This window comes from Mobula hypostoma, chromosome X1, assembly GCF_963921235.1.
Source record: "Mobula hypostoma chromosome X1, sMobHyp1.1, whole genome shotgun sequence".
Lineage (NCBI taxonomy): Eukaryota > Metazoa > Chordata > Chondrichthyes > Myliobatiformes > Myliobatidae > Mobula > Mobula hypostoma.
In genome coordinates, this window is record NC_086128.1 from 27,223,643 (window position 1) to 27,343,343 (window position 119,701).

Genomic DNA, 119,701 nt, shown 5'->3' on the forward strand with positions numbered 1-119,701 from the left:
TGGATCAAAGTCAAGGCTAAATATCCTGAGATAGCCGTGAAAGCACTGAAAACGTTGCTTCCATTTCCGACATATCTCTGCAATGAATGCAACGAAAACTACATTGCAAAATAGACTGGACGTAAGGAACACCCTTCGAGTATCGCTGTCTCCCATCACCCCTCGATGTTGTTGCAGGGAAACAAGCCTAGGGCTCCCACTGATTTAGCGATATTGGTGTGTTGCAATGATTTTTATATGTTAATACGGGGAAAATATGTGCTGTGTTTTTAATATCCAAATGTTACTTAAAATGTTATGATGCTATTGACTTATAAGTGACTTATATAACCATATAACAATTACAGCACGGAAACAGCCTATCTCTGCCCTTCTAGTCCGTGCCGAACGCTACTCTCACCTAGTCCCATCAACCTGCATTCAGCCCATAACCCTCCATTCCTTTCCTGTCCATATACCTATCCAATTTTTCTTTAAATGTTAATATCGAACCTGCCTCAACCACTTCTACTGGAAGTTTGTTCAACACTTACTTCAAGCTCCCCTGTCCTCCCCTGATAATTGACTTATCACGATATTCATGCGAGGGAAATATGTGCTGTGTGTTTAATACTAAATTCGTTAGATAAACCTTTTTAGAAACAAAATTGAGTGTATTAGCCACTTATCACCTATATTCTGGTCGTGATTAACCCCCCCGAACAGAATCGACAAAAATGATTTGTAGAAAAAATCGTCACGTACACGCATGCGCACACAGGTGCCCGTGCAAGGCTTCATGGTCATGGTAGTCTTTCTCGGGGTAAACACAACGTATTTGACTGCTACTCTTGTTCGTTGGCAACCCTACCCCCCCCCCCCCCCGGGTTGGCCAGTCTGCAAGAATATTGTCAATATTAAACCGGTCCGCGGTGCAAAAAAGGTTGGGGATCCCTGTATTAGTAGAATGGCTGGGCCGTGTCCCACAGTATTGGCAAGACACAACACAGGCAAAAAAAAAACATATTGGGCTTCAAACTGCCACATTAAATTATTTGGTTTCATCCCATCAATCAAAGAGTTCCACTTCTCCACATTCTTTGCTAATGAAACAACTTTGTTTCACTTTTCCACTTCTGCTGAAAGGTCTCATATCTGAAATGTGCGCTCTTTTTCTCCTTCTACAGATGCTGTCTGTTTAAGTTTCAGATTTCCAGCATCTTCCAGATGGAGGAATTGTCTTTACTCAGCTCAGCCAGTGCTGCCTTAGTTTGCTTCTGATATAGATAATCAAAACAAAACAATCTGTCATGGTCCCGTCCGGCAATGCCCCATTTTACTATTACCTCCTTGATTGGGTCTTAATCTCCTTGTCTGATTTCCAATTGTTCCCAGTTTTCATTAATTACAGCACACCTGCTTTCCATCAGCGAACTGAGGCTAAGAACCCTGGCGTCACTGTCATGCTTCGCCAGTTCGTTGGTCTATTCTAGTGTGTGTAAACCTCGTTTCCCGATTCCTTAGGACTGTCAGTTCTAAGCTCCGTATCATTCCCTGGATAATCTATGTAAACCTTGTCTCCATGTAAAGATTCTCCTGAATACCTGTTCCACGTTTGTGGCTATGCTAACACCTCACGACCCTGTCTCCGTGCCTGTGTCCTGCTCTTGGGTTCATCCCCAGCCACATCCTTGCAACACTATCTTCAGCTAGGCCATGCCAACTGCCTATAAAAAAAACCGGTTGGGGAAAAAGCACCTCTGTGTGCAAGATGGAAAAGGTGCAAAATCTCTCTGTTGAATTAGACAGCCCCACCCTGGGGTTTCCATCCTGTTTATTCCTCTCTGAATTGTCCAAGCAAAATTATCTTCTAATGTTAGTAACAACATCTCATCCACGCGTTCCCCTCCTTGAAATATCACTCCATCCTCCCCCTCATCAGCACTGCTCATAGAAACCCTCCTCACCTCAGCTCTCTGCTAGCTCCACATGCTCTGACTGGTGCATGGATAGCTGCCTACCACTGACTGCACACAGCTACAGAACGTCACAATCACCAATCAACAAGAACAGTTCCTGCCCTGGGATTGAGTGACAGGACAAGGTAAAGTTTTTTTTGAACCCTTATTCCATTTTAATGTATTTTTTTAGATTTATTTTAAAATGACTTTACTAAAAGCAGTTTCAAACTCCTAGGTGTGCACATCTCACACAACCTCTCATGGTCCCAGAACACACCCTACATGATCAGGAAAGCCCATCAATGCCTCAACTTTCTGAGGAGGCTGAAGAGAGCTGAGCTATGCACATCTATACTCACGTCCTTCTACAGGACAGTAGAAAGCATCTTAACATGCTGTGGATTTGGTGCATGCCTCAATTAACCGAAGTTTCATGGACATCGTTAAAAAGATATAAAGAGACAAACTACCATTTAACTGAGTAACAAATTATATATTCAACTGAAACACAGAACAAATTAGAACGCTAACAATATTACTGGTGGTTGTCTGTCATATCCAACAATAACAGGAGAACTATACAGGAGAGTATTTAAAGAGGAAACGCTGTTGCACTGGGGTAGTTACACTCGTGACCACACAAGTTCACGTCCAGTGGGACGAGTAGCCGTCACTTCCTTGGTTGTAAAAGGTGACCATGACTTCTTTTGCGCCTTGTCTTCACTTTATTCTTCACATAGCATTTCAGAACTGCCTTCCTGTAATTGAAATTAAAGAGATTTTAGGGCAGATCATGAATAGATTGATCGAACAGATTGGTCAAAGAAATGTTATAAAGGAATAGAGAGAAAGGCAGAGCCACTTAGAGAGGAAATTCAAAAGCTCGGGCAGCTGAAGGCATAGCTGCCAATGGTGTTAGAATTGGCAGAGTGCAGAGATTTTGGTGGGTAAAATGGATTGGAGAGCTCAAAGAGATAATGAAGATAGAGAGATAAGACCATTATAAGCCATACAAAAATGTCCTGATGAAGGACCTTGGCCTGAAAAATCAACTGTTTATTTGTTTCTATAGATGCTGCCTGTCCTGCTGAGTTCTTCCAGCAGTTTGTGTGTGTTACTCTGGATTTCAGTATCTGCAGAATCTCTTGTGTTTAAGATAATGAAGGTATTTGAAAGCAAGGGTAAGAATTTTAAAACTGAGATGCCAGACTGGGGTTGGTCAGCAAACATGGGTGAGATTAGATTTATGGCAGCAGAGTGGACTATACCAAATGAATGCAGAGTAGAATGAAGGAGCCATCAAACAATTTGAGCCCTGAGGTGACAAGGCATGGATGAAAATTTCAGCAGTAAGCGAGCCAAGTCTCAGGCACAGAAAATTATATTACAATATAGTAAAAGATGCCCCAGCTGTATAATCAACAAAAATTTAAAACAGGGCCATACTAAAAGCATCTCTTTAGTAGACTTGCCTGTGTGCTTAAGTTTTTCTGTGATCAGTAAATAAAAGGAACAACCAGTTTTCAAAAAATTGAACAATGTTTCATTTATGAATCCATTTAAAAAATCAGTATCTTGATTTCATTTTGTGCTAAATTTCTTTAATTTTGAACTGGACTTTATCTTAAATACAAACGTAGTTGTATAAGCATTGCCCTTGGATACAATGGGGCAGTGCTATTGCCATGCTTGCTAAGCACACCCATGCCTGGTCAGGATTTGGCTGGGAGATCAGCTGGGAAGCCAAAAAAAAATGCATGCGTTGGGGAGTTCAGGTGAACAACTCATTTCTGTTTCCAGCTTAGAGATGACATATCTTCCACTAAGGCAGGGCCTGATTAAGCTAGTGCGGGCCCTGTAGCACATGTTATAAAGGGCCCTAAATTTTAAAAATGCACATAAGTATTAAAACATAAATTATTTACTTGCAATTCAATTTTTTCATCTGGTATACAGCCAGATAATATGACAAATGCCTGACACTTCAGTAATAGTATTACTTACGTGTAGGTATCAATTTCAAATGTCAAAAGTAACAAAACTACAATTTAAAAGTTACATTTTCTAGATTTAGCATGAGCAAATTTGTTGATGATACTGGAAATGTCTATTTCACGCAGAAGTTCATGTTCAATGCTCATTAGAGTGAGATTGTTCAATCTGTTCTGACCCATGGTGCTCCTTAGTTCATTTTTAATCCTTTTTAGTTTTGAAAATGAACGTTCTCCACTGCAGTTGGTAACCATGAGTGCCAAGTAGATGTGCAAGGCATTTTCTACATTTGGAAAACATGACTCCAAAGAATTGTCAGTTATCAAATGTTACAACTGTAACTGTACAAGGTCTTGTTTGGCACCAATATGAGAAGCAAGGTCAGTTTTCAACAGTTCAGTAAACTGCACAAATTCTTTGTCAAGACATTCTTCCAGATCTTCCGGATATGATTTAATAAGATATGATCTCTTTATGATCTCTTCAGGTGTAAACGACTGTAACTGATGAAGGAATCCAAAAACACCATTCACCTTTAGATAAGCTTTCTGCCTTTTTGACAGGGCAGAAAGCAAGCTGTCAATAATGGCAAGAAATGCTCGGCTTTTAAGCTTCTGAGAAGGCATTTGAGGGATCAAGAGTGCTGGAACCACTGAAATCATCATGCGCGCGATTTTGCTTGTGTTTTCTTCGAGTTTGCTGTTGTGGGCACGTGGCCAAGTGGTTAAGGCATTCAACTAGCGATCTGAAAGTCATGAGTTCGAGCCCCAGCCGAGGCAGCGTATTGTGTCCTTGAGCAAGGCACTTAACCAGACAGTGCTCTGCAACGACACCAGTGCCAAGCTGTATGGGTCCTAATATCCTTCCCTTGGATAACATCGGTGTCATGGAGAGGGGAGACTTGCAGCATGGGCAACTGACGGTCTTCCATACAACCTTGCCCAGGCCTGCGCCCTGGAGAGTGAAGACTTTCCAGGCGCAGATCCATGGTCTCGCAAGACTAACGGATGCTGTTGATAATCTTCACACTTAGTCAGATCCTTGGCCTTTTGCTCAATGTCTGAAAAAGTAGACCACATAGCTTGAATATATCCATGCAAGGATTCATAGAGTGCACAAGCTGTGTTCAAGTCTTGGCCAGAAAATTGCAAAGAAGCACTGGTCATTTGAAAACGCTGTAATACTTGATCCCATAATATGACCATTATTCCTGTTTCCAACTTTATCATGGTTGAAAGTAGTCCACGAGCCTGTTGTCGACACTCTGTCTTCTGATCATTGTTATTTGAAATGTCATTCAAGACTTATTTTATTGCAGAAAAGCTGTATAAAAGTGCTTTTGTTGCATCTGCACAAGCTGACCACCTGGTATCTGACATTCTTTTCACAATGGGCAAATGAGCACCACCATCAGATACTGCAGCAGAAAGGAGATCCCACCGATAAGTAGAAGCAGAAAAAAATGTGTACAGGCTTTCAACAAATTGAAAGAAAATTAATGCTTCTTGACAACATTCAGCAGCACATTTTCCAACCAAATTTAGTGAATGTGCAAAACATGGAATGTAATCCGCAAACTCATTCAGCTCTTTAATTCGTGCTTGTAAGCCACTATACTTGCCACTCATGTTGCTGGCATTGCCATAACTTTGACCACGGCAGCCTTTCATATCAATATCATTTTCCTTTTAAAAAGTCAAGTAAACTTTGAGCAAGCTGTTCAGCACTATGACCTTCCATATCCAAAAACATCACAAATCTTTCAACTGGTCCAGATGGCAAAACATAGCACGCAGTCAAAGTCAGCGGCGTAATGGCGCACGCTGCAGTGGCTTGGGAGCGTGGGAGATAGCACAGAGGTCACCACGACACAGCAAGGAGCCAACACACACCTGCACACACATACCATGCAGCTCCAACATGAAAACAACAGTGTTGCCAGATCACCGTGAGAATACAGTGAGATGCCAATTTCACCAGACTGCAGCTTGCAAGCATTTAGTGCGGGGCCTTCAAAAATGTGGGGCCCATAGCATATACTACTTTTGCTACTAGGTTAATCCGGCCCTGCTAAAAGGACTGTTTCCTATGCAAGTTTCATTTTCACTAATACCACCCTTCTACCCCTGTAACCATCCATTTACCTCGTCCTTTCCTACCATTCAGAGACCCAAAAACTCCTTCCTAGTAAAGAAGCAGTTCACTTCCAATTCAACATGCTGCCTTTGGCGCTCACTCTGTGTGTGTGTGTGTGTGTGTGTGTGTGTGTGTGTGTGTGTGTGTGTGTGTGTGTCTTTTGCTACTAGCACACAAAGGAATTTAAACTGTGCACAAGAGGTTGTCACCTATCTCGTTGTCATGTGAAGTACATTTCACGATTGCACACAATCAGATTTCCTTTTCTGGTTTCTGATGCAGAAGGTGTTGATAACGTGGGGTTTGCGATGATTTGTCTGCAGATTTTAAAACTGGCTTACTTGTACTGCTTTCATTGAAGAAATTATTGATTCACTATGTCAAATTCCAAAGAAGCAAAGGGCATGAAGTGCAAATGAACTGCTAGTTCATTTAGATGGCTTAATAAAACAGTAGAAACTGCTACACTGAAAGCTTATGAGATCAGGCTTGTGGAGCTACCAGAATATTTATGTACAATACAGAAACTGGTGTCACCTGCGTATATTGTCGCAATGTAAAAGTTACTGGAGAATATGCAAGTGGGAAGAAGTGGAGTGGTATTTGGAAACTTGACTTTTTAAAGTGTCATTTAGCAAGCAAATCACATATGAATGGTGTGCAAAGGCTCCGGCAATAAATCCCTCATTACCCGCTGCAGGTCTGCTGTGTATATTTTGTGAGAGTGTATATTTTTGAACAAGAGCAAAAATGATCAAACCCAGAGGAGATCAAAGTTCTTACTGACAGTGTTTTGCTAGCTGTTAAAATGAATGCCCCTATATATAAAACTCAGTGCACACATGTTGTTGTCACTGGGCAAAAAATTGCATAGTTCAAGATTTTTGTGCACACTGGTCATTACAAATTAGAGGGAACATTGATCACAAGATGATTCCTCTGTATTAATAGAGAAACAAACACAGATTGATTGACTACTTTGCAAAACAGGTCCACAGCAGGTGCCATCTCATTGGTTCTTCGCTTAACCCTGGAACACCTGGACAGCAAAGATGCATACATCAGGATGTTCTTTATCGACTACAGCTCAGCATTCAAGGCTATAATTCCCTCAAAACTAATCACTAAGCTTCAAGATCTAGGCTTCAATACCTCCTTGTGCAATCGGATCCTCAATTTCCTCACTTGTAGACCCCAGTCAGTTTGGATTGGCAACAGCATCTCCTCCACGACCTCCATCAGCACTGGAGCCCCACAAGGCTGTGTGCTTCGCCCCCTGCTCTACTTGCTTTATACATATGACTATGTGGCTAAGCACAGCTCCAATGCCATATTTAGGTTTGCTGACAACACCACTGCTGTTGGCCCAATCAGAGGTGGCGATGAATCAGAATACAGGAGGGAGATTGAAAATCTGGCTGAGTGGTGTCACAACAACAACCTCTCACTCAATGTCAGCGAGATCAAGGAGCTGATTATTGACTTCAGGAGGAGGAAACCAGAGGTCCATGAGCCATTCCTCATCAAAGGATCAAAGGTCCCTCCTACCGAAGGGTTTCAGCCTGAAATGTCGACTGTACTTTTTTCCATAGATGCTGCCTGGTCTGCTGAGTTCCTCCAGCATTTTGTGTGTGTTGCAAAGGTGGAGAGGGTCAGCAACTTTAAATTCCTCGGTGTTATCATTTCCGAGGACCTGTCCTGGGCCAAGCATGTAAGTGCAATTAAGAAGAAAGCGCGGCAGTGCCTCTACTTCCTTAGAGAGAGTGAGATAAGGATACATTTTTTTTACTCAGAGGGTGGTGAAGCTGTGGAATTCACTACCAACAGAGGGCAGTAGAGGCCAAGTCACTAGTCATGATTCTATTGGATAGGAAGCAGCCTCAAAGAGTGAAATTCTACTCCTATTTTCTAAATTTTTTATGTAACAGCTGATGTACAGGATTCACTGCAGCATCAATTTACACATTAACATTTTTCATATTTATATTTTCTCACATTGAAGATCATTCAGCCCATCAGTTCTATGCCAGGTCAAAGGCTTTTAAGGGTGAATCTAGAGTAGGTAGAACAACTTGGTTAAAACTTCTGTGGATTTGTAAATCTTGTGGACAGTCACTCCAAAGGGCTTCAGAGAAGGAACAATTAATTTCCTTCATCTCAAAGTCTGACATAACAGTTCATTTAAAAAGCCCCCTGGTTCCTAAAATCATGCTGGAATGGAAAGCTTCAGCAATTTTCCTACAAGACAAAACCAGGTAGCATAAGTTGCAATGGCCCATCCCCTTTTATGTACACTATTTTACTGGCTCTCCACTCTGTTCTGGACCATCTGGACAACAGTAATACATATGTCAGGCAGCTGTTTATCAACTATAGCTTGGCATTCAATACTATCACCCCCTCTAAACTTAACATCGAGCTCCAAAACCTGGACCTCTGCACCTCCCTCAACAACTGGATTCTTGACTTCCTCATCAGCAGACCTCAATCAGTACAGATTGGTAACATCACACAAGTGCTAGGAGAACTCAGAGGATCAGGCAGCATTTATAGAAGGAAATGGACAGTCAATATTTCAGGTCAAGACATTTCCTCAGGATTGGGAACAATGCCTCGTCTTCACTGACCATCAACATAGGTGCACCTCAAGGCTGCATGCTTAGATCCCTGCTCTACTCTTTTTACCCCCATGATGGTGTGGCTAAGCACAGCTCCAATGCGATACACAAATTCAGCAGTGAACATCACTTTTGTTGATTGAATACTGTGTGGTGATGAGTCAGCATAGAGGAGTGAGACAGAACATCAATAACAACCCCACACTCAACATCAACAACACCAAGGAGGTAACTGTTGACTTCAGAAAGGAGAAGCTGTGAGGTCATGTGCCAGTTCTTACTGGTGGATCAGAAGTAGCTTCAAATTCCTGGACATTAACATTTTGTTGACCTATAGATGGCCCAGCACATAGATGCAACCACAAAGAAAGAGTGCCAGTTCCTCTACTTTCTTAGAAGCGTATTGAGAATTGGCATGTTACCAAATACACTACAAACTTCTTAAAATGTTGAATGGTTATATCACGGCCTGGTACAGAAATTCCAATGCACAGGAACATGAGAGGCTACATTGAGTTTTGGCCGCAGTCCTCTCCATCACTGACAGCATCTACAGGAGTTGCTGCCTCCAGAAGGTGGCATCTATCAACAAGAATCCCCACTATCTAGGTCATGGCATCTTCTTGCTGTTTCTATCAGGAGGTTTAGAAGCCTGAAGTCCCACACCACTAGGTTCAGGAACAGCTACAGTACCTTCCTATAACCATTGGATTCTTGAATCAACTGGCATAATTCTAATCCTACTCCAGTAATGGAATACTACAGACCATCTCTTGTATTACCATGGACTTTTTTCTGGTTGTGCAAAAAAGTCTTTTTTTTCCTCTCTCTTCACAGTCATGTATAATTTATGTACTGTGTATTGACTGAACTCATGTTGATGCAAATTTTTCATTGTACCATTGCACTTGCACACATTGCAATAAACTCTACTTAACTTCAAGCATCAAAGCATTAACACAGCCTCTCTTGTTCCTTGTCTGCACTGGGATTGAGTCTGTTTGTTGGAAATGTGGCTGCAAACCATCATGTAGCAGAGGAAGAATAGAGATGAATTTCTGATGGCAGCCACATTTAACTTGGATAGAGTCAAAGGTTCTTATAAGGTCTAAAAGGCCACGTGAGATGGTCACTGCTACTTCATCTCTTGGAGTTGTTACAAGATTATGTCCATCATACCGCTAAATGGACAAAATCCACACTGACTCAGGAAACAGTTCTAACCAGTGTACAGAGGCAGATGAGGAGAACACTCAGTTTTCCCCCGAAGACAGCAGTGAGCTCCCTCTGCAGTTACTGAAACCAGATTTATCTCCTTTCCAGTGGCGGCGCCAGAGATTTTTCCTTGCTGGTGCTACGGAGGGGCTGAATTATTCAGTGATGGTGCTGAGGGGTGTGCTGTATGGTAATATGTATTCGCAAGGCCAGACGCATGGCGTTCAAAAGTCAGTTTCAAGCATTATGTGCCTACTATAAATGCCTCTGTTGATTTACATGCAACAGCAATTGATAGATATAATACAGAAGTGAACTGTGACAGTGTCAACAGCATTGGAGACAAACCGGGCTACACAGAGCATAAACAAACAAACCAACAGAGCATCCAACCCACAGCGCACAATGTGAATCATGCACCAATCCCGCAATCAGCGTCAAGTGCGTGCTTTTCAACTGAAAAACACAACACTAACCCACAATGTCCGCTACTATTCGCATTACATAGACAGACAAGGCCGAAAGTTACACCGTTATGAAAGTCAAATAAGGCAAACAACAGATGCAAGGCTTTACCAGGAGTTGGACAAATCGTACTCTGACCATGCAATACCTCAATTAATTCGGCTACTGAATTTAAAACAAAAATCAACAGAATCACCGCTTGGAAGTCTAAGCAAAACCAGTAGGCTTAATAGCAGTAAACGTAATATTTTAGGATTTGCAGGAAACATCAGGACTATGGGGTATCCACCACAAAATAATAATAATAATCAGCATTAGTCTTGGCCCAAATTTTAAAAAAATCAACTGCACTCACCATTGATGTTTTCAGAGAAGCACAATCTGTCTGTTGTTGTGATTGGTGGCAAAAGCATCAATGATTTTCTAGATGTCAAGTGCTTTGGTCCTCTGGCTGTTTATGGCCAACAGGGCCAAGTTGCTGTTCCGAGCATCGCCGCTGCTATTCCTTAGGTAGTTTTTGAGGCGTCTGAGACAAGAGAAACTCCGTTTGCATGAGGCCGATGTCACAGGTAGAGTCAGTGATATGCAGATTAGTTTGTATAAATCTATAAATGCATCATGGTAGGGTCTCATTAGAGCTAGAAATTCCACCGTGTCATTCACTGTCTGTCCTTGCTTTTGTTTTGTTTCCAGCAGACACTGAACCTGAGGTAGCTCTGCAGTCAGGTTCACTTCAGTCACTCCACAGTATTGGGCCATTGGCCAAAGACAATTCTTGTCTAGGAAGAGCTTGTGTTTGGGACTCAAGGCTGAGACTCCAGTCAGAACATCCCCAGTCTCAACTGAGAACCGTCTTTTCATTTCAGTCAGAAGTCTGTCTATAATCGGATCGAAACAGTGCTTGCGAAAGTCATCAGAGGATGTGACAGGTGTGCGTTCGGTTTGGGACTCAACAACAAAATCATGTAGGCGGCGGGGTGGCTGGGCCTGTCTCCTTTCATGTGGTCTGCTCTGTATACCGGCCTTGACGCACAGGTCCCTAGCTCTTGTCTGAATTTCACTCCATGATTCCTCTCCCTGTTTTGTTGAGAGTGCATCGATAACAGACTGAGCCAAGACCACAGCGGATGAAAGCTCCAAACTGCGAGATTGTAGCTGGTCTGATGTGAATTTGGTGACTTGGAATAAATCCTCAAACAGAGTGAGAAGTAAAGCAAACTGCTCGTCAATCAGTCCATTTACAGCTCCGGCCTCTGTTTCCTTCTGTGCGTTTGGTTGACCCGTAATATCCTGTAGTGTAGCTAGAATGACAGGGGGTGATTTCCTTATAGCCCACAAAACTGTATACTGCCATGCCCAGCGTGTATCTGACAATTTCTTCAACTCCACGGGCTGTGCAGTTGATTCCAGTTCTCTCTGTTTCTTCATGAAAAGATCGTGGGCAACAGAGTTTGAAAGGAAGTTGTAAAGCAGCTGCACAGTTTCAAAAAACTCACCCACTTGTGGTACATTGCTCACAACATCCACTAAAACAAGGTTAAGTCTGTGAGCATGGCAGTGTATATATAATGCCTGCGGGACCTCTTTCCTGAACCTCTCTTGTATCCCGTTATTGCACCCGGACATCACTGCCACCCCGTCATAACACTGACCTATACACGCGTTCCTACCAATAACACACTGGGCAAGTGTCTGTTCAATGCTTTTAAGAAGCGACTCTGCATCCAACCTTTCTGCTGGAGTGAAGTGCAAGAATTCTTCAAGCACTGTTTCATTATTCAAATACTGCACCACCACTGATATTTGCTCTTTTTTACTCAAGTCTTTACTTTCATCCACCATGATGGCAAAATATCCAGCCTCCTTGATTTCTGCACTTATTTGACGTCTGACCATATCTGCCAGAATACCCATAATTTCATTTTGGATATCGTGATGGGTGATTTTTGCATTTCCAGAATTGTCCTCTATTTTTTTTAGCTACAGCCTTATCAAACTTCACAATTACACTGAGCAACTCAACAAAGTTTCCCCTATTGCCAGATCCATCATCCTCCCAGCGTCCTCGCTGGGCAATGCCTTGGCACGCAGTATAGCGTAGAGACTCAACCACTGCTCTCATATACTCACGATTTTCTTGGACAATCTTTGCATGTCCTTTGTCAAGCATGTTTCCCAATCTTGAACCTTCTTGTTTTCTCAATCAGAATTCGGCCCATGCCTCCATAGCAAACTTATGAGCTGCACTTACACGGTGGGTTTTGAAAGCTGTTGTAGCTTTCCGCCAGTTGCGGTAACCGGTGACAGTGAAGGTAGACTCAGAATGGAACCCATGTCCTCCACACAAGAAATGCCTGCATGCGAAGCAGAACGTAGTATCTTTCATGATCGAATATTTCAGCCAGTCAAACCAGCCACGAATAAAACTCCTTTGCTGATTGCCAAACTGTTGCGAAGGGTACTTTTTCAATGCTGGCCGACGGGGTCCTTCCTCAGGCTGCTGGCTAACATCGCTAACAGTATTCCCACTAGCACTAAGAGCAGCTTCATCCACGTTCTCTTCCAAATCCCGCTCCATTTCTTGTTCCCCTACTTCGCCCTCACACTCCTTCGATGAACTGCTGTCGTCCTCATCCCCACTTACTTCTTTCTGCATGTCACTTTCAATTAAGACATGCACAGGCTGAGACACCACTGAACCCTCTGGATGAGGTCGTTTTCTCACTAAAAATCAATCCATTTTTCACGCCTGCCAAAATAATGCATGTGCCAGGCCCACGCTAGCTTGTAAAAGCACAATGTGTGTGTGTGGTATCCGTCAGTCTCGCGGGACCATGGATCTGCGCCTGGATATATACTATCAATCTCTCATGTGAGTGAGAGTGAGTGACATCACCACCTTAAGTGATCTTAGATCAGCTTAACTGATCTGAGGACAGCAATGGCAAGACATTGACAACGAACGAATAAGCGTAAGTGTAGAGTGGATCTGACAGAGTTTATAACTTTATTGCTGCGTGGGTGCTATGGTAATTGGGGGTGCTGTTTCACTAGATCAACTGGAGAAACAAGCTGTATTCAAAACTATACAGAGAAAGCAAAGCAGCTGCAATTTGCATGTGAAATTTCAGTTAATTTCTTAGTGGTGTTATGGTGGTGCTGTTGTAATTTCTGCTGGGGCTATAGCACCAGCTAGCACCACCTTAGCGCCGCCCCTGCTCTTTTCTTGGAAATAGTTACAATTATGGTGCATGAAGTCTCCTGGCATATCCTCCTCTTACAAAGAATGTAGAACAGTACATTATAACTATAGGCCCCTTGGGCCAAAATGTTGTGCCGAAATAAGTAAATTAGTAATTAAATGCCCAACTAATCTCATATGCCTACACAATATCCACACCCTTGCATTTCTTGCACATTCATGAGCCTCTTGAACACCTCCATCACGTTTACCTTCACCACCACCCCAAGCAGCATATTCCAAATTCAAGTTGCAGTTTAATTGTCATTTATCCATACACACGTATACAGCCAAACAAAACAGCGTTCCTCTGGGGCCAAGGCACAAAACACAGTACAAACAATCACACACATAGATAGGATAGCAGAAAAGCAGTTACAAATAAAGTAGCCCAACTACCGCAGTGTCATGGCCTGATAATTAATGGTGCATGGGATATTGTCCTGGAGCAAGCACGCAGCAATCCTCATCACGCAGCAGTGCAGCTGCAAATGCAATCCAATGTCTTCTACCGAGTGAATACTGGAGGGCAGCACTAACTCAGCACAGACCCCCGCTCTCTCCCACATCAGCTCCGGCGTCTCCTTCCCTGGGCAGCTGCAACAGACGGCCCACAGCATGAGGGCCTGCTCCCCACAACTGAGGCCATGCAGCTCCCCCGATATCAGTCTCGCCAATGAACCAGTGAACCAGATTTGCAGTACAGGTGTCCCCCGCTTTTCGAACGTTCGCTTTACGAAACCTCACTGTTACGAAAGACTTACATTAGTACCCTGTTTTCGCTAACAGAAGGTGTTTTCACTGTAACGAAGAAAGGCAGCGCGTGAAAAAATCAGCGCGCGATAAAAGGCAGCACGTGCCCCGAGCAGCCGCTCTGCTCCGGATTTGGAATGGCATTGCTTTAACACATTGCAGTGAGCAGCTGTTAGCAAGATGAGGTCTAAGGTGTCGGAAAAGCCTGAAAGAGCTCATAAGGGTGTTACACTTAGCGTAAAACTAGACATAATTAAGCTTTTCGATCATGGTGAACGAAGTAAGGACAACGTGAGTTTGGCTTGTGGAAACTGACGAAGATGACGTTGAAGAGGTTTTGGCATTCCATGACCAAGAACTGATAGATGAAGAGCTGATGCAATTGGAGGAGGAAAGGATAACAATTGAAACTGAATGCAGAAAGTGAAGCAACTGTGTGAGATTTTCGCTGCAATGATAAAGTACGACTTTAATTTTGAAAGGGTACGTAGGTTTAGGGGATATTTGCAGGATGGTTTGAGTGCTTACAAACAACTGTATGATAGAAAAATGCGCGAGGCTCAGCAGTCAAGCAAGCCTTCCACATCAGCCACAGCAGACAACGAACCTCGACCTTCGACATCGAGGCGGGCAGTCATAGGAGAAGATGAGCTGCCTGCCCTGATCGACGATGAGATGACACCCCCGTGTCCCACCACCCCAACACCTGGGCCCCGGACAGATACTGTACGGATTCGCAAAGAATGCAGCGGTAGCAATCGCCTCTGATCTGCGCCGACATTTACGTGCCGGGCAGCACCTAATTAACTAGCATGTTTATTTCGGCTTTTTTCTTAACGATGTGCTGTGTACCTCCCAGCTGCTGTTGCGTTCTTCGCGGCAATGTATCGGGTCAGCGGCCTGGAGGGTGGGGGCCACTGTACCACCCAACCTGTGACGACTCAGTCTAACACACCATCATCAGTGTGCTCGGCGCTGTTTTCCCAATTCCGGTTAGTGATATTACACTGTACATACATTTCTACTTTATATAGGCTGTGTATTTTTACGTGTTATTTGGTATGATTTGGCAGCTTCATAGTTTAAAGGTTACTGGAGAGCGCGTTTATGCCAACAGCGCTTGCGTGAGATTTTCGCTACGGAGATCTGTGCAGGCAATCGTTGTAGAGAAGTATTTCTACTTTATATAAGCTGTGTATTTATCAAATCATTCCTGCTTTTACTATATGTTACTGTTATTTTAGGTTTTTTGTGTTATTTGGCATGATTTGGCAGGTTATTTTTGGGTCTGTGAATGCTCACAAAATTTTCCCATATAAATAAATGGTAATTGCTTCTTCGCTTTACGACATTTCGGCTTACGAACTGTTTCATAGGAACGCTCTACTTTCAGATGGCGGGGGAAACCTGTATTCCACATTACCACCAGGGTCGTACTCACAACAAAATGCTCAAGATGATCATTTGCACGGCTTGTCGGACTGCGCACCACCTCCGACGCCTTCCTCCTTGGGTGGCTGCAGCTGTCGGCAACACAGAACGCAACGAATCCAGCTCCATCACCATCGAGAATGGAACAGGCCTTCAGAACTTGATGTTCTCAATATCTTGTGAACGCACAAAAGACACAAATGATGAACAATTATACCTTTGTGTGGATCCCACCACACACTCATCACTCGTCATATAAAAAATCTTGCCCCTCTCATCTCCTTTGAACTTACCGCACTCTCGCCTTAAATGCATGTCCTCTGGTATCAGATATTCCAACCCTGGGAAAAATATAATGATTGTCTACTCTATCTATGACTCTCTGATCTTAGAAACCTCTATCAGATCTCCCCTCAGCCTCTGCTGCTCCAGAGAAAACAATCCAATCTTGTCTACCCTCTCTTTATAGCTCATGCCCTCTAAACCAGGCAGCATCCTTGTGAACCTCTTCTGCATGTTTTCCGTTGCCTCCATGCCCTTTCTGTAAAGGGGCAACCAGAACTGAAAGCAATACTCCAGATGCAGCCAGGCCAGAGTTTTATACAGCTGTAACATAACTCCCCAGATCTTGACCGCAATTCCTCGACTAACAAAGGTGAGCATACTGTATGCCTTATTTACTGCTAATTAATCACCTTTTTCACCTATTTGAAAAACTCAGTCAAGGCAGTATGACAGAACTTGCCCCACACAAAGCTATGCTGATTTCCTTAATTAGGCCATGATTTTCCAAATTCTCATTAACCCTATCCCTTGGAATCCTCTCTAGTAACTTCACTACCACTGATGTGAAATATACCTGTCTATAGTTTCCAGAATTATCCCTATTTCTCATCTTGAATAAAGATACAACACTAGCTACTTGCCAGTCCTCCAGTACCACCCATAAGACCATAAGATATAGGAGCAGAAGTAAGCCATTCAGTCCATCGAATCTGTTCCGCCATTCAATCATGGGCTGATCCAATTCTTCCAGTCGTCCCCACTCCCCTGCCTTCTCCCCATACCCTTTGATGCCCAGGCTAATCAAGAACCTATCTATCTCTGCCTTAAATGCACCCAATGACTTGGCCTCCACAGCCACTCATGGCAACAAATTCCACAGATTTACCACCCTCTGAATAAAGTAATTTCTCCACATCTCTGTTCTAAATGGACATCCTTCAATCCTGAAGTAGTGCCCTCTTGTCCTAGACTCCCCTACCACGGGAAGTAACTTTGCCATATCTAATCTGTTCAGGCCTTTTAACATGCAGAATGTTTCTATCCCTCATTCTCCTGAACTCCAGGGAATACAACCCAAGAGGTGCCAGACGTTCCTCATACAGTAACCCTTTCATTCCTGGAATCAGTCTTGTGAATCTTCTCTGAACCCTCTCCAATGTCAGTGTATCCTTTCTAAAATAAGGAGCCCAAAACTGCACACAATACTCCAAGTGTGGTCTCATGAGTGCCTTATAGAGCCTCAACATCACATCCCTGCTCTTATATTCTATTCCTCTAGAAATGAATGCCAACATTGCATTGGCCTTCTTCACCACTGACTCAACCTGGAGGTTAATCTTTAGGATATCCTGCACAAGGACTCCCAAGTTCCTTTGCATCTCTGCATTTTGAATTCTCTCCCCATCTAAATAATAGATGCCTGTGAGACAGACTTGACTTGATTAAATGACTGGTAAGATATGAAAGTAGATTGCCAGGCCTTTCTTCTGCGCAGATACTGCTGCTGTCCATGTTGGGACCCGGTTGGGTTTGAACTCAAGACCATCTGCCTCGAAGTCCAGTGCTGATGCCACTACACCACCAGCCAGCCCTCCAAGGTGCTGCATAGGAGCAATTATTGGACCAACAAGGTTGTTGGGATACTTGCAGGTCAACAAGTAGATTTTAAGAAACACTTAAAGAAGAAGAGAATTAGGCAGTTTTGGATCCCAACCTCTGGAGCCGAGTTTGGGATTCAAACATCTGAAGGTATAGTTGTCAATGGTGGAGGAATGAAGATCAGGGGATGATTGAAACAGTAGTCTGGACGTAGGGTGTAAGTTGAATCACGAGTTAAAATTGGCATGTCGCAAAGGTAATGCTACTGTTGTTATGGGGGACTTCAACATGCAGGTAGACTGGAGGAATCAGGTTGGTACTGGACCCCAAGAAAGGGAGTTTGTGGAGTCCCTCCGAGATAGATTCTTAGAACAGCTTGTACTGGAGCCTACCAGAGAGAACACAATTCTAGATTTAGTGTTGTGCAATGAACCGGATTTGATCAGGGACCTCGAGGTAAAGGAGCCATTAGGAGGTAGTGACCATACAATTTGAGAGGGAGAAGGGAAACTCAGTAGTGTCAGTATTACAGTTGAACAAAGGGAACTATGGTGCTATGAGGGAGGAGTTGGCCGAAGTTCAATGGAACAATATCCTAGCAGGGATGACAGTGGAACAGCAATGGCAAGTGTTTCTGGGAATAATGCAGAAGGTGCAGGATCAGTTCGTTCCAAAGAGGAAGAAAGATCCTAAGGGGAGTAAGGGGAGGCCGTGGCTGACAAGGGAAGTAATGGGCAGTATAAAAATAAAAGAGAAGAAGTATAACATAGCAAAGATGAGTGGGAAGCCAGAGGATTGGGAAACTTTTAAAGAGCAACAGAAGGTAACTAAAAAGGCAATACGTGGAGAAAAAATGAGGTACGAAGGTAAACTAGCCAAGAATATAAAGGAGGATAGTAAAAGCTTCTTTAGGTATGTGAAAAGGGAAAAAAAATAGTTAAGAACAAAATTGGGCCCTTGAAGACAGAAGCGGGTGAATTTATTATGGGGAACAAGAAAATGGCAGACGAGTTGAACAGGTACTTTGGATCTGTCTTCACTAGGGAAGACACAAACAATCTTCCAGATGTAATAGTGGCCAAAGGACCTAGGGTAATGGCTGAATTGAAGGAAATTTATATTAGGCAGGAAATGGTGTTGGATAGACTGTTGGGTCTGAAGGCTGATAAGTCCCCAGGACCTGATGGTCTGCATCCCAGGGTACTTAAGGAGGTGGCTTTAGAAATCGTGGACGCATTGGTAATCATTTTCCAATGTTCTATAGATTCAGGATCAGTTCCTGTGGATTGGAGGGTGGCTAATGTTGTCCCTCTCTTCAAGAAGGGAGGAAGAGAGAAAACAGGGAATTATAGACCGGTTAGCCTGAGGTCGGTGGTGGGAAAGATGCTGGAGTCAATTATAAAAGATGAAATTACGACACATCTGGATAGTAGAAACAGGATTGGTCCAAGTCAGCATGGATTTATGAAGAGGAAATCGTGCCTGACTAATCTTCTGGAATTTTTTGAGGATGTAACTATGAAAATGGACAAGGGAGAGCCAGTGGATGTAGTGTACCTGGACTTTCAGAAAGCCTTTGATAATGTCCCACATGGGAGATTGGTGGGCAAAATTAGGGCACATGGTATTGGGGGCAGAGTACTGGCATGGATTGAAAATTAGCTGGCTGACAGAAAACAAAGAGTAGCGATTATCGGGTCCCTTTTGGAATGGCAGGCGGTGACTGGTGGGGTACCGCAGGGTTCAGTGCTGGGACCGCAGCTCTTTACAATGTATATTAATGATTTAGATGAGGGAATTAAAAGTAACATTAGCAAATTTGCTGATGACACAAAGCTGGGTGGCAGTGTGAAATGTGAGGAGGATGTTATGAGAATGCAGGGTGACTTGGACAGGCTGGGTGAGTGGGCAGATGCAGTTTAATGTGGATAAATGTGAGGTTATCCACTTTGGTGGTAAGAACGGGAAGGCAGATTATTATCTAAATGGAGTCAGGTTAGGAAAGGGGGAAGCACAACGAGATCTAGGTGTTCTTGTACATCAGTCACTGAAAGCAAGCATGCAAGTACAGCAGGCAGTGATGAAAGCTAATGGCGTGCTGGCCTTCATAACAAGGGGAATTGAGTATAAGAGCAAAGAGGTCCTTCTGCAGCTGTACAGGGCCCTGGTGAGACCACACCTGGAGTACTGTGTGCAGTTTTGGTCTCCAAATTTGAGGAAGGACATTCTTGCTATGGAGGGAGTGCAGCATAGGTTCACAAGGTTAATCCTGGGATGGCAGGACTATCATATGTCGAAAGATTGGAGTGACTGGCCTGGTATACTCTGGAATTTAGAAGGCTGAGAGGGGATCTTATTGAAACATATAAGATTATTAAGGGATTGGACACCCTGGAGGCAGGAAGCATGCTCCTGCTGATGGGTGAGTCCAGAACCAGAGGCCACAGTTTAAGAATAAGGGGTAGGCCATTTAGAACAGAGCTGAGGAAAAATTTTTTCACACAGAGAGTGGTGGATCTGTGGAATGCTCTGCCTAAGAAGGCAGTGGAGGCCAAGTCTCTGGATGCTTTCAAGAAAGAGTTAGATAGAGCTCTTAATGATAGCAGAGTCAAGGGATATGGGGAGAAGGCGGGAACAGGGTACTGATAGTGGATGATCAGTCATGATCACAGTGAATGGTGGTGCTGGCTCAAAGGGCCGAATGGCCTACTCCTGGACCTATTGTCTGTTGAGCAACTAGACTTGAAGGAGCATCAAGAAGGGGAAACCAAAAATTATTCTTATGTGGCTGGTAGTATCCTCAGCTACATAAGGATGAACAAGGCCAATGGAATTTTACAAAGAATTTTGATCCCTCAAAATACCTCACAGTACTGAATAATTTTACGGACTCCTGTGCGCATCGACTCATCCACCTCGACGTCACACGCACGGTTTGCGTCTGACGCAATTTCTTCGAAATCATCTGCTTGAGCTCGAGCTTTAGAGCTGCTGTTCTCCCGTGAGCGGTCCCTCCCGCCAGATATTTTATGCATCCAATTAGGAGGCGAGCCGAGGCTGACCTTTTTAATATCCGGGAGAACAGCGGATGAGGCGGGATTAGAGGGGGGTGATTGATTGAACACGAACCAATTGATTGTTAGACTATGGATGATAGAATTTAATCGCAGGGGAGGGCTGGGTCAAACTAAACTCGCCTGTTTGTGGTGGGCGGTATGTTGAATTATTGGAACAGCTGAATGTGTTTTGCTTTTAATACTGTTTTTTTTATATACAGTATTTGACGGTTGTAATGTAAATTTCCTAGCAGAAGTAATCACACGAACAGCCGCTACACAAAACAAAATCTGCAACAATAACATACATTTTGCATGATTCTAGGTCTCAAGAAGGAAGTTCGGGTAAGGTAATAATTCAGACTTTTTTTCTAACTCTGTAACCTCTTAAATTTCTCAATTGTTAATTGTGTGGTAAATGAACAGAGACGAAACTTAGAATGGGGGAGGCATTGTTTGAGCTCACTGGTGTTGGTAATGATTCCAGGGTCCTTGTCTGGTAAGATGTTTGAGTTTATTCAGTATTTGTCAGAGCATACGACATCCTCGATCGTGTCAAATGGTCTTGCTCCCTTGACCTTAACCGCCATAGGTAACGACAATAACGTCGATGCTGTTTTAGCTCATTGCTGGACTGCAACCTTCTGACTCAGAGGAGCACCGAGTTGATGATGTCAATAAAAACTTTAGGGTGTCTAGGTCTAGAGTGGTGTTTGTGTAGAATCAATGGTTTGGGGTATTATTGTCTAAGATTTCGCTGGTTTCCAACAGTCTTTAAAAATTTTCCAACTTTCACTGAAATTTAAAATATCTATGGGTAATTGGATGAAGTGGTAAGGGACTTGGTACTTTTGCTTTAACAAACTGCCAGATGAATTCAGTAACAATTCCTAACCCCCGCTTCCCATGTTACTCGATCTGCTGAGTTTCTCCAGTGGGTGTGTTGCTGCACTCTCCTGTAGCTCCATAGTACTTCCTGTTTAGTCAGAAGATACATGATTAGGTTGGTATAAATATAGTATGGAGTGAGCGTTGAATTTCAGGTGTGTTGGACTGTTAATCAGCCTGTGCAACATCTGTGCTGCTGTTCCAGGAAAATAATGTGAATGAGAATACAAAACAGCTTGAGCTTTTCAAATAACTGTATTGCTTTGAAAACTTGGTTTATCTCTGGTCAAAGGAGGTTTGGGGTACTTAGAGGCACATTATAAAATAGGGCAAAGTCAGCAAGGTCTCCTTAAGGGGAAATCTTTGAGGAAATTAGATTAGATTAGAAATAACAGGCAGGATAGGACAGAGGAGAGTCAGTGGATGTTGTTTACTTGGATTTTCAGTAAGTCTGACAAGATGCTACACATGAGACAGCTGCTGAACAAGGTAAGATCCTGTTACAGGAAAAATGCATGGTTAGAAGATTGGCTGGCAGGAGGCAAAGAGTGGGAATAAAGAGGTTTTTTACTGGCTGGCTGCTGGAGATTAGTGGTGAATTCGAGGTTGATAACTTCTTGATTAACAAGGGCATCAAAGATTAGGGGGGAGAAGACAGAAGAGGAAAAAGAAATCAGTCATGGATGAGCTGACTTGATGAGCCAAATGGCCTAATTTTGCTCCTATGTCTTGTGATTTTTAAGGGCATTCAGGATGAGGTTTCTTTTCAGGCTGATTAACAGTCCAACACACTTCGATTTCAATGCCATTGTCCTGTCCAAGACCCAAGTTCTTTACAATATTCAACTGTGAATATTGGCAGCCAGCAAAGATGTGTTACAGTCTTTTTTTAAAAAAAAAAGGAAGGAGAAACTATAATAACCAAGCATAATCATGGCCATGTTGGTGATGTTCCATTGACGTTACAAACTAAGAGTTTCAGGACAGTGTCACAAAAGAGGAAATGTACTCCCTTGTGTTGTGTAGGTAGAAAACAGTTTGGCACAGATTAGATGGGCTGAAGGACCTGTCTATTTTAGGGTTTATCCACAATCTGAGAGTTCTTGTCCTGCTGTTAATCAAATTTTACTATTCATGGAATTAAATTTCACAATTTATGATGATGCAATTCAACCTTGTGATCTATGTTTTGCAAAACCAGTGCCATGGTATTTATACAGGCTTGAATTTCCTCTTGACTATTTTTACTTGTATTGAGAGCTTGCAAAGCCTTCACAAAATGCCAATGCAGTGCCTTAAGACAAGGCAATAGGTGCAGGAGTAGGCCATTCAGCCCTTTGAGCCAGCACCACCATTCACTGTGATCATGGCTGATCATCTACAATCAGTACCCTTTTCCTGCCTTCTCCCCATATCCCTTCACTCCGCTATCTTTAAGAGCTCTATCTAACTCTAAAGACACTATGGCTTTGCATTGTAGTGTTCGAATGCAGGTATGCATCTGTCAAATTCTATAAAAAATAAGCTGCTTGGGCTGTGTGCTGCTCTCCCCATTACAGAATGCTGCTGCATAGGAAATGTGGTGCTTTCATAGTGGTGCAGAGCCCCGCAGCTCAGTATAGAGGCTGCCTGTGAGAGTTGGTGTTGGGTGGGTTGAGATAAGCTGTGCAGACGCTTCCACTGTGATGGGCTGCATCCTGGCTGGGACAGTTGCTGGAGAATGACCGCACCTTCGCCTGGTGTTTACAGACCACACGGATCCTACAGTTTCTCCCATCACCACCTGTCTCTCCCCATCCTGGGGATCTTCAGGCCAAAATGGTGCTGAGCTGTGATGTCAAGTTTGTAACTCAGACTTGGTTGTTTTTTTTAAGATTTGTAAATTGATTACAGTGTACATATATTGAATAGATTCAAAAATTGTGCCAAGAACAGAAATACTGTATATTAAAACAGTGAGGTAGTGTCCAAAGATTCAATTAGGAATCGGATGGCAGAGGGGAAGAAGCTGTTCCTGAATTGCTGAATGTGTGCCTTCAGGACCTCCAGCACCCAGGGCATGCCCTTTTCTCACTGTTTCCATCAGGTAGGAGATACAGAATCCTGAAGGCACAGACTCAGCGATCCAGGAACAGCTTCTTCCCCTCTGCCATCTGAATGGACATTGAACCCATGAATACTACTTCACTTTTTAAATATTACTTCTGTTTTTGCACTATTTTAATTTTAATTAATATTTACAGTACTTACTGTAATTATTTTTTCCTATATTATGTATTGCATTGTACTGCTGCGGCTAGGTTAACAAATTTCACGACATAGGCTGATGATATTAAATCTGATTCTGACTTGCCTTCAGTTTTTATTTTTGCTTCCTCCTCTGTGGGATAGGGCTGACTGATATCAATCGCTATCGGCCCTCCAATTTAAATGGTGAATCTACATGCATGACATCTAGACAGTGAATGACAACACAGGACCAAAATATTGCGCTGAAATAATCTGAAGTAAAACATGAAAATGGGAATGCTCAGTGGGTGGAGGGAGAACTGGTTGACATCGGAGATAGAAAAGAAAATGAAGGATTTAAGTTTTAAGAGGTAGGGTTACGGTGGGAGGGGAAATAAAGATGTTTAAAAAGGAGGCAGAGTTTTGAAAGAGTGGGGAATTTGAGGGTTGCAGGGAACTGGGACAGAAGAGATGAGGCCTGGCACAAATCGCCCAGGATCATTCATTGAATAGTAGGATAGTTTTGAGAGGCCAACTAGCCTACTCCTATCTTGGGTGACATTGGTATTTTTCCAGTTTTCCAGCTTTCCAGAAACCCCTCCTTGCACACTTTTTAAATCTACAAAAATAATATGCCTTGCATTTATTTCATTGACCTTAAAACAGTTAACTTCCTAGTTTTAATCACTTTCCTTCCAATTTCTTGATTGTTTGTTTACATTGAAAACATTTTCTTTAAACGGATACTGTAGACTTTCTATATTGTGGTGCATTAGCAACACATACATTAATCACTTGGCAATGTATTGTTCTGTCAATTGTTCAATTGTTTCCTTGCAGTGGCATTCCTTAGATGACCTGGAGTGGAATAGAATTCTTTTTTTAAAATTTGTGGTTTGTTTCCTAGTACAATGAATTCTGGATAATTGGGCCATTGGTTAACCGGGGCAGCCACTTATTTGGGACAACTCTTGAAGAACAAAAACTAATGGAGAAAATTGCCGGGATTCCCTTTGTTTATTTGTGGCATTATGCAGTTTAAAGGGGATGGGAGTCTATTGCTGAACAATTTTTTTCTGTATTTCATTTAAATACATTTGTTAGTAAAATGGTAGTTTTAAAAAAAAAATGCCTTTTTAACTATTTCCATGGAAGTTCATTGTAACTGTAGAGAAGTAAATTGTCTATGCTTCCATAAACTCCCAGGATTCTCAAAAGTTAACTCTTCGGGTCATAAATGCTTTCCACTTGGCTTATTAAACCTTCAACAGTAGTCAGTGATGAATACCTTCCCAGAAGAAGAATCACTCCACTTGATCAGCTTTGCACATGCTGGACTAAATGTCACAGCATTGAGTTCCTGCACCTCGCTTCAGTTCGGTATTTTTGTTTTAACCCTTGCTCTCAAATTTCTGCATCAAATTTTCAATGATTCCTATACATTGTGACAGCGCAGTGTTCCTGGTGTGATCTAGCCCAGCGATATGGAGCCATTTTCTTTTCTTTCTGGAATGTGGTCCTGAAAGATTGGTCCTCCAAGGGAAAAAATTGGCTTTAAAATCTGTACCCTTAAGATGATCATATCCCAAATGCCAAAGATGCAGATGCCAGAACAATTAAAATAGGCATTTTTCAGTGGGCTGTTTAACTATGGGACACATTGCAGCCAGGTTTGATACTATCAGTACACTAGCCCCAGTGAAACTGGCTGGCTGAGTTCTTGAGCTCAATCAGTGATTGCTCAATAATGAGGTCTGAATGTGATGATGAATTTTTTTTTGGTATTTTACCTTTTGTTTAAAACACCTTTTCACAACTACTAAGATTTTTGCCTTCAAACTAGGGGGCATAATTTTAAGGTGAGTGGGGGGTTATCAGAGGTAGATTTTTAAACAGTGGTAGGTGGGTGAAATGGAGGTAGAGACATACATTAGGGACACTTGAGAAACTTAGATAAGCACATGGGTGAAAGATAAATGGAGATTTATGAAGGAGGGAAGTGTCAGACTGAACTTGGAGTAGGTTAAAGGGTCAGTACAACATTGTAGTGTTCTGTTTAAACTGCATGGTTGCATAGTCTCCTTGCTTTCTCCCCCTCTCCCCCCAAAAAAAGTTCTGGCTCCCCTTCCTTTTGATTGTTAGTTGTACTCATGATTGAATTGTGATGACTGTCCAGAATGTATCTAGAAAGATCAATTTACTTCAAAGATTGGAATCTGAATCCACTCCAAATTTAAGAATAACTTGCAACTATCTTCAGCTATTCCCTGTGAAACTAATGTTAGGCAATTCCAGTCCAATGGATAATGTGCTCAAATTTTGAGCATATTACCTGTGTTCAGTACTACATTGCCGGTCACACCCAACCCATAAAGAGGAAACATCAGACAGATGGTTTGGTGGGGAGTGGGGTAGGCTGTAGATACGTAAACTGGGGCAGTGTAGAAATTTTATTTTTGTATTTGACCCTTGCTGTACCCTAATCAGAGCGTTCTTAATGCTGATGTTTGATGCTACTGATTGCAACATTAATGCTACTTATTCTGGCCAATATAGGACAGTGTTATGGTGCTGCTAACTTCCATTGTACACATAGTCCATTGATCCTTTGTTTATGCAATATTATCTTTTTTCCTAGCGGCATGAGTCAGTGGGAGAAGCTAAAACAACTGGATACAAAGTACTTGGAGCAGTTGCACAATCTGTACCAGGATGAAAACTTTCCCATGGATATTCGGGAGTATCTTGCTCATTGGATTGAAAGTCAGGACTGGTATGTTAAGATGTAAAAGAAGGAACCATTTCTATTTAAATAAATGTGCTGCATTCCTTGTATTAAATGCTTCATTTACTACCTTTTATAAGTACTTCTAGCATCTTAGAAGTAAAGAGACGATGATCGGGGAGGTTTTTATTCTCTTTTGTCCCTTCTGTAAATATGCCTGGCTCCTGCTCTGGTTCAAGCGTTCTTGCAACAGGGACGACATGGAGAAACCTAACTTGCCTACTAGCAGAAGGTTTCTGTTTAACTAAGTGACTGAATTGTTGCATTGTACTCTTAATTCAGGATGTCACATGTTGGAGTTCTTCACTGAGGCCTGAGTGATACTCCATCGGTGAAATACCTACTGTTTCTGAATGCAGAAACTGATTTTTTTTTTTGCTTGATGGTTCAGGTAAGCATTCAAAGTTTGTGTATTATTGGTCCTGTGGAAAGTTGTGATTAAGTGGGCTAAGTAAACACTTTGACCTGACCAGAACTAGGTGAGTACTAGTAAATTGCACAATTTCCATGTCCCACTTCCTGCTTTGCAGTATAGAAGAGTTGGGAAGGTGGAAAATACAGTCAGTATTATGAGAGTGTGTGGGCACGTGGCCAAGTGGTTAAGGCATTCGACTAGCGATCTGAAGGTCATGAGTTGGAGCCCCAGCTGAGGCAGCGTGTTGTGTCCTTGAGCAAGGCACTTAATCACACATTGCTCTGTGACGACACCGGTGCCAAGCTGTGTGGGTCCTAATGTCCTTCCCTTGGACAACATCAGTGGCGTAGAGAGGGGAGACTTGCAGCATGGGCAACTGCCGGTCTTCCATACAACCTTGCCCAGGCCTGCGCCCTGGAGAGTGAAGACTTTCCAGGTGCAGATCCATGGTCTCGCAAGACTAACGGATGCCTTAATTATCGGAGTTAAATGGTGTCTGGTCATTCAAATTTGATTAGTTCCCTAGAGAGCAGGAGAACCAAGGTTCATGTGATGGGATGAAATAGTGGCTGAAGTCTTTAGCCAAAACCTGAAAAGTATAGCTACATCAGAGACTAAGTGTACAGGTAACACCGTCCTGGTGACTGAATCCAGTCTTCAGGAGGTAATACAAACAGGCAGATTAGAAGGTCCTCCCGTCCTATGATCCTCTCCCTTCTCCAGCCTCGTATCCCTTTTGCCAATCACCTGTCCAGCTCTTGGCTCCATCCCTCCCCCTCCTGTCTTCTCCTATCATTTTGGATCTCCCCCTCCCCCTCCCACTTTCAAATCTCTTACTATCTCTTCTTTCAGTTAGTCCTGACGAAGGATCTCGGCCCAAGGCGTCGACTGTACCTCTTCCTAGAGATGCTGCCTTGCCTGCTGCATGCACCAGCATTTTTTGTGTGTGTTGCTAGGCAAATTAGAAAGAGGTTCAGACACTTTGGCCCCTCAACCCTTCTCTACTATTCAGTAACCTCTTAGCTGATCTGTGACCTACCTACAAACCTTTTAATCCTCCCCTTTTTACTCAAGGGTCTGTGCTACCTCAAACAGTACTTGAAATGCCCTGCTTCCACTATCCTATTAGGACGTCTCATGACTCAGAAGAAATGAGGGTTCCCTTTGAATGGCGAACCTGATTTTGGATTCTTCCACCCCCAAGGGGAAATGATTTCTTCATATCCATCATGTCAAGGTTCTTTGGGATCTTCTCTGTTCCAGAAGTTTCCCTATCTTTTTTCTAAAACTCCAGCAGAGATTAACTTAGTTTGTCCAACCTTATAAACCAACCCAGCATTCCAAGAGCAATACACAAAGCACTGTGTATTGATGGTCAAGTCCATGTCTTTGTATTCAATTTACCTTGCCATAAATGACAACATTCTTTTAGCTTCCCTAATTAATTGCTTTGCCTGTATTACTAGTCTTTTGTGAATACTGCATGAGGCCATTCAGATCTCTCTACATCTCATAACTCTTTAATCTCTCACCATTTGGGTCATATTTTAAATATTTTCCTGCATTCATCCAAGTCAAGTCATTGATGAGGCCACATCTGGAGTACTGTGCACTGTTTTAAGGACAGATATTAACATTTTGGGAACAGTTCTGAGAAGGTTATGTGTGTTGCTCTGGATTTTCAGCATCCGTAGAATCTTTGTTTTATTTCTCAACTGATCCCTGGAATGGGTGGTTTGTCTCATGAGGGAAAAGTTGGACAGGTTGTGGTTGTATTGTGGAGTTCACAGAAGAGAGAGAAACACTGGGGGGGGGCGCGATTTTATTGAAATATAATAGATCATGAGGGAAATTGGGTGAATGTGGAAGATGTTTCCTCGTGTGGGGAATCTGGAACTAGGTCATTACTTTCAGATAAAGGGTTGCCCGTTTAAGACTGAGGTAGAATTTTTTCCCCCTCAGTCTCTCCTTCCAAGGCCAGTTATGACAGAGTCTTTGAATATTTTAGATTGCTGGCTTATTAAGGGTTTGAAAAGTTTCTGGCAATGGGAATGTGGGTGGAGTTGAGGTACCAGTTGGATCAGCCTTATTAAATGGTGGTGCAGATTTGAGGGTCTGGGTGACTTACTCCTAATTGGTCTGCTCTTATCCCCCTCCTGAAGGCTGCGTTCATTCACCAGGATCACATGAACTGATGCCTTTTCCTCTTCCCATCAGGCACCAGGCCTTACAAAGCATAGTAGAGCTAGTGGCATGACATTTGCAACCATACTAATCTGTCGTGATTTTCAAGGCCATGAATTACTGAAACGTGTAAAATGATGCCCAGATATGTTTTGAGTTGTACTGTTTGCCTGAACTTGTGGAGAATGGCCTATTTAGTGCACATCAGTCCCACGTGACACCAGATTGCTTGGTTATTCTCCATATATTTTGCTTTCTTTTACAACTTGCCCAGATCCTTCTGGAACTAAGCTGAGGGAAATCTGGAGGATGAGTGATGCTAAGTGACTAATGGAATCCATGAGGCCAAAGGCTAAAGCCCATCATTCATGGAGATCTATAGGCCAAAAAATGTTTGGAAATGCATGAGTCATTCATTTTTAAAAAAAATAGTAATGAATCATAGTTTGCACACACTATATGAAACCTGTGCCAATTGACAAAATAGTTAAAATTAGATATTAGTTTAAACACACCAAGCTGATTTCATTGCTAAGAAATGTAGAAAGATTGAGTTCACTATCCTTGTTCCTTGTTTTTCTTTACCTGACCTTGCCTCTCTTGCACATGCTGACTTATAGATGTTGGGTTCTATGGGGGGGATGCCACAGCCCTTTTTACATTTGGATTCAGTCAGTGATTCATTTTAGATCTATGTATCCTTTGCAGTGATTACTTTGAGCTTGCAAGTAAGACCTATTGATAGTTTTCCCAATACCATAGATAGGAGATAGGTAAAGAGAAGTTCAGAGGTTTTTGTTTTGCAAAAGGTCTTAACAGTGGAGCATAATTTTGTGAAGTTCTAACATGTACTATGAAGTAGAGGGTCTTGTATTTGAGATTTTAAAAGTTGGCTCTAGCTGCTCACAAGTCAAAAGTGGCAAGGTGTCTGTGGCATTGTTTAACATGGAGAACATTCGATGGGCTGAATGGCCCAATTCTACTTCTGTTTCTTATGAACAGCTAAATATAAGAAGAGAGAGAAAGTAGTGCGGTTGAGTGTACGCAGTTTCAAAACAGAATGAAGTATGTCCTTCTATTCTCTTTCCAGGGATAAAGCTGTAACCAATTACTCACTGGCCACCATTCACTACCAAAATCTGTTGGACCATATCAACAATCAATACAGTCGCTTTATGCAGGACAAGTTGTTTGTTTGCCAGCACAATTTCAAGAGATACAGGCAAAATATACAGGTATTGTGCAGTCTAAATCCTAAATTGTTGCTGTTTACTGTTTAAACTGGCTGCTGTCGACTTGTAGCCTGGAATAGTGTAATAGAGATATTGCTTTGAGCTGAAGTGCTGGAATAGAAGGAAACCATGATATTTTGGCTCCCAAATTCAATTATTTGTCTCCAGTTGATCTATTTTTTTCCCCCCTCTCGCTCTTCTCTAAAGGTATACTTTCATTTGTATTAGTTGTCTTCCATTCTTTGGTTGAGGCTGCATACCAAGAATGATTACCTGGAGGCTAATTTGTCATTTGGGCTGTGATCAGCTAATGCTGTACAACAGGAATTAAACCTCGTTTGTCTGCTTTGTTTGACTGTTACAATTGGCATATTGACGGAACTGATGCAGTTCTTCCATGTATGTACTTGTCAGGTATTTCTGATCTTCTCTCCTCCCCCTTCCCACCCTCCCACTCGCATTTTTTACATGTTTAATCCAGTTTGCTTGGTGTAGTGGTTAGCACAAAGCTATTGCAAGTGAATTTAATTGATAACAAGTGCATTATCCTCCAATTTGGAGGCGAGAGACTATGGATGCAATCTGGAGCAAAACACAAATTGCTGGAGGAATTCTGCCGGTCCACAGATAGATGCCTACGTGTTGAGTTCTTCTAGCAGTTTGCGTTTTGCTGTATCCAATTTTTTAAAAGAGCCAAGAGCTTTCTAAATATTAAAAATCTATAAGCAAGGGAGATCCAATGAGACCGAGGTCCATGTATGGGGATCATCAAAACATTACGGCGATCTAACAATCCAAAGTGCTCACAGAATGCCAGCCCTTCACATAAATAGGGCTAGAATAAGAGATTGAAAGTTGCACTGCAGCTACAAAGTCCCAGTTAACCTGCATCTGGAGCACTCTGAACAGTTCTGAATCCCACATCTTGGAAAGCTTTTCCTTAGAGGCAGTACCAATTTTACAGAATGGTCCTAGGAAAATAGATATCAAAAGTTTTAATCTTGAATGACCTCTCTCTCCCTTTGTCCAGAGTGAGTTACTCCAATTAGAGCATCCTTGCCAACAATGAGGTTGCAACTCTAATCACAGCTGAGATCTGAAATCAAACCTGTAATCTCAGTGATCTCTATAACATAGCCACACATTGGGCACTTAAACTGGCTGCACATCCGGTTTCCTCCCACATTCCAAAGACAGAGCCAAATAGTGAGGAAGTGATCATGGACTGTTCAGAAATCTGATGGTGGATTAAGTGAATTTAAAAATTAAAAATAAAATTCTTTGATTGCTTCTGGGTAAAACTTGCATTTGGGGAAATGGAATGTTCTTGATCTGTTTCATTACAGTTAAAATTGGAGGCCAACTCCCTCAGAAGTGGGAAGTGAATGTTAAGAATTTTGATTTGTTTTTGATTTTTAAAATGCCATGTAATGCATCGTGGTTTTTCTTGTTTATTGAACCTCTAATTCCTCAATTTGAGGGCAATACTCAAAGCAGGTAAACCCATCGTCATGTGGACCTCTGCCCCGAAATGTGTGAATATCTTAGCACGGTCACTGGAGAACATTCTGTGACACCTGGGATTTTTAAAGTCAATGTTCTTCACCTTCACACAAGATAGTATGCATACCCCTGCAAGCTTCAGTTATGAAAGAATATTATTTTCAATTTTTTGAGTGGGACACCACAGGAACAGGCCAATCAGTTTAATTAATCCCATCTGCCTACATCCCCACCTCTTCCTTCCCTGTTTAAATACTAAATCATTGCTATGGTATCTGCTTCCACTACCTTTGCTCACAGCACATTCCAGGTATCTATCACACTGTTTGTGTGTGTTAGTTACAGTATATAACTTGCCTTGCATATCTCCTTTAAGCTCTTCCCTCCCATCTTTTGGCCTTTGCTCTCCTTCCAAAAAAATTTCAAATCAATGGAGCTCAGTACAAGAACCAAGTGAAAGAGACGTTCATGGTGCATCAATACCATCCTACCTTGTATTTCCATATTCCCTGTGGTTCAGATGTCCAGAATCTGTATTGTAACATTGGAGACCAACAGTGAACATGAGTATTCTGTTGCTGTCAGCTCCCAGATATATTAATTATGTGAATATGTTATAGACTATGCATATCAATGAATCTTAATGGGTGAAGTAGTCTGCATTCTAATTTTAGCAATGTTAAACTTTTTCCTGTAATTGCCTTTAATGACATGATTTGTATGGTTGATGTATCATACGTTTTGCATAGAAATTGTTAGAAGTGTCACACCCGTGTAATCAAATACAGAAGTAGCATATGCAAAACGTATTGCAGAAATCTTTTATACACATTTCTTACACTTGTTTGACTAAACCTCATTTCTTTGCTTTAAGACTGCTTTGGCAATTCATGTTTTTTAAATAAGTAAACAATTTCAAATAAGTTTTGTTTGGCTGTGTTTCATTAACTGTATTTTACTCTGTCTTTTGCATTAGTTGCGGTTGGCTGAATTGCCTCAAACACCCTGACATTGTTGGGAACAGCAGAGGTGAAAATAAGATTTGAGATTCCTGTTCCCTTCAAATTGTTTGCTACTTTTAATTGGCCAGATTGCTGGTATTTCTAACTCTTCCCATGGTGGTCATAGAAACCAAAGGCACAAATTCATAGAGCAAGTCTTGCAGTCATGATGCGTTTGTGAAAGGGGCGCAAAAGAGAAGCCATTTCCTTCCAATAGTCTCACTTCAGTACTTGTAATCTTGGCTGCCATTTCACGGAAGTACTGAGGGAATGTTGCGATCTTCCAAGGATAGGATTCTCCCAGTGTTTCAGCTGGCATTCCTCTAGTCATTACAACTTGCTAAATGCTTATTGTGATTTGAATCTTGTGCGCAACGTTGCTGCAAAATTTGCCTACAAAGATTTGCTGCAGTTCAAGTAATTGACTAAAGGAGCTCGCTTTCTTTCTGAAGCATTTGGCTACATTTTCAAACCCTTAATGTTGTACCAATTAGACGTTTGTAGTGTTTTTGCAATGTTGTTTCTGAACAATATCTCCAGCTATGAAATGTGGAAATGCATCCAATGAATAAGCAGAACAAGCGCAAAATTTGAGTTGTCTAAGCTTTGAATGAAGGAATGTGAGAATAATGGAGCAATATGACTGCAATTTAGAATTCCCATTCTACTAGTTTAATAAAGTATGACTATTGATTTTACCTTTAAGGCTAAATGCCTGCTTCCTTTATTGCAAGAGTGAAATGATCATTGCCAGTTGTAGCTGCTTTACTTCACTGTCATAATGTGACTCTCAAATATGTTGTCTGAAACCAAGATTTTCTAAATTCGTAGCCCTTTTCATTGAATCTTGGATTAAAGAGCATGAGTACTTCTGGAATTTTGCATCCCTGCAGCAGTCCAACTCTGGTTTGGCTCAATAAACTAAAAATGGTGCCAAAATTGCAGGAATTTTATGATCCAGATTCTGAGCAAACTGGTTATGTTGCAATAGGCAGTGCATTTGAAGTGAAACTAAACCTTTTCAATAGTCTTGTAATCATTTTGTAGCTCCTGATAGCTGGGAAATGGAAATCTGTCCTCACTTTTTTTGAGTTGATCAGTCTTTCCATCAGCGTGTCTCTGACCTTCACCCCTGCAAAACATTAACATTGTTATCAAATGTAGTAGAATGGAGAGAATTTCTATACTAACAGTCATTGCCTTTCTACTTTGTCTGCAGGACCTTGGGCAGAAGAGGACAAAAGGGAAGCTTTAGACCAGATGCCCTGGTTACTGTTTGTTAAAATAACTAAAAAACAGTTGTGGGCTGGCGATATAAATAGCAATATTAATGTATTGGTGATGTAATGTGCATTTACTATCGGAAAGGATTGTGGGGACATGTTCAGTGATAAAGGAAATCGAATAACTACTTAAAGGGGGAGCTTAATTGCTTGATTCTGAATAAGTAATTGGAAAGCCCTTTGGAGGAACCAGTAGGGGCACAGTTGTATCACCTGTGATGCTACAAGAAGGAACCTACAGTCATCACAGTAAGCTGCTCTGTATAGCATGTTAATAATTTGGCTTCTCTTTCATTAGGCTTGTTATGGAGAGGACCCTGTTCTATTGGCAAGGAATGTCGCTTTTTACCTGAAACAGGAGAAGATGATTCTAAGCAATGTTGTAGAGGATCAGCAGGTATGAAGAATGCAAATGAGGGCCAAAGTATGTATTTATTTATTAATCCACTAATCTTTTATTTTTGGTAGTTCTTCAGGAGCCTAAGCTGTCAGACAAACCTGGATCTCTCCAGTCCACTGACCACTCGCAATGTTGGGCTGTTCAGTCGTGATGTGGAGCTGATTTAATCTAGTCTTAGACTAGTGGCCTTGTTTTGTTGCATTAGTATCATGTCATGCTCATTTCAAATAAATCTTCTTGTGCTTTTGGTGAATGCGCATGAAATGCTGCAATAATGATGCGCCCAGTAGCCAAGTGGTTCCTTGAGGGCACCTGGATGCTCTGAAGTTGTCCTCCTCTAGACTAAGGGAAGCAATGTCTGCAACAAGCGCAAATGCTAGAATGATTTTGCTTTGAGGCATTGTTAGAGGTAGAACAAGCTGTTGTGAGGAGAATCCACCATTTTGGAGGTGAGTGCCCTTCTACAACACTAGCCTGAAAGTAGTGACTGAAAGAATGAATATTCTTCTCATCTGAGAGAAGAAGAAAAGATTTGGTGTTTTTTTTGGAAATATTACCATGTTGCTTCATTTCATAACATGGCCATCCAAGGTACTTTTAGTTTTGGTGTGTCAGGAAAAATAACCACCCTGGAAGCTTTTTGATAACATTCAAAATATGCACACGTGCCTGTCTTTAACTAGAGAATTTGTATTGCACCCTGAATAAGTGCCCAGCAAATTGACTTGTAGCATGCTACGTGTTTGTGGACTCTAGTAAATTCTGATGCATGCTCTTTCCAGCCGTTCTATCTGTTTGCAATGGAAGGTTATCCTTAATGAGAAGGAGCTTGAGGGAGTCCAGGATCTGAAGGGTGAATGTGGTAGATCATCAGAGTCTGGGATCTATGCCTCCTGGTAAGGAGCAGGTTCTGACAATTCTAGATTCCTAAAAAGGAATTGTCACGTACCCCGTGACGGGTTAAAGGACCAGCAGAAATGGAAAACACCTTGGAGTCCAGTATTACTATTAACTAATGATATTTATTAGTAACTACGCAATACAGTAATATAAATGTTAGATTAGATTATGAGGACACTCAGTCCTCGTTTATTGTCATTTAGAAATGCATGCATTAAGAAATGATACAATATTCCTCCAGTATGATATCATAGAAACACAGGACAGACCAAGACTAAAACTGACAAAAACCACATAATTATAACATATAGTTAAAACAGTGCAAAGCAATACCGTAATTTGATAAAAGAGCAGACCATGGGCACGGTTTAAAAGAAAAAAAAGTCTCAAAGTCCCGATAGTCCCATCATCTCACGCAGATGGTAGAAGGGAGAAACTCTCCCTGCCATGAACCTCCAGCGCCGCAAACTTGCTGATGCAGCGCCGTGGAAGCACCCGACCACAGCCAACTCTGAGTCCGTACGAAAACTTCGAGCCTCCGACCAGCCCTCTGACACGGAGCGCTGAGTACCATCTCTGCCGAGCGCTTCGACTCGCCCCGGCCGCCGAGCAACAAGTAAAGCCGAGGACTCGGGGCCTTCCCCTCCGGAGATTCTGGATTGTACAGTAGCAGCGGCAGTGAAACAGGCATTTCAGAAGTTCCACCAAATGTTCCTCTGTGCTTCTCACGTCTGCCTCCATCAAATCAGGATTGTGCAAGGCACCCTACTTGACAGATAACAGATATTCATCACCAGAGTGGCCGCTGTGCACTGCGTCACGCTGCCATCATTGCAGATAAATCAACCAGATTAGCAATGATTATAAGTAAGTATATCAGTAAGTATGGCAATATATGAAAACCAAGCTTCTTCAAGTCTAGGGGTAAATAGATAGTCTTACGATGATGAGTAAAGTTCAGTTCAGTTCGTGGTATTGAATTGAGTAGTGATGGAGAGAAAGGGGGAGAGATTTGAGTCTTGAAGTGAGCTGACGCCGTCGATCTACCCGTTGTCCTCCGAAATCCTTTAAAAGTCACCAACTGTGACCACAACAAAGGGGGCAGTTCTTCTGTGGTGGAGCTATCAACCCAGGCGAGGGTTGGACACACAAATAACTCCCCACCGGTCACACCTTCTCCACAGCGTGAGAGCCACTGATCGATCCTCCAAAACCCACTTTTTCTGTGGGCACAACAAAGCTCATTCAGTGTCCAAAATCATGTCTCTCAGGTCTATCATTTGACCTTCTATTTATCTCCCAATACTGAGTACCAACTGTCATTCAAACAGCTCCTCCCTTCTCTGTCTGTAAGAACGTACAAGCAGGTGATGTCCTTGGGGAAAGTATAAGCAAGCTGTGAGCAGTCTTCGTCTGTCTCTCTCTCTCTCTCTCTCTCTCTTAAAAACAAGATGTCAGTGTTAAATAACTCTCTCTCTTTTCAAAAGCACAGTTCATAGGGGTAATTCAGGACCCCGTCACAGAATTGAGAGACGAGAGATTTTCTTTGCTAATTCAGCCTTGTTAAGTCTTAAAATAAATGCTGAGATTGCATCTACATAATGCTGAATGGCACTCTGGAGCTTTAGTGACCATTTTTAAATGTGACTTGCAGGGAAAGCTTGGTTTTGCTGCTGCTTTGCTCAAAGTACTTATTACCAGTTCTTTCTCGCTTTGCTTAAATTTTCTCATGCATTCCCAAAACTGAACAGTAACTTTCATCAGTTTTTTTTTCTATTTCCCCACTTCTCATGTAATTGACATCAACAAAGTTTTTGACAATAATGCTTTTTTTTTTGGTGGGGATATGAGAATATAGTTGAATGGTAAAAGCCAAAAAAAAACTTGATTCTCTTCATTTTCAGTTGGCCAAGTAAAACAGCATGGCACAGATTGAGTCTACACAATGGCCTTTCTAATAGATACCTCCTGTACCTAATAAAGTGGCCACTGAGTGTATGCTTGTGGTCTTCAGAACTGTTGCCCATCCACTTCAAAATTTAACATGGTGTGCATTCAGAGATGCTCTTCTGCACACTGCTGTTACAACATGTGGTTATTTGAGTTACTGTTGCCTTCCTGTCTGCTTGAACCAGTCTGGCCATTCTCCTCTGACCTCTTATTAACAAGGCATTTTCACCCACAGAACTGCCACTCACTGGATGTTTTTTGTTTCTCTCACCATTCTCTAGGGATGTGTGTGAAAATCCCAGGAGATTAGTTTCTGAGATACTCAAACTACCCTATCTGGCACCAACAATTATTCCACTGTCAAAGTCACTTGGATCACATTTCTTCCCCATTCTGATGTCTGGTCTGAACAACAACTAAACCTCTTGACCATGTCTGCATGCTTTTATGCAATTGAGTTGCTGCCACATGATTGGCGGTTTAGATATTTGCATTAATGAGCAGGTGCACCTAATAAAGTGACGCCTGAGAATTTGCTTTTGTATTCTGTTTTAAGTATTTCCCTGGTCGTCTGAGACAAAATGTAAGATGCGCACAATTGTATGTACAGCCACCTAGTAAGACTTCATCTTTATACCATCATTTCTGTAGACAGCAAGACATCCACTGGTGGGTCTGGTCCAATAAACCCTGCACGCAGGTGACGCTGTTTGGCAAAGAAGCTAGGCCACAGCTGTGATCCATTTCCAGAGCAGGAATAATTCATTAAATGGCTGTTAGAGACTCTGCTATAATGCATTTTCCCCTTGTCGGTTCTCCTGTACAGCAGGATACATTTGTAAGTCATAAATTAAAGTTTGCTTCTTAGAGTAAGCAATTTGCGAAGGTTTACATCACAATACAAGAAACAAACAGCAGTAGACCATGCAGCCTCTTCTGCCTGCTGTGCAATGCAATCATGGCTCATCTTCAATAGTGCTGCCCTCTGGTTGTAACTAAATTTTGCTCAATTCCTTTAATACCCCAAAATCTATTGATCTGTCCTGAATATTCTTGACAACAGCCTCCTTGGGTAGAGAATTCAAAATATTTACTACCATCTGGGTAAAGAAATTGCTTCTCACCTCAGTCTTGAGTGGCTGACCTTTTGTTCTGAGGCCGTGATTTTTGCTTCTAGACTCACTGATGGGATGTGTAAAATCTATGAATGCAGGTCCGAGCAGTTGGCGGAGAATGAAACCAAAAGGTTGAATCCTTGGATGATAGGAAAGGATAAAATTAAAGATCCAGTTGTTTAATCTTATGTGATCAGTTGGGGAAAGTACTTTGATCAAGTCCCTTTACTTTCCTTGTCTGGTTTTCCATCCCCCCCTCCCGCCCTTCTCACGCACTTACTCGTGCAAATGCAGGATATGCAAAACCTGATCTTTAATCTTGCTACTTCCTGTTTTCCAGTGACCCAAACAGTCCTTTTGGGAGAATCGGTGATTCATTTGCATTTTTGCTCATTGCTTTAGTTGCCTGTCACCTTTAATCTCTCTCACACCCTCTCATTCTCCAAACAGTTCCATGAATAGTACATCACCATCACCACCACTAATTATCAGAGATCCCTTTCGACAACTTCCTCTTTTCTCCAGTCCTGATGAAAAGTCATCTAATCAAAATCTTTTCACTGATACTGTTAAAAAGGACAAATTACTGTTTAACTGAGTAACATATTATCTATTTAAATAAAATACAGAACAGCTTAGAACATTACCAGTATTACTGGTGGCTGTCGGTTATATCCAATGATGACAGGAAACCTGTGCGGGAGAGTTTTCAAAGTGGAAAACCCATTGCACTGGGGCAGTTCCACTGTCTTGACCTCGAGTCTGAGTCCAGTGGGACGAGTAGTCGTCACAACTGGGGTCTCCCTTGGTTGCAATGGATGACCATGACTTCTGTGCCACGTCATGCCCTTCACTCTCCATGTAGCATTGCAGAACTGCCTTCCTGTCCATTGGATCTCACTGATCCACCTAGTCTGTCAGAGCTGACTTCGCATGCTAGGACACACATGCTGCTACCTCACTGGGGTATGAGATCCGTTAGCTATCCTCACCTGGTTTAGCCCACCTGTCAAAATAGTGTGGCTGCTGTCGCATACAAGCAGCTACTTGGAGCCACAGGTGAGAGCCGAGTGTCCGGTGGGGACCAAAGGTAGCATTCAAGTTAGTTGTTGATAACCTTAAAATGCTTCATATTTCCTAACTTGTTGAAGTAGTGAAATCGTTTAATTTTCACTCAGTCGTTTCTGGCATTTTCAAGTTAGAATGCTTGAAACTGCAGTGAGCAAAACAGTCCCAAATTGTCTTGCTGTTCATTATCAGTGAGGAAAATCACTGCTGTTTGAACACGAGCATGTGCAACTGACGCTATTTAGAAGTAGTTTATTCTTAGCCTCACAATGTGCACATAACTGGCAAGAGTTAGAAAATGTTAGGCAACAGACTCCTGTTCCAAGCGACATATTGTCCCAAATAAATGAGAAGCTATTTCTTGTCCTTCAAGAGTTGTCCCAAATAAGCGGCTGCCCGGATTAACCAATAGCCCAATTAATTGGAATCCAGTATATACTTCTACGTCTGCGTGCACTATAACATTATGTGCTAAAATGCTGTTTTTGTAGGTTACCACCAGTGGGCCAAATGAGTGCACTAGATGTTTCCAACTAGGATCTTCTGAGGCAATCCACTGACCTACAATTGCCACGTGCTTTAAATTTAATTTCTTTGCATGGGAGATTTTTGTAATACAACATTTTGCACTATAGTCGGAAGGTTCTTTTTATTTCTTAGCACTATCTTTTGTTAAATGAATTATTCCTCTGCTGTTCTTATATCTTAAGCATCAGATACCTGCATGAAAGCAAAACCCAGCTGTTTAGATGTGTCTGCCTCCTGTCAGCATTCTGGGTGAGGTGTACCATTCTGTGATGTAACATAGTGTGCAAGTGCATAGCAATCACTGGGGTGAAACCTTATTGGCCTGTGGGCTACCACCCTCAAAAAAAACTGCATTCAAACTCTACATTACAGAGAGATTTGTATTTGGAGATTAAAACTATCTATTGTAAGAGCAAACTGTGACTTTGGGGAAAAAACAAAGGGCACAACGTTTTAATAGCTGCTTGGAGCTGTTCATGATTACAGCTCTTGTAGGATTCGTGTTAGTCTAGCTAGTTTCAGGATTCAGACATACATTTTGAGATATTAAGGGATGTGAGTAAATGTTCTGCCACAATTTTATTAAATGGTCTTGTACAGTCTGAACCCAAATTTTATGGACTAAATCACTTATCACAGAATCACATTTATGTAATTACACAGACTTGCCATTCAAACTTGACCAAAATATTACTGAAATGCAAATGTTTAGTTGTACATTATGTAAATGCTAATTCTAGAAGCATGGTCATAATTCCAGTCAATAATCTCACTGCACGTTACATTAACTTAACTCACCTTGATAGCAGTAGTGAGAAGAGAGCATGGCCTGGATAGTAGGGATCCTTGATGGACGCTGCTTTCATGTGGCTGCACTATTTGCAGATGTGCTCAATGGTGGGAGGGGTTTGCTGTGATGGACTGGGCTGTACCCACCACTTTTTGTAGGCTTTTCCATTCCTGGTCATTGGTGTTTCCATAAAAGGCAGGCCGTAATGCAACCACTCAGGATACTTTTCACTGTACATCTATCTAAATGTTTGAAAAACTTCTATGACATACTGAATCTGCACAAATTTCTAAGAAAATAGTGGCTATTGTGTCTTGTTTGGGATAACACTTGCGTGCTAGTCCCAGGACAGATCCTCTGATAAGAGAGTGCCTCTGATCCCTTCATGAGGACTGGCTCATGGACCTTGGGTTTTATCCTCCTGTACTCAATAATCAGCTCCTTGGTTTTGCTGATGTTAAGTGAAAGGTTATTGTAAACAGATTTTCAATCGCCCTCCAGTATGCTAATTCATTACCACCTTTGGATTGGCCAACAGCAGTGGTGGTGTCAGCAAACTTGGATATGGCATTGGAGCTGTACTTAGCCGCACAGAGCAATAAAGGAATAGATTAGAATAAAGCAATAGAGGATTAAAGGACAAGACTTTCTGAAATTGGTAGCAAATTTGGGAATTGGGGATGCAAGGTGACTCAATCCTAGTGCATAATTCCCTTAAGGTTAACTTGCAGGTTGATTCGGTGGTAAGAAAAGTAATTACAATGTTAGCATTCATTTCAAGAGGACAAGAAAATTAAAGGGCTAAAGCTGAGATTTTCTAAAGTATTAGTCAGACCACATTTGGAGTACTGTGTATTCCTCTTCTTTAAGAAAGGATGTGTTGATATTGGAAAGGGTCCAGAGGAGTTTACAAGAATGATCCTGGGAATGAGAGTTAAACATATGAGGAGCATTTGATGGCTTTGGGCCTGTACACACTGCAATTCAGAAGAAATGGAGGAGGAGGCTGGGAATCTCATTGAAACTTGCCAAATATTGAAAGGCCTAGATAGAGTGGGCATGGCGAAAATGTTCCCAATTATGGGAGGGTCTGGGACCAAATGGCACAGCCTCAGAATAGAAGGACGTCCATTTAGTGATAAATTCCTCCTCACCTCTATTCTAAAGGATGGTGAATTTGGAGTTCATAGCTGTGGAGGCCAAGTTATTGGGTATATGTAAAGCAGAGGTTGATAGGTTCTGATATTGGAAAGGATGTCAAAGCTGACGGTAGAAGGCAGGAGAATAGGGTTGAGAGGGAAGATAAGATCAGAATGGTGAAGCAGTCTCGATGAGCTGAATGGCTTAATTCTGCTCCCCTGTCTTGTGTACTCAATTATTTTGTCTGCTGATTCACCACTATTTGAATCTGTTGTTGATGCAGATTTCATTGCAACAGAAAGTTCCTTTTTAAATGTTGTAGCCAAAATAATTTTCTATAGTCTTTCTTAATAGCTTTCTGAAAGTCTGTGCTGCAGGGAATGGTGCTAGGACACTTGTGTTTTGTATATAAATGAATATCCTTGTTATAAGTAAATTGGATGACATGAAGATTGGAAATTAGATGGAGAGGATGATTGCCTAAGATGCAGTTGGGTAGATTCAAGAATGTTTATTGTCATTTGTCAGGGCACGGGTGTAAAGGAGAGTGAAATGATTGTTACTCTGGATCCAATGCAGCATTTTTAAAAAAAAACACAAACACACACACACACACACACACACACACACACACACACACACACACACACACACACACACACAGTATAAAGAACACATTAAAGTGCTCAATAAATATAAACACTTAAGATTAGCTTATTTACAGACTGTATGTACGTAAAGTGACACTAGGTACAGGAGTATTATGAGGTGACCTAGCAGGAAATTATTAAGTAGTGGTGGTGGGGGGTGTTGGGGTAGGTTAATGGGTGAAGGTGTCAATCAGTCCTGGCGGCTTGGGTGAAGTAACTGTTTTTGAGTCTGGTAGTCCTGCATGGATGCTGTGTAGCCTCTTCTCTGGGAGTGGGGGGAGAAAAACAGTCCCACGAGCAGGGTGTGTGGAATCCTTCATGATACAGCTGTATTTTCTAGCACCTCCTTGATGGTAGGTAGGCTGGTACTGGTGGTGCATTGGACTGTTGTAACTATTCATAGTAGAGCCCTCCTGTCACTCAGATGGACTAAGTGGTGGCAGGTGGATTTTAATCCAATCAAGTGCGTGGTAGTTCATGTGATACTAGCGAGGCATATGCATTAAATAATAGAGACCTTTAAGTATTATTGTACAGGATGACCTTGAGGGTGCAAGTAGACGTTTCCCTGAAAACAGTTACATGGGTGGAAGATGGTGTTCAGTTTGCATCCGTTAATGGATAAAGTCACTGCGTATAGGAGTTGAGGCATCATGTTGGAATTGTACAAGACATTGGTTTGGTCGCTCTTAAGAGTACTGTACTCTAAATTCTGGTCACATGGAAAAGATGTGGTAGTGCTACAAAAATTGCATGAGATGTCATCTAGAATGAAGACTTTATTTACAGGGAGAGATTGGATAGGCTGGGATTGTTCTCAGTGGGAGCACAGGAGGCTGGGAGGTGACCTTAGAGTTATATAAAATTATGAGGGACACAGAGAAGGTTAGATACTTGGCCATTATTTTTTCTTTTGAGGTAGGGGCATTTAAAACTAAAAGATGCAAGCTCAAGGTGATGGGGAAACACTTAAGGGAGATTTGATGGGTAAGTGGGAATATGGAACAAGCTGCTAGAGGCAATGGTAAAGGCAGGTACAATCAGTGCTTTCAGCAACGAAGCACTTGCACAGGAGGGAGGAGAAGATGGCGGCATGATGCAGCGCGGCCGTTTCGAATGAATATCGGTTATGTGTAACTAGGGGGCCGTGCACAATCCAGATTTGATGGGGACAGCCGTGAGAAGCGCAGAGGAACATCTGGAGTAACTTCTGAAATGCCTGCTTCGCTGCCGCTGCTACTGTGCGATCGAGAATCTCCAGAGGGGAAGGCCCCAATTCCTCGGCTTTGTGTATCGCCTGCTGCCGGGGCTGGGGTGGAAACGCTTGGCAGAGATGGTGCTCGGTGTCGAAGAGGTGGTCGGAGGCCCAGAGTTTTCGGATGGACTCGGAGTTGGACTGTGGTTGGATGCTTCTGGGATGCTGCATCGGCAAGTTGGCGCTGGAGGTTTACCGTCTGCGTGAGATGATGGGACTTTTGAGAGACTTTGAGACTTTTACTGTGCCATGGTCTGTTCTTATCAAAGTACGGTATTGCTTTGCACTGTTGTAACTATATGTTATAACTGGACAATGTCCAGTCCCTATATATTTCCAATATGTTCGTGACACTTCTCACGCTCTTAAACTTTTCGATGATTTTAAGTACCCTGTCCCCCACCGCTTTATTTTCACCATGGATGTTCAGTCCCTATATACTTCCAACTGATGTCTACTATAAGCCTACTGACTCTCACAGCTTTCTGGACTATTCCTCTTCCCACCCTGTCTCTTGCAAAAATGCCATCCCCTTCTCGCAATTCCTCCGTCTCCGCTGCATCTGCTCTCAGGATGAGGCTTTTCATTCTAGGACGAGGGAGATGTCCTTTTTTAAAGAAAGGGGTTTCCCTTCCTCCACTATCAACTCTGCTCTTAAACGCATCTCCCCCATTTCACGTACATCTGCTCTCACTCCATCCTCCCGCCACCCCACTAGGAATAGGGTTCCCCTGGTCCTCACCTACCACCCCACCAGCCTCCGGGTCAAACATATTATTCTCCGTAACTTCCACCACCTCCAAAGGGAACCCACCACTAAGCACATCTTTCCCTCCCCCCCCCGCCCCGTCTGCTTTCCGCAGGGATCGTTCCCTACGTGACTCCCTTGTCCATTCGTCCTCCCCACTGATCTCCCTCTTGGCACTTATCCGTGTAAGCGGAACAAGTGCTACACATGCCCTTACACTTCCTCCCTTACCACCATTCAGGGCCCCAAACAGTCCTTCCAGGTGAGGCGACACTTCACCTGTGAGTCGGCTGGGGTGATATATTGCGTCCGGTGCTCCCGATGTGGCCTTTTATATATTGGCGAGACCCGACGCAGACTGGGAGACCGCTTTGCTGAACACCTACGCTCTGTCCGCCAGAGAAAGCAGGATCTCTCAGTGGCCACACATTTTAATTCCACATCCCATTCCCATTCTGACATGTCTATCCACGGCCTCCTCTACTGTAAAGATGAAGCCACACTCAGGTTGGAGGAACAACACCTTATATTCCGTCTGGGTAGCCTCCAACCTGATGGCATGAACATCGACTTCTCTAACTTCCGCTAATGCCCCACCTCCCCCTCGTACCCCATCTGTTATTTATTTATATACACACATTCTTTTTCTCTCTCTCTCCTTTTTCTCCCTCTGTCCCTCTGACTATACCCTTTGCCCATCCTCTGGGTTCCCTCCCCCCTTGTCTTTCTTCCCGGACCTCCTGTCCCATGATCCTCTCATATCCCCTTTTGCCTATCACCCATCCAGCTCTTGGCTCCATCCCTCCCCCTCCTGTCTTCTCCTATCATTTTGGATCTCCCCCTCCCCCTCCAACTTTCAAATCTCTTACTAGCTCTTTCTTCAGTTAGTCCTGACGAAGGGTCTCGGCCTGAAACGTCGACTGTACCTCTTCCTAGAGATGCTGCCTGGCCTGCTGTGTTCACCAGCGACTTTGATGTGTGTTGTTATAATTATGTGGTTTTTGTTAGTTTTTAAGTGCGTTTGTCATGTGTTTTCGTGATATCATTCTGGAAAAACATTGTATCATTTCTTAATGCATGCATTACTAAATGACAATAAAAGGGGACTGCGTGTCCTCATAATCATAATCACAAGTAAGTGGAAAGGAATAGAGAAATAAGAGAAAAATAGAATTGCATGGATGGGTGTCTCAGTTGGCATGAATGAGTCAGGCCAAAGGGTTGACATTTGGGTTGATGAGAAAAATCTGAAATGTTGAACCTTGTTTCTCCCTCCCCAGATGCTGCCTAACAAAGGAGAATTTCCCACATTTTGTTTTCAATTCGCTTTTCAATTTTCACCATCCTGTTGTTTCTTGAGCCATGTTGGTCAAGTTGACCTAGGTTTGCAAACCAAGAACAGGAATTGCACCTTTTGGAAAATGTTTGACTAAATTAAGGCTCAGATAAGTCTGGGAAGCAGCCTTTATTGTAAGGAATACAAAAACAATGCTTTTATTTGAACAAATAATTTCTGCCAGTCTTGTATCCCTCGGTGTTAAGAAGCAGCAGCTTAACACCTGTTGTTCGCCACTTTCAGTTTTGGGGGCAAAGTGTACCATGTAACTCTTGGGCAGTAGATAAAGAAAGTTGTACCTTTATCTTTGCCTACTACTAGAATATGGCTTTTTCATTTATCATCAAATAGAAAGGTTCTGGAAGCCAGAGTTTAGACAGGTGATGTCTGTTATTTGGATGGAGGTTGAGCTTCTGTACTTAACAAAATCATCCTGTTTGTGAAACTTCAACTCTTCCATATCAAAGGTTAACATGTTATTAAGTCTCACTTCACTAGTTTTCTCCATTGGACGAGTTTTCATTGCTGAGTTTTGTTCCCGTCAATCTGTGTGCTGAATTATTCGAAGAACATTGCCTTTATTATCTATTTACATCAGTGGGGGAGTGATTGAATAACGCTTAACCTTCTCTTTAAAATGTGTTATCACTGTCTATTGGAATGCTTTCATGTTGTAATACAGTGAATTGTTGTACCGAGTGTTGAAAGCTGAGTTCTAGAACTTTATTTTCATCACTGAGTCAATTGCTTTCTTGTTCTAGGCTGTCACGGGGCATTGTCACCCTGTAGACTTTGAAAGGCACCAGAACGTTGAACAAAAAATTATTGCACTGAAAATGAGTGTGCAGGTGAGTGCCTCATAGTTTAATGCTGGTTTTGCAAATCCATTCAGATACTTGAGTTGAGTCATCAGTTTTTTTTTCTTTTGCACCTGGGAGCTCCTTGTACATGCAGACTTGTTGGTTATGTCCTCTGACAGGGAGCACCCTTGAAGAGGTGGCTTCAATTTATCTTTGTTTATCCATCCCCTCTCTGGAGGTAGATGTCATTGGCCACAATTGAGTTTATTATCCAACCCTAATTTCCCAGATTTGATCAAGGAAGTAGTTCAGAATCAACCATGTTGGATCTGGAGCCGTATATAAGCCTGACTGGGTAAAAATGGCAGCTTTCTTTCCCTGAAGGTCATTGTGCACTAGGTAGTGTTTTGTGACAATGCAGTAGGTTTGAGGCCGCTTTTATTGAGACTAGCTATAACTCCACATTGATTGAATTGCTTGAATTTAATTTTCAAGCTGCTGTGGTGGGATTCAAACTTGTGTCCATGGATCAACATCCTAGTTGTCCTGGCCCCTGCACCTTGGTGTTTGCCTGCACTACGCTTTCTCTGTAACTGTAAATCTATTCTGCTTTCCCCTTATGAACTAACTCAAATGTATGTGTGTTTTGAAATATCTGTGGATGGTTTACAAAATAAATTTCTCATTGTATCACAGTACATGTGACAGCAGTAAACCAATATCAATAGATATTTGGGACAAATCAAACGAAGAATGTGGAAATTTCCTGAGATCCATTTTGTAGTCAGAATAATCATAGAACTTTTTTTAATATATGAAACCTCTTGTCTCTGATAAATGTATTTCAAACTTGTGTATAGGCGTGTGAGCAGGAGTTGAAATTCCTAGAAGAACAACAAGATGAATTTGATTTTAAGTTCAAGACCTTCAAGTGTCAAGGTGAGTATTTTTCTTGTCCCTGTAGGTCCCCAAACTTGGCAATAAGGAGATGAGAAGGGGTTTTACTGCTTTCTAATTTCTAAAGTTAATGCTAAGGTGACTCCTTCAATAGGGAAGGGGAGGGAACGTCGACTCAGACCATGAGAGGCCTGCGTCGGGCATTTTCATGCCTTACAAGGCGCAGGTTGGAGGTTTATGTGGGGACCACTCCTCACTCAGACTAGAGCAATGTGTGATTAAGTGCCTTGCTCAAGGGCACAAACACGCCGCCACAGCTCCTTCAATAGGGCAGGGTGTATTCTGCTCTTTGAACAGTTAGTCACTGTTCATTTATTGGTATTTCTGGCAACTTTGTCACATATCTGTCATTGTTTACTGTCTTCTCCAGTTTCTGATTTCTGGAATTGCCTGGAGACCTGCACTTATCTACCTTCCCAGAACGATGATTCCTTTTGTAGTAGTCTAGATGTATGTAGTGTGGCTTATTCTAGCTCTCTTGCTAGTTTTGATACTCGTGCATGCCTTGTACTGTCTTATCCCTGCAAGTAAGTGTTTCCAAGGGCAGAGAAATGGACAGGAAATGTGAGCTTTAAATATTGGGGGTGAGGGTAGGTGGAAGGAGGCATAGAATGGTACAGCACAGAAACAAGCCCTTTGGTGCACCATGTCCATGCTGATCATTGTACTGTCTATACTAGTTCTATTTTCCCACATCCAGTCTGCAACCATCTGTGCCTTTCAAGTGTTTGTCTAGATACTAAAATGTTGTGAGAGTGTCTACCTCCTCCACCCCTCCAGGCAGTGCATTCCAGATTCCAACCACTTTGTGTGTTTGGGGGGGTGGTTGTAGATGAAGTTCCCTCTCAGATCCCCTCCTAAATCTCCTACCTTTCACCTTCGCCTATGCCCTTTGTAGTCACCCCTACCAAGGGAAAGATTCTTGCTATTCCCCCCCCCCCCGATGTAATTTGGAATGCTCTTGTCAGTAATGGAGCAAAAATGGGTTGATATACTCACACTCACTATATGACAAAAGGATGGATTTTTTTTTAATTAACAGGACTTCACTCAGTTTCTACTCAATGTTGGTGGAACGCGCTGGCTGTGAATTCCTATTGCATCCTGCAGAAATCTTGTACCATGTACTCAACGATAATTTGATTATATTTTAGAATCAAACAATTCTGAGAAGCAGAAAGAAGAAGAATTAAAGGTGCTACAGAATATGCTAAATATTCTGGACAACAATAGAAAAGTAAGTTCTCGTGGATCATGGTCTGGGTGTAGAAGGTGTGTCACTGAAACTTGGGGCTTATAGTGTTCCCTCCATGCTGCCAACTAATGTGCCACATGCTTGATTCTGGATTGTATACATAACTACTTATAATTTTTGTTAAACATGAGATTGTGCAGATGCTGAAAATCCAGAGCAACACAGACAAAATGCTGGAGGAACTCAACAGGTCAGACAGCATCTACAGAAAAGAATAAACAGTTGACATTTCAGACAGAGACTTTTCTTCAGAATGGACTGGATGAAGGAACTGTGTACTGTAGCCAAAGTTTAAAAGAAGTGTAAAGACTAACAGGTTAGCAAGTTGAAAATGCACGGTTCCTAAAAAGGATATAGAAACGTTAAGCAAGTTGGAACTCTGGAGTATAATACAGAGTTATCTACTTTAGACAAAAATAAAAAATGGAATTATCATTTAAACAGTGAGGCATGTTGTGGTACAAAGGCACCCATGTGTTTTAGTTTACAAAACACAAAAATTAGCATGTATGTACAGTAGGTAATTAGGGTTAATTGGATATTTGCCATAGAATAATACAGGCTACTTGGCCCACTGTATTGTGCCAACCTTCAACCTGCTCCAAGATCAATCTAACTCTTCCCTCCCATATAATTCTCCATTTATTTTTCTTCCATGTGCCTATCTAAGAATCTCTTAAATATCCCAAATGTATTTTCCTCTACTCCCCCCCTCCCCCCGGCAGCACATTCTACGCACCCACCACTCAAATCATCTCTCCTCATCCTCTCCAAAGAGAAAAGTCCCAGCTCACTCAACCTGTCCTCATAAGACATGCTGTCTAATCCAGGATTATCCCAGTAAATCTCCTTTGCTCCTTCTAACGCTTCCACAGAACTGAAGACAATGCTCTAAGTATAGTCTCACCAGGGATTTTATGAAGCTGCAACATTACCTTGTGGTTCTTGAACTCCAGTCCCTGACTAAGGGTGCTGTGTTGGCCTCCATATCAACTTCCATTGTCAATTTGAGAGGTCTATAGATATGGACCCCAAGATCCCTCTGTTCCTCCACACTGCTAAGAATCCTGCCATTAACCCTGTATTCTGCCTTCACGTTGGACCTTCACACTTAAAACTTTTCTGGAGGGAACTTCATACCATTTCTCAGCCCAGCTCTGTATCCCATCAATGTCCTGTTGTAACCTATTACAACCTTGTACACTATCCACAATGCTGGCCGGCCAGACTTGGAGGCAAATGGTCCTGGGTTTGAATTTGCTCAGCTCCTTGCACACTTTCTATCTGTGCTGGATTGAGCATCGAGCGAACAATTCGGCCTCGTTTTAAAAAAAAAGCACAGACAAATGCGAAGGAAGTGGCAACAAATGCCACCCGATGCACCACAAGGCGCAAAAAGAAACAACAACACTATCCACAATACCACTAACCTTCATATCATCTGTAAACTTACTAATCCACCCTTCTACTTTCTCATCCAAGTCATTCACAAAAATCACAGAGCAGGGATCTCAGAACAGATCCCTGCAGAACACCATTGGTCACCAACCTCCAGACAGGAAATGCTCCATCTACAACCACCCCCTGCCTTCTATTGACAAGCTAATTCTGAATCCACACAACCAAGTTTCCCTGGATCCCATGCCTCCTGAATTTTCGAATGGGGGACTTTATCAAATGCCTTACTAAAAACCTATATACATCACATCCACTGCTCTACTTTCATCAGTGTTTTGTCACTTGCTCAATTAATTTGTTTGTCATTTATCTCGGTGATCTGGATGATAATGTTATCTGGATCAGCAGATTTGCAGATGACGCCAAGTTTGGGGGTGTAGTGAACAGCAAGGAAAACCATCAGAGTGTGCAATGGGATCTACACTAGCTGAGAAAGTGGGCTGAAAAATGGCAGATGGAAATTAATGCAGACAAGTGTGAGGTTTTGCACTTTGGTAGGACCAATCAGGGTAGGTTCACAATGAACGATAGGGCACTGAGGAGTGTGGTAGAACAGAGGGATCTGGGAATACAGGTCCATAATACATTAAAAGTGGCGTGACAGGTATATGGGGTCGTAAAGAAAGCTTTTGGCACATTGGCCTTCATAAATCAATGTATTGAGTACAGGAGTTGGGATGTCATGTTGAAGTTGTATAAGACATTGGTGAGGGTCAATTTGGAGTATTGTGTGCAGTTTTGATCACCTACCTACAGGAAAGATGTAGGCAAGGTTGAAAGAGTACAGAGAAAATATACAAGGACATTGCTGGGTCTGGAGGACTTAAGTTATAAGGACAGAATGAATCGGTTAGAACTTTATTCCCTAGAACATAGAGGATTGAGGGGAGATTTGTTAGAGGTTTACAACGTTGAGGGGTAAAGATAGGGTAAATGCAAGCAGCCTTTTTCCACTGAGATTGGGTGGGTGACGGAGGTATTTTTGACGTTTCAGGCCGAGACCCTTCGTCAGGACTGTCCTGACGAAGGGTCTTGGCCTGAAACGTAAACTGTACCTCTTCCTGGAGATGCTGCCTGGCCTGCTGCGTTCACCAGCAACTTTAATGTGTGTTGCTTGAATTCCCAGCATCTGCAGAATTCCTGTTGTTTGACGGAGGTATTTGTTGGGGAGCACTTTGGGTCCAGTGATCACAATACAATTAGTTTCAGTGTAAATATGGAGAAGGATAGGACTGGACCTAGGATTGAGATTTTTGATTGGAGAAAGGCTAACTTTGAGGAGATGCGAAAGGATTTAGAAGGAGCGGATTGGGAAAATTTGTTTTATGGGAAGGATGTAACAGAGAAATGGAGGTCATTTAAAGGTGAAATTTTGAGGGTTCAGAATCTTTATGTTCCTGTTAGGTTGAAAGGAAAGGTTAAAAGTTTGAGGGAGCCATGGTTTTCAAGAGATATTAGAAACTTGGTTCAGAAAAAGAGAGGAGTCTTCAATAAATATAGGCAGCTTGGGATTAATGAGGTATTCGAGGAATATAAAGAATGTAAAAAGAATCTTAAGAAAGAAATTAGAAAAGCTAAAAGAAGATACGAGGCTGCTTTGGCAAGTAAGGTGAAAATAAATCCGAAGGGTTTCTACACTTATGTTAGTGGCAAAAGGATAGTAAGGGATAAAATTGGTCCCTTAGAGAATCAGAATGGACGGCTATGTGCGGAGCCAAAAGAGATGGGGGAGATTTTGAACAATTTCTTTTCTTCGGTATTCACTAAGGAGAAGGATATTGAATTGTGTAATGTAAAGGAAACAAGTAGGGTAGTTATGGAAAGTATGACAATTAAAGAAGAGGAAGCACTGGCACTTATAAGGAATATAAAAGTGGATAACTTTATGGGTCCGGACAAGGTATTCCCTAGGACTTTGAGGGGAGTTAGTGTAGAAATAGTAGGAGCTCTGACAGAAATATTTCAAATGTCATTAGAAACGGGGATGGTGCCGGAGGATTGGCGTATTGCTCATGTGGTTCCATTGTTTAAAAAGGGTTCTAAGAGTAAACCTGGCAATTATCGACCTGTGAGTTTGACGTCAGTGGCGGGTAAGTTGATGGAAATTATTCTTAGAGATGGTATATATAATTATCTGGATAGACAGGGTCTGATTAGGAACAGTCAACATGGATTTGTGCGTGGAAGGTCATGTTTGACAAATCTTACTGAATTTTTGATGAGGTTACTAAGAAAGTTGACAAGGGTAAAACGGTCATATGGACTTCAGTAAGGCCTTTGACAAGGTTCCACACAGAAGGTTAGTTAGGAAGGTTCAATCGTTAGGAATTAATATGGAAGTAGTAAAATGGATTCAGCAGTGGCTAGATGGGAGACACCAGAGAGTAGTGGTGGATAACTGTGTGTCAGATTGGAGGGCGGTGTGCCTCAGGGATCTGTACTGGGTCCACTGTTGTTTGTAATATATATTAATGATCTGGATGATGCGGTGGTAAATTGGATTAATAAGTATGCAGATGATACTAAGATGGGTGGTGTTGTGGATGATGAGGTAGGTTTTCAAAACTTGCAGAGAGATTTAGGACAGTTAGAAGAGTGGGCTGAAAGATGGCAGATGGAGTTTAATGCTGAAAAATGTGAGGTGCTACAGTTTGGTAGAACTAATCAAAATAGGACATACATGGTAAATGGTAGGGCATTAAGGAATGGTTTAGAACAGAGGGATCTAGGAATAATGGTGCATAGTTCCCTGAAGATGGAATCTCATGTGGATAGGGTGGTGAAGAAAGCTTTTGGTTTGCTGGCCTTTATTAATCAGAGCATTGAGTATAGGAGTTGGGATGTAATGTTGAATTTGTATAAGGCATTGGTAAGGCCAAATCTGGAGTATTGTGTACAGTTCTGGTCACTGAATTATAGGAAAGATGTCAATAAAATTGAGAGAGTACAGATGAGGTTTACTAAAATGTTTCCTGGGTTTCATCTCCTAAGTTACAGAGAAAGGTTGAACAAGTTAGGTCTTTCAAATCCCTTACTCACTCTTCCTTCTGTTAGTCCTGACGAAGGGTCTCGGCCTGAAACGTCGACTGCGCCTCTTCCTATAGATGCTGCTTGGCCTGCTGCGTTCACCAGCAACTTTGATGTATGTTGCTTGAATTTCCAGCATCTGCAGAATTCCTGTTGTTTACAAGTTAGGTCTTTATTCTTTGGAGCGTAGAAGGTTGAGGGGAGACTTGATAGAGGTCTATAAAATTATGAGGGGGATTGATAGAGTTGACGTGGTGAGACTTTTTCCATTGAGAGTGGGGAAGATTCAAGCAAGAGGACATGGGTTGAGAATTAGAGGGCAAAAGTTTAGGGGTAACATGAGGGGGAACTTCTTTACTCAGAGAGTGGTAGCTGTGTGGAACGAGCTTCCAGCAGAAGTGGTTGAGGCAGGTTCTATGTTGTTGTTTAAAGTTAAATTGGATAGATATATGGACAGGAAAGGAATGGAGGGTTATGGGCTGAGTGCAGGTCGGTGGGACTAGGATAGGGTAAGAGTTCGGCACAGACTAGAAGGGCCGAGATGGCCTGTTTCCTTGCTGTAATTGTTATATGGTTAACTATAGGTTATGGGTTAAGGGTGAAAGGTGAAAAGTTTAAGGGTAACATGAAGGGGAAACATCTTCACTCAGAGTTGCTAGAGTGGGGAATGAGTTTTCAGTACGAGTGGTGGATGCAATTTAGATTTCAACATTGAAGAGAAGTTGGATAGGTACGTGGATGGGATGACTATGGAGGGATATGGTCCAGGTGCAGGTCAATGGGACCAGGCAGTTTAAATTGTTAGGCATGGACTGGATGGGCTGGAGGGCCTGTTTCTGTGCTCTAGTTTTCTATGACTCCCGACTGTGAATTCAATCAGGCATGTGACCTGCCTATCACAAAGCCATGCTGACTATCCCTAATCAGATTATGATTTTCCAAATGCTGATAGATCAAAAGTTCTAGCACATATTCTTTCTTAACATTAACAAATGAGAGGTCAACATAGTTCAGGCTGATATGCTGGAACATGTCAAAGTCCCTTTCACTGGTGAATACTGGAGCAAAGTATTCATTAGCGACTCCCCTACCTCCTTTAACTCCAGTCCTGTTTCTTTCTTTGTCCCAGATTTGTCCTACCCTAACTCTAGTCATCCTCATGGTCTTCATGTATGTGTAGACCGGCTTGGAGTTTTCCTTAATCCTACTGGCCCAGGACTTCTTATGCCCCCTTCTAGCTCTTCTGAGTCCATTCTTAAGATTTTTCATGTCTACCTTCTAACTCTTAAAATCTCTCTTATCCTTGCTTCCTAAACCTTAACTGAGCTTCTTTCTTCCACACATTTCTTGTCAACCATGGTTTTTTCACCCTACCATCCTTTCCCTGCCTCAATGGGACAAATCCATCCAGAAACCTATGCAAGTGCCCCCTAAACAACCTCCGCATTTGAATCTTAATTTCCCTCAGTACATTCACTGTATTGTAAGGGGTGTGAAGTATAAGATGAGGTTTGTATTATGTTCAGTTTTCTTCTTACTTTAAGGAAGAATGTGATACACTGGAGGCAGTGCATCACATCTATTGAAGGTATTAAGGAGTATGCGATCAGTGAGAATCTAGTGTTAAAGTCAAGATTAGATCAGTCAGATCTTGATCAATTGTAGACCACCCCTGCTTATCTTTCATTTCTTAATGGCTAAACTTGCAGACACTTTGTGGGTGTTGAGTTTATTTATAATTCATATTTTTCAGTTCTCAATATTCATTAACTGTCAGTTACTTCCAGTTGTGCTCTGCAACATGAGGGTGGGGGAAGGGATAATTTCCTGTGGGGGGTGAAAATACATGAGGAAACAGATGGTCTTTATCTATAGCAACACACACAAAATGCTGGTGGAACACAGCAGGTCAGGCAGCATCTATAGGAAGAAGTGCAGTCGACGTTTCGGGCCGAGACCCTTTGTCAGGACTAACTGAAAGGAGATAGTAAGAGATTTGAGAGGGGGAGGGATGAAGCTAAGAGCTGGAAAGTTGATTGGCAAAAGGGATACAAGGGTGGAGAAGGGGGAGGATCATGGGACGGGAGGCCTAGGGAGAAAGAAAGGGGGAGGGGAGCACCAGAGGAAGATGGAGAGCAGGCAAGAAGTGATTGTGAGAGGGACAGAGGGAGAGAAAAGGTAAATAAATAAGGAGTGGGGTAAGAAGGAGAGGAGGGGCATTAGCGGAAGTTAGAGAAGTCAATGTTCATGCCATCAGGTTGGAGGCTACCCAGAGGGAATATAAGGTGTTGTTCCTCCAACCTGAGTGTGGCTTATCTTTACAGTAGAGGAGGCCGTGGATTGACATATCAGAATGGAAATGGGACATGGAATTAAAATGTATGGCCACTGGGAGTTCCTGCTTTCTCTGGCGGACAGAGCGTAGGTGTTCAGCGAAACGATCTCCCAGTCTGCGTCGGGTTTCACCAATATATAGAAGGCCGCACCGGTAGCACTGGACACAGTATATCACCCCAGCCGACTCACAGGTGAAGTGTTGCCTCACCTGGAAGGACTGTCTGGGGCCCTGAATGGCAGTGAGGGAGGAAGTGTAAAGGCAGGTGTAGCACTTGTTCCGCTTACAAGGATAAGTGCCGGGAGGGAGATTGGTGGGAAGGGATGGGGGGACGAATGGACAAGGGAGTCACATAGGGAGTGATCCCTGCGGAATGCAGGGTGGGGGGGAGGGAAAGATGTGCTTAGTGGTGGGATCCTGTTGGAGGTGGCGGAAGTTACGGAGAATAATATGTTGGACCTGGGGGCTGGTGGGATGGTAGGTGAGGACCAGGGGAACCCTATCCCTAGTGGGGTGGCAGGAGGATGGGATGAGAGCAGATGTGCGTGAAATGGGGGAGATGCGTTTGAGAGCAGAGTTGATGGTGGAGGAAGGGAAGCCCCTTTATTTCAAAAAGGAAGACATCTCCCTCGTCCTAGAATGAAAAGCCTCATCCTGAGAGCTGAGGCGGAGGAATTGCGAGAAGGGGATGGTACTTTTGCAAGAGACAGAGTGGGAAGACATGGTGGTCTTTATCTCTACATTGTTATGAAAACTTATGAATATAATATACCACCCTTGATGCAAGAAATATTTCAGTATATCTATTTAAGAACCTCAAATGAGAGGTGTATACTATTTGGCCCCTCAAGCCTGCTCCGCCATTCAACATGTTCTAACTCCTCCTTCCTCAGTACAATTTTTCTGTCCTATCCCCACTTATTCCTTCATTCCTTTTAATATCTTGCAATCCATCAATCACTTTTTCGATTGCGATCAATGACTGGGCCTCCATAGGCTTCCAGGATAGAGAATTCAGAAGATTCATGAAGAAACTTTTCTCCTCATCTTAAATGACAGACTGCTTATTCTGAAACATCTTTGAGGAAACATCCAGCCTGTTGAGCACTTTTAAGAGATTGCTTTTCATTCTTCTAAACTCTGAGGAACACTGGCCTAGCCTACTGAAACCCTCCTACGTGAAAAGAAGTGGTCCCAACACTGACCCCTGTGGAACATCACTAGTCACCGGCAGCCAGTCAGAAAAGGCTCCCTTTATTCCCACTCTTTGTCTCCTGTCTGCCAGTCAGTCAATCTTCTATCCATGCTAGTATCTTTCCTGTAATACCATAGGTTTAAATCTTGTTTAGCAGCCTCGTGTGTGGCAGATTTTCAAAAGGCCACCTGAAAATCCAAGCAAATAACACCCACTAACTCCTTTGTCTATTCTGTCTGTTATTTCCTCAAAGAATTCCAACAGATTTGTCAGGCAGGATTTTCCCTTATGGAAATCATAGTGACTTTGGCTTATTTTACTCTGTCTCTAAGTACCCCAAAACCTCATTATTAATAATGGACTTCAATTGAAGTCAGGCTAACAGGACTATAATTTCTTGGTTCTTGCCTCCCTCCCTCCTTAAAGAGTGGAGTGACACTTGCAATTTTAGTTATTCTGACTGAATAGTCATTCCAGCTGTGCAATATGTCCTCTTGTTTAGTCCTTTGTTAGTTACCAGCTGTGCTAGTAATTTGCACGTCTCGCAATCAGACTCCATAACTACTCCCATGTAGCCATTCTGATGGCATGTCCAGTATTTCATAAATGTACCATTATTTAATTGCAGAAATGGCAAATAAACAAAATCTCTAATGGCAAAAATCCATATGGGAAGTAGGCTGATGAAAATCAGCCCATTAATTGATGTTAATCAAAGTGTGTGGTTTTATTCTTCACCTCTGAAAACCATCCCATCCTTTCCTTTCCATCCCACCCCAACTGCCAAATTCTGATTTGTTGGGTCTTGGGGAGACTGTATAAAATTAGTTCAATTACTTTTTCTTGTGTCTAGGGAATAGTTTAGGCCCAAATAATCTATCAGAGTTCCCAGTGTGTAAAGAACAGATTGGAGGTCAACTTCTTTCACCATATACATTTACATGTACCAGGAACTTGTTGTGGTGTGTGGGTACGATATGAAACAAAAAACATTCAATTATAAGAATAAAGAGCTATATAAAATCAACTTGGAGGTTACAATATGGGAATTGAATAAAATGTGTATAACCACATAAATACCAGCATGCGTATTTGCAGTGTAAACAATGTTATAAAAAGTGGTTTAAACCAGTGGTCCCCAACCTCTGGGCCGTGGACCAATACTGATCCGCGAAGAGTGCAGCGGTAGCTGGGATGCGCCCAGCACATCTTTAAGAAAAAAGCCGAAATAAACAAGCTAATTAATTAATTAGCTTGTTTATTTCAGCTTTTTTCTTAAAGATGTGCTGGGTGCATCCCGGCTACCGCTGCACCCCTGCCTGCTTCATAGATCAGTATCGGTTCGTGGCCTGGATGTTGGGGACCACTGGTTTAAAGTGTTGTAACAGGGGCAGTGATGTAGTGATGGAGCACGTTGGTGGGGGGAGCTGACTAGAACGGGGAAGAAACTTTTAAGATGGCGTGAAGTTTTTAATGGCCCTGTAACGCTTTCCAGAAAGAAGCTTTTGGAAAAGGCAATTTGGTGGATGGGTAGGGTCGGCAATGATTTTTTTTCTTCCTATTTGCTGCTTTGCCCTGGACACATACAAGCCCTGCAATGACAGTAAATTGCAGCCAATAACTTTTACAGCTGACCCGATAGTTCACTATAGCTTTCATTTATTGAGAGAGGATGTTGCATCAAATCAGACGGTAATAGCTCAATGTGAGGATGCTCTCTGTGATGACCAGGATGTTCTGGGAAGGTGGAATTTTACCAACTGTACAAGAAGTACATCCTTTTTTTCCCCCCCTCCACATCATGCCTAGAATTTGCTCCTAGAAATGAAAGACTTGTCTAACATTTCCTTTTAAGTGTTTTGAGAGTTTTGATTTATCTTTGGCAGAAAGTCCTTGAGAAATTTGGAGAGTTTCTAAGCGAAGCTGAGACGCTCCTCAGTACACTGGTGAAAGAGGAGCTGGCAGACTGGAAGAGGCGGCAACAGAAGGCCTGTATTGGTGCCCCTTTGAACGTTTGCTTGGACCAACTGGAGAACTGGTATGTAGAATGATGCTTTGTGCTGACTGAAGGAGGTTTTGCAGTTTAAAATTGGTTTATTATGTCATGTGTACAAAGTCACAGTGAAAAGCTTGTCTTTCATGTTGTTCGTACAGATCAGAGCATTACACAGTGCATTGAAGTAAAGGTAAAACAATAATAAAATGCAGAATAAAGTGTTACAGCTGCAGGGAAAGTGCAGTGCAAGTGAACAATAAGGAGCAAGATCATAAGGTAGATTGAGGTTGAGTCCATTTTATTGGACGAGGTCTGTTCAAGAGTCAGATAACAGTAGGGTCGAATCTGTCCTTGAGCATGGTGGTGTGTGCTTTCAGGCTTTTGTATCTTCTGCCCAATGGGTGTAACATGGAAGCAGGTTCATGGGTTTGGCAAGTGAGACAGAAAACACTGACTATGAGTAGATACATATGAATCATTTATTTACAGAGTTAAAAAATTTTGACTAAACATATAAATTCCCCCAAGTTACACAAACTACAGAAGTAAATATTCAACAGATAATTAGCAAAAAACGCAGGCAGAGCATAACCTTCCCAACGGTTCTGGGTACAAAAGGAAAGAAAGTGAATATTTTGCACGTGTTACTCTTTTATGCCCCTGAGGTGTTTGAAATTGGACACTAGGTGCTGTGGCACGGAAGCCAACCAATGGGGAAAAGAGCATCACAGACTTTAAACGAGCCATCACTGATGGAAGTGGCTTTCAACTGGCCAGATAAGCCACACCCCCCACAAGAAAATGGGAGGAGGGAAGAAGAAGAGTGTATCTGGGGTGGGGGGGGGATCCTTAATTATGTTAGCTGCTTTACTGATGTAGCAGGAAGTGTAGTTTAGAGTCTGTGGAGGGGTGGCTGGTTTCTGTGATGTGCTGAGCTGCGTCCGCAACTTTGCAGTTTCGTGTCACAAGCAGAGCAGTTGCTATGCCAAGTTCTTAAGCAGCCAGATAGAATACTTAATATGGTACATCAGATAAAAATTTGCCAAGGCAGAGGGGCTCATCAGGGACATGCCAAATTTCTTTAGCTTCCTGAGGAAGTAGAAATGTTAGTGAGTTTTCTTGGCCATGGCATCTTTGTGATTGGACCCGGACAGGCTATTGGTGATGTTTCTGCATCAGAACTTGAAGTTCTCGGCACCATTGATGTAGGCAGGAGTATGTGTACCACTCTCTATTCTGAAGTCAACGACCAGCTCTTTTGTTTGGGAACACTTAAATGTGCAGGGCAAGTTTCTTTTGCACAGTGGTGAGTGCCTGGAATGTGCTGCCAGGGGGCAGATGTGTTTGAGGCATTGAAATGGGCACGTGAGCAGGCAGAGAATGCAAGAATATTGGCCATATGCAGGCAGAAGGGAATAGTTAATTGGATCATGGTCAGCCCAAACATAGGCTGAAGGGCCTGTTCTTGTGCTGTACTTGTACTGGTCTATGATTCTGTTAGCATGGAACAGAAGGGTTAAAGGGCCTGTTATGTTGCTGGAGCTCTGTGGGCTGGGAAGATGCACAACCAGGCTAGGCTGCTCTCTGGGTGAGGAGGGGTCAGACACAGAGTGCAATGATGTTAGCAACACTATTTAAATAAGTTGTACATAAGGGATTATTGCTATTGGTTTATTATTTAGTGTTTGTGCAGACTTGCAAACTGAATGGTTGTGCTTGTAATGTCTGACGGTGTTCAGAGCCCTGTGCAGGGAAGTTTTTAAAGTGGAAAAGCCGTTGTACTGGGGCAGTTACCCTCTTAATCTCAGAAGTTGATCCAGTGGTACAAACAAGTGTCACAAACTGGGGTCCTGGTTGCAGTGGATGACCATGTTGTCTCCCGTGCCTTGCTGTCCACTGAGCCTTGCAGTACTATCTTCCTGGCCATTGGATCTGACTAGATCTCATATGCCCAGTCCCCTGGAACTGACTTCACATGCTAGGACAGGCATGTCCATATCTCACCAGGATATGAGGCTACTGGCTACCCTCACCTGGTTTAGCCCGCTTTTTTGAAGCGGTGTACTGGGGTGTGGCCACTGTCGCATGCAAACAGCTACTTGGAACCACACACAGGTGAGAGCTGTGGACCAAAGGTGAGCGAGCCACCCTGGATTGGACACAACAAGCCCCTTTACCAGAGTTGCTACCCTTCCCTGGATGCCCAATGCACCCAGTTTGGAAACTAAGTGCAATATGCGAAGACCAATTAGGAATAGGAGTAGTCCATTTGGCCCCTCGTACCTAACCACCACTGAAGACAAACATAGCTGATCTGCTGCAGGCCTCATTTCCTCTTCTGTTCAAGTTCCTCACTGCCCTCAATTTTAGACCTTTATCTCCTTCCTCTTTAAATCATCATCCTCAGTGCCATGACCCTCTGGCTGAGAATTCTAGCGATTTGCCTCCCTCTGCCAGAAGAGGTTCCTATGCACCTTGGTTTTAACTTAATGCCTCCCTAATCTTGGAACAACTATCATAAAATGGCAGCCCTCATCTCCTCCCTCATGGCAAGAACAAAGACAATTGTTCTGTCTGCTTCCACAGTGAATTCATTGGTCTGCAAATCAGTGAATTCAAAAGCTTTTTCTGGACAACAAATGTTTCAGACTTTGACTCTCGAAACAATGGAAGTTCCTCTGCTTTTAATTTTGCATGATTCATGTATTGCCCAGCGTGCTGTTACATTAAAAATTCTTTGGAATCCTTGCTGCTGTTTTAAAGCCCAACTAGTTGTTGGTCCAGCTGTCAGAACTTTTAATGTGACTTCAAAAATGCTTGTTATAAACATAATTAAACAAAATTAAAAACAGCTAATTTATTAACAATGTGTAAAATAGCAACTCCAAACAAAGCCAAAGGTCGTGCTAGCCAGAGCGTGATGATTCTCTGGAATTCATTGCCACGGATCACTGTGGAGGCCAAGTCATTGTGTACATTTACAGCAGAGGTTTATAGGTTCCTGATAGGTAGGAGGGTCAAAAATTACAGGGAGAAGGCAGAAAAATGGGATTCAGAGGGAAAATAAATCAGCCATGATGGAAAGGTGGAGCAAACACAATGGGCCGAATGGCCTAATTCTCCTATGTTTTGTGGCTGTAAGTGTAAAAGCTTTACTTGACATAACCTTATTACCACTGTGGCTTGGTGGAGTGACAACTTTAATCTTCATGATATCCAAATTAGTACATGAGTATATTTTCTGCCTAAAATAAAGACACTTAACTGATAACTTTAAAATTTATATAAATATTCATCGTTATTACTTTTTTAAGGGAGTTCCATTCCACCTGCCTAGTTATCCAGTAAAATGTTTCACATGAAGTAAAAAGAGAAGGATTTGTCGGGGTTAAACCCTGGCAAAGATTTGCCTGCTACCCTCAACTCTGGTTATATTCTTATTTCCTAGGTTTACTACATATGCAGTGTGTTTGTTTCAAGTGAAAAGGCTGCTGAAAAAACTGGAGGAACTGGGAGAGAAAGTGACCTATGATAAGGATCCTTTTAAAATAAAAAGGCCTATTTTGGAGAAGCATGCTAAAATTCTGCTAACCAACATCATTAAAAGGTGCAAGACAGTTTTATTTGTTTTGGGAGGTGAACTCTTACAGTATATTTAATTTGGGGCCTTTCACAGTACTTGCTTCAGCTGGAGTGTTGCAACTAAAGGGGGGCGGGGGAGAGGGAATGTCGACTCAGACCATCAGTGGCCTGCGTCGGGCATTTTCATGCCTTACAAAGTGCAGATTGGAAGCCTGTGGGGTGCCACTCATACAGACATTAGAGTAATGTGTGGTTAAGTGCCTTGCTGAAGGACACAAACACGCTGCCACAGCTGAGGCTCGAACTAGCGACCTTCAGATCTCTAGATGAACGCCTTAACCATTTGGCCACGTGCCCACATAAACTAAAGGTGTTGCAATACTTTTATTCAATATTAATAGTTTGGTTAGTTTGCCCAGATGAGCTGTCTGTGTGTCACCAATTATTTCAGTATTTTGCCCTTTTTCATTCCACGTAAAATGGCCTGGACTTTGATCATATGGGAATAACATTCTAATGATGACTATTTCAAGTAAAATTGAAGGAGAGGTATGGAGTTAGAAACAGAAATAAATTAATATTTTAAAAAATGCTTAATTTGAAGAAAAGCAGGCGATTGAGCTACTGCACTGGAAATAATTTTCAAAATGTTGTGTTGCTTTCTTTAAATAGTAATAAATTGTTTTTAACTTTTAAAATGTAGTGCTTTCGTTGTGGAGAATCAGCCTTGTATGCCTCTTCAAAGTAAGATGCCTCTGGTTTTGAGAACAAGCTCACAGTTTGCTGTTAAGGCACGGTAAGTACAGATGTCACTTAACCCTTCAATGTGGTAGCAGACACGAGGAAATCTGCAGATGCTGGAAATTCAAGCAACACACATAAAATGCTGGTGGAACGCAGCAAGCCAGGCAGCATCTATAGGAAGAAGTACAGTCGACGTTTTGGGCCGAGACCCTTCGTCAGGACTTCCCGAAACGTTGACTGTACTTCTTCATATAGATGCTGCCTGGCCTGCTGTGTTCCACCAGCATTTTATGAATGTGGTAGCAGAACTGTGTTTTAAAACAATTGACTCTATTGTAATGATTCGTGCTGATTTTTTTGTATGCAGTGCAAGTATGGCAGAGGAGAAAATACCAAAGCAAAAGAAGGGTATTTCACTTGTACAACTTCTTCCTCTGGCGTCAGTTTTTAAGGTTCTAGCCCTCCTTTAGAGGTGAGAATGTAATCTAAGTTTATGTTCCTCATGAAGTAGATATGAACTGGCTTAGAGCTCCTTTCAGGATCTCAGGATATTCCAGAGCACTATGTAACCAATCAAGTGGTTTAGAAGTGTAGATTCTGTTCTGACATGCAAAATGTGGTGCCAATTTGTGCAGAGTAAGTTGCTGTTGACTTGATTATCCTTGAGGAAAATTGGTTGAAGCACAAGGACGATGGAGATTTGTACAATGAGAGGACTGTCTTGAGATGTTAAACCAAGTTTTAGGTAGAAGATCCCATAACACTATTTGAATATAAACAGAGAAATTCTGTATGGTGTCCTGGCCTGTTCTGCTCTTTGCTGAGATGATGCATCTGGCATAGTCCATTTTTTTAAAAAGTAAGTTTCTGAATGTTAGTGTATTAACTAGGAATCCCGCAGCAAATAACTTTCCTCCCAACTCCCTAAAGCTTATCCACTGTCTACAAGACTCAAGCCAGGAGTGTGGAACACTCCACTTGCCTGGGCAAGTACAACTTCGATAACACTCAAGAAGCTTGACAGCACGCAGTATGTGGCAAGCTACCTAACAGACAACCTATCCACGACTATTCTCTCACTCCTCCACAGGCACACAGCAGCAGCAATGCATACAATGTACAGGATGCAAAGCAGCAGCTTGCCAAGAGTCTTTGGACAGCACCTTCCAAACTCAGAGCCCTACCAGCTGAAAGGACACGGGCAGCAAACACCACTGCCTCCAAGTTACCAAGTCGCACTCCTGACTGGAAAATATTATCTCCATTCCTTTACACTCACTGGGTTAAAATCCTGGAACTTTTCCCCAAGCAGCACTGTGGTTACACCCACACGTCAAAGACTGCAATGGTTCAAGAAGGCAGTTCACCACCACCTTCTCGAGGGCAACTAGGAATATGTTTAAAATGCTGGCTGAGATTGTGAAACCCTCAGATAGATAGAACTGCAAAATCTTGTAAAGAAGTATGATTATTTATAACTTACCTAAATTGGATTTTCATACACTTAAGTAAATAAAACTGTTTAGAAAAGTTTAACAATCAGACTAATGAAAAACATTTAAATGGATCTTCTCCTATCAGATTCCTCTTCTTTCAGCCCTTCTTCCACCCAGCTTCTTACTTCATCCCCTTTCCCCCAAAATTCCTCTCATCTGATCTCACCTATCAGCTGCCAGCTTGTATTCTTTTCCCCTCCCACCCCCCCTTCCTTTCCAGTCCTGATGAGGGGTCTTGGCCCAAAATGTCGACTGTTTATCCCCCTCCATAGATGCTGCCTGCCCCTCTGAGTTCTTCCAGCATCTTTGTGTGTGTTGCTGTGATTCAAATTATTCTGCTCTTCGAGAGGTCCTATGTACTTGTGCTACGCTTTTTTTTAACGATGACTGGATGGGGAGGTGCTGTCCCACTTGCACATACTCGTGTTAGTATTACTAAATTTACTTTCACTGACGAGAAATACTTGGTTTTTAAAACCACCAGAATCCACGATACATGTAGAATAAGGTGATAGGAATGTCTATTAGGCAGAACACTGAATATTCAGGCTGTTGCAGTGTAGAGTCATAGAACAGTACAGCCTAGAAATTGATCCTTTGGCCCATCTAGTCTGTGCTGATATGTTATTCTGCCTAGTGCTATCAACCTACACCTGAACCACAGCCTTCCATACTTCTCTCATCCATGTACCTATCCAAACTTCTCTTAAGGGTTGCAATGAAACCCGAATCCACCATTTCCACTGACAGCTCATTCCACACTTACACCACCTTCTGAGAGAAGAATTCTCCCTCGTGTTGCGCTCAAATATTTCACCTTTCAACCATAATCTTCTCACCTCTGGTTCTAGTTTCACCCAACCTCAGTGGGAAAACCTTGCTTGCATTTACTCTATATCCCTCAAAATTTTGTGTACCTCTATCAAATCTCCCTTCATTCTCCTGCACTCCAGTGTCTTGATAGCAAATGGGTTTTTATGGTTTCATTATTGTACAGCACAGAAACGGGCCTTTCAGCCGACCGTGTCCTTGTTGACTTATTAAGTATCAATACACAGTAATCTTTCGTACCAGCATTTGTATCTGTAGCCCTCATTTTGTTTCCTAGTGAGTCATTAGAATTGTACTGTATGTACACGAACAGGCCTTGTTGTCCTCCCACATCCTTGCAGACATTTTTGCCCATCTACACTAATGCAGGCAAATGAGATTAGGACCATATCCTGTGCTTTGCCTATTCAAGTCTTAACTTGTGATGATGCATGCTAGCAACTCCTTATATCTTTGTACCAAGAGAGCAGGTGGTGAAAATCTGTGCACCAACCGCTTCCCCCGTTTCCTACCACTTCACCACCATAGTGGGATTATTTCTGACCCTTCAACAAACTGACAAAACATTGGCTGACCAAGCTTTGTTTGAATTAGTCTTGAAATGTCAATTCTTGTAGTTCCCATTTTTAGATTGTGTTCTGTCCTCTTTCAGCCTGTTGGTGAAACTGTCAGAGGTGGGCAATCATCTAATGAAAGTGAAGGCTTGCATTGATAAGTAAGTTTTTATTAGTAATACATCTTACAATGAAAAATTACTATAATTCACCTGCTTCTTCCTTTGTGATTAAGAATGGTGGGCTATGCACACAATTTTGTGATTCTTCATTACTTTTACTTTTTGTGTTTTGGCAAGGAAAAACCATTTCCTTCCTCCTATCTTGTCGTGAGATTGGTATTGGGCTGATGCAAAGCACTCCTGGGAGGTAGCAGGATTTCACCAGAATGTTTTGATAGATTTGGGTTTGTATCTCCCTGAAAGTGGGAGCTACAAACCAGTGACGAGACAAACTTTCTCACTGTGTTCAAAATACTGTTGTAGTTCCCATTTGTTTTTCCACTTCAGCATTATTGTAAGAAAACTGAAAATTCAGCACAATACATTTGATTGTCTCAGTGCTGCAATTTCCAAAGCGTGCAAATAGGCAAACACTAATTTCAGGACCTTGGTGCTGCCCTGCCATTCAGCAAGGTTATTGCTGATTTTTCTCGATACCATTTCCTACCCTCTTAACGTGTCCCCAAATTCTGTTAGTACCTAGAAATGGATTGATCTGATTTGAATGATCTTGATTAACTTTTTAGGCAGGTGCCCTCTTCAAACTTTTGAGGAACTGAAGGTTGGAATGGCATCTATAAATTTGCCAATGACGCAACTGTTGTTGGCAGAAGCTCGGGTGGTAACAAGGAGGTGAGAGGAGTGAGAGAGAGAGGCTGGTTGAGTGGCAGTGCAAAAACAACTTTGCACTCAACATCAGTGATACCAAGGAAGTGATGGTGGATTTCTGGAAAGTGAAGTCCAGTACACAAGTGTAAAGAGGAATGAAGTAATTGTTACTCTGAATCTGATGTAGCACAAAAAAAAGAGATAAAGAACACAAAAAATATAAATGCATGAGGTTTGCTTATACGTCCTCTGTCCATAAAGTAATGCAAGGCACAGGAGTGTCTATACATAAGGTGACTCTAACAGGAAATGATAAGTAGTGGTGTTCGGGTGTATGGAGGGTTGGGTTAATGGGTGGAGGCGTTTATCGGCCTTCTGCTTCGGGAAAATAACTTTTTTGGAGTCTGGTCCTGACGTGGATGGTACATGGCTTCCTCCCTGATTGGAGGTGTCATCTTTGTTTGCAGCACAGTCTAAGTAAAATCATTTAAAAATATTTGCCAGGGACATTTTTGTGTTTTTTGATAGGGGAAAGGGTTGGTATGATGGAATGCGCCTTTAAATTATTAAATTGGATCCATCTGGTGATGATGTCTGCACAAAGTATCTTTTACTGCTTTGAATGTTGTTTTTGTTCTGTTGATATGGACTAAGAAAATCTTGAAACATTTATCAATTCTATTTTTTTTTTAACTTGCAGGAATTCACCAAATGGAAAAGGGTAATTATTTTTTAAACTAAATTGTTCATCGAAATATTTTTCAGTTAGCTGCTTTCCTATCATGGGTGTAATAAATGATTAAACTACTCCACTTTGAACCATTTGTTACTGTCCTTGATGACTTAACCTGGCCAAGAGGATTGGCTGGTAGTTTCCCACTTTTTTTAAGTCCGTCAAATCAATTAAGGTCGTGAACCAAACAATTTTATAGTTGCAGAACCCAAGACAAATAGTATTGCTTCATAATTGCATCTATTTTCCATGTCAGTAATTGTGGATCTGCTTGAAGGATTCAAGACTGAATTGATCACTGTTCAGTTGAGCAGGGAGTAAAGGAATAAAGAACATAGGACATTACAGCACATGAACAGGTCATTTGGCCCACCCATTGTGCAAAACCAAATAAATTCATAACCAAATGGCCAACTAAACTGATCGTTTCTGCCCAGATCCTTCCATTTTCCTCACATCCATGTGCCTATCTAAGCATCTTAAAAATCTCTAATGTATTTGCCTTTACCACCACTCCAGACAGCGCATTCCGGGCGTGTATGTGCATGTGTGTCTGTCTTGCTGCTCACATTTGCTTTTAAATTACCCCCTCTCACCTTGTGTGTATGCCATCCGGTTTAAGATATTTCAACCCTGGGGGGAAGAAGTACCGTCTGCCTACTCTTTCTATGCCTCATAATCTGAAGAACCTCTATCTGATCTACCCTCAGCCTTTGCCGGTCCAGAGAAAACAACCCCAAGTTTGTCCAACCCCTCGTTGTAGCACATGCTCTCTAATCCGGCCAGCATCTTGATAGACGTCTTCTGCACCCTCCCAAAACCTCGATATCCTTCCGATAATAGGGCAACCAGAACTGTATGCAGTACTCCAGATGCAGCCTAACTAGTCTAATAAAGGCAAGTGTGCCATATGCTTTCTTAACCACCCTATCAACCTGTGTAACCACTTTTCAGGGAGCTGTGAAATTGGACCCCAAGATCCCTCTGCTCATCAACACTGTCTCTTTGTATTTGACCTACTGTAATGCTGAATCAGGTTCGTGAGTCTGGCATGTGAGACCGGAAATGCACTGACATCAAATGGGTATCATAATCATTTATTTACAAACGGGAAAAATTCAACCAAACATTCGTGTTCCCCAAGTTACAAACACTACAAACCCGAGTATCCAACAAACATCCTTAGTTAAAAGTGCATGCAGAACATATGTTCCTAATCGTCATGCCTTAAAGGAAGAGAGAGCAAGCCCCTTCCACGTGCAATTCTATACACCCAGGATATTTGAAACTATCCAAGGCAGCTGCAGTTTCTAAACTAACCAGTCACAACAGAAGTGACTTTCAACAATCAGAATAAGGCATGACCCCACAGGATACTCCACCCCTTGAAAGTTGTGAATGTGATGATCCAACCTTCAGGCTAGTAGGACTCTCATGACCTCCTCAACTAAATTGAGGAGGCAAGTCCACCAGTCTCCCTTTGCCTCAAAAGGCCACCAGCCCCACCCCAGAGTGTAATAACTAATGAACTGGTCTCCCACTTACTCTTAGACACTGAGATGTGATGAACTAGGTGAGTGATGTTACCCAAGCCGTGAGGAATGTAGGTGCGGCATTCTTAACCAGTAACAGTACAAGTGCCACCCTGTGAACAGGTAAACTAAGGCCATCAAAATGTGTTCCTGGGACAATCTGGTCATACCATGCTGAGGAATACTATCATTCAGAACATTCTGACTTTGTAATAACCCTCTTACCAACCAGCATGGCAAGGTGCTCATCCAGGGCACTGGGGTGGCATACATACTGCACCACCCTTTGGGAACCACGGGTAGGCCTAGGAACTGCCAATCTAGTAAATGTAGTAAATCTAGTAAATGCCATTCAGCATCCAAGTGCCCAGCCTCACAACACCATTTGGCATAGACACAGCCATCCCAGGATAATGTTCCTGGTCACTTGCCATCCACCTTGCACCCTGTACCTGTACTCAATGTACCACCTACACCAACACTGTCGGGTGGGGAAATCACTTTAAGCGTCAGGACATTGCAATTATACAAATGGTACATAAAGAAATACCAGCCCTTAAAGCACTCACTTTAGGAGCTATTAAGACTCAAGTCCCTTAAGGCTGTTGCCATACTTTGGGTTGAGGTTGGCTGGAATAGACTACTAGTTCCCAGCTCCCCCAAATCAGAATGCCAAAGCCTAAGGGGCCAGATAATGTCTGCCAACAGTCTTTTCCTTGTAAATTCATCAATCTGACCCATTGGTCCAGTGTGCAAATTCAAACGCCATCCAAAGCTATGGAGAAACAAGTAACATTAAGACAATAAACACATAACAGGATTTAAAAACACAAGAAACAAAGTAACTGACTAAACAAACAAGAAACAAAGTAACAGATTAGAACACAAAATAAAGACAAGGCTGTACTCCTAAAACTTCCTATGGAACTGCAAAAATTTAAAACTGACAGTTAATTTTTCAGAGAAACAGCACTTGTCACAGAACAACTGTTAAAGGAAACTAGGTGGGGCCCAACACATTCAGACTCTTAAAGGGAAAGGCCATGCACACATACGCGCGCGTGCACACACACATACACCACCCCCCCCCCCACATTTCTCTGCATTCGAATCATTGGCATTGTATTTATAGGGAAGAGGATGCAGATTGAATGGCTCCCTCCCTATCACAATGATGAGCAAATGTATTAACCACCCCCTGATTCCCACTGCTGGTGTATGTTAGCTGATAACCTTTGCAGGGAACCCTGAATGGAATATGAGGTATCTGGCAGAGGACAAAAGGAACCTTTATCGAGAGAGGACTTGAAGAATGACCCTTCTCCCTCCATAGTCTTCCTTTTTGTTTTTGCTCCTCCTGACAGTATTTCCACATTGCGTAGGAGGTGGGGGTACAGACCCCATTTACCTGCTTCTCCTGAACCCCAGATTTAAGCAACGCTAAAAGCACTTCTTTACGGGACATGTGGGATCCCCCACTCCCATCTGCTTATCTAACTTCTGTACTTTGCTATGGGCATCCTCTTCTACATGCTCTTAAACCTTGTAATAATTGAATTGTTGTAGCATGATCAAAAGTTGGTGCTATTAAAGACAACACTACCCATTTTACTGGGAAAACTGCAATCGTAACCACGTGTCCTATCATTCTAAAAGTTAATTTAACATTCTCTGGTGAGATACCACTATCGTGGTATATTTCTGTGATAAGAGCCCACTGGCATAGAACTTGAGTACCCTCCTCTGCTGTGTCCCACTCCTCTTGAGGTTTTAAGTTCCATTCAGTTAGAGTGGGATACCCAAGTTTAACTGCTGCCGTTGCCTGAATTCATAGTGATGCACTACGCTCAGGGGACGCAAGCACTCTTCTCAAGGCATTATTGAGCACATGTTGGGATGATAGGCTCCCTAAAGCACTTACCTCTCTGTTGGACAGGATCACTCCGGTACCCCCCCCATCCCCCCATATCCTCAATAACCACGCAGTCAAAGACTCCCCAGCCTTTTGTCTGTACCTATCCCCTAAACTTGCTAATTCCTTCGTGGAGAATTCTCTGAGCTTTGTTGCCTTGAAGGTGTTCATACACCACCCCTGTACATTCCTGAGCCTCTTTCCCTTCCCCTCCAGAGAGGATGAATCTGCAGACCAATGCCCCTCGCGGCAGGTGTAGTAATGTGTAATCACTGGACTGGTCTGTACTGTTCCGGACACACAAGGGACAAAGCGATCATTTCGAGGATTCAACCGAGGGTTCCACTCTACTCTGTCTTCATTTTCATCATCCGGCCAGATATCTCCATCTCCCAGCCCCACGGTAGGATCATTGCCCCGTCTCAACGTGGCTTGAACTTTAACGGAATCAGGTTCCCAATTGCCCTTTCGAGGGGCCTCTGAATCGTGTGCTTTCATTAGCCGACAGGCTATCTGTATATTCTTCTAATTTCGTAGCCCTACTCTGAGCCGTCAATAGTGATTCACGCAGAATAATGCAGTGCTGTCTGAGATCTCCGAATTCATTCTTAAGACCGCTATAGTTTTATATTGATGTCTTACAATTGCTGCAAAAAGCCAGAAAGCCATCGGCTCTCTTTCTGGCTGGGAAAACCCAATGATTTAAGTATGGAAACAATGTGATGTCCCATTTTAACCCTGGCGACATCTAACTGGTCTGACCAATCTACCAGTATCCCATAACCCATTAGTAGGTTAGTGAGAGTTCCAAAGTCCTCACTGTTATCTGTCCACCCTGGGGCTTTTCATCTCTCATATGGAGGGTCCACTCTTTTAAATAACCTCTTAAAGAAATGCATTTTGCTCAAAAAGCTATACACTGCTCACAGCATCAAATGTAATGTTGAAACAGGTTCACGGGTCCAGCAAGTGAGACAGGAAATGCATTGACTTTGAATAGGAATATTGATCATTTATTTACAAACATTAAAAAATCAACCAAGCATTCATGTTTCCCCAAGTTAGAAACACCACAAAGCTGAATATTCAACAAAAAATACATACATTCAATAAACATACTTAGTTAAAAGTGCATGCACAGCATACCTTCCCAATCGTCAAAAAAAGAAGAGAACAAGCCCCTTCCACATGTTATTTTGTATACCTAGGATATTTGAAACTGGACACCAGGCATCTATCCAATGGGAAAAGCAAATGCAGTTTCTAAACTAACTAATCACAACAGAAGCAACTTTCAACAATCAAAATAAGGTCCCCCCCCCCCCCACAGGACACCTTCCAAGGTGCAACACTTCACATTTGTCTGGGTTAAACTACATCTGCCATTTCTCTGCCCCTATCTGTAACTGATCTATATCCCTTTGTATTTTTTGCTAGTCTTCTACACTATCCACAACGCCACTAATCCTTGTATCATTGAAAAATTTTACTAATCCACCCATTACAATTTCATCCTGGTCATTTATATACATCACAAATAGCAGAGGTCACAGCACAGATCCCTGTGAAACACCACTAATCACAGACCTCCAGTTTGAATAAGTCCCCTCAACCACTACCCCCTATCTTCTATGGGCAAGCCAGTTCTGAATCCAAATGGCCAATTCACCATGGATCCCATGCATCTTAATCTTCTGGATGAGCCTCCCATGAGGGACCTTATTAAATGCCTTACTAAAATCCATGTAGGCTACATCCACAGCTTGATCTTCTTCAATGATCCTCGTCAAAAAGCTCAAGTTAGTAAGATGGAACTTGCATCACACAAAGCCATGCTGGCTCTCCATAATAAGGCCATGGTTTTCCAAATGCTTATAAATCCGATCCCTAAGAATTCTCTCCTGTAACTTCCTACCACTGACGAGAGACTCACCAGTCTACAGTTTCCAGGATTATCCATGGTTCCATTATTCAATAAAGGAACCATATTAGCTACTCGTTAGTCCTCCAGGACCTAGTCTTTGGTGAGAGAGGATACAAAGATATTGGTCAAAGCCCCAGTCATCTCTTCTCTTGTCTCAATAACCTGGGTTATATCCCATCAGACTTTGGGGATTTATTTACACTAATGCTCTTTAAGAGACCCAACACAACCTCCTCTTTTACCTCAAAATGCCTGAGCATATCAATACACTCAGAACTGATCTCCCTATCCTCCACGTCCTCTTCGGGAAATGGTGATGTAAAGTACTCATTAAGGACCTCATCCACATCCTCTGCATCCAAGCAGATGTTTTCCCCTTTTATTCTTGAGTGATCCTACCTTTTCCTTAGTTGTCATCTTGCTCCTGATGTAAGTCAAATTTCTCCAAACCAGGGTGTAAATTACAGTAGTACACATAACACATGTTAACTTGTGAAGAAAAGGTAAGAAAGTAATGTAACTTGGGGATAGAATATATGTATAGAATGCTTTGGGGTTCTCTTTAATCCTGCTTGCCAAGTACTTTTTCATGGCATTTTCTGGCTTTCCTAATTCCATTGTATTCTTTTCTGGTTTCTTTATAATCCTCGAGGGCTTTGTTTGATTCTAGCTTCCTAAGGTTTACATACATTTCCTTTTCTTGACTAAATTCATCCGCTCTCTCGACAATCCAAGGTTCTTTTACTTTACCATCCTTGTCCTTCCTTCTGACTGGAGTATGCCTGTGTGCAGATGGTCTTTAAACACCCTCCACATGTAAACTTGCCAAAAAACACCTCTTTCCAATTCACACTCCCTAGTTCCTGTCTAATGTGCTTGTAATTTGCCCTGCCCCAGTTTAATGCTGTCTTACAAGATCTACACTTTGAAAACCCCATTCACAATTTTTAATTTCAATAGGTACATTTAATGTCAGAAATGTATACAATATACATCCTGAAATTCTTCTTCTTTGCATACATCCACGTAAGCAGACGAGTGCCCCAAAGAATGAATGACAGTTAAATGTTAGAACCCCAAAGCGCCCCCAGCTCCCCCCCACGCATAAGCAGCAGTAAAGCAATGACCCCCCACCAGCAAAAAAGCATCAGTGCCCCCCACCAAGCACTCAAGCGTGTAGCAAAACATCAACAAAGACACAGACTTGCAGTACCCTAAAGACTACTCATTCACCCAGTATTTGACATACCACAGGCTTTCTGTCCCCCTAATAAGAGAAAAAGAGGTGTCCCCATTTCACAATTTCTTCAATGCTTTGTTCGTTGCCTTCGCAAGCAGCACCATTGGTCACTCCTAGCTGCTGTTCAGTTTCTGCCCTTGTTCGAGCTGTATTTGTTATGTTACAGTAGTGGACTTGAAAAGGCAAGAATTTAGTTTTGGTATTCTTGAAGTGGCCTGTCAACCAAAAACCAGACGAGGAAAGCCTCTAAAGTAATTAGTTGCAGTAGGATCTGAGAGATACAGCATTGAAGCAGGCTCTTTAGCCCACAGGGTTCTGCCAGACATCAAATGCCCCTTTGCACTAATCCAGCACAAATCCCATTTTATTCTCCCAACATTTTTTTCAACTCTCTTCAGACTCTACAGTCAATTAACCTAACAGCCTGCATGTTTTTGGTATGTAGGAGGAAGCCAGAGCACCCAAGGGAAACCCTCGTAGTCACAGGGGTGACGTACAGATTCCACACAGACAGAATCGAACCTGGGTCTCTGGCACTATGAGGCAGCGGCTCTATGAGCTCTGCCACTCTCCGGCCTGAGTGTGTACCATTTACAAGGAGAGTGACTTTGAAATGCATGTGTACTTTTTATTAGATAGTTATTACCTGCAAAGTTAATTAAGTTAATACTTCACTCACCAGGTATCGTAAGTTCAATATTCTCGGCACATTTGAAAAGGCAATGAACATGATGGATTCCAAATTTGGTGGCTTGTGTGTTGATTTCAGACATTTGGTAAGAGTGTGGCTATATTTTGCAGCTGTGGCTGAAAAGTTTTTTTTGTGCAATTTGTGTGGTGAAAACCATATTTTAAAACAATTCTTCTGTTTGCAGCAACTTAAGGAGCAGAAGTGTATTATTGGAGGCAAAGGAAGTAATGAGGTAAACACTTTTAGAGCTTTCTACCTTGTTACTCATCAGTTAGACCCTGAAGTTAACCTCCAGATTTATTGTCAGTAGTATTTTAATATGCTGAGATTATCAGAATTTACAAAAACTTAGATCGAATATTGAACAGGGTATAACTGCAGAGAAAAAGAAAATAGGAAGCTAAGACTGGGAGCAAAAACCAAAATACCAACCATATTCAAACAAAATCAGGAACTGCAAGTACTTGCAACAGGTACAATGTCTCTAAAGCAAGAGCACTAGTTCGTTGATGATTTTGTTGCTACAGTATCTTTTGGTCATAAAGGGGTTTGATACTAGGAATGTTGATTGACCATGTACTCTTGACAGATGGCGCATAACGCCAATCTCTTATGGTTTTCTTACAAAACTAGGGAAATTGTGTGGGTTTCACCATTTTTGCCTTGGGCTGCTGAGGCATTGTTAGTTTCTGCTTAGAGGTAAGGTGTATAAGACATAAGAGAATTAGGCCATTTAGCACATCGAGTCTGCTTCACCATTCCATCAAGGCTGACTTATTATCCCTCTCAACCCCATTCTTCTGCCTCCTCCCCATAACCTTTGACACCCTGACTAATCAAGAACCTATCAACTTCTTTAAATATACCCAATGACATGGCCTCCACAGCTGTCTGCAGCAATGAATTCTACAGATTCACCACCCTCTGACTAAAGAAGTTCCTCCCCGTTCTAAAGGGATGTCCCTCTATTCTGACGATGTGCCCTAGACTCCCCTACTATCAGAAACATCCTCTCCAAATCCATTCTATCTACATTTTTGAATATTTGTTGGGTTTCAATTAAATTACCCCTCTCTCTCCCCCCCCCCCATTCTTCCAATCGCCAGTGAGTACAGGCCCCCAGGTCCATCAAACTCTTGGCATTAATCCTTTCATTCCCAGGATAATTCTCATGAATCTCCTGTGGACCCTCCGATGTCAGCCCATTAAGCCATCAGGTGTGAATGAAGTTGCTTCATCTCATACCAGTAAACATTTTGCAATTCTGTTAAAGCATTTTATATATATCCTCTGATTTAAAAAAAAACAGCGGTGTAATTCTTGTAAGCTTTATGACTAACTCGTAGAGCTTTGGTTCTGTCCAGGGGCTGCTGCAATTTCTGTGCCTGTTTTATTTGTCTTCCTGTTGAAGTTCTTTCTCCCTCTTTCATTCATTTCCACCCCTCCTCACCGTGTCAACATATTTTACAGGCTTCACTTACTGTAACAGAGGAGCTCCATCTCATTAGCTTTGAGACTGAGCTGGTTCACCAAGAGCTCAGCATCAAACTTGAGGTAAGTTTTCCCTTTAACTGTACCTGCGGGAGATTTGCCATAGGTCCTGCCAGTGAAAAGTCGAGCCTTTACTCCAAGATTAGCTGTATTTGCCACATGTATATAGAAACATACAGTGAAATGTGTCATTTGTGCCCATAACCAACACAGTCCAGGAATGTTCTGAGGGCAGCCTGCAAGTGTTGCAACATTTCCAGCACCAACATAGTATGCCCACAACTTACTAAGCCATCCATCTTTATAATGTGGGAGGGAGCCAGAGCACTCAGAGGAAACCCACATGGTCACGGGGAATTGAACCTGAATTGGTTATCACTGGCTCTGTAAAGCATTGCAGTGCCATCCGGGGAGATGGGGGAAGTGGAAGGCAGTGCTGTTCTCCTAAATTAAATGGGCTAGGGATAGAATTGTCAGATCGAAGATGGGCATCTACAAGATGCTGTGGGCCATTGGCATAGATTGAAACATGCACCACTATAACTTGTAACACCATACTCACGTACCTCTTAATCTGTGATTGCAATTCAGACAGAGGAGTTAACCATGGTTCAATGAGGAATGCAGAATGACATGCTCGGAGCAGTGGCCTGTGTCCCTAAAAATGAGGCAACGTTCCGGTAAAGCTGCAACAAGGCTGTGTATGCTGAGCAGTGAAAGCAGCATGAAATAGATGGGGCTAACTTGATCTTATAGTTAATGGATTGGATTGCAGTTGTGCAGTCCCAGCATGTTTAGGTGTAACTTGTAGCTTATGGTGGACCTTGTAATTGTGGGGCAGAGGAGTTCCAATGCCCATATAACTGACCCAGGTGCGAGACTGGATAGCTCTGGGTGCCAAGAAGTTGGGGCATTGTTTGGTCAATTTAAACACCGGCCCAGATCGACTGAAAAGTCGGCGTCGGAATCCAAGGTGAGAGCCGATTTATTTATTATTTTATTTATTTATTTTTTGCTTGCTCTCAGCAATGGTTACTCTCTCTATGGTGCTGAGGCTATGAAGACTGACCTGGCTGCTGTGCTTCATGCCTGCTAATATGATATGCCAATATAAGCAAGGCTTCGGGCCTACTCCGGTGTTCAGAGCTGAGGACTCAATTTAGTTTGTAACTTTGTTGCTCGCTTCAACTGTTCGTATGATTTGTGTTTTTTTTTCCCTTCCTCTTGCGCATCGAGTGTTGGTCTTCTATTTTCTTTAATTAGGTTCTTTTGGATTTCCTACTTTGTAGCTACCTGTAAGCAAACAAATCTCGAGGTTGTATAATTTATACATTCTTTGATAATAAATGTACTTTGAATCTTTGAAATTCTTCATGAGAAAAGGAGACCTGAAGGATTTTCCCCATATTCAGCTGTGTTCAGGCAGAGGTCCTGTGTGGTTGACCCATCTTGGCATTCTTTTGATACCTTTAGCATCACTAAAGCCACTGTAGCCACACCAAGAGCACTGGTGTGGCAAAGGCAATGGGACTAGACAACATCTCTGTCACATTACTGAAAACCTGTGCTCCAGAACTAGCTATGGTTCTAGCCATACAACAACCAGCATCTACACAACAGTGTGACATACAGCCTCTGACGTACAGTGTGTTCTTCTGACATACAGCCTCTGACGTACAGTGTGTTCTGCAAAATGGACTATCCTCCCAAGTCACTCCATAGCACTTCCCAAACCTCTCCCCAGTACCGTTAAGAAGGATGAGGGCAGCAGGTGCATGGGAGTACTACCACCACAGGTTCCACTCTGCTGTGCACTGCCCTCACTTGGAAACGTACCTTGGTGCTCCCTTGTTGCTGGGTCCTAATCCTGTGACTGTCTCTGTGACAGTGCATTGTGAGAGCACTTTCACCATGGGAACTGCAGTAATTCACATTCTCCTTAACCAAGAGATGACTAGGGATGGACAGTAAATGCTGGCCTTGACAGCAATGCTGGGAGCACAGAAAAGGAAGGAATTTTAAAAGGACCAAAACAGTTGGTGATTTGACTGTACAAATTTCAGGCATTCATGGAGATGTGCGATAGGGAAACCAGCCATCAGTTCACACTGACCATCACCCACTGTTCCCATTCAGTTACCCCCACATTCCCATCAAAACCCAGTCCACCAGATTCTATCAGATGATTTGCAGGCACTGACCTTGTGAGTCTTTGAGATGTGGGAGAAACCAGTGTGGTCTCGAGGAGAACATGCAAACTCCCCACAGGCAGAGCCTGAGGTCAGGATTGAACCTGGGTCTCTAGCACTGTGAGACAGCGGCTTTAGTCACGATGCCTCCCATATTTTATCTTGGTTATGTTCATTCTTCAGCTAACATTGAGAACTAAGTTCATTGGCTGCTGACAATATGTCATGATTTTTTTTTCATTCAGTTGAGGTACAATGAGTTACTGGAGTTGTTATTTTCTGTTTCAGAAGGCCACCTCAGATTTCTCCTGTCATAGCTGTATTGTAGCTATCCATCCAGCTGCCTAGCTACTTCCCTCACACCTGCCTGATACTCAATACTTCAGCTGGCTTTTTGACCATGAAATGGGGGAGAAAATGTTGTGATCCAGCAAGTTACCTAATCTTGCCTGTTGAAATTGGACTTTGTTGGCAGAATTACGTCAATAAGATTTTGGCCAAGTCCACTCTAACAGTACTGTGCCAAACAATGTACTGTTTCTGATTGTGTATATCAGATCCTTCCTTGCCATCAGCAAAAGTGCACAGAATGCCTGCCCGTGGAATTGACGTTATTTCACTTCTTGTTAACTGCCTGGAACAGCTGATTTTTGTTTCTGATCTACACTAGACAATTCAAAAAAAAAATTGAACAGAAGTGGTTCTGCAAATGCTGTAAATCTTCAACACATAGAGTACTGGACGATCTCAGCGTGTCATGCAGCATCTATGGAGGGGAATAAATGGTTGACATTTCAGACTGAGACCCTTCAACAGGACTGTAAAGGAAAGAAACAGAAGCCAAAGCCCTTTTCCATTCCAGTCCTAGTGAAGGGTCTTGGGCTGAAATGTTGACTTCTTTCATTACCCCCTATAGATGCTTCCTGACCTGCTGAGTTCCTCCAGTACTCTGTATGTGTTGCTCTTTTTCTAAAATAAGACACAACAGGAGCTTGTTTTGGGGTTGAACAAGAATCAATGGTTGATCTACAAGTAACAGCATTTTCAAAGGGCAATGTAACTTGTGGCTTTGTGAGTGGTTTGAGTCGTGTAGGGATTCTGGAAGTGAGCCCTTCAGTTCACCATGATGACTGTCCAACCACATATATAAATAACCCTGCATTAATCCTGCATTTTCATTCTCCCCACTTTACCGTTCACTTACTTCTTCCTGCACACCTTCTCCCCAGATGCTACTACTCACCTACACAGCAGGGCAGTTTACAGTGGCAACAGAGAACGAACACACACAGACCCTTTGAGGTAGCAGCTCCACCTACTGCACCACTGGAATTGTGGCACCTTACGTCTTTTGTTTGCTTGTATTAATTTTTATCAGCTTGCTGATTGGGGGACCTTATCTGCAAAATAAAAGGTTGCTCTGTTTCCTACATTAGTGACTACAAAAGTTTTGGGACATTCCCAGGTATGATTGGCACCTTATAATTGCAATTTATTTACCTTTCTTTCATGGCAGTATAGGTTAAATAGTTTTATTTTCTCTGTAAGTACATTAAAATCTGCCTTGTTTTTGACAGACTTGCACTTTACCTGTGGTTGTCATCTCAAATGCCAGCCAACTCCTTAATAGCTGGGCTTCAGTGGTTTGGTACAACATGCTGTGCAGTGATCTTCAGGTAAGGATCTTTGCAATGTTTTCTCAACCAAGTTGAGGGTGGGAGAAGCAACTGGGGTGGTGTAATGAAAGTATTTTAAAATTTGTTCCTTGTTCTTTTTTGATTTAGCAGTGAGAGGTATTCGCAAACAAGGAAGTCACTGTATACATGTTAAAGGTTATAAAAATTATTAGAATTGCATAAAAATATAACGTGGAAAGCGAGGATAAAAGGTTAATGAAGTAGTAAAAGAGATAATACTGCTGGAGGGGACTGCAAGTCTCTGTGTCTCTGTCTTTCTCACGCGTATGAGATGAGCCTTCGCGATGCCAACCTTCAGTACCTCATGCTTCTTAAGCTCTGTACAGTTCCATCTTGTGTACAATAGAAAAATGTGTGTCTTTGAGTTTGAGATGGTTATTTGACTGGTAACTAGGTTTACTATAGTTCACTTTAACTTGCAATTTGTGACTTGAGTCAGTTCATTACCCTTGCCTAATGCCCACACTGCAGAGTTAACCTTTATACCTTTGGCACAAGAACATCCCCTATTCTCTACAGTGCTGCAGAGTAGTTTCATTATTCCCTGTTACACCCACAGTCAGGATATGCAACCTTAGAAATGGAGCTAATCCCTTCAGGGATGAAATCAGGAAAATATTGTCCACTTGGTAAAGATGCTCCTTTTCTTTTGTTGTTGAAATTTGCTATGTTATTTTTCCTCTGGCTGGCTGGAGTATCAGGATAGGGATTTTAGGACCTCACTTGGGGATTGTGAATTGTTAGAGTTCTCTCCCCCAGAATGTGTGGTGTTGAATATGGGTTGCCCCCAGCACGACCTTGGGCTGTGTCGTTTATGAACGCAGACAGTGCATTTCACTATGTTTTGATGTAAATGAATCTGAAGGCTGCACTCGATCATTGAGAAAATTGAAGGGTAGGATAGTTTCTGCAAATCAACCTAGGGGATCGAGAGATTGAGCATGAAAGAGGAATTGAAGCAGTGGATCAGAAACGAAGGGTTAAATAGCTGATCAGATCACATGTTGCAAGTATAAAATACCTATGCATGTCATTTTCTGTGTAGACTGCAAGCTCCGTAGGGAGAACTTGAGAGTTGAAATTTGTTCCTGTCTCTCCTAGAATATTACGTTCTTTTCGAACCCTCCGTTGGCACCATGGAGTCAGCTCTCAGAGGCACTAAGCTGGCAGTTTTCTTCAAACACAAAGAGACATTTGGACCCTGAACAGCTTAACATGTTGGCAGAAAAATTATGTGGTGAGTTGATAGTTAATTTTATTAGGATAAGGGTTGTAGATAGTGGTTGCGTTACTGGACAAGTAATTGGAAGGCTTGAATTAATAATCCATTGAATGAGGTCTCCAGAACAAACCACGATGATTTGAGAATTTGGTAATCAAAGAATTACGATCGTTAACAGTGCTGGATTGTGGCGGGGGGGGGGGAATAAAAAGCAATTGCTTGCACCTCACTCCGTGGCCTGACAATTCCAACACAGTCCTAACTGGTCTCCTGAGTTTCCTCAACATCACCTTGAGGTCATCCTAAACTTTGCTGGCCCAAGTCCAAACTCACACCATGTTCCTTTCACTCGTCAGTCCTGTTCCATGTTGGCTTCTAATGGCTCCTTGGCTGAGCAAAGCTCTGACCGTCAAATTTTACGTAGCCTTGTCTCTCCATATTTCTGTAATCTTCTCCAACTCTTAATAACCACTGGTGTGTCTGTTGCTCTAATCTGGGTTCTTTTTTTCAGAATCAGGTTTAATATCACTGGCATATGTCGTGAATTTTGTTATGGATCAGCATTACATTTGCAATGCATAATGAAAAAAGCTGTACATTATAAATAAGTATATATTAAAAATATATTTTTTCCTCTGTTTTAAGTTTAATTTGGTGAGATACTGTTCATGGGTTCATTGTCCATTCAGAAATCTGATGATGGGGAATTGAATTGAATGATCTTTATTGTCATTATACATAGGTACAATGAAACTCTGTTTGGCTTCCCCTCAGGCAATTAAATAAAGTGATAGATAAAAGCAAGACAGAAATAGAAAAACAGTATTAAATAGATAAGTAGCAGAAAATAAGTTACAGCAGCACCAGAATATCACAGTAATGCACAAAGTGCCGTTAGTGCAAGTATTTGAATCCTTGTGTGTGATGAAGAAAGGTTTTGGTATGCTGGCCTTTATAAATCAGAGCATTGGGTGTAGGAGTTGGGATGTAATGTTGAAATTGTGTAAGGCATTGGTGAGACCAAATTTGGAGTATTGTGTACAGTTTTGCTCACCGAATTATAGGAAAGATGTCAACAAAATAGAGAGTGTACAGAGAAGATTTACTAGAATGTTACCTGGGTTTCATCACCTAAGTTACAGAGAAAGGTTGAACAAGTTGGGTCTTTATTCTTTGGAACATAGAAGGTTGAGGGGGGACTTGATAGAGGTATTTAAAATTATGAGGGGGATAGATAGAGTTGATGTGGATGGGCTTTTTCCATTGAGAATGGGGGAGATTCAAACAAGAGGACATGAGTTGAGAGTTAAAGGACAAAAGTTTAGGGGTAACATGAGGGGGAACTTTTTTACTGAGAGAGTGGTAGCTGTGTGGAACGAGCTTCCAGCAGAAGTGGTTGAGGCAGATTCGATGTTGTCGTTTAAAGTTAAATTGGGCAGCTATATGAACAGGAAAGGAATGGCGGGTTATGGGCTGAGTGCAGCTCAGTGGGCCTAGGTGAGAGTAAGAGTTCGGCACGGACTAGAAGGGCCAAGATGGCCTGTTTCCGTGCTGTAATTATTATATGGTTATATGTGTGTGCTGACAGTTTCAGTCATTGTTCTGTGGGAGTGGTGTGATGGAGGCCACAGCTCTAGGATAGAAGCTGTTCCTCAGTCTATTTGTCCTGGCTTTTAGTGTCCTGAACGTTTTGCTGGACGGCAGCGGGTCAAACAGGGAGTGGCCGGGGTGTGTGGTGTCTCTGGTTATGCTGATTGCTTTCCTCCTGAGCTTGCTGGAATAGATGGTGTCCAGTCCTGGGAGCTCCATCCTGACAATTCACTGTTTCTGAAATGTTGAGTGTGTGTCTTCAGGCTCCTGTACTTTCCCTTTGGTAGCAATGAGAAGAGGTGATGTCCTGGGTATTGAGAGTCCTAAATGTGGATATCGCCTTTTTGAGGCATGGTCTTTTGACGAATTCCTCTGTGCTAGGAGGATAGTGCCCATGATGGAGCTGGCTGAGTTTACAAATTTCTTGCAGCTTGTTTCTGATCCTGTGCAGCGGCCCCTCTGTACCAGACAGTGATGCAACCGGTTGGAATGCTCTCCAAGGTACATTTGTAGAAACTTTGGTGACATACCAAGTCTCCTCAAGCTCCTAATGAAACATAGCTGCTATCATAACTTTGTAATTGTATCGATACGTTGCACCCAGCTTGGATCTTCAGAGATGTTGAGACCCAGGAACTTGAAAATGCTGATCACTTGGAGGACAGGGATCTGCCCTCTTGTTCCTGAAGTCAACAATCAATTCCTTGGTCTTACTGATGTTGAGTGCAAGGTGGTGGTTACAACACTACTCAAACAGCTGGTTTATTTTGCACCTTGATGCCTTCTCGTCACCATCTGAAATTCTGCCAGCAACAATTGTGTTGTAGGCATATTTATAAATGTTTGAATTGTCTGGCCACACAGTCACGGGTGTAGAGAGAGTAGAACAGCGGGCCAAGCATGCATCCTTGATGTGCCAGTGTTGATTGTTAGCAAGGAGGAGATATTGTTTCTGATCCGCACTGACTGGTCTCCTGGTGAGGAAGTGAAGGATCCAGTTGCAGATGGATGTACAGAGACCTATTATGTGTTGTAACTCCAGAAACTAATTGAAAGAAAAATATGGGAGCTAGGATATTTGTCTACTTAGTTTTTCTTTTCCTTTTTTAGTGACACGCTCACATATGATGTGATGGTGTAATGGCGTATGCCATTTACATATTTATTACATAGAAACAACAATGAATTGTGTAAACAAAGAATGCTTAATCAAATAATATATTTACAAGATTAATCAAATATTACTTGTTACGTACCCTGTAACTGGGTTGCCAAACCGGCAGAAATGGACCACTCGTTGGAGTCTGGATTACTAGGAGCTAATAAAGTTTTATTAAAGAAATAAGTAACACAGTACTCTAATCGTAAGGATATAAATGCAACAGGTTAGCAATGATAATACACACATGTACACAGAACTAGGGTAATAGGAATCAACCAAGCTCTATCGCAGTCTAAGGGTAAAATGATCAGTCTCAAGTGACGCAGAGTTCCGTTCAGCTTAGTACAGTTCACAGTAATCGCTGTTGTGCCGTTGGAGAGAGAGAGAGAGAGGAGTGGGGGGACGCAAATTTGATTCAGGCAGACCTTTGATGTTCTTCGCAGTTGGTTTTGGGCGGACCCTTTTATGCCTTCTATCCCACTGTGGTCACCGACTGTGACCCCTCCGTTCCGGATACGACCGTTCTTCTGCGGTGAACCCGGCACCCAGGCAAGGGCGGACACACACACCAGGTTCCCACCGATCGTACCTTTACACCCTGTGAGTCTATGGTCGGTTCCCGCGAACTGGACCTCCAAACTCCCACCAACTTGTGGGGGTACACCGCTCTTCCAGGGTCTCGTTATCTCGTGATCTCGTGTGTGCCGTGCCTTAGCGAACCTGTTCTTTTTCTCCCCCTGCTGGGGTATCGCCTGTCCATTAAACTTCAAACAGTTCAGGTTCAAAGCAACCGGTCTGTCAGTATCCTGAATTGTGTTTCTTTTCCGTTATCTCTCTCTCTCCTCTCTCATTAACATTTTGAACGTTTCTCCATTGTCTCCCTTATCTCTCTCATTAGCATCAATCGTCTGATAACTTGGTTTGTCGTCACATACTGAAATATTGAATACACTACAAGGCCCAGCCTTTGGAGCTTGTTGATTAGAACTGAGAGTATGATTGTGTTGAATGCCTAGCTGTGATCAATAAACAGCAGTCTGACTTGAGTATTACTGCTGTCCAGGTGATCCAAGGGGCAGGTGGAGAGCCAGTGAGATTGCATCTACTGTAAATTGCAGAGTCTAGGAATTTGCTTGGGCAGGTGTTGATTCTAGCTATGACCAACCTTTCAAAGCACTTCATCACAGTAGACGTGAGTGCCACTGGGTGATGGTTGTTGAGGCAGTGAACCAGGAACATCCGGTGAGCCAGATGTGGATCCATTGAGATTTCCAAACAATCAGATAGCAGGTTATCAGATTTTTACTGTATTGCTTCAGTCTCTCAGTTACTTCCCTCTAAAATGACTCAGCAAGCTAAGTTGGAGCAACAAGAGATTGTGAATAAATCCTGGACTTGCACTGATGTCCAGATCCTGACACTGACTTCATAAAACTATTAATTTTCATGGGACTATTATTCCCCTAAGCATTTTCCAACCACCTGCTACTACTGTCAATATATAAAAGAGCTTGCCTTGCAAATTTCTTGTAACATTTACCCCTCCCCCACTTCTTGCCTTGTGCCTATACCCTCTCTATCTACCCTATCTATGTACTCCTATCAAGCTGTTCCTCCACCGCTGATGTGCCAGAGAAAACAACCCAAGTTGGTGCAATCTCTCCTGGTTAATACACTCACACAAAGACATCATCCTGGTGGACCTCTTTTGCGGCCTCTGCAAAGCCTCCACATCCTTCGTCAAGTGTGGTGGCCAGAGTTGCACATGGTTGGATACATTGCAGCTATATAAAACAATTTACGTGGATTTGGATAAATGTTGCAAGGGAACAATGTAATGGGAAAGAGCAGGACAGAGGGATTTGGGGAGATGACCAATGGGTGGCTTTCTTATAAGATTGTTCCGTGGTGAAACTATAGCTATAATGACAAAATATGCCATTGTTCAGTTTCAAGGGCGTTCCATTCTGTTTCCAGTTTTGTGTTATATTTTTCTTGCATTGTTTAGGGGTTCGAGAAAACTATGCAGATTGTTGCATTACATGGGCAAAATTTTCAAAGGTAGGTGTCTCTAATTTACTTCTAAACTGTTTATACCCGAACATGCCAATACCAGCACTCCAAACTCAGCAATTAAAGCAAGTAGTTTTCAATTCTTCACTTTTCTGGCCCTTTACAATAACAACTCATCAGCCCATCTCTATTCTTTAGGGTTTTTAATTGATTATTATCTGAATTTCAACAAAGGACCTTGAGACATAAAAGCAAGAAGTATGTTGCACTGTTCAATAAGATCACCTTTCACCTCAGTACACTACTCCAGGATTAACCCAACATTCCTTTATTCTCTTGACGTATAAAAGTCAAATCAATTTTGATCTTGAATATACTCAGCATCTGAGCTTCCACAGCCCTCAACTTCCATACTTCTCATAGACCTTCGGGTTTCGATCTTTGGTATTGACCGCCGGACGAGCTGATGACGGGATCCCAAACTCTAGGCTTACTGACTCACCGGCCCTCATACCTCCTTGCACAGACATCTGATCCCAGGACCCACTGACTTGGGACAGCCCAAGCATTTAAAAAAAAGAATTAGCTATATTACTATTACTAGAAAAAATGCCTAGTGATTGCACGTATACAGGTGATTTCATAAAGGTTATCAGCAAGCATAGGAAAGTTAAGCTATAAGAAAAGTAACAATTCTACACTCCACTCCAACACCATGTACACTATTTACTATGTGAACTTTGTATGAGCAAGGAGGTTCATTGCATCTTTGTGTATATGACAAATAAACTAAAGTCTTTATTTTGAAATGGCCACTAGTTCTGGCTACCCCAGCCTAAAGAGCAGTAAGCATTGGTTTGGACAGACTGTATAGAACAGTACAGAACAGCTCAGGAACAGGCCCTTTGGCCCACAATGTTGCTCAAAGTTCAAAATAAATCTATTATCTAACTAAATGTACGTCACCACATACGACCCTCCTATATGCTGTTTCATCACCACCTTTGATTTGACTATTGACAATGGTGTTGTCAGCAAACTTAAATATGGCATTGGAGCTGTCTTGCAAGTGAGTAAATTGAGGATCAAGTTGCACAAGGAGATACTGAGGCCTAGGTCTTGAAGTTTTATTAATTAGTTTTGAGGAGATGATAGTTAAAAGTAAATTTATTATCAAAGTACATGTTTCCATAGGAAACACTCAGAGTTTTTTGCATGCATACTCAATAAATCCATAATAGAATAATGACCATAATAGAATCAATGAAAGACCACACCAACTGGGTGTTCAATCAGTGTGCAAAACACAACAAACTTTGGAAATACAAGAAGAAAGAAATAATGATAATAAATAAATAAATATTGAATACACACGTTGAAGAGTCCTTGAAAGCTCCCTCGGTTCCTTGGCCGCTCATGCGTAGCGAATGCTTGCAAGAGTGTTAGCAAATAAAATTTGACACTGAGACACTTATTGGGGCTGATGACTCTAGGATGGTCAAGGGGGCAGCACCTCAAAGGAGTGGGGTGGAGAAGTTTTGGGATGGAGTTCAGAGCTCAAGGCCATGGTATGTGAAAGCACAGCAGCCAGTAGCGGAACAATTACATTCGGCAATTATGAGCAGGAGTGTGTAGTACGCTGTGTATAACATTGCCATTCATTTGATTATGAATGGGGCATGTGGATAATTGCATTATCAAACCAGAGAATAGAATTCTGAGAGCTATGGGGTAAAGAAGAGAGAGTTGGACTCATTAGACAGCACTTTCAAAAAGCTGCTACAGGCACAGAGGACCAAATGATCGGTTCCTTTGTTAAGAATATAATGGAGTAGAAACAGTCCACACGTCTCCGCCTGGCTGATCTGATTGTTGACCATGACCCATTTTCCTGTCGGATTCAGGTGACCCGCAATTCCTCAAAAGTCCAAAATCTTCAGACTGGAATATATTCAATGACCAAGTCAGCACAGTTCTTTGGAGCAGAGAATTCCAAATCTCACCACGAACAAAGATTAGAAAGGTTTCTTTGTCTCTGTCCCAAGTTTCAGGATAATGGAGACCTCCCCCACTCCAAGATCTAGATTTCCACACCAGAGGAAACATTTACTAAATTTGTATTAAATTGGGTGGTGCAGCAGTCTCGTGGTTAGCGCAGCACCTTATAGCGCCAGCTGGGGTTCAAATTCCACCGTTGTCCATGAGGAGTTTGTGCATTCTTCCCTGTGACCACGTGGGTTTCCTCAGGTCCTCTGGTTTCCTCCTACAGTCCAAAGACTGTGGGAGGGTTAGTGAGTTGTGGACGTACCATGTTGACGCCAGAAATGTGGTGACATTTGTGGGCTACGCGGCATAGTCCTTGTTGATTCGATGTAAAATGGCGTATTTCAGTGTTTGGATGTACATGTGACAAATAATTATATAAATTATGTTGTATACTGTATCATTCTATGGTTTTATTGCTACATTTTTAACACTTTCTGATGTCTTCCATCATAGGAGAATTTACCAAATCTGAACTTCTCTTTCTGGATCTGGTTGCAAGGGATCCTGGACCTTATTAAGAAATGCTTGGAGGATATTTGGAACGATGGGTAAAGTGGCTGGGATTCACCCCCAGTATAGTGTTCTCATAACTTTGATATTTACGATGTCTTTTACTTTAAAGCGTTATAATAGATTTATATGCCTGTGGTTGATGAGCTGAAGTGGTCTTGTAACTTAACATATGCTAGGGGACTGCTATATTTTAGGCAGCTTGGGGAATAAATAATTTGTGCCTTTAGGCAAGATGTTTTGATCTGCTGCACTGATGTTGTGAATTGGACTGGTGCAAAGTTGAAACACTGGTTTATATCGGTCATCCAGGTGCAGAGGTAGCTAGAACTTAGTAACATTTCTTGCCTGTGGTGGGGCAGATGGGTGGCCAGTGAAGCCAGCTGTTCTCCAGAAAGAAGCAGGTTAACATGTTTGTGAAGAAGCCCAAGAGAAGCTCTTGTGTGCCTCCTGGATCGGCTGATTTTGACAACCTGCAAAACATGGGGGAAATACCAGGGGTACGGAGGGCTATGGCCCAGGTGTGGGTCTATGGGTCAAGGCAGAATAATAGTTCAGCACAGACTAAATGGGTCAAAGGGCCTGTTTCTGTGCTGTAATACTCTATCAGATGATAAAAAGGAGTTCAGTAATGCCTGGTAGCTTGGTTACAGTCAAATACTGAATTCTCCTTCAGAGGAATGGTTCAAACATAGAAACATAGAAAATAGGTGCAGTAGTAGGCCATTCGGCCCTTTGAGCCTGCACCGCCATTCAGTATGATCATGGCTGATCATCCAACTCAGAACCCTGTACCAGCCTTCCCTCCATACCCCCTGATCCCTTTAGCCACAAGGGCCATATCTAACTCCCTCTTAAATATAGCCAATGAACTGGCCTCAACTGTTTCCTGTGGCAGAGAATTCCACAGATTCACCACTCTCTGTGTGAAGAAGTTTTTCCTAATCTTGGTCCTAAAAGGCTTCCCCTTTATCCTCAAACTGTGACCCCTCGTTCTGGACTTCCCCAACATCGGGAACAATCTTCCTGCATCTAGCCTGTCCAATCCCTTTAGGATTTTATACATTTCAATAAGATCCCCCTCAATCTTCTAAATTCCAATGAGTATAAGCCTAGTCGATCCAGTCTTTCATCATATGAAAGTCCTGCCATCCCAGGAATCAATCTGGTGAACCTTCTTTGTACTCCCTCTATGGCAAGGATGTCTTTCCTCAGATTAGGGGACCAAATCAAAGTAAGTTTATTATCAAAATATAGGACTCTTTATCTTCCAGGTGTTTACAGAAAAAAAATCACAATTTTTTTTACAAAACTACACAAAAACGTCAGAAGACTGATAAAACAACCAATGTGTAAAAGAAGACAAACTACAAATAAAAATAATGCTGAGAACATGAGTCTTTGAAAGTGAGTGTCTAGGTCATAGAATCAGTTCAGAGTAGTGGTGAATAGAATTATCCAGGCCAGGCCAGAGGTTTGATGGTTGTAAGGTAATAACTGTTCCTGAATCTGGCTGTGTCCATCACTTTTTGTAGCCTACTTTCTGTCGGATTTGAAAGCTATTCAAATCCTAGGTTTACTGGCATGTGGATAACCTGATTGTTCAATGTGAAGGGAATCGTGGGAATGGGATGGTGCAGGAAAGTAGCAAGGACGGAAGTATCAGCCCTGTTCATGAGTAGCTGAGCAGGTAAAAGGAAGCCAAATAGCTGTCCACTGCTTTACTTACGGTAATATGCTACCTTGCCTATTGATTAGTTTTGAATTGGACTGCTGTTTTAAAGGGGTAGACATTTTGTTGAGAAGATGAGCAAGTAGATCCATGGTCCCGTTCTCTTGAGTGTTACTGTAGATGCCAGCTTTCTAGACAAAACCCACCAAAGGAAAGAATGATGCTGTTAAAGTACTTAACAATGCTTCAGTGTGTTTTGTGGTTCAGGCTTAAAATAACTCAAACACTTAGTTTAGTGGAAAATAATCCATATATTTCATTATACTGACTGGGCAGTTTGGATCAGGTAATTTTATTTGCAAAGCAGCAAGATGTATGACATTATAATTGGTCATATCTATCCTGCCCAGAACTGTGAAAAGTCTGTTCTGAAGTAGCTGTTACCAGTTTGTATATTTTGTCTTCCAGGAACATTATTGGGTTTTTGAGTAAGAAGAGAGAGCGCAGTTTATTGAAACACAAGCCGACAGGCACTTTCCTGCTTCGCTTCAGTGAGAGCTGCAGGGACGGTGGTATTACCTTCTCTTGGGTGGAGCATTTATCCAACGGTAAGTAATATAAAAACTTCAGGGAGTGGGACAAGGAGAGTCCTTGTCTCTTGAGGTAAGCGAGGGAGGGCTGGTTCTTCTGAGGTCATCATTTCACATCAAATTTATCTGGTGTTATCTCTTTGAAAGAAAAAGGCTTGTTTTAAAATTAAAAAACAAGTGATTAGGGCTTTGAGGTTTATGTAGGTCATAGTTCCATCTTTATCCATCTCTATTCAACATCACTCTAGAAGCCCATTCCTCATTGTACGAGTTCAGTGCTAGTATGACATTCTCTAGTTGGCAGACGACTGTATGTGTTTGTACACGTTACCCATAAATTGGCTGTCTCCCAGCATGCTAGACAAGCAATCAAACTGGAAGGCTTCTCGATTTACCAAACACCGAACTGCTGATTCAGAAAAGGTGAAAGGTGGAGGTGTGTGTTTCATGATGAACTCTCATTGGTGCTCCAGTGTGGTGGTTTTGTCAAACCAATGTCCCCCTGACCTTGAACACCTAACAGTCAAATGCCATCCACTCTATTTACCTAGGGAGTTCTCCTCCATAATCCTGACCGCAGTTTATATACCACCAGAGGCCAATGAGAATCAAGTGCTTGTGATACTGGATGATGCCGTTTTCAAATAAGAAACAGTCCATCCAAATGCATTTCAAATCATAGTGGGTACTACAATTAGGCTTGTTGGAAGAAAACCATCAGCATATAACCCGAAGCGCCAGAGGTCCCAACACACAAGGCCACTGTTATGCTAAGATAAGGAATGCCTACCGTTCCTTGCCCAGACCACATTTCAGTAAATCAGGTCGCTTGGCTGTCCTACCTGCATACAGGCAGAGGCTGAACAAAAAAGTGCTAAAGATTAGGACAACAAAGGTTGTCGCAGGAGGCAGAGGAGTGACTATGGGTTTCCTTCTAGTCAGTGGACTGGGCCAAGTTCAAGGACTTGTCTGTGGATCTGAATGAGTACAGAATGGTTGTCACAGACTTTATTAAAGCAGTTGTAGACGAGTGTGGCTGCACAAAATCATTCGGTCAAGACCATAAGACATGGGAGTAGAATTGGGCCATTCAGCCCATTGCGTCTGCTCTGCCATTCTATCATGGCTGAACCTAGATCCCACTCAACCCCATACACCTGCCTTCTCGCCATATCCTTTGATGCCCTGACCGATCAGGAAGCGATCAACTTCTCCCTTAAATATACGCACAGACTTGACCTCCACCGCAGTCTGTGGCAGACCATCCCACAGATTCACCACTCTCTGGCTAAAAAAAAATTCCTCCTTGCCTCTATTCTAAAGATTCACCCCTCAATTTTGAGCCTGTGCCCTCTAGTTCTGGATACCCTCGCCATAGGAAACGTCCTCTTCACATCCACCCTATCTAGTCCTTTCAACATTCGGTAGGTTTCAATGAGAACCCCCACTTTCTTCTAAATTCCAGTGAGTACAGGTCCAAAGCTGCCAAATGCTCCTCATGTGTTAACCCCTTCATTCCCAGAATCATCCTCGTGAGCCTCCTCTGGATTCTTTCCAATGACAATGCATCCTTTCTGAGATATGAGGCCCAAAACTCTTGACAATACTCAAAGTGCAGCCTGACTAGTGTTGTATAAAGGCTCAGCATTATCTCCTTGCTTTTATATTCTATTCCCCTTGAAATAAATGCCAACATTGCATTTGCCTTCTTTAGCACAGACTCAACCTGTACATTAACCTTCTGGGAGTTTTGTACAAGGTTTCCCAAGTCCCTCTGCACCTCTGATGTTTGAACCTTCTCCCCATTTAGATAACAGTCTGCACTATTGTTCCATTTATGGAAATGCATAATTGTACATTTCCCAGCACTATTCCATCTGCCACTTTCTTGCCCATTCTTCCAGTTTGTCTTGAGTCTTTCTGCAATCGCATTGTTTCCTCAGCACTACCTACCCCTCCACCTATCTTTGTATCATTCGCAGACTCTGCCATAAAGCCATCAATTACATTATCCAAATCATTGACAAACAATGTGAAAAGTTGCTGTCCCAATACTGACCCCTGAGGAGCACCGCTAGTCACTGGCAGCCAACCAGAAAAGGCCCCTTTTATTCCCACTCACTGACTCCTGCCTGTCAACCATTCCTCTGTTCATGCCAGTATTTTTCCTGTAGTTCCATAGAATTTTATCTTGTTAAGCAGCCTCATGTGAAGCACCTTATCAAATGCCTTCTGAAAATCCAAGTAAATGACATCCACTGCCTGTCCTTTGTCCACCCTGCTTGACAGCTATGGCAGAACTTGAATACTATCACTTCTTGAGCAACATAGGTGACATCAGGGCTTCGCTTCCAGATGAACTCAAATGTCTTCTATGCTCGCTTTGACTGTCAAAACATTGAGGAACCATCATGAACTCCCACAGCCCCCAATGATCCTGTGATTTCAGACTCTGAGGCCAACGTGTGAGCATCCTTCAGGAGCGTGAACCCATGAAAAGTATCCAGTCTTGATGAGATACCTGTCCAGGTACCTGATGGGATACCTGTGCTGATTACCTGGCTGGAGTGCTCACTGAGATCTTTAACTTCTCGCTTTAGCCGTCTGAGGTACCCACCTGCTTCAAGCAGGCTTCAATTACACCAGTGCCCAAGAAGACCTGCCTCAATGACTGTTGCCCAGTAGCACTTGCGTCCACAGTGATGGTGCTTTGAGAGATCGATGATGAAACACATCAATTCTTGCCTGAGAAGCAACTTGGATCTGCTCCAATTTGCCTACCGGAGCAATAGGTTCATAGCAGATGCCATCTCATCGGATCTTTCCTCAACCCTAGAGCATCTAGACAGCAAAGATGCATACAGCTCAGCATTCAATACAATCATCCCCTCCAAACTAATCAGTAAGTTCCAAGACCTTGGCCTCAATACCACCTTGTGCAATTGGATCCTCGATTTCCTCACTTGCAGACCTCAGTCAGTTTGGATTGACAAAAACATCTCCTCCACAATCTCTATCAGCACAGGAGCCCCACAAGGTTGTGTGCTTAGCCCCCTGCTCTACTTGCTTTCCACTTATGACTGTGTGACTAAGCACAACTCCAATGCCATATTTTTATGTTTGCTGACAACATCACTGTCACTGGCCCAGTCAAAGGTAGTGATGTGATGAATCAGCATACAGGAGAGAGATTGAAAATCTGGCTGAGTGGTGTCATAACAACAACCTCTCACTCAATGTCAGCAAGACCATTGGGCTGATTATAGACTTCAGGAGAAGAAAACAAGAGGTCCATGAGCCATTCCTCACTAGGGGATCAGAGGTGGGGAGGGTCAGCAGCTTTAAATTCCTCAGTGTTACTATTTCAGAGACCTGTCCTGGGCCCAGCACGTAAGTGTAATTATGAAGAAAGCACGGCAGCGCCTCTCTTAGGAATTCGCGGAGATTCAGCATGACATCTAAAACTTCGATAAACTTTTATGGATATGTGGTGATCAGTATATTGACTGGCTACATCGCAGCCTGGTATGGAAACAGCAGTGCCCTTGAACAGAAATTATTACACAAAGTAGTGGATGCAGCCCACTGTCATTGGTACAGTGCTCCCAACCATTGTGCATGAAACGCTGTCGCAGGAAAGCAGTGTCAATCATTGAGGATCCCCACCACCTAGGACGTACTCTTCTCTTGCTGCTGCCACCAGGAAGAAGGTACAGGAGTCTCATGACCAACTCCACCAGGTTCAGAAACCGTTATTACCCCTCAATCATCAGGCTCTTGAACCAAAGAGGATAACTTCACTCATCTTTACTTGCCCTATCAGTGAAATGTTTCCACAACATATGGACTTGCTTTCAAGGACTCTTCATTTCATCCTCTCGATATTTATTGTTATTTATTTTTAGTGTTTCTTTTTGTATTTGTACAGTTGTCTTCTGCACTCTAGCTGAACACCCAAGTTGGGCAGTCTTTCATTGATTCTATTTATGGTTATTATTCTATAGATTTATTGAGTATGCCCACAAGAGTATTTCTGCCACTGTCTGTATGGAGTTTGTACCTTCTCCCCATGACTGCATGGGTTTCCTCTGCATGCTCCGGTTTCCTCCTACATTCCAAAGATGTACCAGTTGGTAGGTCAATTGGTTATTGTAAATTGCCTATGGTTAGGCTAGGATTAAATCGGGATTGCTGAGTGGCAGGCAGGGCCCATTCCGTGCTGTATCTCAATAAATAAATGAAATGAATCTCAGGGTTGTATATGGTCGATAATTTACTTTGAACATCTTATCTCAGTGTTGATAAAGAATATCATCCTGCTATTCGATTACAGTGATACAACTTTTAAAACAAAGCTACAAATAGCCTGTTAGATGTTCCTTAGCTCCACTAATAATATCCCCAATATCAGTTAACTCTATTTGGAGAATTGAGGTGAAGATTGGGTGAACTTCTAATAATCCTTTTATATATTGGCGAGACCCGACGCAGACTGGGAGACCGCTTTGCTGAACACCTACACTCTGTCCGCCAGAGAAAGCGGGATCTCCCAGTGGCCACACATTTTAATTCCATATCCCATTCCCATTCTGACATGTCTATCCACAGCCTCCTCTACAGTAAAGATGAAGCCACACTCAGGTTGGAGGAACAACACCTTATATTCCGTCTGGGTAGCCTCCAACCTGATGGCATGAACATCGACCTCTCTAACTTTGGCTAATGCCCCACCTCCCCCTCGTACCCCATCTGTTATTTATTTTTATACACACATTCTTTCTCTCACTCTCCTTTTTCTCCCTCTGTCCCTCTGAATATACCCCTTGCCCATCCTCTGGGTCACCCCCCCCCCCCCGTCTTTCTTCCCGGACCTCCTGTCCCATGATCCTCTCGTATCCCTTTTGCCTATCACCTGTCCAGCTCTTGGCTCTATCCCTCCCCCTCCTGTCTTCTCCTATCATTTTGGATCTCCCCCTCCCCCTCCCACTTTCAAATCTCTTACTAACTCTTCCTTCAGTTAGTCCTGACGAAGGGTCTTGGCCTGAAACGTCGACTGTACCTGTACCTCTCCCTAGAGATGCTGCCTGGCCTGCTGCGTTCACCAGCAACTTTGATGTGTGTTGTTATAATAATCCTTCCTATTCCATCTGTGATGCACAGTTAGAACTTACGATGTGCAGGTACCCATTGTACTGAGGTAGATCTAATTTAAATTTCACATTGGCTTAGCGTTTATTATACTTGATTATATGATGATCATATAGATTGTGATGAATTACATGGAAGCAGCTTACAAAACAGTTGAGGGAGTCAATGCAATTAGTTTACATCCTGAATCCTGCAGATGTGCTTTTTATCTTAATTGCTTTAGTGTGTCAGTACTGCCCTTATTGGCTGTTGTTACTATGGTTACTGCTTTGCAATTTTTTTTGTTTCTTCCATTTTGCTGTCCTAATGTTACTACTACTCTCTCCATGCTCTGTGGTCAGTAGGATGACTCCTTGGTCTATTCTTTTCACTCTCCCAGGGTGACAAAGCTGTAGCATTCTTTCCTGCTTCCATTTTATTTATTTATTTACTTATTTTCTCTTCTCCCCTCCCCTTCCTACATCTCACCTGTGACATTCCCTTCCAACTTTTTTTCAGCTTACTTCTTGCCTCTCGTAATCTGACCTGCTCAACCCTGAGGCCTTACACAATGAACTTTACCAATACAAATCACTCTGTTCCTTATCTATTATATTTGTATTTATCAATTTTAAAATTGATAAATACAATGAAAATTTTGTAGTGTAATATCTGTTGGTCAGATAATCAACTTGAGGCAATAACTCAAGTTCTCTCACAAATGGCTCTTGTCTCACTGAGTATTCCAACATTGTTGTGATAGAATTACATTTATATTTACTGTTTTATTATTATTTTAAGTTTGTTTTTTTCAAATTGTGCAAAACCTCTTCCTGGGTTTCTTTTCCTGAAGCACTTCTCCTGAGAAGATGGCCCATGGCCACGATTCTGACATCATTTTTCCTTTTCTGAACCTGAAGGATGTACTTGTACTGTGGGAAGTGTGGTGAGAGTTCACCAGATCGATTACTGGAATGTGGAGTGGAGTTTGCTATTGGAGGAAGGTTGGGCAGTCAAAGACTGTGCTTGCTGGAGTTCACAAGAATGAGCTGTGATCTCATTGAAACATACAAAATTCTTAATAGTCTTGATGTGGGGAGTATTTTCCCCTGGCTGAGGAGTCTACAACCTGGGCTTCCAGTCTTGGAATAAGGGGTAGGTTGTTCAGAGCAGAGATCTGAGATCTTCATCCTGAGGGTGGGGAATTTTGGAGTTCTTTATGCAAGAGGCTCGGTCACTGAGTGAGATCAATAGATTTGTAGAAATTGAGGGATTATACAAGTTGTTTTGGTTTTAAAAAAAATGGTGAGATGGCCTAATCTTGCTCCTACTTATTATGTCGTTCATGCAACTTCTGAAACCATTTTTGTTCTGTTTGTTAATGAAGTACTGCTTCCTTTTGCAGGGGAATCCAAGATTCGATCTGTTCAACCATACACTAAGGCACACCTGAATAACATTTCTCTATCTGAGATTGTTCGATTTTACAAAGTAATGGCAGATGAGAATGTCCCTGAGCACCCTCTGCTGTATCTGTACCCAAATATTCCCAAGGATGAGGCATTTGGGAAATATTATCTGGAGCCTGAAGCAGGTTCAGGTATGTTGGTTCATGAGCAACAATAGTTTTGATACCATAATCAAATAGAACCATAACAAGGACTATTTTGATTGTCTGAAATGTAATATTCTTAAAAAAAAAACACACTTCCTGGTTTGTTCTTAAATTTGCCTGGGGAATATTTCCTCAACGCTAGTCTTTGATCGGGTATCCTAGGACTGCAGGACAACATTGATCAGCTGGTAAATTGGGCAGAGCAATGGCAGTTAGAATTTAATCCTGATTTAATGTGAGGTGATGTGTTTTACAAGGAGTACAAAGGCCAGGAGTTGCACAATGCATGGCTGGAACTTCTTACAATAGCAAGTTGAAAGTAATGGAATTAGCTGAGGCAGTGGGAACTAAGTATACACAATAATGTATGTTTAATTTTATAATAATTTTAATATATATACTTGGAGAACCTTGAATTATGTGGGACTGAGGAGTGGGGGAGAAATCATTTTACCAAATTCTTTTAATTTTACAGAATCAAGAGTTCTTGCATTTCTGCTTGCAGTTGTTGCATAGATGTGTCTTGTTTTTCAGAGCTGCAGTTAAAGTACAACAGATACTTGCGAACCCGATTAATTGTGGTATCAGAAAGGTAAGAAAAACATTTTTGATGATGACTGTGACTAAGGATTGTATGTGATTGCAAGTCCTTGGTAGATCATTGAAAGGATGCTTGGGAGAAGGGAAAGGCTCTGTGTCGATGGCCTTATGATTGGAAGGAACTGTCATTAAATGCACTTTGCTGCAGTAGCGTCGGTTAAAAATTTTGTTTGCACACCATCTTTTGCAGTTCATTGAGCCCTTAGCTTAACTCTGATGCAGACTGTGAACATCAATCGTCAATGGATTGTTTGTCTTGTAAAAGTGTTTTATTTTAACTCCATTTGTGGCTCTTGATCAAGCCCCTTAAAAATATCACGAAGTAGTGAATTATTTTCAAGAGCAGTGATGATGGTAGCCATATTGATGCCCCACAAACTGCAATGGATTGGCTATTTAACTTCGTAGTTTTTACTGTTTGAGGAAAATATGTTGGCAAGGACATCAAATAAACTCCATTGTCCTCTTTAGAATTGTACATTGGAATCCACCAAAATGGGTAGACGGCTCTCGTTTAACATACCATCTAATCACTGCATACAATTAAGTTTAGATCTTGGATTGGGACTTGAACCCACCATCTACTAATTGTTGGTCACTGCATTCCACAGTGAAGAAAGGAGATCTTCCAGATTGCCTTCATTTGCTATCTGAGTTTAATCACAGGACAATTTACAATGACTAATTAACCTACCAACCAGTACAGTACATCTATGGACTGTGGTAGGAGACCAGAAGAAACCCACACAGTCATGGGGAGAGCATGCAAACTCCTTGCAGGCAGCATCGGAAATGAAAGCAGATGCATTCAAATAACTGAAAAAAACATCTGGTTTCATTTTCTTCGTTATTTCTTTCTTCTCCATGCCATTTTGTAGGCCACCAAGTGATGTTGCTCCTGGAATGATGGATGAATGTCTTCAGGAGGATTTCCCAATGACAGGTAAAATATCACTTGTTTCTTCCTTGCTAAGTGTTCTCATTCTTGTGGGGTTTTTTTAAGCCATGTAATGTTTGCTAAGGCTATAGTGACATGATTTTCTATCTTTTTGTCTTTCCCTTCTCTTCCAATGCCCCTTTTATCCTTTAAGTTGAATTTAGGCAATTCAATTCTTGATACAAGTCCACACATCACATGTTACTGTAGACTGGAAATGATTTTATGTACTTGGATGATACAGAATTTGCTTTAAAGTTCAACGTAAATGTATTTAAGTGCGTATGTGTTACCATTATACTACCTTGAGATCTTTTTCTTGCAGGCATTTACAGGGAAAAGAAAAATACAATAGACCCCAATCTTGTCTCTCTATTGTCTGTGTGATCCTGATGTTTCAATCCAAGGTTCTTTCAGAAGTCAGAAGAGAGGTGCAATACTTGTTGCTTCACAATTGTTAAGCATTGGTAGAACAAAGCAAGTTGAAAATGGTCAGTGATTTATAGGTCGCAAACAAGAGAAAATCTGCCAATGCTGGAAATCCAAGAAACAATGCTGGAGTAACTCAGCAGAACCGGGCAGCATCTATAGAAAACAGTACAGTCGACTGTTTTGGCCTGATGTCAACTGTACTCTTTTCCATAGATGCTGCCTGGCCTGCTGAGTTTCTCCAGCATTTTGAGTGATAAAGGTCTACTAGTTGAAGGGAGGGAGATTCAAAAGATCTAAGAACTAAGATGGTGCTGGCCTCAGTCAGCTCTTTGATATTACGAGGAAAATTCCATTCAAATTTCTATATAAGAGTAAACCAATGAGAAAGCTGTTATCCAAATAATGCAGCGCCAAGGGAAGCATCCAGAATTTTCCAGGAGACTAGACCCATAACAGTGTTCTGAGCAGAGAGAATTTGGGGTCCAAGTACATAGCTCCATGAAAATGACTACACAGGTCGATAAGATGGTTAAGAAGGCTTATGGAATGCTTACTTTTATTAGTTAAGGCATTGAGTTCAAAGGTCAGATTATGTTGCAACTTTATAAAATTCTGGTTAGGTCACATCTGGTGTATTGCATGCAGTTCTGGTTGCCTCATTATAGGAAGGATGTTGAGCATTTGGAGAGGGTGCAGAAGAGGCTCACCAGGACGCTGCCTAGTTTAGAGGGGATGTGCTAGCATGAGAAGCTGGATAAACTTGGGTTATTTTCTCTGGAGCGTTGGAGGCTGAAGGGAGATCTGATGGAGGTTTATAACATTGAGAGGTATAAATAGAGTAGATGGGGAGTATCTGTTTCCCAGGGTTGAAATGTCTAATACCATAGGGCATATATTTGAGAGGGGGTAGGTTCAAAGGGGAAGTGAGGGGTTACTCTGGTGGATCCTTGGAATGCACTGTCTGGTATGGTGGTAGAGGCAAATACATTATAGAGGCTTTTAAGAGAATTTTGGATAGGCACATGAATATGAGGAAGATAGAGGAATATGGACATTGCATAGGGAGGAGGGATTCATTTTTTGGGGTGGGGGTGGTTTTGATTTACTTTTCTAGCTGGCTCAGCATAATATTGTGGGCTGAAGAGCCTGTTCATGTGCTGTACTGTTCTATATTCTATACCAGTGTAGCTACCAGGAGACATATTAACCAATGACCACTAGGAAGCATAGTGAGCGGTTACTTGTATATGAGTAATTATATAAAATGCAAGCAAACAATTTTTAAAAATTTTTTTGTTGTTAAACTGCAAAGAAAATAACAAACATTGTAATCTAAAAATTAAACAGTTGGATCTAACAATCTCCTCCCTTTGATTCCTAATCACATTTAGAATCATTACATCTGAAAATTCAGAGGCAGAAAAACCTTTATCTATGTTAAGTATAAAATCAAAAAGTACCCAGTGAGTAAATATCAAAGGGTATACTGTATATTCTTCAAAGTATTCATAGGATTGTGTCATGGTTATGCAGATTAGTAGACACACCTATGTGGGTTTGAACTATTCTATTGGTGATTGCCTTAAACAAGTAAAAATTATGTAAATTCTAATAAGGCATATTAGTACTCATTGTATGTAAGGAAAATTGGCAAAACTATAATAAGAACAAATAATATTTGAATAAGCTTCATGATGTCCTGAAGTTGTTGACTTGCTTGAAATCTTTTGGCTAGTTAGTGATTTGCTCACTGTAAGCACTTGGTCTAAAGGTTACTAGAAGTTAACCATAGTAATTGTTGTCCTCGTCGGGTACCACTTTAACTCACTTGCAGTGGCCAACTTGTGTTGGTAATCAACAGCACTTGATGGGGACCTTCCCGTTCAGCTCCCAGTGGTTCCTTGTGCGGTGTCTTAATGAGGACCCACTCCCCAGGAATCAGGGTGTGACCTCCTGTTGGATCATTTCAAGAGGTAGAAACCTGTTGAGAAGCAAACTGGAGAGATTGTGTTAATTTTACACAATAGTTAACTCAGTTGTCTGCCATAATGTGTATATCAGCCTGTCTGAGATTGAGGGCTCCCAGCAGTAACGTAGGAAACTCTGTTACCACCTAATCTAATCTAAAGTTGACTTAGTTTGGTTTTCTTGTTTGGAGTCGATCTGATGCTACGTAAGACCATGGGAAGAGCCATAGAGGTACACCTTCCTCATGATACTTAGTCATAGAGTCATAGAAAAACACAACACACAACCAGGCCCTTTGGCCCATCAAGTCCGTGCTGAGCCATTTAAACTGCCTACTCCCATCGAACTGCACCAGTCCATAGCTCTCCATACCCCTACCATCCATATACTTCTCCAAATTTCTCTTAAAACATTGAAATCAAGCTTGCATATACCACTTGTGCTGGTAGCTCATTCCACACTGTCACAACCCTTTGAGTGAAGAAGTTTCCCTTCGTGTTTTCCTTAAACTTTTCACCTTTCACCCTTGGCGCATGGCTTCTCATTATAGTTCCACATAACCTTGGTGGAAAAGTCTGCTTGCACTTGCCTTATCTATACCCCTCATAATTTTGTATACCTCTATTCCTTAGAATGTAGAAGATTGAATAGGTTAGGACTTCATCAAATCTCTTTTCAATCTCTCCTTTAACTCAGGTCATCCTTGTAAATTTTCTCGGTACTCTTTCAACCTTACCTACATCTTTCCTGTAGGTAGGTGACCAAAACTGCACACAATACTCTGAATTGGGCCTCACCAATGTCTTGTACAACTTCAACATAACATTTCATTTCCTGTACTCAGTACTTTGATTTATGAAGGCCAATGTACCAAAAGCTTTCTTTATGACCCTATCTACCTGTGATGCCACTTTCAATGAATTATGGATCTGTATTCCAAGATCCCTTTGTTCTACCCCACTCCTCTGTGCCCTACCATTCACTGTGTAAGACCCCCTGGTTGGTCCTACCAAAGTGCAATACTTCGCACTTGTCTGCATTAAATTCCATCTGCCATTTTTTTCAGCCCATTTTTCTAGCTTGTTCAGATCCTGTTGGAAACCATGATAGCCTTCCTTACTGTCCACTACACCCCCAATCTTGGTGTCTAAAGCACTTCAACTCCAAAAGACTGAAGCAGGGTAAATTCTGAAAGGCTTTTATTCGCAGTACAATACGACTTCCATGCTGAGTGTCTGCCCCAGGACTGAGGGGAAGGGGCAAGGTGAAATCACCTTTATTCAGGGATCTGTGGGAGGAGCCACGGGGGCAGTCAGCAGAGGGGGGTGTCCAGACAGTTAACCCAGTTACTATATATATATGGTTTACCGCAGTGTCATTCGCAAATTTGCTGATCCAGTTAACCACATTATCATCCAGATTATTGATATAGGTGACAAACAACAATGGACCCAGCATCGATCCCTGTGGCACACCACTAGTCACAGGCCTCCAGTCAGAGAGGTATCCCTCCACTACCACTCTCTGGCTTCTCCCACAAAGCCAATGTCTAATTGAATTTACCACCTCATCTTGAATGCTGAGTGACTGAATCTTCTTGAGCATCTCCCATGTGGGACCTTGTCAAATGCCTTGCTAAAGTCCATGTAGACAACATCCACTGCCTTGCCTTCATAAACTTTCCTGATACCAGGAAAAACTGTTAAGATTGGGGTTAGGCACAACCTACCACACACAAAGCCATACTGACTATCCCTAATCAGTCCATGTCTATCCAAATACTCACATGTCTGGTCCCATAGGATCAGAATCAGGTTTATTATCACCGGCATGTGATGTGAAATTTGTTAACTTAGCAGCAGCAGTTCAATCCAATACATAATATAGAAGGAAAAGAATATAATAATAAATAAGTAAATCTTATTCAATATACTTTATACATATATTGAATAGATTAAAAATCGTGCAAAAAAACAGAAATACTGTATTTTTTTTAAAAAGTGAGGTAGTGTTCACGGGTTCAGTGTCCATTTAGAAATCGGATAGCAAAGGGGAAGAAGCTGTTCCTGATAATACCTTTCAGTAACTTCCCCACAACTGATGTCGGGCTCACCAGCCTGTAACTTTTCCTAGTTTATTCTTAGAGCCTCTTTAACAGCGGAACAACATTGGCTATCCTCCAATCCTCTGGTATCTCACCTGTCGCTAAGGATGATTTAATTATCTCAGCTAGAACCCTGCAATTTCTATGCTTGCCTCCCGCAGGGTCCAAGGGATCACCTTGTCAGGCACTGGAGACTTATCCACACTAATTTGTCTCAGGACAGCAAACATCTTTTCTGTAATCTATACAGGGTCCTTTGAAGTCGATGCTGCTTTGCTTTACTTCTATAGACCCTGTGTCCGTCTCCTGAATAAATACAGATGCAAAAGATTCATTTAAGATCTTCCCCCATCTCTTTTGGCTCCACACATGGATTGCCATTCTGATCTTCCAAAGGACCAATTGCAATCTTTTTGCTCTTGACGCATCTGTAGAATCCCTTGGGATTCTCCTTCAGCTTGTCAACCTCTTGCCTTCTTTTAGCCCTCCTGATCTGAGTGTTTTCTTGCATTTCTTGTATTACATACGAGGGGTGATTGATAAGTTCGTGACCTAAGGTAGAAGGAGTCAATTTTAGAAAACCTAGCACATTTATTTTTCAACATAGTTCCCTCCTACATGTACACACTTAGTCCAGCGGTCGTGGAGCACACGGATCCCTTCTTTGTAGAAGTGGTCCACGGCAGGGGTGATTGATAAGTTCGTGGCCTAAGGAAGAAGGGGATAAGTTATTAGCTTCAAACTTTCTGCATTATCACTCAAAGAGTTGAACTGCACGTGCATGTAATGAGAGCGTCTTGGACCTCCAGGTGGTCCACAGCAGGGGTGATTGATAAGTTTGTGGCCATAGGTAGAAGGAGATGAGTTATACATCTTCTTCTGCCTTAGGCCACAAACTTATCAATCACCCTTGCTGTGGACCACTTCTGGAGGTCCAAGACGCCAACTTCTACAAAGAAGGGATCCGTATGCTCCATGACAGCTGGACTAAGTGTGTAAATGTAGGAAAAATAAATGTGCTAAGTTTTCTAAAATTGACTCCTCCTACCTTAGGTCACAAACTTATCAATCACCGCTTGTAAGTACCTCATTTGTTCCTACCTGCTATACACCACTTCTCTCTCTCTCCTCCCCCACCCCCCCCCAAACCAGGGCTTCAATATCTCTTGAAAACCAAGTCCCCATACACCTGTTACTTTACCCTTTATTCTGACAAGCACATGCAAGCTTAGTACACTCAAAATTTCACTTTTGAAGGCCTCCCACTTATCAAATACACTTTTGCCAAAAAACACCCTGTCTCAATCCACACTTGCCAAATATTTTCTGATACCATCAAAATTGGCCTTTTTCAATTTAGAATCTCAACCCATGGACCAGACGTATCTTCTTGCATATTTACTTTGAAACTAATGGCATTGTGATCACTACAGACTTCTGTCACTTGCCCTGGCTCATTCCCTAATAGCAGATCAAATATTGCACATTCTCTCATTGGGACCTCTACATACTGATTAAGTAAACTTTCCTGAACATATTTGACAAACTTTATCCCACCCAGTCCTTTTACAATATGGGAGTTACATTCAATATGTGGAAAGTTAAAATTGCCTGCTATAACAACCTCATGCTTTTTAAAACAGTCTGTGATCTCTCTGCAAATTTGTTCCTCTAAATCCCTCACATTGTTGTGTGGTCTATAATATAGCCTCATTAACATGGTCATACCTTTCTTATTTCTCATTTCATCCCATAAAGCCTTACTAGATGAATTCTTCAGTCTGTTCTGACTGAGCACTGCTGTGACACTTTTCATATTGTTTACATTCATTCATTCAATTTGTTCTGACGCTCTGGATGATGTAGGCAATGAAAAAAGAAACGTTCGTTGTTCATCAGTTGACATAATTCTTCCCAGGGAAATGTGATCCATGATCAGAGTCAATGTGACATGGCAATCTCCGTCTAGGAATATAGTTCTCCATCAGAGTTTTTGTTGTGTGAGTGGTGTCACGTACCTTGTGACAGGTCAAAGGACCAGCAGAAATGTAAAACACTTCGGAGTCCAGTATTGCTACTAACTAATGGTATTTATTTGTAACTATGCAATACAGTAATATAAATGCAGATATATAAAACAGGTTAGCAATGATTATATAAGTAAGTGTGGAAATAGATGAAAACCAAGCTTCTTCAAGCCTAGGATTAAATAGTCTTATGATGATGAGTAAAGTTCAGTTCAGCTTGTGGTGTTGAGTTGAGTAGTGATGGAGAGAGAGAGAGGGAGAGATTTGAGTCTTCAGGTGAGCTGACACCGTCGATCTTCCCATTGTCCTCCGAAATCCTTTAGAAGTCACCGACTGTGACCACAACAAAGGGGACCGTTCTTCTGTGGTGGAATTATCAACCCAGGCGAGGGTTGGACACATGAATAACTCCCCACCGGTCACACCCTTTACACACTGCGAGAGCCACTGATCGATCCTCCAAAACCCACCTTTTCTGTGGGCACAACAAAGCTCATTCAGTGTCCAAACCCGTGTGCCTGTAGGTCTAACATCTGACTTTCTATTTATCTCACCGTGCTGAACACCATCTGTCCATCAAGCAGCTCCTCCGTTCTCTCTCTGTAAGAACTTGGAAGCTTACAGCTTGCAGTGTCCTTGCAGAAAGTATAAACATACTGTGAGCAGTCTTCACCCCGCCCTCTCTCTCTCTCTTTCTTCCTCTCTCTTTTTAACTCACTCTCTCTTTTAAAAGCACTGTTCATAGGGGTAATTCAGGACCCCATCACAGTGGCAATGGCTGTCTTTGCTGGAATAGCTTCCACACATTTTGAAAGCTGACCATACGGGGCAGGAGCATTTAACCGTGGTAGCTTTTCTGTTCAAGGATTTGTTTCCTGGTATGTCATTGCATCTTTCAAATGTTTGTCAAGCTTATGTGCTGAGCTTTGGATTGCAAAAGGTGATCAGATTTCCCAATGGCAGTGGAATCCAGTGTTTTCTAGGCAGTGTATCTGCTATGGCAGATAACGAAGCAATGTAGTTGGAGCTACTAGTCTATAACGAATGCCATATCTCCATGCTCCATGACTGGTTCTGGATGGAGAATGGTAGGAAGTTAAAACACTTTTCCTGGCTAGAGGGTTGAGCTTGTATCTCTTGAATATTTATTGAGGTACAGCATGGAATAGACCCTTCGAGCTGCGCCACCCAGTAGCCCCTGATTGTAGCCCCTAGCCTAATCGTGGGACAATTTACAATGACTTTGGAACACCTGGAGGAAACTAATGCATTTTGTGGGGAGGGCATACAGACTCCTTACGAATGACAGAGTTGAACTCTGGCCCATGCTGTAATAGCATGGGCCAATCTTTTATGTCCATCTGTGATGGAGTTCAACTTCATTTCCATAATTCCAGTTGTTGGGTTCACTCACTGCAGATGTTCTTGGTGATACTCTTATTTCTCTTACTCCTTCCTCTGGTGCTCCCTTTGCAGTTTCATCTGTGAATGCATTTCTATGGCTTTGCATTATAGGCATTTTGGGATAGCTTTTACATTTGAATACAGCAACTTCTGATGTCAGTTGTATGACATACGCAGGTTCTTGTACTAGGCCATTCTTGATTGGGGTTCCTATAGCCGTAAGAAATCCTCTTTGTCTCCATAAGTATCCAAAGTCATGAACAACTCTTAAAAGTATAACAAGAATTGGTGTAGATATTAACTGATCTTCCTTCTGCCTGTTACACAAAGGCATGAGGAGCCATGCTTCCTGATGTCAGCACTTCAGTTCCCATCCAGCCATTGAACTCCTCTCTTAAGATTGAGGAGCTATCAGTGTACAGAATCAGATCTGGGTTCGATAAAGATGTGTTCTTTAGTAATAATTTGCATCTTCATGGCATGTTATTGTTCTTGTACAGTCACGGTCATCATGGGCATACAGGCGATAAGAATGTAGCTGGATTCACTGGGCTTGCTTGTTGAGTTGTTGCTTTTATTCAGTATATTTTGGGATCGTGAAGTTATTATGTTCTTCCTCAGGCATACTTTAGCTCGGTTAATGTGACTAAAGTGGCCCAGTCGATTTTTATAAGACATAGGAGCAGAATTAGGTGATTCAACCCATCAAGTCTGCTCCACCAATTTTGGTTGTAGTTTTGTTTGGGGTGGAGGTATGAGGAAAAAGGGAACATTTAGCTGTCTTTTTTAAAAAAATATATCTATCTGACAACCACTTTAATTGTATTATCTTCTGAAATTTTACTGAGAATTGTACAGATAGCATAAAATGTTTTGATCAAAAATTGCTCATTTTGTACAGTATGATAACCTTGCACAGATAAAAATGAGGCTAAAGTGAAAAAACATTGCAGTGTATTGTTGGGGTGATGCTGAAGCGTTATGGAGTTGAGTGTGCTTTACTACACATTTAACTATGCTTTACCTGACCTGGAATAAGAACAAGGTCTTTACTAATAATAATGTCCTTTTTCTTAATAAACACACCTTAAGAAAGACAGGGATAGATGGGGACTTGGAAATATTTTAGTGAGATACTCTGTCAAATTTATTTCAGCGTACTATGAGCAAGAACACAAAATTAATTTTCCTTCCCGGGGCAAGTTGCTACTTTGATCTTCTCGGGTTCCTCTTAAATTGAAGAGGGATAGTTTTCTCCCTATTCTGCTTTTAGCGTAATGAAACATCTTTCTCTATCACTTGCTCATTATATTCTCTTTTCCCTCCCAACAGATTTCATGGATTGGATTGGATTTGACACCGACTCCTGAAGGATTGAGTGGTGACATGATGCATTCAAGAGATCTATTTCTGATACAGAATAAGTCTTCAATGTAATGGTTTCTGGTGTTAGGACATGGAACCTCTTCCAATTTCAATGCTCTGTATGCTATGGAAAATTTGTTTCCAAAGTGCGCTCAATTCTGAGATTGTTCTTGCTGTAAACAAACCTTTAAAGTCCTTAATCCATATTGTATGTAAAAGCAAGCTAATACTGATGATGCACAAAAGGAGGGTTTTTGCCTCCAGCAGAGTACTGTCTGGTTCTCATGCCGTGGGAAGGTTTTATCTGGATTGGTGTAATCTTGAAGAAATATTGACAACAAAGAAAGAGTGCAGACCCCTACTGTTTTCCCCTTGCCCTCAATCAAAACCAACACTAAACTTGATGGCCTTCCCCCACCCAAACCCCATTGCTTTAGAGCACTACAGCACAGAAACAAGCCCTTTAGCCAATCTAGTCCTTGCCAGCCTGATCCCCAGCCTAGTCCTATTTATCTGGATCATGGCCCTCCTTGCCCTTCTCATCCATGTGCCTATGTAAATGCTATTAAATGTTACAATAGAACCCACATCCATCGCTTCTGGCAGCTCATTCCACACTTTAATTACTCTCTGAATGAAGAAGTTCCCCATCTGGCGATAGCATTTGTAGGAATGATGTATTCAGTGATTGAAATTCGTAGGAATAATTGTGAATATTAAACAATTTTACTTACCTTTGTCTAGGTTCAGTGCATTCAGTATTTTTTGTTTTTGCACTGCACTTTAGATGTGGAGAATGTCATTTGCCCACAATTATCATAGTTCAGGATTGGTCTTGGGGAGAGGGAAACATGATGCTTTTTTAAATTACAATTACTGCAGGTTTCTCTGTGGGTTTGCTAGCTTTTGTTCATCATTAACTTTAACTTGCCACCTTTTGCCATCATTTCTCCGGTGTGCCTACATGTGCACAGATGCCTGAACTTTACTTCTTGGTTCAAGCCCCACTGCAGGACTTGGGCACTGACCCTCGACTGAGGGAATGTTACATTATCTTTTGGATGATATGACAACCTGAGGCCCCATTTGCTTCCATGGATGGATGCAAAGATGTTTGGTTGAAGGGGGGGGGGGAGTGAAGAAGGAAACAGGGAATTCTAAAGATTTTATACAGATCCATCTAAGTACATAAATTTCCTTTTTTTACCACCACATGCAGTTCTTGGTTTTGTTCACTGGTGGTTAAATAAGCTCATGACACAGAGGTACAGGGTTTCTTTGCTTTCAATAATTATCCTTCAGTTCTATTGCCAGCATGTGTTGGAAGAGGTTTCCTTCAATTTTTAGGGATGGTTAAAGATATTCCACAACAAACCTGTGTTTTAACTGTTTTCCACATAAGCTGATAGTACCACCAGAGAGGTTGTGTCCTTTGCTGCTGCTTATACATATTCAACCCTAAGGCTTGTTTTAGGAGCACCCAAAGATTAAAACCCAATAAGGCAGCATTGATGAACTTCTCATACTAAAAGTAAGGGCCACATTTTCTGTTCCTTTTTAAAACTCGAGTTACTTTATTTTTCATATCTTATTATAGATTATAAGAAATCCTAGAAACAGATCTGTTCAGGAATTCTGTGCTCGTATTTTGAGATAAGAGGAAAGAGTTGGAAAGCCCTCGAGCTGCACCTCTGAGTTAGGAAGTTTTAATTAATAGAGAGCTCCAAGTCTTAACCACGGCTGAATAGGTAGTACTCTTGGCTCTGAGTTGATTTCATCTTATTCCAGAGATTTGCACACCAAAAAAAAAAAAAAAAATAGGCTGGCATTCCAACTGCTGTGCTCCGGGAGTACTGCATTGACACAGATTTGGAAGAGATGTTAAACCACAGCTCTGTTTGAGATGAATGTGAGAAATCTTATGACACTACCTTGAACAACATTGGAATTATCCTTGGTGTACTACCTGATACTTTTCTCACAACGTACACTGCTGAAGAGGGTGTATAGTATTATTACGGCACAGCTTTCTGAAGCTTGCTCTGAACAAAATGGCTACCACATCTCTTGTATCCGAACAGTGTCTGTGTTTCAAATGTATTTTATTGTCTGTAAAGCACTTTAAGATGTCCTGAGGTCAAGAAGGGTAACAAAGAAATGCAAGTTGGTCACCTTTTTAATACGGCGGATAATTGTGCAATAGTTCTCTGCTCCAGAATTTTGGGACAATAACCTTTGATTGTCCTGAAAACAAGAATTAACTTCTTGTTTTAGAAGTCGTGGATATCGTTTAAGCACTTAATTCCTTCTGCCATAAAAAGAAGATTTATCTGGATTGAAATTTAGATTCATCTCTGTTTTCAAAAGACCTTTAAGGTACTGAGTAATAGTAATGAATAAAGCTAGAATGCAAAGAGCAGAAATTAAGGACATCTTAGTGCATTGGAAGAAAATGTGTGGTGGTGTGTTCCACCAGAGTCAGTGCTGGGGCCACCACTGTTCACAATAGTGGTTTAGATTCTGGAATCAAAAGCATACAACTTGAAATGTATGTGATATTGGAGAGGGCAGTTACTAATGAAGAGGACCACAAAAAATTGTTGGATACTGATAAATTTTCAAAATGGGCAAATTATTGGCAACTGCGTTAAGCACATAAGTGTGAAGTTATACAATTGTGGGAAGAATAGGGAGGTCACTTGGCACATATGACTCATTTGTGGAAATGGATGTAGGGAAGAGTTTGTGAATCAGAATTCCTAGGATATTTGAGAGAGCAGCAAAACCCTTAATACCACTGGCTGTGCCCACAAATTGTATACTATAAATACTACAAGAATATCGGTTGGAAACAACAGATGCTTAATTTTAAACTCTCTTCATGGAACACAGCTGAAGTATAAACATGAATTTCCATGGGTTGCTCACTGGAATATGTATTTGGAGTTTGGTTCGCTCTGTATTTTCAATACATTGCAAATTAGATGCAATACTTAAAGCAACTGAATGTACCTTGGTACACTGACCAGTTTGCAGGTTACCTTAAATGTAATTGAAAGCTGTTGTGGAAATAACTGATGTACACATTTTTTTTGATTTATACATTCCCTCTAGTTTCAGTGGAGCTTTATGTTCCATAAGGTGTTTGTACCTTGTTTGGTGATTGGTTCAAGAAGTTGTTTTTGTATCCAGATTGCACAGTTAACCTGTGCCTTCTATAGGACGTGATATTTTAGGGTCTTTGCAGACCTGAATTCCACTTGCATTCTTCCCTAATGCACTGTCAAACTTCTCAAGTAGTTCAGTTGCAATCTTTACTTAAGTTATCTGGGTGAAGTGCATAATAATGTTTAGGACTCTCCACTTGCTCCCTCTCCCTATTTTATTTCTTCTCTACTTGTTCCTTGATGTTACGGCGTGTTAAAGCTCTTACATTCAGTTGTAATGTCCACCATGTTTCCAATAACACAGAGCAAGTGTGACTTTCTGAAGGCAAATGCAAAGCTGTCACAATTCTCATAGTATCAGTTGACCAATGCTATGCAATATGTCCCTACGTGTATTGTGATTCTATTAATTGTTTTTTTTCAGGTTTATTGAATAATGCACTGCTTCTGTATTTTTCACAACTTGATTCATAGAATAAACCAATTTAAATGCTGCTTGAATCGTTTATCACTGGAACCAAAATGAAAAGTAAGTGGCAGATATAGACATAGAAACATAGAAAACCTACAACACAATACAGGCCCTTCGTCCCACAAAGCTGTGCTGAACATGACCCTACCTTGGAACTACCTAGACTTTACCCATAGCCCTCTATTTTTCTAAGCTCTATGTACCTATCCAGGAGTCTCTTAAAAGACCCAATCGTTTCCGCCGCCAGCAGCCCATTCCACGCACTCACCACTCTCTGCGTTTTTGAAAACAAAATTTACACCTGACATCTCCTCTGTACCTACTTCCAAGCACCTTAAAACTGTGCCCTCTCGTGCAAGCCATTTCAGCCCTGGGGAAAAGCCTCTGACTATCCACACAATCAATGCCTCTCATCGTCTTGTACACCTCTATCAGGTTACCTCTCATCCTCCGTCGCTCCAAGGAGAAAAGGCCGAGTTCACTCAACCTATTCTCATAAGGCATGCTCCCCAATCCAGGCAACATCCTTGTAAATCTCCTCTGCACCCTTCCTATGGTTTCCACATCCTTCCTGTAGTGAGGCCACCAGAACTGAGCACAGTACTCCAAGTGGGGTCTGACCAGGGTCCTATATAGCTGTAATATTACCTCTCGGTAATATCTTAGCTTTATTTCTAGATAACATGATCTTTTTATAAAATATTTCATTGTTTTTATGGGATCTGGCAGATGTAGTTTGTCTTTGTCCCACAATTCCACCAATAATTCATTGGCCAATATTAGATATCTGCTTGTTAATACAAATATCTAATCAGCTAGTCATGGAAACATAGAAAACCTACAGCACAATACAGGCCCTTCAGCCCAAAAAGCTGTACTGAACATGTCCTTACCTGAGAAATTACCTAGGGTTACCCATAGCCCTCTATTTTTCTGAGCTCCATGTACCCATCCATGAGACTCTTAAAAGAACCTATCCTAGTCATAGTCATACTTTATTGATCCCGGGGGAAATTGGTTTTTGTTACAGTTGCACCATAAATAATAAATAGTAATAGAACCATAATAGTTAAATAGTAATATGTAAATTATGCCAGTAAATTATGAAATAAGTCCAGGACCAGCCTATTGGCTCAGGGTGTCTGACCCTCCAAGGGAGGAGTTGTAAAGTTTGATGGCCACAGGCAGGAATGACTTCCTATGACGCTCTGTGCTGCATCTCGGTGGAATGAGTCTCTGGCTGAATGTACTCCTGTGCCCACCCAGTACATTATGTAGTGGATGGGAGACATTGTCCAAGATGGCATGCAACTTAGACAGCATCCTCTTTTCAGACACCACCGTGAGAGAGTCCAGTTCCATCCCCACAACATCACTGGCCTTACGGATGAGTTTGTTGATTCTGTTGGTGTCTGCTACCCTCAGCCTGCTGCCCCAGCACACAACAGCAAACATGATAGCACTGGCCACCACAGACTCGTGGAACATCCTCAGCATCGTCCAGCAGATGTTAAAGGATCTCAGTCTCCTCAGGAAATAGAGACGGCTCTGACCCTTCTTGTAGACAGCCTCAGTGTTCTTTGACCAGTCCAGTTTATTGTCAATTCGTATCCCTAGGTATTTGTAATCCTCCGGTATTTGTAATCATATCTGCCTCCACCACTGTCGCCGGCAGCCCATTCCATCAACTCACAAATCTCTGTTTTTTTAAAAAAAAACTTACTCCTGACATCTCCTCTGTACCTACTTCCAAGCACCTTTTAAAACTGCACCGTCTCATGCTAGCTATTTCAGCCCTGGGAAAAAGCCTCTGACTATCCACACAATCAATGCCTCTCATCATCTTATACACCTCTATCAGGTCACCTCCCATCCTCCATTGTTCCAAGGAGAAAAGGCTGAGTTCACTTAACCTATTCTTATAAGGCATGCTCCCCAATCCAGGCAACATCCTTGTAAATCTCCTCGGCACCCTTTCTATGGTTTCCACATCCTTCCTGTAGTGAGGTAACCAGAACTGAGCACAGTACTCCAAGTGGGGTCTGACCAGGGTCCTGTATAGCTGCAACATTACCTCTCTCCTAAACTCAATCCCACGATTGATGAAGGCCAATGCACCTTATGCTTTGTTAACCAGAGTCAACCTGTGCAGCAGCTTTGAGTGTCCTATGGACTCAGACCCCAAGATCCCTCTGATCCTCCACACTGCCAAGAGTCTTACCATTAATACTATATTCTGCCATCGTATTTGACCTACCAAAATGAACCACCTCACACTTATCTGGGTTGAACTCCATCTGCCACTTCTTAGCCCAGTTTTGCATCCTATCAATGTCCCGCTGTAACTTCTGACAGCCCTCTACACTATCCACAACACCTCCAACCTTTGTGTCATCATCAAATTTACTAACCCATCCCTCCACTTCCTCATCCAGGTCATTTATAAAAATCACAAAGAGGAGGGGTCCCAGAACAGATCCCTGAGGCACACCACTGGTCACCGACCTCCATGCAGAATATGATCCGTCTACAACCACTCTTTGCCTTCTGTGGGCAAGCCAATTCTGGATCCACAAAGCAATGTCTCTTTGGATCCCATGCCTCCTTACTTTCTCAATAAGCCTTGCAGGGGGAACCTTATCAAATTCCTTGCTGAAATCCATATACACTACATCTACTGCTCTACCTTCATCAATGTGTTTAGTCACATCCTCGAAATATTCAATCAGGCTCGTAAGGCACAACCTGCCTTTGACAAAGCCATACTGACCATTCTTAATCATACGCCTCTCCAAATGTTCATAAATCCTACTTCTCAGGATCTTCTCCATCAGCTTACCAATCACTAAAGTAAGACTCACTGGTCTGTAATTTCCTGGGCTATCTCTACTCCCTTTCTTGAATAAGGGAACAACATCTGCAACCCTCCAATCCTCCAGAACCTCTCCCGTCCCCATTGATGATGCAAAGATCATTTCTCCTCCCTCGCCTCCCACAGTAGCCTGAGATACATCCTGTCTGGTCCCAGTGACTTATCGAACTTGATGCTTCCCAAAAGCTCCAGTGCACCCTCTTTCTTAATATCTCCATGCTGAAGCTTTTCAGTCCGCTGTAAGTCATCCCTACAATTGCCAAGTTCCTTTTCCGTAGTGAATACTGAAGCAAAGTACTCATTAAGTACCTCTACTATCTCCTCCACTTTTGATTGGTCCTATTCTCTCGCGTCTTCTTGCTCTTCACATATTTGTAGAATGCCTTGGGGTTCTCCTTAATCCTGTTCACCAAGGCCTTCTCATGGCCCCTTCTGGCGCTCCTGATTTCATTCTTAAGCTCCTTCCAGCTAGCCTTATAATCTTCTAGATCTCTATCATTACCTAGTTTTTTGAACCTTTCATAAGCTTTGCTTCTTGACTAGATTTACAACAGCCTTTGTACACCACAGTTCCTGTACCCTACCATCCTTTCCCTGTCTCATTGGAATGTACCTATCCCAATCCAATGCTATGGTAAAGGAGATAGAATTGTGATCACTACCTCCAAAATGCTCTCCCACTGAGAGACCTGACACTTGACCAGATACATTTTCCAACACCAGATCAAGTACAGCCTCTCCTCTTGTAGGCTTATCTATATATTGTGTCGAGAAACCTTCCTGAACACACCCAACAAACTCCACCCCATCTAAATCCCTTGCTCTAGGGAGATGCCAATTGATATTTGGGAAATTAAAACCTCCCACCACGACAACCCTGTTATTATTACACCTTTCCAGAATCTGTCGCCTTATCTGCTCCTCGATGTCCCTGTTACTATTGGGTGGTCTATAAAAAACACCCAGTAGTTATTGACCCCTTCCTGTTCCTAACTTTCACCCACAGAGACTCCATTGACAATCCCTCCATGACTTCCTCCTTTTCTGCAGCCGTGACACTATCTCCGATCAACAGTGCCACGCCCCTACCTCTTTTGCCTCCCTCCCTGTCCTTTCTGAAACATCTCAAGCCCGGCACTCGAAGTAACCATTCCCGCCCCCGAACCATCCAAGTCGCATGGAAGTTATTCAATGCATAAAAGCATGCAGACGTGGTCAACAGGTTCAGTTGTTGTTCAGACCAAACATCAGCATGGGAAAGTAATGTGATCTAAGTAACTTTGACTGTGAAATGATTGTGCCAGATGGTGTGGTATGAGTATCTTAGAAACTGCTGATGTCCTGGGATTTTCTCACACAACAGTCTGTAGAGTTGTGCGATGAACAAGAAAACACCCAGTTGAACAGCAGTTCTGAGGGCGAAAATGCCTTGTTCATGAGAGAGGTCAGAGAATGACCAGACTGGTCCAAGCTGACAGAAAGTTGGCAGCAACTCAAATAACCACACGTTACAACAGTGGTGCGCAGAAGACCGCCTTGGAACACACAACACATTGGACCTTGAAGCGGACGGACTACAGCAGAAGACCACCTGAGGTTCCACTTCCGTACTTAATAAAGTGACCACTGAAGTTGTATTCCTTTTGCAAGGAATAAATCTGAAATGGGCTTTTCTCACACCTGTGTAGTTTGAACAGCAGGCAAAATGGAGTCATCTCTAAAGTCACTGTTTTGGGAAATGGGATCAGACAGAGGCTTATTGATGTAGGGAAAGTTGAGTAGATGGCCTTATTCTGCTCGTCCCCATCCTGTCCAGGGTTTCAACCCATTAATTTGCAATTAACTAATTAACCAATCATGTGGCAGTGATTCAAAAGCATGCATGCAGGGGCAATAGGTTCAGTTGTTCAGGCCAAATATCAGAATGGGGAAAATTCTCTTGAAAGTATCATTGGAAGAGCAGATGATAGTGCCAAAGATAAAGTAGCTAGTTTATAAACAGAGGCAATGTGTAGTGAAGAGATGCTGTTGATAGGGCAAAATTACAGTCAACAGGATAAGTTGCAATGTAAAAGGCAGACAAAATTGAGAAGGGTGAATACAGGACTGAAGGTGCTGTATTTGTGTGCAGTATACAGAATAAGGTAGGTGACTTGTAGCACAGCTAGAAATTGGCATGTATGATGTAGGCATCACTGAATTGTGGTTTAAAACTTAATGTCCAAGGATGCATATTGTATATAAAGGACCAGCAGGAAGGCAGAGGGGGTGGTGTTGCTCTGTTGGTAAAAAAATGAAATCAGATCATTAGAAAGAGGTGACATAGAGTCAGAAGGTGTAGAATCAATGCTGATAGAGCTAAGGAACTGCAAGGGTGAAAAAGACCCTCATGGAAGTTGTATACAGACCCCCAAACAGTAATAAGGATGTGGTCTACAAATTACAACAGGAGATAGAAAAACGCATGTCAAAAGGGCAATGTGACAATAGTCATGGGGGATTTCAATAGGCAGGTAGATTGGGAAAATCAGGTTGGTGCTGGATTCCAGGAGGGAGTCTAGAGTGCCTACGAGATGGCTTTTTAGATTTTATTGTAAAATGAACTGAAATTGATTAGCGACCTTAAGGTAAAAGAATCTTTTGGGGGAGGTGATCCTAATATGATCGAATTCACCCTAAATTTGAGAAGGAGAGGCTAAAGTCAAATGTATTACAGTGGAGTAAAGGGAATTACAGAGGCATGAGAATTGATTGGAAAAGAGCACTGGTAGGAACAATAACAGAGCAGCAGTGGCTGGAATTTCTGGAAGCAATTCAGAAGGCACAAGGTATATACATCACAAAGAGGAAAAAGTATTCTTAAGGAAAGATGACACAACTGCCGCTAATGAGAAAACCAACATAAAAGCCAAAGGCGGGCATATAATAGAGCAAAAATTAGTGAAAAGTTAGAGGATTGGGAAGCTTTTAAACACCAACAGAAGGAAACTAAAAAAGTCTATAAAGAAGGAATAGATGGAATACGGAAGTAAGTTAGCAAATAAATTAAAGAGGATACCAAAAGTTTCTTCACATACAAAATGCATTAAAGAGAGGCAAGAGTAGATATTGGACTGCTGGAAAATGATGCTGGAGAGGTGGTAATGGAGGATAAGGAAATGGCAGACAAACTGAATAAGTATTTTGCATCAGTCTTCACTGTGGAAGACACTAGCAGTATGCTGGAAATGTCAGGTGTCAGGGGGCATGAAATGTGTGAAGTTACCATAACTAGAGGAAACTGAAAGGTCTGAAGGTAGTTAAGTCACCTGAAAGAGGTGGCTGAAGATATTGTGGAGGCATTAATAATGATCTTTGAAGAATCATTAGATTCTGGAGTGGTTCTGGAAGACTGGAGAATTGCAAGTGTCACACCACTCTTCAAGAAGGGAGAGAGGCGGAAGAAAGGAAATTATAGGCCAGGTAGTCTGACCTCAGTGATTGGGAAGACATTGGAGTTGATTGTTAAGGATGTGGTTTTGGGGTGCTTGGAGGCACATGCAGGCACATGATAAAATAGGCCAAAGTCAGCCTGGTTTTCCGAAGATTGCTTGACAAATCTGTTGGAATTCTTTGAAGAAACAAGAAACAGAATAGATAAAAGAGAATCAGTTGATGTGTACTTGGATTTTCAGACAGCCTTTGACAGTTCCAATGTGCTGATCAAATTTGCAGGTGACAGGATGTTGATGGGCCTTATTTCCAACAATGGTGAGAGCCTACAGAGGAGCAGTCAATGCCCTGACACAGTGGTGCCAAGAAAACAATCCTGTTAATGTCAAAAAAAAATGGAGCTGATCATGGATTATAGGGAGAATGGAGACAGGCTAGCCCCTATTGACAACGATGGGACTGCAGTCGAGGGGGATGGGTAGTTTCAAGTTCCTTGGTATACATGTCACCGAAGATCTTGCCTGGATTTTGCATACTGGCTGTGAGGTGGAAAAGACTCAACACAGCAGCTCTTTCACCTCAGATGGCTGAAGAAGTTCATCGTGAGTGCCCAGATCCTCAGGACTTTCTACAGGGGCAACATGGAAGGCATCCTGGTTGGCTGTGTCATTGCCTGGTACAGGAACTGGACTACCCTCAGTCACAGGGCACTGCAGAGAGTGGTGTGGACAGCCCAGCGCATCTGAGAGTGTGAACTTTCCTCTATTCAGGACA

At 42.1% G+C, this 119,701-nt stretch overlaps 1 protein-coding gene and 1 long non-coding RNA gene across 4 annotated transcripts; one reads left to right on the forward strand and one right to left on the reverse strand.

The window, feature by feature from the left end:
* Positions 1–2,470: 2,470 nt before the first annotated feature.
* On the reverse strand, positions 2,471–20,668 carry LOC134340535 (uncharacterized). Its single transcript, XR_010016574.1, has 3 exons — positions 20,540–20,668; positions 15,802–15,967; positions 2,471–2,698 (listed from the first exon to the last, which is right to left on the reverse strand). It is a non-coding gene; the product is annotated as an uncharacterized LOC134340535 (long non-coding RNA).
* Positions 20,669–20,867: 199 nt separating this feature from the next.
* Positions 20,868–112,640, forward strand: LOC134340191 (signal transducer and activator of transcription 3.2-like). 3 transcript variants are annotated; one of them, XM_063037159.1, is made up of 24 exons: positions 20,868–21,081; positions 26,487–26,621; positions 30,323–30,467; positions 34,550–34,648; positions 46,893–46,979; positions 47,792–47,870; positions 49,043–49,125; positions 59,045–59,196; positions 62,603–62,761; positions 63,440–63,532; positions 66,460–66,522; positions 67,892–67,912; positions 75,215–75,308; positions 75,408–75,455; positions 76,694–76,777; positions 80,481–80,579; positions 81,702–81,837; positions 86,583–86,635; positions 89,087–89,181; positions 91,284–91,423; positions 97,938–98,132; positions 98,682–98,739; positions 99,626–99,690; positions 108,952–112,640. In XM_063037159.1, the coding sequence occupies exons 1-24, from the start codon at positions 21,047–21,049 to the stop codon at positions 108,987–108,989; spliced, it is 2,256 nt and encodes a 751-aa protein (XP_062893229.1). In that variant the 5' UTR covers positions 20,868–21,046; the 3' UTR covers positions 108,990–112,640. The 3 variants fall into 3 exon arrangements, with proteins under 3 accessions (XP_062893229.1, XP_062893230.1, XP_062893232.1); XM_063037160.1 differs by having other exon boundaries at positions 20,868–21,076; XM_063037162.1 differs by lacking the exon at positions 34,550–34,648.
* The last annotated feature ends 7,061 nt before the right edge of the window (positions 112,641–119,701 follow it).

Excerpts from the sequence above, each read along its gene's own strand:
- LOC134340191 (XM_063037159.1), top strand. The coding sequence starts at position 21,047 with ATGATTCTAGGTCTCAAGAAGGAAGTTCGGGTAAG. Across the intron at positions 75,456-76,693 it reads GAGGCAAAGGAAGTAATGAG|GCTTCACTTACTGTAACAGA; the intron begins GTAAACACTTTT and ends CATATTTTACAG. Across the intron at positions 86,636-89,086 it reads CATGGGCAAAATTTTCAAAG|GAGAATTTACCAAATCTGAA; the intron begins GTAGGTGTCTCT and ends CTTCCATCATAG.